The sequence below is a fragment of the Hibiscus syriacus genome, unplaced genomic scaffold (assembly GCF_006381635.1).
Source record: "Hibiscus syriacus cultivar Baekdansim isolate YM2019G1 unplaced genomic scaffold, ASM638163v2 tig00116962_pilon, whole genome shotgun sequence".
Lineage (NCBI taxonomy): Eukaryota > Viridiplantae > Streptophyta > Magnoliopsida > Malvales > Malvaceae > Hibiscus > Hibiscus syriacus.
In genome coordinates this window covers 2,224,858-2,369,036 of record NW_024063488.1, presented here as the reverse complement: position 1 = coordinate 2,369,036, position 144,179 = coordinate 2,224,858, and the positions used below count along the sequence as shown (strand labels likewise).

Genomic DNA, 144,179 nt, shown 5'->3' with positions numbered 1-144,179 from the left:
GAGTCCAAAGTTCGGGACACGTAGGCTATGACATGTGGCTCTTTCCCTATTTTTTGGCCGAGAACGACTCCAACGCTAGTGTCCGATGCATCACACATAAGTTCAAAGGGATTATTCTAATCTGGCGACTGAATAATTGGAGCTGAAATAAACTTTTCCATTAATGAATCAAAAGACACTTTGTATTTTGAATTAAAGTCAATGTCTTGATCCTTTTGAAGTAGATTGCATAAAGGTTGTGCTATCTTCGAAAAGTCCTTAATAAACATGCGGTAAAATCCTGCATGACCAAGAAAAGAACGAATTTCCCTCACAGTTGTGGGGTAAGGAAGTGAGCGTATAACATCTGTTTTGGCTTTATTAACCGCAATCCCTTTTGAGGAAACAATATGACCTAAAATTAAACCTTTATCAACCATAAAATGGCATTTTTAATAATTCAAAACAAGGTTATATTCTAAGCATCTTTTAAGCACATTAGTTAAATTATCAAGACATTCATTAAAAGAGTTACCATAAACCATGAAGTCATCCATAAACACTTAGATGTCCTTCTCCACATAGTCGGAAAATATACTTAGCATGCATCTTTGGAAGGTGGTTGGTGCGTTACAAAGACCAAAGGGAATTCGTCTATATGCAAATATACCGAAGGGATAAGTAAAAGTCATTTTTTCTTGATCCTCTGGAGCCATTGGGATTTGGAAAAAAAAAACCTAAAAAACCATCAAGACTACAATAATGAGTTTTCCCAACTAATCTTTCAATCATTTGATCTATAAAAGGAAGAGGAAAATGATCTTTTCGAGTAAGAGAGTTCAACTTCCTGTAATCAATACAAACTCGCCATCCATTTTAAACTCTTGTTGGCACTAACTCCCCTTCTTGATTTTCGACCACTGTGACTCCCGTTTTCTTGGGAACCACATGAATCGGACTTACCCAATTACTATCCGAAATTTGATAGATTACGTCAGCGTCAAGGAGTTTATGAATTTCTTTCTTTACTACTTCCATCATCAGTGGATTTAATCGACGTTGTCCTTCACGTGATGGTTTTGCTCCTTCTTCGACTTTGATCTTATGCATGCAAGTCGAGGGATTTAATCCTTTAATGTCGGCAATGGTCCATCCTATGGCTTGTTTGTGAGAGTGCAATATTGCTACCAAAGCTTCCTCTTCTCCTTTGGATAATTTACTTGAGATGATCACTGGTAAAGTTTCATTTTCGCCCAAAAAGACATATTTCAAATGCTCCGGTAATTGCTTCAATTCTACCTAGGTGCCTGCAAAACAGAAGGTAAAATTTTAGTTTTAGAGGAATATAAAGATAAATCAGAATTGATTGAATTAATATTTTCAAACTCCCTTTCTTCATCTTCGTGGCAAAGTTCAAGATCCTTAAAAAGATCATAAGAAAAATTAGATTCAATATATTCATCAATTAAAGGATCTATAATATCAACAAAATTAATTCTTTCAACATGATCAGGGCATTTCATTGCTTTGTAAACATCAAATTCAACGATCTCACCATCAAATTCTATTGTTAGTATACCACTTCTAACATCAATCTTTGTATGTTTTGTGCTTAGGAAGGGTTGGCCTAAGAGTACCTCGGAATAAGAATTCGACCTATCATGTTCCATGTCAATGACATAGAAATCTACAGGAAAGAATAATACATCAACCTTTACCAAGATGTTTTCCATTACTCCCACTGGATAGATCACAGATCGATCAGCCAACTGTATGGTTATTCATGTTTCCTTCAAAGGCTCGTTAGTAATCATTTTATATATAGGAAATGGCATAACATTAATTGAATCTCCTAAGTCACACATTGCACGTTTAATTTTGAAATTACCTATTTTGCAAGGTATAGCGAACATACCTTGATCCTTCATCTTTGGTGGGAGTTTTCGTTGAAACATTACAGAAACATGTTCTCCAAATTTTACCTTTTCGTGTCCCATTAATTTCCTCTTTGTAATGCAAAGTTCTTTTAAAAATCGAGCATACCTTGGTACTTGTCGAATTACTTCAAGAAGAGGTATGTTAACTTGAACTTTTTGGAAAACCTCTAAGATCTCTCTTTCTTCAGCTCTTTTATCACGCTTCATCAACCTTGATGGGAAGGGTGGTGGCATGATTTCATGAGAAGAAAGAGAAGGATGTGAGTCAGACGTACCTTGTATTTCTTGAGGTGGCGTTTCCTCTTGTTCTTTCTGATGTGCGTCTTCCTAATGTGCATTTTTTTTCTACTGGAACTTTGGGTGAGATAACTTTTACACTTCTGAGTGTGATGGCACTAACATTATCTCTCGGATTTAACTCCGTTTGAGAAAGTAGTTTTCCTTGTGATTCCAATTTTCCCATAGTTTGAGCTAGTCGGCTTACTTGATTATCTAACTCTTGAAGATGTGTTTCGGTTCGGTTTTGGAATTTTTCTTGGGATGCAATGAACTTTTCTTATGAAATTGCTAACTTTCCTATGAGTTCCTCCAATGATGAGTTTTGCGTTTGTTGTTGTGGAGGAGACCTTTGTTGATAAGTTGGTATCTGATTTGTCGTATAGCTGAAGTTTGGGTGGTCTCGCCATCCTGGATTGTAAGTATTGTTGTATGGGTTGTATTGTCTTTGAGGAGGACCTGGAAAGTTCCCTACTGCATTGATTTCTACATTGTCTCTTTCTTGTATCAGCGGGCAACAATCCGTCGGATGGTCTAGCTTTATGCATATCCCACATGATCTTGTTGCTCCAGATTTTCCTGCAACAAGTGAATTAACTACTTCAGATAATTTATCTAACTTATTTTCAAGGGAAAATGTACTTATCTCGTGAGCCCGTCGGTTGGGTTCATTCGAAAACTGTTGAGAGTTGGCTGTCATGGTTGAAATCAATTCCCTTGATGTTGTTGGGGTTATGTTAACTAATGCTAATCCACCGGCGGCATCCACCATTTTCATCTCCATTGGTAAAAGACCTTCATAAAAGTATTGAAGTAACGTTTGCTCATTTAATCCGTGTTGCGGACAACGTGCGCAAAGCTTTTTAAATTGCTCCCAATAGTCATAAAGACTTTCTTCGCTCTTTTGCTAAATGGAAAGAATGCTCCTTCGTAACTCGTTTGCTTTAGCTGCTGGAAAGAGCCTGTCAAGAAAAATTCGATTCATGTCAGCCCATGAATTAACTGAATTTGGAGGTAAATAAAATAACCAATCTTTAGCCAAGTCAGATAAAGAGAAAGGGAAAGCTCTCAATTTAATTTGATCCTCGGTAACTCCTTGTGGTTTCATGCTAGTGCAAACCATGTGGAATTCCAACAAGTGTTTGTACGGATCTTCAGTGGGAAAATTGTGTGAAGTAGGAAGAAGATGAATGAGTCTTGTCGTTAATTGAAACGGAGTCCTGCCACTAGGAAAATTAATGCATAATGGTGTCTGAGTGACAGGAGCTGTGGCTAGCTCTCGGATCGTTTGTTCTTCTTCTACCATCGGGAAGGTGTATGCGTCTACTTCAGAGTCTGTCTCTGGAATTGATTCTGCTTCTGAAACTTGCTCTTGTTCTTCTTGTCTTTTTCTCTTTTCTCGAAGCGTTTGTGCATGGATTCTTCGTGCTCGTGCTTCGATCTCTGGATCTAGATCTACTAATTCACCTGGGTTACTTCTGGTCATAAATCAAAGACTAGAAAAATAAATCAGTACTTGCCATTAGTCTCCAGCATCGGCGCCAATTTGATAACCGTCGTTTTGCTATCAAAATAATTCTTGGCTTCTTAATAAATAAAAATGAAAATGTAGTATAGAGAAACAGGGTCGATCTATAGGGACTGTGGTGTTTCTAATTTAATAAAACTCTTTCTTGATTTTAGAAAAAGATAGAATTCCAGATGAAGTTGAAAAGATATATTAAAATAAAATAAAATAAAATAATAATAAATATAAAAGGGTTTTTTTAAAGTTGTGGTTAAAAAATAAGAATTAAATAAAAGAAAAATAAATAAATAAACAAATTAAAGAGATTAAGATAAAGAGAAACTTATTGTGAAAGCAGCATCAGACTTCAGCTTCGCCTCAAATTCCTCGGATCATCGAAACAAATTTTTACTTCAAGATTCACGTAAGCTTACAAGAACAATTCTTCGCTACCAACTCGAATTATGTCGTTTCAACAACAACTGATTCTGATCTCAGTTTCCTCTTAGCAAACAATTTTGCTAAGTGTGTTCTCAGGAAGTTGATTATGCTTCAATAAGCAAATCCTTCTTCAAATATTAACCATAACAATATCAGGACCAATGTCGAAATAGTTTTGATTTGAAAAGTAAGCTTTAGAAAACAAAGAGAAAATCCGAAGCGATTTAAGTACCTTACAATTCTCACGTTTGGAATTGAGCCTTCGCTTTAGTCTTCGGAAGCATAACCAAAGTCATACTTAGCATAATAGAAAAGTATGCGAAAAATAGAGAGAAATCTAGAGAGAAAAAAAAAGATTTTATTCTCAAATAAGAGAGATATGTTTCTAGGCTCACCCTTAGAGGGTATTTATAGCCTTCAAAATCCTAAAATCAAGCTAAAACATCTTAAATCATAATTAAAACACTTAAAACTATTTAAACTAAAATACCTAAAAAATAATATAATATTCTAAATCCTAATTAAAATACTAAAACCTATTTAAACTAAAATACAAATATAAAAATAATATCCTAAAACTTAATTAAAATACTAAAAACCTATTTAAACTAAAATACAAAGTTAAAATATAATGTTTAAAATATTATCCTAAATTTGAGTTTAATCCAAATCCGAATTTCAGCCAGCTTTGATTCTAAAAATAAAAAATCTACAGAATTGTGTCCTTTTTGTGCAATATCCATAATCTTACGTCCTGTATAGAAAATGAATTAAAATGAACAAATAAGCCATAAAAATCAGTGATTAAAGAGTAATTTAAAAGTAAAATATTAACTAAATTAAGCATTTATCAGCCATTGAAGAATAGAGGCTTGTTGACGGGCTGAGAATCAAGAACGAAGTCGAAGTTTGATGTAGAGACCATTGATGACTTGAATATCGATTGAACTCTTCACAGATCTTCTCAAACGGTGGTAAAACCTTCAAATGAGTGTATCTCTGATACCAATTGTTGAGTTAATCGATATGATGAAATAACCAATAGGGGGTGAATTGGCAATTAAAAATATTGGTGGAAGCTTTGACAGAATATAGAAATAATTTGCACAGCGATTTAGAGTGGTTCGACTTTTTGAACCAAATCTAAGTCTACTACCTTAACTATCCACACTAAGGATTTTCCACAAATTCACTAATTTGTCTTTCTTTTGAGGACAAAGAGTAACCTTACAACTCCCTCAAGAATTATACCCTAAATTCTTGAGACACTCTCTTCTCAAAGAGAAAATTACAAACTTTGCAAACTTACAGAAAAACCTCACAAAGTAAGATGTTTGCACAATTCTAGAACAAGGAAAGAACACTCAAGAATGAATACAATTGAGCACAAATGGTGTTCTTGAAAGTAAAATGAATATTGAATGGATTTTGGCTTGAATTGCTCAAACAATAAGTTTAAGGCTTTCTCTCTTTGAATTCTTTCTCAAAACTTGTTTCTTATTCTTCATCAATGGCTTCAATACTTGTTTAAATACCCCTTGAATGAATTCTAAACATTGGGGGATGATGATGAAGTCAATAGAGCCGTTGTGGTATGTTTTCTACTTCAAAAATCTGTTAGGAGCGTATGGGTATGGGTACTCCTTCATAGGGGTATTGATACTACCTGTATAAAATTCAAATATTTCGACCGTTGTAAAACTGATGGTATCAATACCTCTCAAGGGGGTATCGATACTATCAATACCTCTCAAGGGGGTATCGATACTACAATTTAAAGAGGTATTGATACATGTCATAGTATCGGTACCCATTTTGCATTATGTTATTTCTCAGAGTCAAAATCAACTGAGGGGTATCGGTACCTTTTGGCTAGGTATCGGTACCTATATATAAAGGGGTATCGATACCCTCTAGGGTATCAGTACCTCTTTTGCATTTAATGTTTGAGGGGTATCGATACTCTTTAAAGAGGTATCGATACTTTCCTATTAAAAACTCAATTTTGACTAGATTATGGTTCGAAGTACTTTGTAAAAATTATTTCAAAAATATTTTAAGAGTGAAACACAATTTTTCATTTAAGTAAGGAGTAAAATTGATATTTGAAAACTTGGAGTAATATTTGTGATATTCAAATAATAGATTTGAATATAATATTTAAATCGAATATAAAATCTTAAAATTTATTAACACTTTATTTGTTATATCGAAACATCAAAATATTTTCAACATCATTACACCAAAAATAATATTATTTTATATATTTAATATTAATATAATATTTTAATATCATTTTAATAAAAGTAGAGCCTCAAGGTTAGTGATATATCTAAAAATAATTTTGAGAGTGGACGCATATATTAATAACATACAATTTTTAATCGAAGTAGACACAATTAAAATTTCAAGATAGAAAAATTAATAAAATAAATAATTAACCGAAGAAGATTCAAATTTTAATATAATCACATACCTATCTTAAACAATTGAATCCGCCATTATTCAAGTTAGATCAAGAACCTAACTTGTTCATTTTGGGCACGACCCAACCGCATAAACTTTTTAGTGTAACATGAAATTAAAATATTCAATATTATAGACCTGAAACATTTAAGGCCAATATAATAAAAAATGAGTAAGTACATCATTAAAATCTCATAAGAGTTCTCAAATATTGAATATCATTTATCAATAAGACAAGCTAAGAGTTCTCAAATATTGAGTATCGTTTATTAATATTATAGAGTTTTCTTTGAATGGCCCAATATTTATACTTACAAACAACAAAAAGAGACAAGAAGAAAGACTGCTATATTAATTTTTTGAATCAAAGAAAATTGCATTAATTAAAATTTAAGTATTTACAAATTGCTAATTATTTCTAAAACACAAGCTAAGTGTTACTATCTTTCTCTCTACCAAAATCTAACTACTCTAGTAAAATTTTATTGTCTCATTATATCACACCTTGAAATGTTCTCCAAAATTTCTCTATTTATAAGAATCCATCAAGTGATTTCATTAGTTAAATGAAGGGTTGTTCTCTCTAGATATTCTAAGTTCAAGCAGCTGCGTGTGCGGGTGTATGAAAGTTGTTACTAGTTAAGAAAGAATCTAAAAGAATACTACTTTGTAATTATCTTATACTATTAAAAAAATATATAAGAACAAACAAGATTAAAGTTTTATAAGTGAAAAGATAAAAATGTCCTTAAAGTAAAAAAAAGTAAGATTATATCACACTAGCTTTTTGAACAATATATGTTATGACATGCATTGTGTGTGTCACGAGAGCTCTGATCATCACCGTTTTTACATTTGTTTCATATCTGAACTTATTTGTACTTATACAAAAGCTTTTGAAAAAATTAAGTGAGTTGATTATTGTTAAAAATACATGTAAATAAGAATTTTGATGTTAAATCAAACAAAAGGCATCAAATGTGCTCAAAATGCAAAATAATTAGGTTCAAAAACACTGAAAAGTATCATTTTATCAGCGACAAGGCAGAATATATCAAAAGATATGAAACATTTTCATTTTTGAATAAATTTTCACCTTGTTTAATATACGAGATAAAGAGTAGGAGTGTTAATTCGTTACTGTTAATCGTAACAGTTAATCGATGTAATCATTATATTTTATAAGTTAATTAATCAAATCGTTAAAGTTCTACGATTTTAGTTAATCGAACCGCTAAAAAGCCGGTTAACAATTACAATTATGAATTTTGTTAAAAAGTTAAGCATATGTTAACTGTCAATAAATTATAATTAATTAATTATATTTTTAAAAAGAATAAAATTAGAAATAAAATAAAAATGGATCCTCCCTATTTTTTAGTTATTATGTTTATCTTATATAGGAGCACATTAAATCAAATATAGAGAAAAAAATATTCGATTTTAAACTATAAAATATGAATATACACATTAGATTTTAAATCAAGAAAATAAATATACCTCAAAATATATATATTTCTATGAAAATAAAATAAAATACATCTACAAATAAATAAGATATTTACAAATATATACATTTCTATTATTGTAAATTTTATTAAATTTTGAAATTTTTATGTCGTGTTGTGTTTGAAAAAAAATGGAATAAGTTAATCACATGTTAACCTGTAACTGAACCGTTAATAACGATTAATTTTTTTTAATGATTAAATTTCGATTAATAAAATTTAATAATTGTTATAATAATTAACCGGTCGTGTAGACTAAATGATAGGATTAACCTACTATGAATACCCTAGTGAAGAGTCTAGTGACTGAAGTTTACATTGAGGATTTGGGGAAGAAAGTCAAAGAGTCCCTTTTCTTGAATTCACAGCCTTTCCTTCTTTGTGGTGGGAAGAAAACAAATTACCCTCATATCCATTAGTCTTGCCTCTAATCTTTAGGCTGAAATTGTGATGGATGAGACACCACATGGATCTTATTGACATTTATTTAATACTCGAAATGATTATATTTTACATTTTGAAATAAAAATAAAATTAGTTTAATATTAAGTTAATTAAAATTTTCTAAACTACATAAATTAATGATAATATTAATTATATATGTTTTTTATAATTCTTTTATTATTATTTATTTAAAACATATACCATGATATTCTTCATGCGTAACATATGTGAGAAGACTAAAATATTAAATGTGTTGATAAGAATAAATTTATCTCATCGATCGTTGAAGGTGTTGTTATTAATAAGTTTATCTCATTGAACGTTGACGGTTTATCCTTTATAGTTTGAGTAGAAAATCACGATCGATGAGATAATGGTTGTTGGCTGGTGTCTTTATGCGAAAGACACATGAAAGATGGGAGTGAAGAAAGAGAAGAAAATAGAGAGAACCTTCTCTTAGTTGTGGTTGAGAAGTATTTATAGTGACCTTAGCTGATGTTGTTAGACATAAGATAAATATAACTACTCGTAAATCAACATGCTAAATAGATGTGGTTGTTAAATATGAGATTTCACTATGATAAATCACGGGAGATTATTAGATATTAAATCACAGAACTATAGTTATCCAAAAAGTATGCGACTTCGAATGAATCATAAACGAAAATAATATTTTCAAAAAATATCTCTAAAAATATAATAATGTATATATTTCAAATCAAACTCGTCTCAGAGGTCGATGAGTGCATTTTAACCAAGAACATTTAAGACAACATAAATCCATTTCTTAAGATTCAAACTAATATTCATCAACTATTAGTACATCAACGAACAACTAGTTGGTTTATTCATCATTGAGTTTTATAAATTTATTTCTTTTGTTGTGCTTGTACCTTGCAGTGTTATGAATATAGTAACATCCTCTTCTAAGCATAATCTTTTGGTGATCCTTGAGTGAACTTCAACAATAACTATTCCTAACGGCGACCACCAGTGTTTATAAGTAGGAGACATACACATGATTTTATGTTAGGTTTGAATTTATGAAAATTTAAGAAATGACGAACTTATAAAATTTAGGGGACGAAAATAAATTTTCAATTGAAAATATAAAAAAATATATAGAAATTTTAAATTTGTAGTGAGTGACTCTCTCATCGGTCCATCCCTATTTGTAAGAATTGGATAGTGATAGAATTGATCAACATTTTGCTTCCCCCAAGTGATTAAATAGTTAGTTCTACAACTTCAAAGTACACTAGACCCTCTCAAACACCAGAAACGATGACATAAAAAGCACAAAGGAATATAAAGGCATACGTTTGGCGATTCAGCTATTTAACCTGGAGGCCATTGCATCCGTCTCCCACCCAGGATATGCAAGTGAAGATGATAAACTGATTGACCTGATAGAGAGATGTATAAACATGAGCATGTGAAGTTTGAAGTGAAAAACAGGTCAAAACTATGAAAACCAAGATGATAACTCACAGGCACTTGAACCGTTATTGATGACTACTCGAAACCCGTCAAGAATGCCTTCTTTTTCAGCAACGATTCTGGCAGCATAGAGAAGTTGACCCAGTATCTCTCCATGTCTTTGTTCAGCCTGACAGGTTATAAACCAGAAATTAAAACCTGAGAAGTATTCCATCAAGGAGATGCAGCAAAAGGATCCGGTATGCAGATAAGTCTTTTCTGAGTCCATCTGACTAATGGATCCATGGTCAAAATGCAGAAAAGCAGCAAAAGGTAAACTTTAATCAATTACAACAGCAAAATTCACATATGGTCCAGCCAAGTTATGCAACAGAAATATGGATAATAGGCCTACACACCTTTCCGAGCTGTGTCAATCCATCCCTAAACTTTGGAATGACCAAAACATGAACAGGAGCCTGTGGATTGATGTCTTTGAATGCTAAGACTTTATCATCTTCATACACAATGGTTGAAGGAATTTCCTTAGATATGATCTTATCAAATCCGAGTCCAAGGAAAAGGAAACAGAAACTAATACAATAGGTAAACAGCTTCAACATTTTAGTTGCTAATAATAATATGCTTCCCCGTTCTTCCATATCTCATAGAGAATTAATCAGCAGAATCAATTCTTTTGTCTAAAGTTTAGCTTTACAAAATTACAAATACCTTCCATAAAACTTAACAGATTGTTCTTCCAAAGATTTGGATGAGTCTAAAATACAACTAGCTAATATAAGATTAAAAACCGTAGAAATCGGTTGTAATTGAAAAACTTACCAATCAAGAGTATCTTTTTAGAGTAATTTGGATTACATTTTAGGTTGAAACCTAAAATATTAGGTTTCTCGCATAATTATTCCGGTTGAAACCTAAAAGGTTACCGTCAATACATTCTCGATTGTAACTAAAATTATTACCAATTGTGTTTAGAGTAGACATGTAACATTTTAGGTTAAAACCCACCGCACTGTAATATTCTCAATTGTAACCAGAATTATTATTGATTATATAACTTTCTAAGTTGAACATTATAACATTTTAAGTAAACACTCCTCCATCCCAAAGTTTTGGTCCTTTCTTCTAAAACTTGTATAAAAAAGGAGATGAAATTCCAAATTCCGAAAGGTTCAACAAAACAATTTCCAGACAAGAACTGGAACGTGAAATCAAACCAGGGTGTTATAGAAGATACATGGTTGGAGCTCCACTATCAGCATTGATTGCAGCTGCCTTTGCAGCAGCCTCTTCATCGTGTGTAGCACTAGCATGACATAGATATCTACAAAGAGTGATTCAGAGATATCAAGAAAGGCCAATAAAAAGAATCAATATATAATTTGTACAGTTTCTCTTCAATTCTCTAGTTAACTAGACTAGAAAAGAAAAACACGGGCACCATCACAACTAGAATCCGATTGAACATTCTCTCTAGTCTCTACCAAATGAATTGAAAGAGAAAAGAAAAACCTGCGTGAGCGATTTGCTGTTAGAAAATTGATGGAGCTGGGATAAGCAGAGAGTCCTGGAGAGGTTCTAACACTTGCAGAAATCCTTCCAGTCGTTGTATAATTACTATACCAGTCAAAATACACAGAATCAATGTTTATCTCTATGTTCCTTTTAAAGGAAAATTTCAACAAAAGATAAAAAGTACCGAAGAAGAGAGAAAGAGGTCAGAGCAGCCATAGATTTCTGGATCATTTTCTGTTTCTCTAAGTGTTCCACGTAAAGGTTACTCTGAAAGTGAACAAAGTAATCTCTTCTTAAACTAGTTATTTATGATGGTGGGCTGATCTAAGCCATTGAATATTTTTGGGCCAACCCAATTCTTTGCCTCTTGTGGACGTTGGGCAAGTTGGTGTGGCTCTGATTTTTTATTTTAGCCATTTTTGAGTGGCTCTGATTAAAGCCAGCACTAAAGAGCAAAGACACAAGCTTCGAGTTGAGACTAAAGAAGATAGTTAAAAAGAAGAATGGCCAACTTTGTACTGCAACTGCCGACTAGCAACTTGAGAAGCATCTCTGTTTATGCTTCATCTAACGGTACTGATCTTTTCAAAGCTTTCCATGTTAATAAAGTTGTGTTCTTTATGCCCTTTTCCAACATTTCTGATGAGATGGTGTATCTGTTCAAAGTAATAACCTTGGGATTAGTGGTTTATTACTATTAACTTTTATTTGATTTGGTTCTTCTTTGCTGGAATTGAATTAATATAGGGGCTCCACCAGGTACTGGTTCACAAAACGGTGGACCAGTGGTTTTGGAGCTTCCGCTTGAAAAGATTAGGAGACCCCTAATGCGCACCAGAGCAAATGATCCTAACAGAGTCCAGGAACTCATGGACAGCATTCGACAAATTGGACTTCAAGTGCCTGTATGCTTTTTTTTTCCTTTGGTTTCTTGCTTTGTTTTAGTAAGTAAATGCAATGGTTCAGAGTGCTTTAAAGAACAATTGTTGGAGACATGGATGAATCGATAAGGCTGGTGGAGGCGGCCACTTCTACAGAAATTTTAAATTCTCACATATTTTAGAAGTTTTCATTATATTTTCTATTGATTATATGTTTTCGCCCTTAAAATTTTATAAAATCTTCCCTTTTAACATAAATTCATGTGTATGTTTTGACATAAATGCGTGTCAAAAAAAATTTGATCGTCCGTGGTTGGACATCTAGTTCCTAGAACAAGTGGAAGACTTCTATGTTTGAAGTATCCTTTTACACACACCGGACTCAATATTGTGAGTTGCACATTTTGTCTGAATCTGGATATATAAGAGCTCAAAATTTTGAGCATTTTAAGGTTGTCGAGGGTACTATATAAAAGAAATCCGAGACTTTAAACTGGGCAAAGAACAATACTAATAGAATACTGGATCTGTTTTACTTGCAGATTGACGTGCTTGATGTTGATGGAGTTTACTATGGTATGTGCCCATGGATCCTGTACTTTTTTCTCAAATAGTAAACCACTCAGTTCTTGGCTACATCTGGAAGTTATTATCAAAAGAAAACGAGCAGTAGAACTTACATGTATCAAATATTTCATAGGCGAATAACTTGTGGGAGGGTAGTACTTACATGTACCATAACTGTACAGGTTTCTCTGGTTGCCATCGGTATGAAGCTCACCTGCGCCTTGGCCTCCCGACTATCCGTTGCAAAATTCGACGAGGAACCAAAGAAACTCTCAGGTTTCGGCTTTCTCAGGCCTTTTAATCAATTTGTTGTACTCATAAACACTACCTAAAACCAAACTCTTGTTAACTTTATCTTCATTTTGCAGGCATCATCTTCGTTGAATGGTAGTTATGTTCTTAAAAGAGCATTCGCAACTTCGATTATGCTCGTCTCAGCTCGTCAGAAGTTCAATATGTGTTTATTCTAAAACTATAATTACGTTTGTATATTACTGTTTCAAATAACATCTTAGGCTCAAACTTAATGCCATAGCAGGCACTAGTATGCAGTTTTTTACCAGTAGAAAAATGTAAATAGATCATACCTGCAATGTTACATCAAGTGATCATATTATACCTTTATTGTACCATGGTATTTGAGGCTCTCATGATAAAATCCATTTTGGTTCTTGAGAATCAAGCCAACTCGATTCACAGGTTTGTTTTAACCATTTGCGAATACAGCAACTTTGCTTCCTTCTTCTTCAGATACTCATTCGGCTTGAATCTACCACTGTTACTTATGGACGCCTGGCTTGGGCTGATTCGTTTTCTCTACCATTATAGCTTGAGTGGTTAAAACTATACCAGCAACAGAGACGGCACTTCGTAGGGCACACCTTGAAACTCGACAAGGATCTATAACTCCAGCATTGATAAGATTTCGTATCTTCCGGACATTCACTGTACCCAATTTTGCCAATCAAATCTTCTAGGCTTCTCTAGTGGTGGATTCACAGTGTTCACATTGAAATTTAAATTTTTTTATTAGTTATATATTTTATTAATTATGTCTTCTTTAAAATTTTATATTAAATTTTATTTGAACTCACTCATATAAAATTTTATATTATTAATATATGCGCAAAATTTTATATTATTAATATGTGTGACTACTCTAATAAATATTTATTGATACGTCGATGGTTTTCTTTACTACAACTTTTCCATCAATACCTGCATTTGTTATACTTTCGAAGGTTCATGGAGTGCATGCATTCCATCAGATAAACATGTTAAAAATTAAAACTTCAAGATATTTTAGGGAAATTTCAGAGGGTTCGATACCACTAGTGGCAACGAAGTTATAATTTACGGAGGAGACAACAATCTTATCAATATACTAATACTTTTAAGAATCAATTAATACGTCTAGATATTTATCAACGATTTATAGTATTTGAGGTAGTCATGTAAACGAACTGAACGAACATGAATGAAGGTATGTTTTTCATATTCGTTCATTTAACTTTAACCGAACAAATAAACGAACACGAACATAAACGAATGAAAAATTTATTGTTTGTGTTCGTTCGTTAAGGAATGTAGCTTGTTCATTCGTTCATTTAAATGATAAATGAACACAAATGAACGAACATATATAAACGAACATAAATAAACACAATAAACGAACGTAAATGAACATAAATAAATGAAAGTAAACGAACACAATAAATGAACATAAATTAACGTAAACGAACATAAATGAATGAACGTAAACGAACGCAATAAATGAACATAAATGAAAGTAAACGAACACAAATGAAAATATATTTTTTTCTTTCTTAACAATTTTAGGATTATATTTTATTTAGTTTTTTGAGTTTTTTTTTATTTAAAATTAATTGAATTTTAAAATATTTATGGATATCAGATTAAAATCTATTAGGCTTTGATATTTTAAATTGGTCTAGAGAGATTGGGCTAAACGTAAATAAACGAACGAGCCTTCTGTTCTTATTTGTTCATTTAATTAAACATACACAAAATATTATTCATGTTCGTTCGTTTAATAAATAAACAAACATAAACGAATTTTTCACCGAATGATTCACGAATAATTCATTAAACGTTCGATTCGTTTATAAGACTATTTGAGGGGCATCTTTATGAACTAACCGAAAAAATAAATTATTTTAATGAAAAAAAAGGGAAACGACAGTGGTACAAACTCACCGACCCCACAAAAAATATAAACATAAAAAGCCTCTTGTTGTTGCACTCAGTACTTAGGTTTGTAGGAGAGAAACAAGTAACTTGCAGTTTGTATTGAATTACAAATCTACGACTGAACCAGTGTTGAGGATTGTCCAGATTTACATTCCAGATGGCTTCGACAATGTTGTGGGCTTCAAGGGCGGCTTCTTACCTCAGGATCTCTGTGTTCCATAGAGGTTTCTCCACTGGTAACGATTTCCTTCTTCTTCTTCTCTCTGTTCTTTTTTATTGTTTTTATGGTTCCTTTGTATTTTTTATACGATCGTGAGGACACTGATATCTAAAAAATGGTTTTGTGTGTTATGGTACCCGGGATCTCAGTTCTGGGATTGATCCAACGCTTTTTTTTTCTGTAGAAAGGATTTGATTTATGTGAAAGGTTATTCTTTTCTTATGCTAATACATGGTGTTAAAAAGTTTTGGATTTCTTCTTTCTAATTGATATACACTTGTCCCAAATTTCTGGATTCTGTTTCTGATCGATCATGTGCAGGTATTGATTCATAACTTTACTTTAAGTAAAGTAGCTTAACCTAAAGCCTTTCATTTGTTGGGAATTAAAAAAAAAAACCTTCTTTTTTTTCATTCTCTATATAGCATTTGTACGATTAGAAATATGTCAAATACTTAGCATTAGAGCATTAGGACTGATGGTGATTACATTGGTGAAACGGTGGAGGGATAGTGGCGCCTGGAAACTTTTGATGCAGTTGCTTGAAGATTGTTCCCTTATTTGGAAATGAAAGGGAGAAAAAGGTGAAGAATCCGGGAAATAGCGGTGCAAATATAAGCACCTTTCCTCAGTGTATCGGAATAAATAGAAGCTAGGAGGGTTTGGTATAGCTGCAACACCAATTTACTGCAACAGATTAATGGGATGTAATGCTTGCAGATTATGTTGTTTATTAATCCTTCATGTTCATTCTGATTCTCATGGCTCGGTCCAATTGCCATTAGCAGCATTTTTTGTTAAACAGAGTCAATGAAATGTCTTGGATATTCGCCTACGGGTATGTATTGTTAACTATATCAGAATTTGCAATGGCAAATTAGCAGAAACAGAAAGGATGCTTTCCTTTCCAAATTCTTGGCATGTTTATCTTCTCAACCTTTGGTGGGTGTCGTATCTGTGATCTTACAGTAAATTGCTGATTTTTCTGTTTCATTGAGCTTCGCATCTGGAATTGAAGTTACCAATATTCAACTTTTTTTTCACTATTATATAACTTCAAACTTTGCTCTGTGCAAGAACAGTTCCTTGTTATTTCTAAATGAGGCTAAGACCAATTTTCTATAAGCTTGTTCAAATGTATATGATGTCTGTATTTAATTGGATATTCAATTCTTTTAATGCCTTGGTCAGCTGCAATTTACAGTTTAACTTTTGTATAGAGTTGTAACTAGATTACCCGTTTTCTGTTGTCATTGCTTGTTGTTTGTGTTATTGCAGCTAATGCATCTCTTCCATGTTCCTGCAGTTTTAAAGGACCTGAAATATGCTGATTCTCATGAGTGGGTGAAGGTTAATGGTAATTCTGCCACTATTGGTATTACTGATCATGCTCAAGATCATTTAGGTGATGTTGTGTATGTTGAATTACCCGAAGTGGGAGCTGCTGTAAAGCAAGGTGACAGTTTCGGAGCAGTTGAAAGTGTCAAGGCTACTAGTGATGTTAACTCGCCTGTATCGGGAAAAGTGATTGAAGTTAATGAAGGGCTCAGCAGCTCTCCTGCTTTGGTTAGCTCTTCAATCCTATCTTAGACTATTCCTTTCGGATTTTATACTAATTGTGTCTTCTAAGCTTTTTACCGTGTCAATTGTCCTATAGCGTGCACGCATGCACCGTTGTGCTTGTGTTTACCCCATAATGCTTGCGTTCTTCCATACCGAATGCTTCCCGTTCTCGGTTCAATTCTTCATTTTTTTTTCACTTTTTAATTGATCTTAACTACCTGTAACAGGCCTCATTTTGCAATGCTTCTCTTGATTTGCTATGAGCTGCTATCTTAAATGAATCATTTCAATGTTTTAAGTGTTACATCTTAATTGCTTTATTGGAATTCAATTTAGGAATATAGTATTCACTTTTTCATATGTGTGCAATCTTTGTTCACCAAAATTTAGGTCAACTCAAGCCCATATGAGGGTGGATGGATCATAAAGGTTGAAATGAATGATGCTGGGGAGTTGAAAAACTTGATGGATTCAGAAGAATACTCCAAGTTCTGTGAGGAAGAAGATTCGAAGCACTAAAGACCAGATGCCCCGGCGTTGTTGGATCTCGACACATTCCTATGATAAGGGTGCTATGCAAAGAGAGATAACAACTATATCCGGGAAAGCAACTGGTTCAGAATCGTAGTTTTTGTTTCTTGATGTTCCCAATCTATAGGACTGTACTTCCATGTCCTGGTATTCGGGTTCGGATTTGGTGTCGTGTTTTCTTAAGCTAAATCAAGGAATAAGTGACTGGCTTTGGGTTTGGAAGTGAGTGGTTTAACCATCACTAGTGTGGCAAATTTGAGTTTCTATCGATGGAAATAATGCTGAAAAGTTAAAAGCATTTCAAACAATGCTTCATTAACAAATCAAGGAATGGTTCAGGTTTATGTTGTTACTTACTATAGTAAATTATTACAAGTAGAGATGGATTGAGAGTATAGATGGGCACGATACTCGAATCTGACGGTTTCAACTCGATCTGATTCTATTATGTCGTTTTTTTAAGTTTCAGGTTCTGGTTGTGGTTGGAGTTTTTAGAGGATACGTACAAGTTGGGTCGGGTTTGAATTTAAGGTGAAAAATACTTTGACTTGAAAATAATGTAATTATACCTCATATATTTAGGGATAATTGCAGTAATATCTCTATATTATTTTTTTAAAATTAGAAATCTTTTTTATTGAATAAAATTAAGATTTTTTTATAAATATATTGTATCGGATCGAGTTCAAGTTTTAGGTCAAATGAAGTCACTTTAAACTCGAATCAAGTTGAGTTTTAGATAAAATGTGTATGTTTTTCGAGTCGGGTCGGATTGACCAGGAATCTGATCCAATCCAACTCATGTTCATCCCTAATTGAGAGGACAATTACATTCTTTAAACATTTTAATATAATTTAAATATTTATTTTATATTGATGATTTAATTTTTATTCTTGAAATTTTATAATGCCGTATTCTTTATTTTTTTTTTGTTAAACAAATATTTTCTAAATTTTAATATAATATTTTAAAAATTCACATTCATAATTTAATATCATGCGTTTATCCCTAACTACAAGCGCATGTGCAGATATTCGTTTAATCCGGAGAATATAATCCTTATTTTCCTTCTCATGACTTATATGAACCCATCCAAGCAAAGTTAAAACTATGGTAATAAGAGGATGGATAAATAGAAGTGGGAAAGGGCATTGGTATGATAGCATTAATTGAATGAATGTTTGGTGTTCATAGCAAATGATGGCATTTGCTTTTCAAAATTGGCTTCATGATTGTCCAGAGCCCCCTACTGTTTTAAACTCAGATGAAAAATTTTACGTTAGAAGATAGTTTTATAAATTTTTATGAAATAAAAAATTATTATAAAATTATATAAAAATTTCCCCTCTATCTACCAAATGCAAAGTGGGGACCAAACATATTGAACACCAATGGTAAAGATTTTGAAGCCAAATTTCATAGAATCAAATTGTCTTAAGTGAAGAATTCATTAAGTGGTTTTAACAGTAAAAAGGAATATTATTTTTATCTTAAGTTCGAGTAGTTATATCTGCAGAGTTTGTGTGCGTTTTAAATTAATTATGAAAATTTTGGATACTTATCATATTATTGGAAAAAAAATACCTTAGGTGACTGCAATTAGCTTTCTCCTTCTTACTTTACTCTGCTTTTCTTTTGTTATTATTAGCCCTATCACACTGAGTTTAGGGAGCTCCTCATTCCTGTCAGTATTTGAACTCAACCCTTCAATGGAAAAAAAAAACTAATATTCTAAATAGGCTTTCATTGTACACAGATTGAAGATTGATTGATAGAGAAATGAAACTCTTTCTTTTAATCCCATGATCAAGTCAGCTTTATGTTTTTTGTGCCATTGTTGTGGTCCATTCTTGGTAATGTACATCCCTTAATATAATGGCCACCATTGAAGGTGTTTATTGATTTGTTTCAAATCTATTTACCTTTTTCATAATGGGATTCATATCCCACAATGATACGTAAGGTTTAAAATTATTGATGATACTATACGCCAACAACCAAATAATTTATTGATAAAGTATTTTGTTTTGAATTTTAACAATTAAATATAATTTGTAATTATTGAGGAAAGAAATAAGATTATGATATTTTTGGTAGTTCGCCCTCTTTTATTTGAGCGAAGAGTTACAGTCAGACGTTTGAAAAAAAAAAGATGAAAAATATATTGAAGAAGATGTTGAATAATAAAGAAGTTGAGCCTGAGAGAGAGAGCAAGAGTTTTTTTCTTCAGGCTTCCATGGTGATATATATATATATATATATATATATATATATATATATATATATATATATATATATATATATATATATACCCTTAGTATTGAGCAGTTTTAAGTTAATGATTATTTGTATGTTGAAAAGTTAAATAGACCTCACTATTACTTCATTCGTCTCATAATTTGTGTCTTATATTTGATTATGCATATAGTTTTATGAGATATATTTGACCAAGGGAAATGATAAAATTATCCCTAAAAATTTATTGATAGATTTGATATATTTATTTTGATAAGTGTAAAAGATTTGGACATACAAGGATAAAAAATGAAATATAAGTTTTGTTATTTTTTGATTTTTCTAATATAACATTTTGAATGGGATAATTTTAAACACCAAAAGAGACACATTTAATGGGACGGAAGGAGTGGTAGATTTAGTTGGTCACATGGGCTTGTTTGTGGTCATTTCAAAGATTTTGTAGCTGATAGGAGGACTTAAAACTTCAAAGACTTTGACAAAAAATGACAACAAAAATACGACTTGTAGAAAATAAAAAAAATACAACAATAACAAATTTAAATATTAAATATCCAATGCAATAATAACTATAGTAGTAACAAGAAATTATGAGCGAAATGCATTGCATGGTTTAAACGAAACATGAATTCTTTTTATTAAAAATCCATGAAAATGAAACCGTTGCTTCCTTTGTCATTCCATGGTCATACTCAATGATATACGTAAACCATTGTCATAGATGATACGTTATGTAATGCTAATGGTTTTTTCTTAATCGGCCACCAAATCGTTTAAAATGGGTTTTAACCTTTTTGAAAATCTTTGAAACATAGTTGTACTTAAATAAAAGTGGCTTATTAGTAGATTAACCACTCTTATCAAAATTAGAGATTAAATCTTTCAAGTTAAGTTGGGAGTGATCTTACAAGATGGAAGATGAAAGGAGTAATAAGAGTGTGTTTTGATATCTAACCAATTTTAAATAATTAACCTGTAATGGTATACTTAATCGGTGCAATTTGGGACAAACACACGATTTTATATCAAGTGATGCGGACTTTAAAGAAATTATATTAAAATTTCAAAGGTATGAAATTGGATAATCAACAAAAGATATGTAAACTATAACAAAATTGGATGATACCTAATTTGATGAGGTGAAATTGGATCTAACAAAATTGTAAAAGTTGGTGATTTAAGGTTTAGAAAACTCTTTTATGCTAAGGTTTCTTATTTTATATTAATGAATTTGAATTGTGAGACTTTAGATAGGTCATTATATATATATATATATATATATATATATATCGACAAAAGTTGTCAATTTTTATTAAAAATAAAAAGTATATACAAACTATAATGAAGATTTACGATCATAATCGTAAATTAAACATAGAATAGGGATGTTTTCTTATAATCATTAACATAAAAAACTAGTCACTTAAGATCGCATAAAGACCTTATAAGAAAAATGTTAAAAAACATAACCAAATAAACTAGAACAAAAGGTAGATACGAAAAAAAATATGATTGCATTAGCAAACGAACCATAAAAGGAGATCAAAGTTTTGAAATACCACCAAAAAATCATAAATCAGAGTCGAGTGGCGTGAAAAAACTATCCTCGAACACAAATCAAATATCCAAATCCAATTAGAGGGCTTAAAACTGGGAAGATCATCATGATAACAAATAAGCATAGTATTAATTAGTCGTGATGATGTCAAATCCAACTAGATTTATGACGTCATTGATCACATAGATGAAAAAAATAATACTAAAGGCAATGAAAAAGAAAAAGAGAAAATTAGGTAGATAGGTCACTATATATAAAAACTCAAATAATCAACAAAGTAGATTAGGTGCTAATATCGTTGTATTAAACAATAAGGATGGCAAAATAGTGAACTTATTTCTTTTCAATGGTGAAATTAGGGCAATATTTTTTTTCTTAGTTTCAATTTTTGACTAATTAGATGGTTATCAATTTAAGGCAAAATGTTCACCACCAGTTACGTGTAATTTTTAAAAAATTCTTTTTATATTTTAGACAATTTGTTTGCATACACGTGCAATGCACGGATAATTATTTTAAATTTTCATGTATATTTATATAATAACTTTTTTTTAACTTTTTAGATAAATTATATTGTCCGATTCGGAATTATATCCATTAAAAATATGTCAGAACAAAAATATCCAACACAAAATGCATCTCATGTAGGATTGGCATGGGTCTAATCGGATTTGTTGGATCGATTTTTGGTTAATTCGATTTGATTAGACTCAAAAAAATACACATTCTCACCTAAATTTTGATTCGACTTGAGAATAGGGTGGTTTTATTCGACCCAATACTCGATTCTTCTTTTGAGGTAAAATTCAAATTGAATCTGATCCGACTCAAAATAAATATTTTTATAAAAATATTAATTTTATTCTAAAATAATGATCTAATTGAAAAATAATAATATTGAGGGAGGTTTCATTGTAATGATCCTAAAATATATGAGATATAATTATATTATTTTTTAAGTTCGATCAAACCCGACTCACACCCATCCTTTAAAAAGCTCAACCAACAAGAATCTAAAATCTTTAAAAATTTGATCCAATAATATCGAATAAAAACTTGCCAAATTCGAGCGTCGTGCCGTTCCTATTCCCATGCACCGCTGATAGTGCTTCTACTGCAAAACTGGCGTCGAAGTTCACCTTGACAAACATTGGAGGTGGTGGTTTCCAAATTTCAACTGGTTTAAATTATCAAAGATGTATTAGTAAAATATTGTTATAAAGTAATTGTCACACCCCAATTTAGGGTCTAGATTTTATTAATTTAAAGTTTTTTATTAATTTAAAAGATCGAATTAAAGTCGTAACAAAGGAAAAATTGAGGACCAAATTGCACATTTTTAAAAGTTTGCAGCTCGGTTTTGAAACATGTGGGAAGTTTAGGGATTTAACCTTGAATTATCTCATTTTTTGGTCAGTGAAAAATAAATCCCCCAAATTAAATCGAAATCCCCAAATTAGAAAACCTAATCCCCAAATTCCTTCCCCTGCCAGCCCTCTTCATCGCCTCAATCCATCGTCGTCCAACTGCCCTAGCTTGCTCAACCACCCCCTGTTAGGTTCTCCGTCAACCGACGAACAAAACCCCCAAACTCCTCGTCCAAAATCGGTGTTGTTAACCGTAAAACCCATCGGAAAGTTTTGACAAAATAAAACCCCCGTCGCTCGATTACCTTTGATTTTCGATCGATCTGGCGACCGTCGCACCTCACCACCCTTCCTATCGAGTTCCTCAGCTCCGTGCAACCAAAATTCGACCGGGTTCGTCGCCCATTGTCGTCGTTTTCGTCAATACCAGGCATGGGTAAGCGTTTCAGCCCTTTTCTTTTATTTCCGATGGATTTTGGCTGATGTTTGAGTTGATTATAGCTTGATAATGGTGTTTAGTTGCTTGTGGAGTAATCGGTCGACCATCCCGAGCCCGTCTTTACCGCCACGTGCCACTGTACGCCGTGGGGCTCGTTCCCCAGCTCTGGTTTATTCTAGAACTTGTCCAGTCAGTCTGGACTGGCCCGAACCGGCCAACTCGGTCTGAACCGAGTCTGTTTGACTCGATCGAGTCAACTCGGACTGAGTCAACTCATTTGAGTCAACCCGATTACTTTAACCATTGACTTTGATTGTTGACTTTGACCAAAAACTTAAATTTTTTTAAAAGCATATTTTATGTTTTTCGAAATCATGAGTTTGATTATGAAGTTTGTTTTGCCAAATTTGCACTTGGTAAGCCTTTTTTGTGTTTTATCTTCGAATTCAATTTGGTTTTTCGATTAAGTTCAGTTTCTAACGTAAATTCGTTTGTTATGTATCCGAGACATGATAGGATACGGAATTAAAGTTTGTTTGTTTTATCTTATTCTTGAATAAACACTTGAAGCCTAATTTATCGGAAGAAATGCTAGTGACATAATTGAAAGAAATGATGATAATACCCTTAAAGTGTAAAAAGGACTATGGATGGCTATGATAATGGAGACGGCCTGATAACTCATATTTTGATCCACTTGAACCTTGAAATCATCGACTAAATTCCTAATCTATTTGAAATGCCTTGAAGTGTAAAATGACCCAAAGTACGTCCAAGCCCTGGAATAACTAAAATAACCTCCAATGTTCAAATGACTAAAATACTTGAACTTTAAAATAACCAGAATACCTTGAAATCTAAGATGGTCGAATTAACCTCGATTGTTGAAGCGACCTGTTTTTCTAACAACTTGAAATAAGTGGATATCTTTAGAAGATTTTTAGAATCACCGATAAATCTAAGTGTTGTGTTGCCATTTGAGGTGGATCACGAACCAAGTACGATGATCGTTATGGATATTGTTGCAATTCATGAATAAATTAAACACCACCGAAATATTTGTTCGTCATGTGGAGATCTGGTCGATGTTGATTATAATGAAGGTTTGTTCAACTAGTGCAATTAATACTGGGGAGGGAATACTTGTTCGTCTCTTTAAGATACATTCAACGATGATTCTGAAGATGATCAGTTCGACTAGTGATGTCGGTATTAAAGAGTGAATATCTTTGAAGTGCGTCGGTATGACTGGATGATAGGTATCACAGTGCTGTAATTTGTTCAGTTTGAGTTAACTTGATATCCTGATAAATCGACACGAATCCTAAATACCATGAATCATCATTTCATTCTTGTTAGATTAAATTACTAAGAATTATCCAAGAACCAAATGTCCAAAATGCTCCTGATTTACTGAATAATGGTCTCAAGTAAGTCTGATACAAAAGATTTTGAATACATTCCTAATTACTTAGTGCCTTTGAAAAATATCCGAATAATACATTATCATGATAAATCACTTTTCGAATGACTGATGAATTTGTTAGCTATCAAACCTCCTTTTATAGGGATTTTAATTCTGAAATTCTATCAATTTACAAAAGTTCATGGTTCCTTACTTGATAAATACAAATACCTCCGAAGAAATACTGGACCTCTAGTGTGTTCATTGTAAATGTTTTACTTGTTTTAAAACGTGATTTTATGAAATTACGAATTTATTGATGTTTTGATTTACTGTTAATGAACTACGACTACATGATATGTGTTCTTTGATCTCATGTTTTCAATGGAAAATATAATCGTTCCCGATTTATAGATCATGGGATTTACTAGTTACTACTTGAACTGCTTTATTGGGACATTATCTGGGTAGGCTGGTGTATGTAGGTTCAACTCTGATCAAGCTGGTAATTCCTTACGGACCTAAGGTGACCTTGGGTAGGCTTTAAGGCCCAAGGTACTCCCTTGGGTAAATCATGAGACTGCATATGGTGTGCGGGTGGAGGGCAGTTATGTGGTTTATTTCATTGTCACTCTTACGATATTTTACTGGAGCACAATCCTGATATTATAGTTTATTGTTAAATCTGATTTCTACTGGATATTGTATGGGTATGATTCTAGAGTATGAAGGTTCAACTCTGATCAAGCTGGTGATTCCTTACGGACCTAAGGAGACCCTTGGGTATGCCCATAGGCCCCAAGATACTCCTTTAAGGTGGCTTTTTTGCTGTGTGCTTAGGGTAAGTCCTTATGGATGCAGTTCTGGGGAACTGCATAAAAGTGTTCGTTTGGAGGGTTTTACTATGGTTTTAAAAATATGTTTTAAATTGTTTGTGTTTTAAAAAGATATATGTCTTTTCACTGATTTTCGTTGGAACACACTAGACATCTTATTCTGATATCCTGAATTTGGTTTTTTGAATGTTTTCTCTGAACTGAAATATTCATGTCTTTTACTTGAAGAAATATCCTTTACCATCACTTGGTAGTTTTGTATTACTGAGTTTCCCAAAACTCACTCTTTTACCCATCATTTCAGGTTAAAAGAATTGAACCAGTGCAGCTATCGATATCAGTATAGGAGTTTCACTGACATTACTTGCAGAGTACAGTGCAAGTTAATTAGGGGACATGTAGGTTATATTTGATTTTTTTTATATACCGAGTTTGAAACTTGTATTTTAATTATAAATTATTTTATGATGCGTTTTAACATAAATTTTAACTTTTCTTAGATTTTATTGTGGGTCACTCCGGTGGCCCTAATGTGACACCTCGTATCGGGTCATCTGCATCGATCTGAGTGTGTTACAGTAAAGACCTTTGTATTAATTAGCACAAAAAATAAAATAAATAAAAGATAACACAATAAAATTATTGTATCATATAGTCATTTCTTTAAAAACAATATAGTTTAAATTAGTGTAATTTTAAAAGTAGACGTTATCGTCTAAAATTAACATAATTTATCAACTTTCTTCCCGACATCGTATTATCATGAAATAAAAATAACACAAATCAGTTCATTTTATCATTATTATTTAATCTATTTACTAACTCTTTATTTGATTTTATTTTATGTTTCTATTATTAATATTATACAATGTTATTATATTTTAAATTTAAATTTATTTTTTTTATTTTTTCCATTCGAAAGCCTTCTCACCGAGGATTGAATTTCCATTGGACGTCGATAACAGAAATGACCACCAAACAACACCATCACGATGATGGTTCAACAAACTATGAAAGATGTTTCTTTTCCTTTTTAATACTTTCACAAAATCAAACGAAAAAATTATATCAAAGAAAGGTTATCGATTTGAAATGACTGGAATTACGAGAGAGACATGTTAGATTAAAATTCATAATTATGGACATAAAATTTTAATATATATTGTTATTATAAAATATGATATAAATTAAGTAATCAATTATATTATAAAGTCATAAGGTATTTAAATTGTCATGAAAATAAAAGTGTAGACACTATTAAAGTTGTATTTATAATTCGATGAGGGACAAAGTTATAAATACAAACAATAACTGAGTCTTAAATCAACTATATAAAGGGGTGTCTCCAAGAAATAAATCATGTCGTATTTTCTTTTATTTTCGTCAAAGAGTTTATACTTAAAAGAATTCACAACCAATTTCATTTTCAAGATTTCAACTTACTGGATGATCTTCAATTATCGATTCAATTATGCTTTCGCAAATCTAATTTATTTTATTTTTGATGATTTAAGATAATTAAATCCTGATTAATTTTTATATTTATTACGATTTAATTCTACCAATACATTTATACAGTGACGAAGAAAGCCGAATAGCTAGGCGATAATGGTTTTAGGAATTGTTGAAATACGATTATAGTATAAAAGAGATGTTTTCGAGGAGGAAAAAGTTCATTAGAAGGAGAGAGAGCGCTCCATTAAGAAATTTTATCGTGCGACAGCCTTAATATGTGATTAAAGAAATGCGATATCGGTTTTATTATTATTTTTTTAACAAAATAAGTAAAAAAGTACATAAAACATTATTATTTCTACCTTACATTAATATTTTTTAACATTTCCTGTAAAGTACCCAATAATAATAAAATCGGTAGAAAAAAAATAATATTTTAGGTAGCGCTTTACCCGATATGTTAATAAAACCGGTAGAAATAATAATGTTTATGATAAATTTTTACCGATTTTGTTAAAAAATAATAACAAAACCGATAATACATTTCTTTGACCGCATATTAAGACTTTGACACATGGAACTTTTTTCGCTCCACTGAGCAAACACGACGACCAGATGATTTTTTTAATCTTCAGCTGTTAAAAAGATAGTAAAATTGACCTTTGATCAAGCAACTGTTACCTATGTTCTATTATAATTCTTGTGTTCTTCTCCATCTTCACCTCATTTTTTCTTCCCATCTTTTAGTTTTTACATATTTGTATTGTGTTATTTTGTTTAATAAGTCTTATCGTTTTCTAATAAAAATAATATATGATTTTTTTTATTTCTTTTACTTTTGTACCACGTTTTTTTTGTTCTATTTAAATATTAAATTTGGCGTCATTTTTTCAATTAGTTTTTATCTGAATATCATGTTGTTTTATCCTAATTTGAATTACTGCCGATGATGTTTATCCTTCATCTCGATAATGAGGTTTATTCTTATCTTTTAATTTTCGAGTTCTTTGAAAGATATTTTTTTATAATAGTATTGTACAGTTCTATTCTCATTATTTAATGATGAGCCTGTATTATTTAATAAGTTTAAAAGAAATGACTAAATAGTTTAATCCGTCTACAAAATTACAATCTTAACCTAAGATTTCTTAGATACAAAATCAAGTTAGAAACTTCGTTGAACTTTCCCAAATGCTTACCACTGATGGTCAATTGTTTGAACGAGTTGTTTTTCAAATGTTGCATCTGCAAGGAAAAGAAAAGTTCAAATTGAGTACGATTTCTCGACTATATTGGGATATATACATTTTAAGGATTCTCAATTAGATAGTTAGAGTTTAAAAACAAAGTTTCCTTGTAATTTTCAAGAAAGGAACATTTCTATTTATTATAAAATTTTTATTTAAGTTCCTACTATAGATTAATATTTTTTAACAAAAATAACACCATTATATAATTATTTTAAGAAATAAAAATTAGATGAGTCTAATAAATCTATACCCTCTCGTCTCACTAAAATTGTCCATTTTAAATTTTGAGATTATCTCATTTAAAATTCATATTAGAAAAGTCAACAAATAATAAAACTTATATTTTCTTTTTAACCATTTATCATATTATCCCATCAAAATAAATCTAATCATTAATCGCATTTTAAGGGTAAAATTACCCTGATATTATGCTGGGATTTTTTTAATCTTGAGTGTGGGTAAAACTCTTTTCTCAAATAGTGTGATTATTATAGTCGAAGATCGTTTGAACCATACGACATCATTCTCGTAATTACATGCATGAGTAAAAGTTTGTAACATTACATTTTGATTAAAAATACTCTGTCATCCATACGTCTTTCTCGTAATTACATGCATGAGTAAAAGTTTGTAACATTACATTTTGATTAAAAACGCTCTGTCATCCAGACATCTTACCAAAGATATCATATCATTTAAACAACTCTAACATGTAACATAACGATTGTCCTATATCAAAAAATAATTCTACTGATTTCCTAAATAGAATTCTTTTTCCATCACTTTATCAAAAAAATTTGCCATTTTTAGTGTAATTTTATCATTTACTTCGGTTTACATAATTTGATATGTATTAAATTAATTTATTAAAATTATGTGCTTAATCAATAATAATAAAAATAATGAGATGGATGGAATATATTGTCTCCTTTCTCTTTATAATAATTTGTTATATAAATGATATATTTTTAATCCACGTATTAGTATTTATAAAAATTGATAATAAAGAGAAGGGTTCATGGGAGACTAAAAGAAGACTAATAAAGAAACTAACGTCATGATTTCAAAGGGGTATAAGGCGTCGAAGTTTCTGTCAAACCAAACCTTTCTCACTTTTTGTGTTTTATTTTCCCCCCTCTCAACATTTCTCAAATCCCTCAGAAATAAAAATCAACCCTTTCTTTCTTCTTCTTCTTCGTTTATAAACAAGAGTTTTGCAAGAAAGTAAAAACAACCAAGTAAATTTATTGAAATATTATTAACTAGAAACAGAGGGTTTAATCCAAAGCAAAGAAAAGCACGGTTACTGTTGGTGTTTGAGAAGAGTTGTTTATCTTTCTTTTTTTTTTTTTTTCTTCCTCTTTCTGCTACAACACGACGATACACTCCGTGCTGGCCAAGATTCCTTCTTTCTCTCCAGAAAGAATCCCTATTATCATGTTTGCTATTTCCTTCGTATAAAAACCAGATACTAATCCTTGTCGCTTTTTGGGGGGGAGTTATTATGGGATGTTCTAGTTCAAAGTTAGATGATCTTCCGGCAGTTGCTCTTTGTCGGGAAAGGTGTACTTTTTTAGAAGAAGCCATTCAACAACGTTTTGCTTTAGCCGAAGCTCATCTCGCTTACACAGCGTCTTTGAAGTTATTTGGTCAGTCTTTGAATAACTTCATCGAGCATGATTTTGGGACTTCTTCAGGGGCGGCGTTACCGCCTTCTCCTCTGTCGCCTAATAAACTTAAAAATAAAGAGGTGGATCCAATTGAAATCGGGTCAAGTCCACCCAAAAAAGGTGATGTTTCCCATCACCATTCCCATTCAAATTCTGGGTCTCATCTTCACTTCCTTTCCGATTCAGATGAAGATGATTCCGGCGGCTCTTTGCACCATTCTTCGCCTTTGCACGACGATGGTGTGGGTCATATAGAGTATATGAACCAAAATTATCCCAATTATGGGCCTTTTGAATCTGGGCCTTTTCCCGGTGGGTCTATGCATACCAATTTTATGAAGAAGCAACCAACGCCGTCCATTGTTTATGAACAAAGGCCTATGAATCCAGAGACGGTTTATATGGGTGAATCTTCATCTTCTCCTTATTATCCTTACTCTTATGCAAGTAATTTTAATCCCAACTCTGGTTCATACCTTTATTCGGGTTACCCAAATTACGGTGGTTTTAGTAATTATTCTTCTTATTCGGCGTCTGGTTATGGGTCTTCGCTGCAACCGTCGTCAACGGCTGTTGAGTCGTACTCGAAACCACCACCGCCTCCACCTTCACCTCCGAGAGCTTCAGCTTGGGATTTCCTGAACCCTTTCGAGAGTTTTGAAAACTATTATCCTCCGTATACGCCGAGTAGGGATTCAAAGGAGGTTAGAGAAGAGGAAGGGATCCCTGATTTGGAAGATGAGGATTTTCAACATGAAGTAGTTAAAGAAGTGGACGGGGATCAGAAATTTGTTGACAGCGGTGGTTATTCCAATTCCCCAGTTGAAGAAGAGGATGGGAAAGTTACGACTAGTGAAACAGAGGCTTCGCTTTATCAGGCGAGGCCCAGTGTTGGGATTGAAAATGATAGGGTGGAAAATGAAGTTCATGTGGTGGTGAAGAAAGCGGTGGATGATGAAAGGGCCGAGGAGCGTGGCACCGGGTCAAGGGGCACTCCAAGGGATGTTTTTGAGGTTATTAGAGAGATACAGGTCCAGTTTATGAGAGCTTCGGAGTCTGGGAATGAACTTGCTAAGTTGCTTGAGGTGGGAACACTTCCTTACAAGCCCAAACATGGTATGAAATTTCATTCTTTCACTTGTGTTATACAAAATCTGTGATTTGACAAGTACTGATTTTTGCTAAAATCATGGGGTTTTGACTTGCAGCTTCATTAGAATAGATTTATTTAAAATAGAAAAAGTTTTCTGCAACAGTAGTACTAACGGTGGGTTTTGGGATCTTTGTGAAACAGTTTCCAAGATATTGCATGTAGTTACTCCTTCATTATCTGTAGTAACATCTAAGCCATCTACTTCGAAGACTGGTGAATCTTCTTCCTCGGCTGACAACACTGATCCAACATTTTTAGACTTCAATGAAAAACTGGCGAGCAAACCGAAAAACCTTTCGTCTACTTTACACAAGTTATATCTTTGGGAAAAGAAGCTCTACAATGAAGTAAAGGTATATGGTGTGTTGATCATGTATTGCTTGTTGAACTTGTTATCTGTTTCTGTACGTGCCTTTACTCATTTGGTCTTTGCAATTTTAGTTTGACTATTATCTCAATATGCTGTATGGTCTAAATGATCATCATTCATGGCTAAAAGTAGAGATTTTACATTCGATTCATTTTCAGTTCGGTGTGTGATTCTAGATTATGTTCCATTTTCTGTAATCATACCTCCCTGTGTTTTACTCTAATTTGATTTCCATCTCATTAAGGAACTGTTTCTATGAAAGTTGCTGCTTTGAGATATTCACCTTTGAAGGGCTTCATGTTATTTGCTTTTTCATGAATAGTGTAATAGTGGTTTACATACATTCAAATGATGTTCCTGTACCATTTTAGGAATACCTTGTCATCATCTTAACGTGGTTTCTGGTGGAAATGGAATTACTATGGCTTGGTTATACCCTGGGTTCAGAGGGCATCTTATTTTAGTAGTTATCTAACCATTGTGATCCTTTTTAAGTTGAATATTTTGATGCAATGCAGGCTGAGGAGAAGATGCGGGTAGCTTACGACAAGAAATCCGACAATTTAAAAAGATTAGATCAAAGGGGTGCGGAAGCTAGCAAAATTGATTCAACCCGTAATTCAATCAGGAGCCTGTCCACAAAGATAAGAATAGCAATTCAAGTTGTTGACAAGATATCTGTGACAATTAATAAGATCAGGGATGAGGAATTATGGCCATTGCTAAATGAACTGATTGAAGGGTCAGAATATTTCCATTTGATGTGTTTATTTGATTAATCAGATTATTTAATGCTGTCTATGTCGGTTAGATAATAGTATTGCTTTAGCTTTTTTACTAGTTTAATGGATCTCTTGTCCTCGCTAGTGCTGAGAAGTGAATGTCATGCAGGTCTGAGATGTCTCTAAAGGGTATTTGGGGTCAAACAATGGAAAAGAAAGGTTTTAGCTAATCCGCCCCCAGATGAAAGATTCTTCTACAATCACTTCTTATTAGGATAGATGCTGTTAGATCATTCTTTCCTATTCATTCTTGAATCATTGGCATCAAAGAATTTTGTGGATTTGGCCTAAAATGTTGAGTCACTAGGATGGGAAAATTATACATTTGAGTTTCAGGATTAGTTCTTGAGATCATATATCACTGAAATCTTATTAGAAGTTGTGAGTTGTCTGTGCCAAACGGCGCTTTATTAACCAAAGATGCAAAATAGATACTGATTAAGTATACAAATTACCTTTTAGTAGTTGGGGGGAGGATTCTACTGAAACGGTTTTTTGTGGGGCACCTTTTTCGTCCCGTATATCATGCAACTATTTCTAATACATAAATCTAGTTAATAATTAAATATTCTTAACAAGATTCAGAAACCTATGTATCTGGTGTGTGTATTTAGTATTACGGGGAGTGAGTTTGACAGCGACTCTTCATGCAAATCATTTATAATGCACCTTCCGATAGTATATCAAATAAATTGATGTGTGAGACTATCTCAAATAAAGAAATACAATTTTGTTTGAGATCATGTTCACATAAGTAAAATCTGGGTGTCAAATTTCTTTTCCAGTTGAATCTCTCATGTGCTTTTTTATCTGCATCGCTAATTTGATATGTTTTTCAATTGTCATGATTTTCATATCATTGATTTATTGAATTAACCGATCTTTTGACACTCCAAAGGCATATGTATTCATTATTTACAATTTCTTTTTAAATAATTATAGTAATAGTTATTATTATTTTTGTTAGTCTTACTGTTTCCTTGTAATATTCTTTTTCCAGGTTAAACAGAATGTGGAAATCAATGCTTGAATGTCATCGTAGTCAGTGCCAGATGATCAGAGAGGCCAAAACTTTAGGTTTAGTAGGGTCTCGCAAAAAGCTCAGTGATGATCATCTTAAGGCCACACTGCAGCTTGAGCATGAACTTATTAGCTGGACTATAAGATTCTCAAGTTGGATAAGTGCCCAGAAGGGTTATGTGAGGGGTTTGAATAACTGGCTTCTAAAATGTCTTAACTATGAACCTGAAGTGACCGATGATGGAATAGCTCCCTTCTCACCTAGCAGGGTTGGTGCACCACCCATATTTGTAATATGTAATCAGTGGTCACAAGCAATGGATAGGATATCTGAACGAGAGGTGATCGATTCTATGTGGGTTTTGGCCACGAGTGTGCTCCAGCTATGGGAACAAGATAAGTCGGAAATGCATCGGTGGATGATGTCCAATAAGGATTTAGAGAGAAAGGCAAGGAGTCTGGATAGAGAGGATCAGAAGTTGCAGAAAGGGATCCAAGCATTAGAGAAGATTGTTTTGGTCTCTGGAGATGGTAATAATCTCTCAGTAGCTGGAAATGTTGTGCATCAGAGTGAGACTAGTAACCATAGTTTGCAGGGGAGCTTGCAACACATTTTTGAGGCAATGGAAAAGTTCAGTTCTGAGTCCTCCAGAGCCTATGATGAGCTTTTGCAGCGCGTTAAAGAAAGGATTGGGCAAGAGCATGAGAGAGTATCATAGGACTATGAAATAAAATGATTATGGCACTATTTGGATTGATGATCTGGTGTAGGCAGTCTATTGCCGTCTGAGAAATGAAGCTCGGTGGTGGTTCCGTGGGTCCTGCAACGCACAACTTGGTCAGTTGCTCTTCTGTCAGGGAAGACCTGATTATGAATGAGATGGTAAGGGGAATGTTAGATGATTCATGGTTGCCTTACAAGAATATGGACAGGCTTATGATGCATAACTGAAGAACATCGAGAGGGGCTAGTTGGTGTTGTGGATTGCAAAGCTTTTGATCCGGCAACTATCGAATCTTGCCGAGAGCTCAGGACATTGATTTTGCATTTGGAGGTAGTGAAACGTGATGTCTATTGAAGGTGTTCAAAATGCGTCTCCTTTTCATTGAACAAAATGGGGCATGCTTCTGCAAACAAAATGCAGCCATTGTGGCCAAACCATCGGAGTAAGCATCGGTTAATTAAAATTATATATGAAAATAATTATTACAAATTTGATATAAATTACATTTTATTTACGCCAGTATAACTAAAAAGAATAAGGTTAATTAAAATTATATATGAAAATAATTATTACAAATTTGAGATAAATTGTAACTTATTTACACTGGTTGATATTAGATTTTATGCAATATGTCAAAATTAACCTCTAATCTTTATTAAAATGGTTGTTTTGACTCATTCATATTTTGGAGCATTTTGTCCCAAATCAAAACGTTTTATTTTGGTAGACTCTTTATGGATGAAACTGTTATTTAACAAATGGTTAATGTTACAAAGTATGAGCCTTTTACCCTAAAATAAAACACTAAGGATCAAAATACTTGAGGAAAAAAGAATAGGGGTTAAAGTGATTATTAATCAAATGTTAGGAGTCGTGTTGTCATAATAAAATATATTTACCAAAATTTACTTAATAAATAATTTTGATCTAAATTGGTGTCATAATAATGGATAATACCACTCTGATTTTATTATTGTTGTTGGATATAACATATAAAACAAATCCTTAGAATCCCTTGATAAATTAAGATATTGCATATTCCTTAACAAAAACCTTCTAAATTTTTATTGAAAATTTGGCGATTCTTGTTTAAACAAAACACAACATCATATGTTGTTAGATCTAGAAATATTTTTGAAATAAGTATATTTATATTAATAACAAAAAATGTCATATGAAACGAACATAAATAAGATTTTAAGAAAGGTATCGTCCATAAATTGACAACAAAAATAAAAAAAAAACATTTTAAGATAAATACATACACTGAAAAACATATACATCCGTCGCTGCGATAGGGTATATAGAAAGGCAATGGTGACCATAAATGGACAAACATTGGAATGTGTTACGACTTTCTGAAATGGTTACTTGCTTAACAACTAATGGATTCTTCTTTCTTACTCTTAATTTTTCCACGAGTACCCATTGTTAAAAGTAAAAAAAAAATCATTTATTTTATGTTCTTGATTAAAGAAGTTGACATGCTCCGGCATTTTTTTATCGAGATGGACGCAAGATTTTATATTAGAGAAATAAATTTATAAAATTTTAAGAGACACAAATATATTATTAATAAAAAAATTAAAATAAAATATCTAAAATATATGAGAATTTGAAATTTTTAGAAGAATAACTACTCTGTCATTTAACTAGAGAATAGATGATTTTTCCCCTTTTTTTTTTTTATGCTGAAATCTGTTCTTGTGTTCTCATTAAAGTTAACTTAAACCAAACAATGACACATAGAAGTACCTAAAAACAATGAAAATGTTAATATGTATTTTCTATTTAATCAAAATAATACATTAAGTATATAAAAAAGAATATTTGTACAGTAATGAAGTGACCAATTAAATGAGGTTTTTATGATAAAGATATAGGACAATATTGAAAGGCAAGTTTAGCAGTAAAAAGAGACTAATTTGTTGACTTTTAAATCCAAATAAATCTCAACCATATAAAATGTTACTTGTTCAATGAACAAATAGAAAAATGAACTAGAACTAATATTAGGATAAATTACACCAAATATAACTAAATTTAGGTGATGTTATTAAACTTATAATTTCACTTATTACAATATTAAATTTTGATTTTAACTTCAATTATATTATTGGACTATTGAAAATAAAATGGTGTGACGACAATGACAAAACAACATCATTTTGGTGCGGTTATTTATGCCTAAAATGACATCGTTTTAGCCAAATAAAATGGTGTGATGACAATGACAAAACGACATCGTTTTGATGCGGTTATTTTATGCTTAAAATGACATCGTTTTAGCCTTTTAGGTACTTAACTTTAGGATTGTATCAATTTTGTTACTAACCTTTCGAACAATTCATTTTTTTTGCCACTGCACATTTTTTACCACCTCCGATTGCCAATTCATCGCTCGCCATCAATCATCTTTCACAGTAAAGATTGTGCTAAAATGTTGGCATTTTACTCTTTTTTTCTTCTCCTAGGATTGATTTTCACAGAATCTTCTCAAAATCAATGAAATTAATAAAAAATTTACTATTTTTAGGGGTTTAGGGGCTTTTTTAGATTCGAGGGATTTGAGATGTTTGTTTGAAAATTTGAACGGTATAAAATATTATTTTGAGAAGAACAACATATCTAAAAAATAACTTCATCGGACAGTTATCAAAAGAGATCAATGTATTAGCATGTATAATCAATCCTATTAGAAGAAAGATGAGTAAAATACAAACATTTTGTTATCGATCTTGTAGTGAAAGATGTATGATGAACAATGATTGGTTGCCGACAACTGTAAAAAAATACAATGTCAAAATATAAATAGTTTAAAAGATTAGTTTTAGTTATAAAATTGATACATTCTTAAAGTATCTAAAATGACATCGTTTTAACATCAATAGTCATCATCATAACAATATTATTTTCTCCATGTCATCATAAATAATAAAAAAAATATATTCATATCATCGTGTCATTAAAATTTAACATTTTAATAATATAACTAAAGTCAAAAATTAAAAATCACTGGAAAAATTAAAAGTTTAGTTATATAAATAATATACAATCTAAAGTTCAATGAAATTTAATATAATTTATCCCTAATATAATATGTGCCTTGAATTTATCAACTTTTATGATTGGATTATCATTTAACTTTTATAAGCAACCGGGTAATTTCCCAGGGGTTGTAGACGACGACAACTATAAATATCACTGTCTTAAAAGTTGGAAATGATGAACTCCTTTATAACTGCAAAAGATTTAGCGGTGCAGCAGTCCCTAAAACAAGAAAAAATGCAGTAAAACATAAACAACTCGACCAATTAAACGAGGAACCAAACTGCTTTTACAAAGACAGAAAACTCAAACAAATTTCACTCTTTCTATACCCATTTTTTTCTGTGAAAACCAAAAACCCTGCGTCTTTCATTTTTGTTGTGAAAAAAGTAGAAGAAAGCTTCAAGAAAACTGAATTATGGGTTGTTGTGAATCTTCTTTTCGAGAAGAGACTCACCCAGAGAAAGACCAGACTCAACATCAGCAACAAGAGAATCGGAACCATAACCAATCAGGTCCGGGTGTTGTACCCGTCGTCCCTGTTGTTGCAAATGGAGTCCCTTCTTTCTCAGAGTTCTCCTTGGCTGACCTCAAAGCAGCCACCGATAATTTCAGTTCAGATAACATAGTTTCTGAGGGTGGGGAAAAGGCTCCTAACCTTGTTTATAAAGGTCGTTTGAAAAACATGAAATGGATTGCTGTTAAGAAGTTCACTAAGATGGCTTGGTCTGACTCCAAACAGTTTGTGGTATTATTACATCATTATTTTCGGTTTCATGTTTTTGCTGTGGGTTTCTTGTTTGTTATTTGAAGTGGGTTTTTGTGGGTTTGGTCAGGAGGAAGCTTGGGGAGTAGGGAAGTTGAGACACAAGAGGTTGGCAAATTTGATAGGATATTGCTGTAACGGAGATGAAAGGTTGCTTATTGCTGAGTACATGATAAATGATACTCTCGCTAAGCATTTGTTTCATTGTCAGTTCTCATTCTCTTTTACCTTGAAATACTTTTCATTTTTGTTCATGTTTTAAGAAGTTTTAGCAGGGTTGAATTTGTTTAGGTCTTGCTTGTTGTTGCCTAGAAATTGCCTGGTGTAACACTGGCTTAGCCTTTGCTTCCTTTGCAGTTATTCTTGTTTCAGTTTCTTGCTAATTTATTGAGTTCCTTTAGTCCATGCTGAACTCATAGGCTATTTACAGGTAGATTTTTCTTATTGTGGTATAAAGGGTAAAATTCTTTGTTTCATGTTTTTTGTTGAATGCTTTTAGATTGGAATTTGAATGTGTTTCTGGACATTTCTGATTTTCTCAGACTAACCTTGGGTCTATGTTCACATTGTGCAGGGGAAAATCAAACCATTGAGTGGGCAATGCGATTAAGAGTAGCTTTCTGCATTGCTGAGGCTTTAGATTATTGTAGTAATGAGGGCCACCCATTGTATCATGATCTAAATGCTTACAGGGTTATTTTTGATGAGGTATTGGTCTCTTTTCCTCCTCTTCCTCTAAAATTAACTATCATTAAGCTAGTAATTGATATCTTTCTAATGGATATTTTAGGATGGTGATCCACGTCTATCATGTTTCCCCTGATGAAAAATAGCAGTGATGGGAAAAGTTATAGTACTAATCTTGCCTACACACCACCGGAATATCTCAGAAATGGTATTTCCTTTTCTATTTGATTTAGTTCTGATAGTTAATGTTTTCTGTCCTGTAATACTCATTCATCCTTCGTCTTATTGTCGAAATGCAAAGAGATTTACCTGTTACTCATCTCTGGATATACTTTGGTCCTTAATCATGTTAATTGGTTTATCTCCAATCCATCGGTTTGCATCAATTGCTTGCACGATGTATGGTTAGCTGTTCTGATCTTTACTATGTTCATGTATAAAATCATCTGCTGGATGTATGATTAGCTGTTTATCTGTCATTGTGTTGTTTTGTGGCATTTTATAATGTTACATGATGTGTGGGAAGTGTTTTCTCTTTTCAAATTGCACGACTCTTTTCGTCGAATTTGTCGAACTTATGCCTTCTGCTATCTGCAACAATTTGGTGAATTGTAGGGAGAGTCACCCCTGAAAGCGTTATTTACAGCTTTGGCACTGTTCTTCTTGATGTGATAAGTGGGAAGCACATCCCTCCTAGTCATGTAAGTGGATAAAAGTGACTTATAGTAAGGTAGAAAGGTTGCATATATAGTATTATGTAAGTTTTCTTTCTTTTTTCGAAATTCTGCAAATCATAGTCTGTTATCTTATGGGCTCTTACTTTGGTTGTCAATGGTAACATACAATTCAAATTGATGGCAGTGCATGTTTGCAGGCACTTGATATGATACAAGATAAAAACATCATTCTCCTCATGGATTCACATTTAGAGGGAAAATTTTCGACAGACGAGGCAACTGTGGTTGTTGGCATTGCCTCTCAGTGTTTGCAATATGAACCCAGGGAGCGGCCCCATACAAGGGAACTTGTTGCCACATTAGCTCCATTGCAAACCAAACCCGATGTAAGGAATTTTTATGCTTTTGCCTATTCAATTAAGTTAATACTAGAAACCTTTTCACTTGCATGGTTTCGGCAGTACCAAAGGCCACTCAATGGCCAAGATATGTTGAAAAGGAATGCTTTATGTACTTCACCTTAGGTCCTGAACATTGTATCTTGGTTTTGTAGGTTCCATCTTATGTCATGCTTGGGATCTCTGTAACCCCCTCAGACCGATGCGGGTAATCCGATCTGATCTAGAGTGTTACATTATGGCCACCGGAGCGACCCACTATAAAAATAGCGGAAAATTTAAAACTTTTATTAAAACTTGTAACTTATAAAATGATTTATCAGTATGCAGAAATAAAATAGATTTTCATACTCGTATATAAAACAAAATACAATTACATGCCCCCTAATCACATGTACCATACTCTGCAAACAACTTCGGAAGAAATCCCTTATTGATGTCAATAGCTATACTGGTACAATTCTTTTAACCTGCAATGGTTAGTAATAGAGTGAGCTTCGGAAAGCTCAATAATACAAAACTACCAGATGATGCTGAAGAACGTGCAGATACAGATAAACATATATTTCCTTATCAGTTCAGACATTTACAGATCTTTATGCTGAGCAGAGATCCTACAGATATTTCAGGTAGTAACAGATAGTAAGCGTTTAGTTCAGGGAAATATTTCGGATGTCTAGGTTCAGGAGATCAGAATAGGTTATCTAGTGTGTTCCCACAAAACCAGTTATACAGATTTTTTAAAACATATTTTTAAAATTCAAAAACCATAGTAATTCCTCCATCCATCACGAACAAAATGTGTAGGTTCCCCAGAATCATACAACCCCGTCACGAACAGTAAGGCCCTGAGCACAAAGCCGAGGAACCTGCAAGTATTCTTCCTCAAACAATACCCCTCAATAAAACATGTTCTGTCCATAAACAGATATATAAAAAATCAAAACATAATTCAGGTCAAGTATTAGATCAGAATTCAGGTCATGTATCAGATCATAATCCATGTTAATATCATATTAGAATCCAGGTCAGGTATCATAATAGAATTCAAATCGGAAATCAGATAAAATATTCATGTGATTAGGGAACACACCAGAGTTTACATATATTATTCGGAGGTACTGGGTAATCTTAACAGGCAGAGAAATACGGATCTTTAATATACCAATAGAATGTCGGAATTTAGAATCACTTAGGAAGAGTTCAATAACTGACAGAATCATCAGTTATTCAGAATATGACTTGAGCTGATAAGTAAGAAATGAAGGTTTAGAACATTTACAGTCTATGTCAATTGATTTCATTATCAAACAACTCCAGATGAATATCTCCCAGAATTAATGCTTGTCGATTGGTAAATTCATTGTCCTTCTAGTGTATTTACTTTTTAATACCAAAAATTCTTATCCATAGATCATCTTCGGAATCATCGCTGAATAGATCTTAAGGAAACTATCAGATATTCCAATGCTCTTAATTTCATTTCCACGCTTCCACGATATCATGAAATGCTGACGTGCTTGATTTGTAGTTCATGACACATAAGAACATTACATCATGTATGTTAATTAATGTTTTCAGACTCATCCAATTCACTTATTTAATCCTTATTCATTGAGGTTACTTATTTCACTTAGTAGTCAAGTTTATCCCGGTTACTTCAGAGTTTTCCATAGTAATTCAGACGTTTCTGAATTTCGGATACATATTGTACTTTCGTTCAGTTCAATTTGGTATTCGTGGCTGATTTGTCTAACGAATATCCACTTCTTAGTACCGAATACGATCTAGAGTTGAACTGGGCTGAGTACTACAAAAAATTATCATCGATCCTAACTTAATGAGACGAACAAACATTCAAGTGGTACTTATATCATTCAGGTAATGATATAGCACTAGCGTTGATTGACCACTTAAGCTGCATTCCATAACTTTTAAGAGCAATACAACATCCATGTTTATTTAGATTTCTTAATTAATCCAAGATATTTACTTATTCTAGGCCATAAGGGTATTTTGGTCATTTTGGTGCTCAATTTTTTTCTTTTCTTTACAGAGCTCGAGGATATCCAATCATTCCTGAGCTTGTTGATATTCTTGGGTCATTTCCATTATAGGGGTATTTTGGTCATTTTACATATATGGTGTATTTCAATCATTTCCTTCCATATAATATTATTATTTAATTCAAACATATCATCTTTTCCAAACCTTCCGAACAATTACGACAAAAGAGCACATTCGATAATTTATTCTTAACTCGGAGATTTTTAGGTAAATTGTCTTCTCAAAAGTTACCAACATGTTATCAGGAATTTTCTGTACAAAAATAGGATTTTAACAATTAAATCCGTAATTTATCGAGTTAAGTATGAATCCTCAAAGTACTTTCTCATTTAGGGTCGACTCGAACTATTTTTACCTATCAAGGGCATTTTCATAATTTCTTAATTAGATAACTTCAGTATTAACTCTTAACGAAAATAATATAATTAGGAGATCCTATGGTTAATTTCTTCCCCGAACATTCTCTGATCTTGAAATGATTCCCTTAACAGATTTTTAGCATCTTGCACAAACTCTCTTGGGGTTAAAAACCAGTTATTCAAATTTTCTAAGCAAAACTAGCATTTCTTATGCACATCTGTAATTCTATCGGATCAATGTCTTTTCAGAGTTATTAACCAACTTCCAGGGATAATTCTTATCATCTTACAACATAAGGGTATTTTCGTAATTTTACCCTACCGGAGTATTCTCATAATTTCCCATCCAAGTACCTTTGATGAAATAAATTATATGTTACAGATCCAAGCTGATTCCTTTATCACTAAACACAGAACTTGTAATTTTAATTATAACAATCCCTCGATTTCTTATAAAAGTCATCTGAACCATAATCAATTACCGAATTTTTATCATATTCAGATCAAGTGTAGAAATTAATTAACTACACAAATGAGACCAACATTATCTTATTCATGTATTTACTAATATTCACATGTTCCATAAAGCATAAAGAGGTAATAAAGTATTATCTCGATTTTTGTGCCATACTGATCGACCATTAAATTTACATTCGAATGTCCTCGATCTTTAATTCATCTCCAAAATATTCCTGAGATACATATTAACAAAAATTGCATAAAACCCGGAGCTTAATTCTGAAATACGGATCGAATCGGGTGATAAATTAGTGAAAAATAGCTTATCGGGTTCGAATTTGGCGAAACAGACCCCAAAAACATATTCAAGACGTCAAAAAATGTCAAGATAGGTATACCCGAAAAAAGTCAACGGTCATTCAATGATCGGTCAAAGTTTTGGTCAAAGGTGGTCAACGACGGTCAACGTTCAACGGTTTTACACATATATCACTCTGACAGAAATTAATTACATATTAGGCACCATTTTAAAAATATATACAAAACTAGCACCCAAATTCTTTTTTTATGTTAACTGGTGCAGAACAATCCCCATGCATAGGGGGAGGCACGTGGGGCGCGTGCGGCATCCTGGGAGCCCCTATAAATACCAGACAAATTTCTAAAAATTATTTTATGACATTTTGAGACACTTACCAAGTTTGGTTCACAATTTTGAATGACGGAGAGCTCGATTCGGAAACATCGAAAACTTTAACTTTCTCATCCCTCCACGCGCTGGCGACGACGGAGAAACGGAGAACACCGGTGGACTCAGAACGATGCAAGGAACACAATGGTACTGGAGGTGTCGAAAACGGATGGCCGGATCGGTGTGAATCGACAGAAAACCAACGAAAATTGAGTTAAAACCGATGATACTTCCGATTGAAATTAACAATAAATGATGACGATTCACGATAAGAGGTTTGAGGGTTTTTTTTCATCGATCGACAATGAACACGAAGGTGGTTTCGGTTCGTCAAACGGAAGTCGAACGGTGAATAGATCGGAGTTGAAAAGAGGGTTGAAGGGGGAGGAAAACTGAAAAAATCTGCAGAAAACACACGGGGAGGGGTTATAATTCATCCCATAAAAAATAGGTAAACCATGAGTTTAATCACTGAACTTCATGCACCTCTTAAAATGGTCTGCCAACTTTGCGATTTTATATTTTAATCCTCAAATTCTTCCAAAATACCAATTAAATCCACCACTTTATAATTTCTAAAATTTTAGCCCCTAAATTGGGATGTACTTATTCTCCTCTCCTTAAAAGAATTTCGTCCTTGAAATTCATTCATGTCATATGATTGCAGAAATGAAACTTCCATCAGTTCTTTCATATCTTTCAGTAGCTTTTACAGAAATACAGATACTCTATTAATCCTTAACAAGTTGAGTATACATTCTTATCAGAACTTCTCCTCAATTCAATAAAAGAATCCGAACGAAAATTTCATTGAGGAATCAATTCAGTCTTGGTTACGAGAATAGGCTCATAAAGGAGTAGCATATCACAATTTCATTTCCAGAGTAGGGTCAAAATTTCTTAGATGAGTAACTCTCACATGGCCTGTGAGGTACTTTACAGAATTCAAATAGACGTTACTGGTATTCCTTTATAAAACGATAGAGACCTAATGGATGAAAACTTAGGTTTGCTCATTACAAATAGGGACTCGACCTTGGAGTTCCGGCTCAAAGAAGTACGATTATAGTCTAGGGGCATGTACTGATCAGACATCTTTTGACATTCGACCGACCAGTCTATTTGGAAAATTTTTGACTCAAACCTAAGCTCTGATACCACTAAATGTAACCCCCTCAGACCGATGCGGGTAACCCAATCCGATTTAGAGTGTTACATTAGGGCCACCGGAGCAACCCACTATAAAAATAGCGAAAAATTTAAAACTTTTATTAAAACATATAACTTATAAAATGATTTATCAATATGCATAAATAAAATAGATTTTCATACTCGTATATAAAAAAAAATACAATTACATGTCCCCTAATCACATGTATCATACTATGCAAACAACGCCGGAAGAACTCCCTTATTGATGTCAATAGCTGCATTGATACAATTCTTTTAACCTGTAATGGTGAGTAATAGAGTGAGCTTCGGAAAGCTCAGTAATACAGAACTACCAGATGATGATGAAGAACGTGCAGATACAGATAAACATATATTTCCTTATCGGTTCAGACATTTACAGATCTTTATGCTGAGCAGAGATCCTACGGATATTTCAGGTAGTAACAGATAATAAGCGTTTAGTTCAGGGAAATATTTTGGATGTATAGGTTCAGGAGATCAGAATAGGTTATCTAGTGTGTTCCCACTAAACCAGTGAAAAGACATAGATATTTTTAAAACATATTTTTAAAATTCAAAAACCATAGTAATTTCTCCATCCGTCACGAACAAAATGTGTAGGTTCACCAGAACCATACAACCCTGTCACGAATAGTAAGACCCTGAGCACAAAGCCGAGGAACCTGCAAGTATTCTTCCTCCAACAATACCCCTCAATAAAACATGTTACGTCCATAAACGGATATATCAAAAATTAAAACATAATTCAGGTCAAGTATTAGATCATAATCCAGGTCATGTATCAGATCAGAATCCAGGTCAGGTATCATAACAGAATTCAAATTGGAAATTAGATAAAATATTCATGTGATTAGGGAACACACCAGAGTTTACAGATATTATTCGGAGGTACTGGGTAATCTTATCAGGAAGAGAAACATGGATCTTCAGTATACCGATAGAATGTCGGAATTTAGAATCACTTAGGAAGAGTTCAATAACTGACAGAATCATCAGTTATTCAGAATATGACTTGAGCTGATAAGGAATAAATGAAGGTTCAGGACATTTACAGTCTATGTCAATTGATTTCATTATCAAACAACTCCAGATGAATATCTCCCAGAATTAATTCTTGTCGATTGGTAAATTCATTGTCCTTCTAGTGTATTTACTTTTTAATACCAAAAATTCTTATCCATAGATTATCTTCGGAATCATTTCTGAATAGATCTTAAGGAAACTATCAGATATTCCAATGCTCTTAATTTCGTTTCCACGCTTCCATGATATCATAAAATGCTGACGTGCTTGATTTGTAGTTCATGACCTATAAGAACATTACATCATGCATGTTCATTAACGATTTCATACTAATCCAATTCACTTATTTAATCCTTAGTCATTGAGGTTACTTATTTCACTTAGTAGTCAAGTCTATCCCGGTTACTTCAGAGTTTTCCAGAGTAATTCAGACGTTTCTGAATTTTGGATACATATTGTACTTCCGTTCAGTTCAATTTGGTATTCGTTGCTGATTTGTCTAACGAATATCCACTTCTTAGTACCGAATACGATCTAGAGTTGAACTGGGTTGAGTACTACAAAAAATTATGATCGATCCTAACTTAATGAGACGAACAAACATTCAAGTGATACTTATATCATTCAGGTAATGATATAGCACTAGCGTTGATTGACTACTTAAGATGCATTCCATAACTTTTAAGAGCAGTACAACATCCCTATTTATTTAGATTTCTTAATTAATCCAAGACATTTACTTATTATAGGCCATAAGGGTATTTTGGTCATTTTGGTGCTCAATTTTATTCTTTTCTTTACAGAGCTCGAGGATATCCAATTATTCCTGAGCTTATTGATATTCTTGGGTTATTTTCATTATAGGGGTATTTTAGTCATTTTACAGATATGGTGTATTTCAATCATTTCCTTCCATATAATCTTATTATTTAATTCAAACATATCATCTTTTCCAAACCTTCTGACCAATTCTGACAAAAGAGCACCCACGATAATTTATTCTTAACTCGGAGAGTTTTAGGTAAATTGTCTTCTCAGAAGTTACCAACATGTTATTAGGAATTTTATGTACAAAGACATGATCTTAACAATTAAATCCGTAATTTATCGAGTTAAGTACAAATCCTTAAAGTACTTTCTCATTTAGGGTTGACTCAAACAATTTTTACCTATCAAGGGCCTTTTCGTAATTTCGTAATCAGATAACTTCAGTATTAACTCTTATCGAAAATAACATAATTAGGAGATCCTATGGTTAATTGCTTCCCGAACATTCTCTTATCTTGAAATAATTCCCTTAACAAACTTCTAGCATCCCGCACAAACCCTATTGGGGTTAAAAACTAGTTATTCAAATTTTCTAAGTAAAACTAGCATTTCTTATGCACATCTGTAATTTTATCGGATCAATATGTATTTTCAGAGTTATTAACCAACTTCCAGGGACAATTCTTGTCATCTTACAACATAAGGGTATTTTTATAATTTTATCCTACCAGAGTATTCTCATAATTTCCCATCCAAGTACCTTTGATGAAATAAATAATATGTTACAGATCCAAGCTGATTCCTTTATTACTAAACACAGAACTTGTAATTTTAATTCTAACAATCTCTCAATTTCTTATAAAAGTCATCTGAACCATAATCAGTTACCGAATTTTTATCGTATTCGGATCGAGTGTAGAAATTAATTAACTACACAAATTAGACCAACATTATCTTATTCATGCATTTACCAATATTCACATGTTCCATAAAGCATAAAAAAGTAGTAAAGTATTACCTCAATTTCTGTGCCATACCGATCGACCATTAAATTTCCATTCGAATGTCCTCGATCTTTAATTCATCTCCAAATAATTCCTCAGATACATATTAACATAAATTACATAAAAGGAGCTTAATTATGAAATACGGATCGAATCGGGTGATAAATCAGTGAAAATAGCTTATCGGGTTCGAATTTGGCAAAACGGACCCCAAAAACGGATTCAAGACTTCAAAAAATGTCAAAATAGATATACCGGAAAAAGTCAACGGCCGTTCAATAGCCGGTCAACGCCGGTCAAAGTTTTGCTCATGGGTGGTCAACGACACCCTAACAAAAATTAATTACATATTAGGTACCATTTTAAAAATATTTATAAAACTAGCACCCGAATTCTTTTTTTCATGTTAACTGGTGCAGAACAATCCTCACGCGTAGGTGAGGCGCGTGGGGCGCGTGCGGCGTCCTCAGATCCCCTATAAATACCGAAAAATTTTCTAAAAATTATTTTATGGCATTTTGAGACACTTACCAAGCTCGGTTCACAATTTTGAATGGCGGAGAGCTCGTTTCAGAAACATCGAAAACTTTAACTTTCTCACCCCTCCATGTGCCGGCAACGAAGGAGAAATGGAGAACATCGGTGGACTCGGAACGATGCAAGGAACACGATGGTGTAGGAGGTGTCGAAAACAGATGGCCGGATCGACGTGAATCGACAGAAAACCAACTGAATTTGAGTTGAAACCGACGATACTTCCGATTGAAATTAACGACAAACGATGACGATTGACGATAAGAGGTTTGAGGGGTTTTGTTCATCGGTCGACAAAGAACACGATGGTGGTTTCGGTTCGTCAAACGGATGTCGAACGATAAGTAGATAGGACTTGAAAGGAAGGTTGAAGGGGGAGGAAAACTGAGAAAATCTGCATAAAACACACGGGGAGTGGTTATAATTCATCCCATAAAAAAATGGGTAAACCATGAGTTTAATCACTAAACTTCCTGCACCTCTTAAAATGGTTTGTCAACTTTGCGATTTTACATTTTAATCCTCAATTTCTTCCAAAATACCAATTAAATCCACTACTTTATAATTTCTTAAATTTTAGCCCCTAAATTGGGGTATGACAATCTCAAAGTATGAGGAAGCTCCTCCGACTCCACAACGTCCGCTTTCACCGATGGGTGAAGCCTGTTCACTACTTGACCTCACAACAATTCATCAAATATTGGTGATGAATCACTACAAGGATGATGAAGGATCAAATGAGGTGAATGAATCGTTTGAGTAAATTGTTTATCCCTTTTCCTTTAGTCTTTTACCGAGAAGTTTTCTTATCTGTGGGTTGGTTCAGTTATCTTTCCAAGAGTGGACTCAACAGATGAGGGATATGCTTGAGGCTCGGAAGCGAGGGGACAATGCATTCCGTGATAAATATTTTAAAACCGCCATCGTCTGTTATTCCCAGGTTTAATTTAAGACTTTAACTTGTCGAGATGCTTTTGTTCTTAGGTTGAGAACTTGTCAATGATGCTATCTTGTTATGTTATTATTTGGCATAATAATAAAATTAGCTACCAACTTTTGTACAAATAGTTGCTTTACTCTGTTTTTTTAGTATTTTAGTCTCTAACAATTTAATTTTTAGTCAAAATAATCCATGTTAAATTAAAATCGTTAGTTGACCAACAATCAACACATGTTACTGATGTGACATTTTCACATATATTTAATTGATTATGGGGCATGTGTTACGTTACTCAAAGTGATAACATGACATGTGTCATGCCACCAAAAGTGATAATATAACATGAGCCACATTACCCAAAGGGATGATATGATATGTGATATGTCATCCAAAATGATAATGTGACATGTTTTGCATTATCTAAAGTGATAACATGACATATACCGCATCATCCAATTAAACATGTATGAAATTGTCAAGTTGACAACATGTGTTGACCGTTAGTCAACTAACAATTTCCATCCTACAAGGCTATTTTGACCAAAAATGAAATTTTAGGGGCTAAAATGCTCTAAAAAATAAAATAGATGACAAACACACTATTTACACAAACGTCGGCGATTAATTTTGATAATATGTCTTATTATTTCTACATTTAGAATGTTATGTGACAATTAACTTTCCCAGTTGGAAATATATATTGAAACCATGAGTAGTGTTAAACCATCTTGAGTTGGGATTGAAACCTAATGGTTGCCTTCTCTTTCTATGCAGTTCATAGATGTGGGAACCATGGTCTCGTCCACTGTTTTCGCTAGGCGAAGTCTGTGCTATCTATTCTGTGATCAAGCAGATGCGGCCCTGGCAGATGCAATGCAAGCGCAAATTGTGAATCCTGATTGGCCAACAGCCTTCTACATGCAGTCAGTTGCACTTGCCAAACTAGACATGCAAAAGGATGCGACGGACATGCACAACGAAGCTGCTGGACTTGAAGAAAAGAAGCAACAAGGCATGAAGGGATAATCATGAGGGAAAAATATTGTATTGATCTTAAACCTCCATATACACATTCTTGTTGAGGCTGCCCAAAGTTCATGTAAAAATCTGCAACTTGGAGGCTCCACCATGTCAGCTACATGTAACACAAATCTTTGTTGGTCAATGACAGGACCTGAAGCACTTCTCGGTTTCTCTCATAGACGCAGAAAAAAGGCAGCCCAAGACAGTTTCCTATTAGGTATGCAATAATATATATATATATATATAAAGACAAGAAGAAGATTTTCCCCATGCTTTTACTTGGCATGAATGAAAATTGAAGAGAAAATCAGACGAGTACACAATAATATGTCTGCAGTGTAGGTACAAACAAGTTTTGTAATTGTGTACTCCTCTCATTGTCCCTGAAGGAACCAATTTTCATTCATGTCAAGTAAAAGCTTGGGGAAAATCTTCGTCTTTTTCTCATCTCAGATTCAACCAGGCCCCCTTCAATCTATCCCCGAGTTTGCATATTCAGTTTCATCCCTGTAATTGAATTATATACTGCATTGTTTATTAATATTTTATTAAAAATCAACTCAAATGCAACCATCCAACAATTTACCAGTAATTCCTGCAAGAACAAGAACCGTCTCTAAAATGGTGAAACCGGCTTCGATCCCTCACAATAATCTCTCGTTCAAAAACTTTTGATATAAGATTAATTGCCAAATGACAATCTGCACAAATTCTCAAATTCTTTACAATTCTCAAATTCTTTACATTTCTAATTGGGGTCCCTGGTGCTCACTTCATTAGCATGAAAGCAACAGCAATCTTCTCGCTGTGGTAAGATAAAGCATTCTGTTTTTCTTCTTCCTCTATATCCGCAAGCACATTTTCTGTATGGGGAGAATAACCTTCCAATCTTAACCTCTTTCTTATTTCAGCTAGCATTGCATAAATTTGTTCAGTTTGAGGATGAGATCGATCACCCATTACAAATTCATACACGTGAATACCGAACTCGACTATGCTATAACCTGGAACTTTCTTCACTCCTTCCCTAAGCATCTTTCTCCTCAAGATGTGAACATCGGACCACCGTTGCTCTGAAGCATAGAGGTTAGAGAGGAGCACATAGTCACCACTACAGCCAGGTTCTAGCTGCAATACTTTAGCTCTTGCATACTCTCCTAAAGTCAAATGGCCATGCATTGTGCATGATCCAAGCAATGTCCTCCAAATAACAGAATTAGGCTGCAATGGCATGTTTTAGATACATCAATATGCCTCCTTCACCAAGCCAGCCCTACCCAACAAATCAACCATACAACCATAATGTTCTATCTTGGGCAAAATCCCGTATTTCTCTTTCATCATTGTAAAGTAATTGAAACCTTCATCAACCATCCCACAATGACTACAAGCATAGAGAATCCCAACAAAAGTAACCTCGCTAGGCACCAATCCCACTCTTTCCATCTCCTTGAAAAGCTCAAGTGCTTCCTCACCGAACCCATTGACAGCCAATCCAACAATCATAGAACTCCAAGAAACTGCATTCCTTTCCTTCATCTCATCAAAGACATTCCTCGACTCTCTTATCCTTCCACACTTCGAATAAAGATCTAAAAGCGCATTATTAACATGCAAATTTTCAGTCAAACCAACCTTCACCATATATACGTGAACTCTCCTACCCAACGCCAAAGCACCAAGCTCCGCACAAGCAAATAACAAGCTAAGCACAGTATACCCATCAGGCTCCGCACCCTCCAACACCATTTCCCTGAAGAGAGTCAGAGCCTCGTTAGGTTTCCCATTAAGAGCGAACCCATTAATCACAGAATTCCAAGCCACAATATCCCTCTCAGACATTAGTTCAAACACCTTATACGCACTATCGACCAACCCACAAGCTGAATACGTACAAGCAAAGAATTCTGAACAAAGAGTAACGAGTCATGCCCATTTCTTATAACTGTGGAATGTGTAATTTCCCCTCCTCTTAAATCCGCCAACTTCACTACAGCTTTTAAGAGAAAAGGATATGTGTGGGTATAGGGTTCGATGAATGAAGCCCGCATATGGCTGTATAACTGAAGGGCTGGCTCCGGGTTTTCACACTCAGCGTAGCTTCTAATCATGGTGTTCCAAGTGAATACATTGGAGCTGTGGATACAAGAAAAGATGTTGTGGGAATACGGCATGGGAGCTGAGAGGGAAACAAGGTTGTAAATAAGGTGTTTGCCGATATCAGGGTTATTGAATGGGACACCGTGCCTGATAGAGAAAGCGTGGATTTGTCTGAGCTTGAGTTGGGAAGAGCCACAGTTTTGTAAGAGAGAAATGCATTTCTTGACCAACAAAGACACTGGCTTGTCCGGGGAAGACGAGTTCGGTGGCGAAAGAGGGTGCTTGAGAGCATTGCTCCTTAACTTGTAGACTTCACTTTCTTCATGATGCCCAATGGCTTGTTTTGTTGGAAAATGTAAAGACAATTGGTTGCTTCATTTTTAAATCTACAAGGTTGAAAACCAGAAGAGAAAACGGGCAGCAACGTAAGGTTTCATAATTGTATCAATGGCACGGCATTAAAGGTCTCCCATTTGGTTGTCACAATTAGGTTGTAAGCTTTCTTCTCAACTTGAATGTATTGATCCTTTTTGTGTATTATTTAATATTCAATTTGAGGCGTTAAGGTATTTATTAATCCATTACGAATGACTCAAAATAATTTTTGAATTAGATCCAAATAATTTTGTATCAATATATCTTCTTGTAATATGATTAACTATCTCTTAACTTTCCAACACATCTTGCAACATGTCAAAATGATGGGAGCTCAAGATTTGTCTATTTTAACAAATATAGCACATGTAAAAAAAATTCAAAAACGAGATTAATACAAACTTTTATAATAATTTCGATTTTTTTTTATATTTTTATTGATTGTTTGTAATTTAAATTAATCTAGGACTCTGCATTATGTATTAGGATTATAATTATCATTTGTTTTGTTTTATTAGATGAAAAGGCTTAAACTTAAGACAACTATCATGTTTTTAGAAGATAAGATTCTATATTTGTAGGAGATGTGCATCAATTACATATACTTGTCAAACCTATGTGAGCATTCCTTTGTTTATATAAGGCATGCGACTACACACATTGGAAAGTATCTGGCCCTTTTGAGAATGTTTTCCAAAAGTGTTTTTGACCTATAAGCAATGTAAAACGAGTGGCTTTTGAGACGAGAAGTGTTTTTCAACTTGATTTGAAAAATGCTTATGAAAAGTTTAAAAGTTATAGCTTTTAGTTTTTCCAAAAAAGACTTTTGAGAAAAATTACTAATTTACCCTCACTTATATTAACAAATCTTTTGTATTTTCAAAACTAGTTTCTAAAGTAGGTATTTTTGTTATGAAATAAGAAATAACGAAATAAGAATAAGGAAAGAGAACTATATTATTATCTCAATCTGAGTTGTGTATAATGCTTTCTCTAACCTCTATATTTTTAGCCATAATTAATAGATGTAATGATAATGTACATCAAGATTTTATCTTATAGATAAAAATAGACATCTAAGTAAATAAATAATCATAACAATTTTATCCTTTTAAAAGCACTTTTTAATAGCAACTCCAAATGCTAAACAAAACAACTCAAAAGCACATTTCAGAATCACTTTTAAAAAACACTTTTCCACCACACTTTTTAAAAGCATTATCAAACAGGTCCAATTCAATTAAATACTCTTTTAAGTTCTTTTATCCCACTATCTAGTAATTGTTGTGTCTTTTAGAAGTGTTTATACTCGATCTTTTTTATAAACTATTGGGAATTCATCTTTCACACTTTGATCTATCAAGAAATCAATTCTTGGAGGGTCAATTAGAGTCGTTTGAAGAAGTTTGCTGAATCAATCACGTTTTAGAAGATTCTCAGGACACCAACTACTATCCATGTCATTCATTATTCACACCAACTTCAGTATCTTGATCCGTTCGAAAGCATTTATTGAATCAATCAATATTTAGATGGTTCTTCAGGCAAATTGCTACACACCATCTTCATCAACCAGTAAGTTCCACACACCACTTTCGTCTATTCAATCTTACTGTCATCATCTTCAATCTTGTTTATTGAGATTCCACACGCTGTCTTCAATCTTCTTCTTCTCAACTTGAACGCATCAGTCTTTTTCCGTTGTTGTTTTTGTATCGACATGTTAAGTGAATTAATTATAATTTAAAATCATTAATCATTGATTGAATTAAAATTATATACAAAAATCATTAACTAAACCAAAATAATATTGATTAATTTGGTCCATTTTAGAATGTTGACGTTAATGACTTAAAATTTTCGGCCTATTTTACTCAATTTTATCCCAAACTACTGTTACTTTGACTAGTTCAATTGTTTCTAATATTTCTGAATGTATCAAATTGATATCGAAGTATATCAACAAGTCAAATTTATTTAACAAATCATTTTGATTAGGGGTGAATAAAACTCAACTCGAAAAATCGATTTTTTCGACTCAACTCAATCGAGTTGTAAAATACAACTCGAATAAGTTAAAATTTTTAGTAATTAGTATATTGAATTTTAAGTTTGACTCGAAGTATGAGTCTAGTCCATCGATTTTGTATAGTATACGTAACACCCACAACCAGTATCTGACCCGGATCTGAGTCTGAAGTGTCACATTGACTTTTCAAAGTGTTTTCCTTTACAAATTGGTTAAAATTTAACTCCACAATTTCAAGAAAATGAGTATTTTTCATTAATTAAAAATCAATTGGTTTACAAAACATGTCAGAGCATATTCCATTCAAGTCTCTTAGTACATGCCAACTACATTTAATACAACAAAATACATATGATTTAAAATTCTTTCTGATCTAATCTTTGGGAAGGAGAATCTGATCTGTCTTGTTCCTCTTCGCTCTATAATCTTATCGAAACCTACGTGTGAAACACCCACACGCTAAGTCTATGACTTAGTGAGGCATAAAAACTTATAATGGAAACTCTAACTCCTATCAATGCATGAACAATTAATACTATAATATCATACAAAAGCTTATATCCCTTCATATAACAAATACTTATATGTACATATATCATCATCTTCATTCTTAGCATTATCATTACTCCATTTTATCATATGATCCTTTACTATGTATGCACATCATATATCACATATATCACTTCACACAGAAACCAACATATCATCATACCAAGTTTATTTATATTATCTGTTTATTAGGCCACGTACACATGTGAGAACTAAAGATATGTGAGTACATTGAGGTTGTGCACCTATGCTGTCACCACAGCTCGTATAATTCCCACTTAGCAGCATATGAAATTTGTCCCAATGACCACTATGTCCTGAATGACCACTCTTTAAGAACCATATACATATTCCAATGGACCAAATAAGTGTACCGAAGTACCACATATATGTTCTAAAGAATTATATATATATGTCCTGAAGGACCACATAGAACACTCGACTCTTGGCATGCTAACTATACCTCTAGCTCTCATGACACATAACATGGGCATTATCTTTTATCATTTCACATATTCACAAATTCATATCACATAGGCTCATATCTTCTTATCACATAGCTCATATAACACTTTCGTATGATCTCATAGCTTATTTCACTTTCTTATGAAATCATTTATATCATATAGTTTATACTTTGTTCTCTTATGTTCACATATATCATGTAGCATATATGATCACATATCACATGTTCATACAATTCCTTATATCTCTATTATCATATATATATATCATATCACATAGATTTAACACATTAACATGTATTCACATAATCATGTAACATATATAATCACATATAGCATATATACTCATATCAATCTCATACTCATGTTCATGAATTCATGCATACTACTATAAGAAATAGACTCATTGCAAGTCCTATTTCCATTAAACATCATATACCACTGGTATGCACTCACCTGGCCTCACTAGTTAATATCGATCTCTTATCTCTTTCTCGACGACTACTACTTGGTCGACTTGTCCAAACTTTGCTCTCGATCGTTATCTACACGAATATACAATTCAATAAATATCGGAATTCGAATTACTTGCAAAGGTTCTTACTATTGCAATCGAATCAAAGCACTAATCACTAATTCCAGCTCAAGTAGTATCGGTACTACAAGTACAATACTGATACCCCTATGCTTGTAGTATCGATACCCTTCCACGATATCGATACCCCCAATTCGATTATGCCATCCTTATTTCAAAATGGTATCGATACTTGCTAGATGGTATCGATGCCCTCAGTATCTATATTGCTCCTTTAGTATCGATACTCATTGAACAATTATATAAATTTGTACCTTATGGTATCGATACTCATTCAACCAGTATCGATACCCATGCTTTAATTAATACTATTTTTCTCTTTGAAGTATCAGTACTTGATGAACAGTACTGATACCCCCTGCCCATAATTCATTTACTTTACCCGAAAATCTTACCAAACTTACTTAATTCTTCTACCATAGCCTCCTTTTAGTCCTTTAAGATTAACTAGACTTATTCAAATCATCTTATATCCATATAACCCATCATTATCTTTAATAACTCATCTTAATTCTTAAAATCAAGAATCTTACAAAATTTCCAACATGTTCGTAATTCATTTATATTACTTCTAACTTCTTAATTAGACCCTTGACAAGTCAAATTCAACTTAAAATCCATTTACTCATTTCCAATAATTCACTTAAAAACTCTATTTACTTAATATCTTATAACTTGTCCATCTTTGAGTTTTAAGCCACCTACAACTTTCCTTAATCTTTCTTAACACTCCATTAATCAAAACCAACTTAAAAATAAAAGGAAACCTTAACTGGAGACCAACTTACCTTATTAGTGACTGCTCGGGAAGAGAAGAAGAAGAAGATAATTGAACTCAAACTCTCCAGACTTTTCTCTTCTTAATCCCTCTCATTTTCATGTGTTTTATAACCCAAAAAGGAAAGATAAAAATCATCCTTATAAAAAGATCATAATACCCTTTATACTTCCAAACTTTGCTAATCAATCCTACATCAAGATTCTCTAATTAAGTCCCTGAACTTTTAACTTGTTTCAAAATTGAACATAAAGTTTTCAAAATTTACATTTTAATCACTAGCCTTGATTTTAGGATGTTATAAATCTCCCCACCTTTAAGAAAATTCATCTTCGAATTTTCACTATACACATAAATGAAGATACTATCTACATATATCTTATTCATATTCTCATGTTACTTCCTTAATCTTTCCTGTTTACCGTTAGTAGACATACTGTTTTCCCCACTCAATTCTTTATATGCATCTGACCTTTTTACATCCATATAATGTCACTCATTATATATATAAAGTAATTTCAATCCTTACTCCTCAATATCATGAATCAATTGATTTCTTTCCTTATTCTCTAATTGTTTTGCAACATAAATAAAACCTTTATTCATTTCTTAATCCTTGTATGTACCACGATACACATGATCTATAACATCATCAATATTGGGTTAGTGATTAAATTGTAAAATTTCAGAATTTGGTGATAAAATTAGAATAGCTGAATAGTTCAATGATTTATTTGAAATTTCCAAATAAATCATTGAACTATTCAGTTATTCTACTTTTATCACCAAATTCTGAAATTTTACAATTTGGTCACTAACCCGGTATTAAGGATGTTACATGATCTTTTCATATTACCTTACGCACTCATCCAAAGAATAATCATCGCCTTGATAATAAAAGGTGCTAACTTACTTCATTTCCTTATACAAATCCCAGTTAATCCCCAACAAAATTCTGATACATAACTTATAACGACTCTTTCTCGTTGCACTAAGAATTTAAAATTTTACTACAATTTACTTAAATCTCACTTTTTAACTCATTTCAGTCCTTTAAACTCCATCATTTAATTTCCCTATCCATTGAAAAAAACAAAATATCTTTGTAACATAGGTCGCATCTTTTCCTTCTTGTTCATGTGCTCTTTCCTTATCACTTATACTTATTCCTGATCACCAATCTTTATCGTATTTCATAACTCTGATAATTAACACTACTTGTATAGACCTTATTCTTTGAAAGATCCTTACTCGAATCACAATACACATATCCTTTTTTATCATCTTAAACTTTCTATCAATCCTTAACTTCCTTCAAACATACCCAGAAAATTCACGTCATACTTTGTTAGTTTAACCTGAAATCATATTCTAATCCTTTAACTGTAATACATTCATCTTCACTTAACTTTGTTAGTCAACACCATTTCTTCCAATCATATACATTCTTTTTCGATCGGAATTAACTTAGCAATAATTTGTTTAACTTATCAAACTCACATTCTTACTTATTCACAATACAATTTCCTGGGTTCAAACTCAAACATTACAACTTCCTTAGTCTCACAAACTGATCACCGATGTACTCATTCTTAAACTCTTCCAAAATAATATCTACATCACTTGATTCATTTTAAATACTTCATCTACTTCAATTTTCAAAATTTCTAGCAGAACTTTTAATCCAATCCACCACTTTGATTTCTAAACTTAACTTCATATTCATTTTTAATTCCTTATTAAATCTTCTAGCACCAAACTCTACGACCTAAGTGGGTCTGGCTTTCATCGGATTTGATCTTTTGACATGGAATACAACTAATTCAAATCAAGTTTGTAGTTGAAAACCATAATCTCTGTTTCTCTTTGATAGTGCTGATTTTTATGAAATACTAGTTCTCTTAATCATTATGAGCTCTCTATAAAACTTTAGCACAAAGCCACTTCTTGAAAAGAGAACCATTTCAACACCAATAACACTATTTTAATTTGAGCGCAAACCCTCCATAAACCACTTACATACATCATTTTCATTTAAACTTTGTCTTCATATATCTGATAAACTTATCACTGAGATACTTATTATCGAACTTTTTTAAACTAATAACCACATCACTGAATCTTCTATCATTTTCATGATAACATCTGTTCACTATACTTCAACTCATCCGCATAATAACTAAACCAATTTATCTAACTTCTCCACTTTAGAATAGTGGAGACTCTTTAACGTTATTCTAACATGTTTTCAACTTTTGAAAACAACCTTTGGTTTTTCCAAAGCACTTCATGAGGTGTCCGCTCTTCATCCTGCCTGGACAGGGCAGGTGAATTGCTACCACCATCAGGTTTATCACCTCTCGATTCACATTAAAAATTCTCATAATCAGATTTCTACTAGATCCTACTAATCTTATTCTATTAGCAAAACATACTCCTTACACTATCAGATCAGAAATTTTCCATTTTGTGTTGGCATATATACATTTTAAAACTCATTTAACTTCGGTTTAAACCTAGAATCGGCTAAATCTTAGCTCTGATACCATTAAATATAACACCTCAGCCCGTATCTGACCCAGATCTGAGTCTGAAGTGTCACATTAACTTTTCAAAGCGTTTTCCTTTATAAATTGGTTAAAGTTTAACTCCATAATTCAAGAAAATGAGTATTTTTTGTTAATTAAAAATCAATTGGTTTACAAAACATATCAGAGCATATTCTATTCAAGTCTCTTAGTACATGCCAACTACATTTAATATAACAAAATGCATATGATTTAAAATTCTTTCCGAAATAATCTTTGGGAAGGAGAATCTGACCTGTCTTGCTCTTCTTCTCTCCATAATCTTATCAAAACCTATATGTGAAACATTCACACGCTAAGTCTATGACTTAGTGAGGAATAAAAACTTATAATGGAAACTCTAACTCCTATCAATTTATGAGCAATTAAAACTATCATATCATACAAAAGCTTATATCCCTTCATATAACAAATACTCACATGTACATATATTATCATCTTCATTCTTAGCATTATCATTACTCTTTTTTATTATATGATCATTTACTTAACATGTATGCACATCATATATCACATATATCACTTCACACAGAAACCAACATATCATCATACCAAGTTTATTTATATCATCTGTTTATTAGCCCATGTACACATGTGAGAACTAAAGATATGTGCGTACATTGAGGTTGTGCACCAATGATGTCACCACAGTTCGTATAATTCACACTTAGTGGCTTATGAAATTTGTCCCGAAGGACCACTATGTCCCGGAGCACCACTATGTTCCGAAGGACCACTCTTTAAGAACCATATACATATTCCAATAGACCAAATAAGTGTACCGAAGTACCACATATATGTTCTAAAGAATTATATATATATATGTCCTGAAGGACCACATAGAACACTCGACTCTTGGCATGCTAACTATACCTCTAGCTCTCATGACACATAACATGGGCATTATCTTTTATCATTTCACATATTCACAAATTCATATCACATAGGCTCATATCTTCTTATCACATAGCTCATATAACACTTTCGTATGATCTCATAGCTTATTTCACTTTCTTATGAAATCATTTATATCATATAGTTTATACTTTGTACTCTTATGTTCACATATATCATGTATCATGTAGCATATATGATCACATATCACATGTTGATATAATTCCTTATGTCCCTATTGTAACACCCCCAACCTGTATCCGACTCGGATCTGAGTCTGAGGTGTCACATTGACTTTTCAAAACGCTTTTCTTTATAATTCAACAAAATCTTAAATTCCTCATTTAAGAAAATGAATACTTTACTTTAATTAAAATCAATTAGTTTTACAAAACATATCAGAGCATATTCAATTCAAGTTTAATAGTACATGCCAACTATATTGAAAAGAAAAAAATACATATTAATCATTACTTTTCTGATCTGAACTTCATAAGGAAGATGCTAATATGTTTTCCTCCTCTTAGCTTATCTTCTAGCTTTCTAACCTACGTGTGAAACATTCACACGCTAAGTTGATGACTTAGTGAGGCGTATGAAAATTATAATGCACTTTATAACATTTAACAATGTATGCATGTTTTATTCTATGATGTCTTACAAAATCACTTAATTTCATCATATCATATAAAATCATATCAGATTATATAGTGAGAAGTACATACATGCACATAAATCATCATTAACAATTTTATCTTTTAATCACGTACTTTTATACTTAACTTTCTTAATCAAACACTATACACACAACATCAAATCATTTCTATAACATTTTCCTATCACAAACATATATTTGTTATTATCTCTTTATTAGCTCATGTACACATGTGAGAACTACAGATATGTGAGTCTATAGAGGTTGTGCACATATGCTGTCACCACAGCTCGTATAAAATCCCACTAGGGACTCTTAGATTTTTGTCCCGAAGGACCGCATAGAAATGTCCCAAAGGACCACATATAACACATATATCCCGAATGACCACTCTTTAAGAACCATATACATATTCCAATGGACCAAATAAGTGTACCGAAGTACCGCATATATGTTCCAAAGGATTACATATATGTCCTGAAGGACCACGTAGAACCCTCAACTCTTGGCATGCCAACTATACCCCTAGCTCTCATGACATATAACATGGGCATTATCCTTTATATTATTTCATATATTCACATAAACACGTAATTCACTTTCACATAGAATATGTCACATAACTTGGATCACATATACATATAGTTACGTAGATCACTTTCACATAGCTTATATCAAACTTTTCATGTCATTTCACATTTCTTGTTACATTGCTTATATCTTATTCTTATGCCTTCTCATAGACATATATTCACATGTTCATATAGTCTACCATTCCATCACATAAATATGTACTCATATAACTCATTTCAGTTCATATATAGTCTTATAACTTATCATGGTATAAATCATATAACATTCTTATAACTCATAGTCATATTTATATATATACATATATCATTTTACTTATACTTGTATTCACATGGTTTATATCCTTATATAAATCATATAACATTCTTATAACTCATAGTCATATATATATACATATATCATTTTACTTATACTCATGGTTTATATTCTTCTTCTCATAATCACATATCTCCTATTTAATAGCATATATCATATATCAATGTATGATTATGTAGATATTGAACGTAACCCCATTCTGGAAAAATCAAAGAATTAGAAACAGTCAAGGGGAAGATAAAGTGATAGAATTGATTCGAGTCAAGTGAGGCCAGGTGAGTGCATACTAATACGTATATGTTGTTTCATGGAAATGAGACTTGTAAAGAGTCTATTTCCAATGTTTCCATTGCTTGAGTCTTGAGTCAATGAATATAGTTATATGTCTATGTGTTATATGCATCATGATACATGAACTATGTGTGATAATTTATGTAAATTAATATAATAGAATTATATAATTAAGTGAGAAAGTAAAATAAGTTATGTGTTATTGACATAAACTATTATATGAGTATGTGATATAAGATATGTAAAACTGAACTATGTGCATATATAAAACTGTGATATAAGCTATGTGATGAGAATTTATATGTTATATGATTTTTGTGAAGATATAAGAACAATATATCAGCTATGTGATACGATCTATGTGACCATATGAAAATATGACAAGGATCTATGTGAAAGAAGCTAAGAGATTAAGTACCTATGTGATATGTTTATATGAATATGTGAAATGATAAATAATAATGCCCATGTTATTGTCACGAGGGCTAGAGGTATAGTTGGCATGCCAAGAGTTGAGGGTTCTACGTGGTTATTCGGGACATAGTGGTCATTCGGGACATTTCATAATGGTCATTCGGGACAAATTCATATGCCCCTAGTGGGACGTCATACGAGCTGTGGTGACAACATAGTGCATAACCTCAATAGACTCACATATCTATAGTTCTCACATGTGTACATGGGCTATCTAAAAGATATTACATGAGTAAATTCTATGTGATTTTATATGTTTGTTGGTGATATGATATAATATGATGTGCATAAATGATAAGTATAGGATTATAAAATAAAAGGAATTAATGATAATAATACGATGATGATAGGAATGAAGATAACTATATGCATGTGTGGATTTGATGAATGAACAACTATATGCTTGTGTATGATATGATAGTAGTAGTTGTTCATGCATGATTACAATTTAGAGTTTATATTATATGTTTATTCTCCTCACCATGTCATAGACTTAGCATGTGAATGTTTAACACGTAGGTTCCGGAAAATGAGAAGAGAAGCTAAGAGGAGCAAGACAGGTCAGTATCTCTTTTACGAAGATCAGATCAGAAACATATTGAATATATGTATGTTGTTTTATAGAATTTAGTTGGCATGTAGTTACAAGATTTGAATTGAATATGCTCTGATCGGTTTTTTAAAACAATTTGATTGTATTTATTAATGTAAAGTACTCATTTTATTAAATAATGAATTTAAGAATTTGTGAATTTGTGAAGAATAGAGTTTTGAAAAGTCAATGTGACACCTCGGACTCGTATTCGGGTCGGATATGGGTTGGTGGTGTTACACAGATCCATATCATACTTGATTACTTAACTTTATCTTTTCTTCAAATCTTATAACTCTATTATCCATACCATACTTAGTTAGCTTACCCTGACATCATTTTCTAATCTTTTAACTTTAACGGTTACTATCACATAACTCTGTTAGTCAGCACCCTTCTTCCAATCTAAAGCGTAAACCTTCATTGAACCATTCATATACATTCTTTCCAGTCGAAATTAACCTATCAATAATTTACTTAACTTATCAAATCTGCAATCCTTTCTCATACACCATGTAATTTCTGTTGTTCAAACTGAACATTCTAACTTCTTTTGTCTTATAAACTGATTACCTATGTACTTATTCTTAAACTCTTTCGAAATAATATCTGAATTAATAAACCTTTTATTATTTTCATGATAACATATGTTTACTATACTCTAGCTCGACCGCATAATAACTAAATTACTTCATCCAACTCATTCACTTTGGAACAGTGGAGATCCTCTAACATTATTCGATTGCACTTTCAATCTCTTGAACACAATCCTTAACTCCCTTGAAACATACTAATCCTTATCTCCTTCATTACATCACATTCATATAATCAAAATATACTTACTATCATATATCCTCATTAATCAATACCAACTCTTTCCATCTGGAGTGTAAGTACTCATCAAACCAATCATATACCTCTTTTCAATCGAAATAACTTACTAACAATTTGCTCTATAGAATTTGCACTTGTAGTCATATTCGGTAAAAAATCCCTTGTTTCAAACTTATAAACTTTAATTTCATTTACCTTATAAACTTATCACCGATGTACTTATTCTTATACACTTTTACAATTCTATCCACATCATTTGATCTTTTAACGTTCTTATGGTGACACTTGTCCACCATATTCTATCATATTCACAAAATAATGAAACTAATCTATATCACTTTTCCGATTCAAAACAATGAACACCTTCTAATGTTATTCTAACATGATTTTAACTTTATGAAATCCACCTTTGATCTTACGAGGCACTTCCTGAGGGGTCCGCTCTTCATCCTACCTGGCCAGGGCAGGTGAATTGCTATCACCATCAGGTCTATCACCTCTCACTTATTTCGAAACTCTCATTATCATACTTCTATTATAATGTATCAGTCTAATTCTATTTGCAAGACAATACACTCCTTACACTCTCATATCAGAAATTTTCACTTTATGTTGGCATGTATACCATTTTAAAACTCGTTTAACTTTGGTTTAAGCCTAGAATCAGCTAAATCTTAGCTCTGATACGATTAAATGTGAAACCTCAACCCGTATCCGACCTGGATCCAAGTCCGAGGTGTCACATTGACTTTTCAAAACGTTTTTCTTTATAATTCAGTAAAATCTTAAATTCCTTATTTAAGAAAATGAATACTTTACTTTAATTAAAATCAACTAGTTTTACAAAATATATCAGAGCATATTCAATTCAAGTTTAATAGTATATGCCAACTATATTCAAAAGAACAAAATACATATTAATCATTACTTTTCTGATGTGAACTTCGTAAGGAAGATGATAACATGTCTTGCTCCTCTTAGCTTATCTTCTTGCTTTCCAACCTACGTGTGAAACATTCACACGCTAATTCAATGACTTAGTGAGACGTATGAAACTTATAATGCACTTTATAACATTTAACAATGTATGCATGTTTTATTCTATCATGTCTTACAAAATCACTTAATTTCATCATATCGTATAAAATCATATCATATTACATAGTAACAAATACATACATGCACATAAATCATCATTAACAGTTTTATCTTTTAATCACATACTTTTATACTTAACTTTCTTAATCAAACACTATACACACAACATCATATCATTTCTATAACATTTTTCCTATCACAAACATATATTTGTTATTATCTCTTTATTAGCCCATGTACACATGTGAGAATTACAAATATGTGAGTCCATAGAGGTTGTGCACATATGCTGTCACCACAGTTCGTATAAAATCCCATTAGGGGCACTTAGATTTTTGTCCCAAAGAACCGCGTAGAAATATCCCAAAGGACCACATATAATATATATTTCCTGAAGGACCACTCCTTAAGAACCATATACATATTCCAATGGACTAAATAAGTGTACCGAAGTACCGCATATATGTTTCAAAGGATTACATATATGTCCTGAAGGACCACGTAGAACCCTCGACTCTTGACATACCAACTATACCCTTAGCTCTCATGACATATAACATGGGCATTATCCTTTATATCATTTCATATATTCACATAAACACGTAATTCACTTTCACATTTCACATAGCTTATGTCACATAACTTGGATCACATATACATATAGTCACGTAGATCACTTTCACATAGCTTATATCAAACTTTTCATGTCATTTCACATTTCTTGTTACATTGCTTATATCTTATTCTTATGTCTTCTCATAAACATATATTCACATGTTCATATAGTCTACCATTTCATCACATAAATATGTACTCATATAACTCATTTCAATTCATATATAGTCTCATAACTTATCCTGGTATAAATCATATAACATTCTTATAACTCATAGTCATATATATATACATATATCATTTTACTTATACTTGTATTCATATGGTTTATATTCTTCTTCTCATTATCGCATATGTCATGTTTAATAGCATATATCATATATGAATATAATAACTTATATCATCTCATATAGCTTATACTTCATTCTCTTATATTCACTTATATCATGTAACATATGTCATACTTATAAACACATATCACATCTATTATTTCATTTATATATTAATCTAATCTATTTACTTAGTTCAATTTCATATAACCCATATGTCATAATTTTATTTAAGCACGTGAATCTTTCCCTTATAGTTTATCTTATATGTTCGTATCATCATTTATGTTCAAGTCTCCTAATTGATATACTATTTTCATATCCTTCTATAGGTAAATCTTGTTTAGCTTATCTCACTTCTCATTTAATCATACAATTATATTATACTAATTCACCTAAATGATCACACAACTATGTACTTGTCCAACTCAGGTTCCTATTATTTGTACAACATTTGCATTTGTTTACCTAGCTTATATTAATTCTCATGAACTCACTTTTATCATATTCTCATATTATTACATAATTTATCTTATAAACATGTATTCGCATACTTTAAAATCATATAACGTATACCATTCATACATAGTCATGTAGTTCAATATCACATGGTTTATATCATATTCACATAACATGTATTAACAACAATCATATAACAGTTGCAATATCATGTACCACACATACTCATATCAAACACATGCTTATAATCATGAATTTATGCATTATAATATAGGAAATAGACTTATCGCGAGTCTTATTTCCATTTATCATCATATAATAATTAATATGCACTCACCTAGCCTCACTAGTCAATACTGATATCTTATCTTATCCTCGATGATTATTACTTGTCAATTTGGTCAGACTTTGCTCTCGATTGATATCTACATGAATACATAATCCAATAAATATCGTAGTTCAAATTACTTACTACAATGCATATCAATATAAACTAATTAAAAATTCCAATTTTAACTTTCCAACTTAAATGGTATTGGTACCACCCTCACGGTATTGATACTCAATGCTAGGGTATCGATACCCTACCCAGGTACCGATACTAAAATTAGCTTCGAAGATCCCCAGGTATCGATACCCTCCACATATGTATCTATACCCCTTCCATATGGTATCGATACTGTTTATACAGGTATCGATACCCCATGAATCAATTCGTCATAATTTGCCTTGTGGTATTGGTACCTACTCAACAGGTATTGATACCCCTTTATCTAGAAAATGCTTCTTAGCCCAAATTTTTTTAACACTTTACTTAATTCTTCTTATATAACCTCTTTTTAGCCTTTTAAACTTAACTACACTTATTCTAGCCCACTTATAACACTTTAACTCATCTTAATATCCAATATTTTATCTTAAATTTGGAAACCAAGAATCTTACCAATTTATCAACATGTTATAAATTCGTTTCTACTTTGAATTTCTTATTTTGACTGATGACAAGTCAAATCTCACTTCAAAACTTATTTACCAACTCTTTTCCAAGATTTCACTTTGAAACCTCTTGTCTTCAATCTCTCATAACTTGTTAATCTTTGAGTTTCAACCCACCTTAATCCCTCATTAAGCTTTCTTAATATTCCAAGAATAAAAAATAAGCTTAAAACTCAAGAAATGATCAACTTACCAAGATTCACCTTTGCAATGGAGCTCATGACCACGATGGAGAAGAAGAGAACCCAGTCTCCAGACTTTTCTTTCCTTTTTGCCCCTTTATTCCCACGTGTTATATCCTATATAAAAGAGAAATAAAAATCTTTCTTATGAAATTACCATTATACTCTTCCCACTTTCAAAATTTGCTATTAAATCTAACATCAAAATTTTCCAATTAAGTCCTTGAACTTTTACTTATTTCAAAATTGAACACAAAGCTTACAAAATTTATATTTTAGTCACTAACCCTATTTTGGGATGTTACACCTATTGTCATATATATATATATATATATATATATATATCATATCACATAGATTCAACAAATTAACATGTATTCACACAATCATATAACATATATAATCGCATATAGAACATATATGCATATCAAACACATGCTCATGTTTATGAATTCTTGCATACTACTATAGGAAATAGACTCATTGCAAGTCCTATTTCCATTAAACATCATATACCAATGGTATGCACTCACCTGGCCTCACTAGTCAATATCGATCTCTTATCTCTTTCTCGACGACTACTACTTGGTCGAGTTGTCCGGACTTTGCTCTCGATCATTATCTACACGAATATACAATTCAATAAATTGAAATTCAAATTATTTGAAAAGGTTCTTACTATTGCAATCTAATCAAAGCACTAATCTCTAATTCCAGCTCAAGTAGTATCGGTACTACAAGCACAATACTGATACCCCTATGCTTGTAGTATTGATACCCTTCCACGGTATCGATACCCCAATTTGATTCTGTCATCTTTATTTCAAAATGGTACTGATACTTTCTAGATGGTATCGATACCCTCAATATCGATACTGTTCATTTGGTATCGATACTCCTTGAACAATTATATAAATTTGTGCCTTATGGTATCGATACTCATTCAACCAATATCGATACCTATGCTTCAATTAATACTCGTTTTCTCTTTGAAGTATCGGTACTTGATGAACAGTACTGATACCCCATGCCCAGAATTCATTTAATTTACCCGAAAATCTTACCAAACTTGCTTAATTTTTCTACCATAGTATCCTTTTAGTCCTTTAAGCTTAACTACACTTATTCAAATAATCTTATATCCATATAACCTATCATTATCTTTAATAACTCATCTTAATTCTTGAAATCAAGAATCTTATGAAATTTCCAACATGTTCGTAATTCATTTATATTACTTCTAACTTCTTAATTAGACCATTGACAAGTCAAATTCAACTTAAAAATCCATTTACTCTTTTTCCAATAATTCACTTAAAAACTCTATTTACTTAATCTCTTATAACTTGTTCATATTTGAGTTTTAAGCCACCTAAAGCTTTCTTTAATCTTTAATAACACTCCATTAATCAAAACCAACTTAAAAATGAAAAGAAAAACCTTAACTGGAGACCAACTTACCTTATTCATGACTGCCCGGGAATAGAAGAATAAGAAGATAGTTGAACTCAAACTCTCCAGACTTTATCTTCTTAATCTCTCTCATTTCCACGTGTTTTATAACCCAAAAAGGAAAGATGAAAATCTTCCTTATAAAAAGATCATAATGCCCTTTATACTTCCAAACTTTACTAATCAATCCTACATCAAGATTCTCCAATTAAGTCCTTGAGCTTTTAACTTGTTTCGAAATTGAACACAAAGTTTTCAAATTTTACATTTTAGTCACTAGCCCTGATTGTATGATGTTACAGTATATGTAAATTACATATGAAAAAATATATATTTTTTGTATATGATTATAAAATAGCATTTAAATTGGAATAATATAATGTCATAATATTGTAAATATTTATAATTAAATTTAAATAGAAACTCAAAATTTTGACTCCAGTCGACTTTACTCGAATTTTATAAACTCGATTTGACTCAAAAAAAGTTCAAGTCAACTCCGAGTTATAAAATAGGACTCGTCAACTCGAATAACTCGAAATATTTTTAATCGACTCGATTAAGCGTTCACCCCTAATTTTGATAATCAATTCATAGTTTAATACATCAATGAAATATAATGGTGATTATATTCAATTTCATATGTTAATTATGTAGGCTCTGATTCTTACTTATTTAGGTCAACCACCAATAAAAAATAACTTTTGTTTTGCGGTTCAAAAGTGAAATAAGTATATATCTCACTAAAATAATGATACATCTCTTGTTTTATGGATATAAAAATTAACAGGTATAATACCAAAAGTAGCCTCCAATATTTACTAAAAGGATTGTTTTGCCCCTATTCTATTTTTTAAGTATTGTGGTCCCCAACGTTTCATTTTGGGACAAAAATGCCCCTAACATTTGATAGAACAATCACTTTTCCCCTTATTTTTTTCTGGGGGCATTTTAGCCCTCAATGTTTCATTTTAGGTTAAGAATGCTCCTATTTTGGAGATTTAATTGTGCGTAACTAATGATTTTTATCTATAGATGAAGCTTTTAGCCCCAAAGTGAAACATTGATTGCCAAAATGCTCAAAAAAATAATAGCGGCCAAAATGAAAAGTTTAATAAATATCGGGGGCTATTTTTGATATTATGCCAAATTAAAAATATAATTAAATGAGACATTTAACATCATTTCAAGTATGTGTGTGAAATTTTGTAAAAAAAAAAGAATGTGTGTGAAAATATTCTCTACATATATAATATATTAATTTAAATATCTTAAATTAAAAATTAAAAATTAAAAAGAAGATCTACCTAACATTAAGTGAACAATAAATATACAAGGTAAACTACTTTTAATGTCATTAAACTATGAGTCGATTTTATTTTCACTAAACAATTTTATTAAATAAAATAAATCTCATAATTTAGTGACATTATAATAATTTAGGGTAAATTACACATGTAGTACCCAACTATAATTTTTATTCTGTTTTGGTCATCCAACTATTTTTTGTTTCAAACTCATACCTGACCCTACGTTTTGGTTTCATATTAGTCACCCACCATTAAAAAAATAACGATGATGCTGACGTATCATCATAAGACAATTTCACATCATCATTGAATTAAAAAAATCATGTAAGTAGTTCTATTAAATTTTAACGGCGGGTGAACAAAACGTAATGTTAAGTATGATTTTGAAATAAAAAATAGTTAGATGATTAAAACAGAACAAAATTCATAGTTGAAGTACTAAACGTGTAGTAATTATTTAGTTTTATACAAATTTATGACCGTTGGATGAGTAAAAATAAATGATTGAAATTAACTTTATATTTTTTCTAGCGAATAACTTCTCAATTTTTATTGTTAATACCAACTATCTATTTTTACCTAACCTAAGCCTCTATTGAAGACAAAAAGAAGCCGAACCATTTTGTAAGGTATGTGGCAAGGAAGTTCTACAGTGCGACACCCTTAATATACGGTTAAAAAAAGACGTTACCCATCTTGTTATTATTTAAATAACAAAACTGGTAAAAAATTACCTAAAACATTATTATTTCTACCGATTTTGTTATTATTGAACGTTTTACCGAGCTTGATAATATATCTGATAAAGCACTACCTAAAACATTATTTTTCTACCAGATATATTATCAAACCTGGTAAAACGTCTAATAATAGTAGCGAAACACTATTGGTTTTACGACAAATCCTTTTGTTTTAAAGAAAAAAGGAAAAGAAAAGAATATCCGGATTTTCCACTTCTCTCGTTTGTTTCAGAAAATCTAAGCCTGTGTCCTGTGAGAAAATCCCCATACTTCCCCAAATCTAATTATCCTTCTTCTTTTATTTTTCGACGATTCTCTATGAAATTTCCTCCAAATTCTTTAATTTTTCAGCTTTTATTAAAATGAAAATACTTTCACTCCCTAAATGTATAAACGAAATACCAACTCACTATAGAAAAAAGGTAGGGGAAAGGAAATTTCATTTCCGTATTTATATATTTTCCTAGGGTTAGGTTTTGTGATCGATTCGAGAGAGGGACAATATGGGTGGGAATGTCGATTCGACTGAGTCAGGACTCGGTGGCAATGGTGGGAGAGTAGAAGAAGAGGAGTGATGGTTAATATCCGCTGCTCTAATGGCACAAAATTTGCGGTTAGGACCATGCTCGATTCAACAGTTGGATCTTTCAAAGTTGTTATTGCTCAGAATTGCGATTTTCCAGCTGATCAGCAACGATTGATTTATAAAGGGAGAATCTTAAAGGACGACCAAACACTTCAAAGTTATGGCAAGTTTCTATTTCCATTGGATTTCTTTTTTCAAAAAGAAAAAAAATTATAGTCGTTTTCATTTTGTTTTTCGTTTTCCCTGTTTGTCGAAAATAAAGAAAAATAACAATGAAAACGGTGAAATTTCTTATAAAAAACCAGCATTGAATTACAAGTACTGAAAGTATCAAGAAAGCACGAGGAATTAAGTTCGATATTGATGAAACAATAATGATTTGACATGTGAATTTCCTTTTATGGATGATAAAAATTGTTCCTTGCATGGGCCTGCTAAACCTTTTGAACAAGGTATATGGTTGCCATGATCGGTTTAAACAATTTCTTTTGAAAACTTAATGATTTGTTGTCATATATTTCAGCAGCCCAGTAATCGATGTCATGATACCTTAAGACCTACAATTATAGGTGTTGTGTATGTAATACTTTGAAGATGATCTATTTCTACGGAGTGTTAAAGTTATGTGCTTTAAAATTTATGCACAAATACTTATGGATCACTTGACCATTTCACTTTCTTCACCCTTATTGAAGGTTTACAAGCTGATCATACTGTTCGAATGGTTCGTGGTTTTGCACCATCTTTAAACAACATATTTTGAAAAGTTAATGATGTTATGTAATATTTTTCAGTATCCCAGTAATCAATGTCATGATATCTTAAGACCTACAGTTATAAATGTTCTGTATGTTATGCCTACTTTTGAAGATAAATCACTTTCAGGGGACTGTTAAAGTAACTGTGTTAGGATTGATGAAGCTCGATTGATCAACTGAAAAAGTGTTAAGAGGTGTGAATTAGTCTTTTGAAAATTTTAGGTATAGAGTTAAAAAAGATAGACAATTTGCACAGGAATTTATAATGGTTCGACTTCTAAATCAAGTCTACATCTACTACCTTAATTCCACATTAAGGTTTTTCTAATAAATTCACTAATTTGTTCTTTCTTTTTCTAAGCTTAAGAGTAACCTTTACAAAACCCTTAGTTTTTCAATGGCTAAACTAGAACCAATCCCCTTTTACAAAGGTTAAAATATGTAAACAATAAAACCTCACGAAGATAGGTGTTTACAAGAATTAAACTCACGAGAAAAACAATTGAAAGTTTGCAACAAGCTCAAACACATATGTACAAGAGAAAAGGGAAAATAAAGAGTGAAAGAGCTTTTCTCTTGATCTCTATTGATTGGATAGGTGTTGTAACTTTCTTCAAGTGTTTTCAACTTGTTTTAATATGTTTGAATGAGTTTGTAGTCGTTTCTAGCCGTTGGGTGTTTTGGAGCCATTGGGGATGAATTTTCTATAAAAGTAAAACTGCCCATAACAGAGAGTATCAGTACTCCTTTAATGAATATCAGTACTACCTTTGTAATATTTAAATAAACTAGTCGTTAAAGACCGTTGGGCTCGATCAGTATCAATACTAAGGTTCATGGTATCGATACCACTGTGTAAAGTAGTATCGGTACCCCTTGAGTATTAATACCAATTTTGCATTATGGAATTTGAACAATTTGAAAAACAACTGGTAGTCTCGATATTACCAAGAGAGTATCGATATTATTCTTACCTTTGGTATCGGTACCACATGAACAGTATCGATATTGTTCATGTGATACCGATATTATAAGAACAGTATTGATACTACATACCCAGAAAATTGTTTTGTGTTCAAATTCTAGTTTAATGTACTTTGAATTATTTTTGAAAACTTTGAATAAATTTAATTAAATTCAAAAATATTTTATCTTAATTTGTCATATCAAAATATTATAAAACATAGTTCAACAAATTGTCTAATACATGCTTTAAAATTTATGAACAAATACTTGATCACTTGACCATTTCACTTTTTCTCACCTTATTGAAGGTTTGCAATCTGATCATACTGTTCATATGGTTCGTGGTTTTGCTGCATCTCCATCAACGCCTCCTCCTGCGGCTGCCACAAATGTTGGAACTCCTAATACTACACCAGGGGTCACACGTGGTGAACTCCTAATACTACACCAGGGGTCACACGTGGTGTTGGTTCTAATGAGGATGCTGGTATGGGAGCATCATTATTGCCTGGGCTTATTCCGCTTGGCAGTAATGGAGGTAGTTTTGGTTTGTTTGGATCTGGTCTTCCCGAATTTGAACAAGTACAGCAACAACTAACTCAAAATCCCAACATAATGAGGGAAATAATGAATACACCCGCTATTCAAAGCATGGTGAATAACCCTGAGTTAATGCGCACTTTGATTATGAGCGATCCTCAAATGCGTGAGATTATTGATCGAAATCCAGAGCTTGGCCATATAGTTAATGATCCTAGCATTCTGCGGCAGACTTTGGAAGCTGCTAGGAATCCTGAACTCATGCGTGAAATGATGCGAAACACTGACAGGGCTATGAGCGGTATTGAATCCTCTCCTGAGGGATTTAACATGCTTAGGCGCGTGTATGAAAATGTTCAGGAGCCATTTTTGAATGCTACGACTATGGCTGGAAATAATGGAAATACTCCAGGTTCAAACCCATTTGCTGCTCTTTTGGGCAATCAATGTGGTTCTCAAGCTAGGGGCTCACCTATCAACACTTCTGTAACTGGTTCTGAAAGCACCCAGGGACAAACCTCGCCAAACACAAATCCTCTTCCTAACCCCTGGAACAACAATGTTGTTGGTGGTAAGTTTCATCATTCTGTACTTCATCGACACTTTTTTTATGTGTGTCTAGTATGTACATTAGTTTTATGCACATGGTATTTCAATTTAGAAAGTTAGGGTTGAATCCTAAATGCTAATGATTGATAAGAAAAAAAAGGTGTATGCTGGAATAAAAGCATGATGCTGAAAGATGATGGTCAAAGTAAATTTGTTATGTCTACTTGATCAATGGGCAGATAAACCATTATACTATGTTCATATTGTTGTGGGGTGAACCATTTGGTTTAGATTGATCGAAGTATAGTTTTTGCCATGATTTTGCTTGATTATGAATTATATAATCTTCTCTTTTGACATTTAGTAAATAGTAACATAAATAAGGGATTCTTCCTTCAATAGAAAAAAAATTTTCACTTGTAATTTGCCATAGTTGCTCAATGAAACTAATATCGACTTGACTAGACTATCTTAAATGTTCAGAATGGGATGTCATACTAGGTTTGTTCACTTGTGGGATGGATGATTGTTTGAGACTTATGTAATCGTAACTTGTTGTCCATGTTTACTGTTGTATTATTACGAAATCTCTTTTATCCTATGCGAGGGCGGATGTATATGGTTTTGATGGGGTTCAATTGCATACCCATTTTTTTGAAAAAATTATTAAATCTAATTTAGTATATTAAGGGGAATGAAAAAAATAAAGAAATTTGCATACCTATTTTTCTTGGAAAATAAAATATTAGAATTTTGAACCCCTATATTTTAGTTTCTAGATCCGCCATTGATCCTATATTTTTGTGTTTTCCTGTATATGAGATTCCTTTATATTTAGGGGAAAAATAATGCTTTACCATAATTACTCCATGAATGATGAAACTAATATCTACTTAACTAAAATATCTTAAATGTTCAAAATGGGATGTTATACTAGGTTTGTTCACTTGTGGGATGAATGATTATTTGAGACTTATGTAATCATAACTTGTTGTCCATGTTTATTGTTGTATTATCATGAAATCTCTTTTATCGTATGTTCTGGTGTTTTCCGATATATGGGATTCCTTTATATTTAGGAAAAGAAAGTTAATGTTTTACCTTAGTTGCAGCAAGAAAAGTAAGTGAACTAGAATATCTAAACCTTTTGTTTTCTTTAAATGCAATTCACTACTGTTGTGTATGCTGTTAAATCCAGATTTCCCGATGAAATACTGTGTGCTGCAAATTGACAGGGGGAACCCAGACCAATACTTCTGGGGGGTCAAATCCTGCTGGGGATGCTAGGACACCAGGTATTGGTGGTTTGGGAGGCCTTGGACTTCCAGATATGTCGCCCATGTTGAATGGAATGCCAGATACTTCTCATTTGACTCCATTGTTGCAAAATCCAGCTGTATCACAGATGATGCATAGCATAATGTCTAATCCCAATTACATGAATCAGGTCATTGAAGAATCACTTCTGTCAAAGAGATTGTTATTTGCTTATTTCCATTTGTTAAAAATCTGCTTGTAATTTTAGATTATGAATCTCAATCCCCAATTGCGTGAAATGTTTGATTGGAATCCTCAATTGAGAGAAATGACGCAAAACCAAGAAGTACTTCGTCAGATGTTTTCCCCTGAGACAACGCATGTATATTCTTTTCCATGTATATGCAGCTCTAAAACTGATACATGCATCACAAGGCTCACATCAAAGGAAGAAGTAATAACTCTTCCAAATGATCCACTCGTCCAAGCATTGGAAAAGAAGATCAAAACAGAAGCAGACTTACGACGACTTTTTGAATGGGATCCTTATCTTATTTAGTCAAGATGTCTTCTGTAGATACGACCTTATGTCTCTTATCTTTCCAACGGTTCTTGAATCGCATCAATCCGATATCAGGAACTCAAGATATGGATATTTTAATGAAGACGGTGCATGCAGAAAATCCTATACGGGATTAATACGGGATTTTGTAAATATTACGAATTTTCAATATTTTTATTGATTATTTGTAATATAACTTAATATAAGATGATGCATTATCTTTTAGGATTAGATTTATTATTTTATTAGGAATTAAGGTTGGGTTAAAAATATTATCTTTAGTTATTATTATTTTATTAGGAAATAGAATTAAGATATGTTTAGTTTATTATTATTTTATTCATTAGTTATTTAGGACCTTTAGAACTCGGCCCCTATATAAAGGAGGCTTCATTAAACTTTTTAATTCAAGATTTGTTTGATTAATAATATAACGAGAGTTCGTTTTTGCAAGTGCTGATTGCCTTGTGCCTTCGAAGCTTCTTCTCCTTGAGTTCTTTCAAGTTCTTCTGAGGGAGATTAATCTTCAAACTCCAATTTGTCTTTTCATTGCGACTAGGAGGGTTGGTTAGAGCCATATTATCGTGTTTGCCTTTTCATTGCGACTAGGAGGGCTCGATAGGACATTATCTATCGATTTTCCACATATCCATCCACGCCATCAATCGTCTTTACCGGTCACCTTCATAAGGGAGATCTTTTGATTTCTTGGTTATCTTATTTTATTTGTAATTCCTTTATCTTTTCTTTATTTTGTTTTAATCTTGTTTCTTACCTTATTTCCAGTACCTAAAAGAAATCCCGAGAACCCTAATCGCTACCGCCACCTTCCCCTATTCATTCCCCATTGTTCTTCATCGAATCTAGAGCTTTCTAGGTTTGATTCTTCAACAAGAGCAACGTTCATCAATCCGCCACCGCTTCCCTATCAATTGGTATCAGATTTGGGCCGATTCTTGGAAAGAAGCAAGCAATCTTGTTTGTTCTTGCACACAACACCGTTAGGGTACCCCAACGGAGCTAGTTCAGAGAAGATTCATCGTTTCAGGTTATTTTTATTTAACTTTAATTTAGATTCAAATCATTCTTGTTAGTTTGTTATTTTTTTTCCAAAAAAAAGGAAAAAAAACAAAACAAAACAAAAAAGCTAAAATTTCAAAAAATTGCAAACGAAGGTATTTAGGGATTATTTTCTCGAGATATCATAGTCATCTTAAGTGTAATCTCCAGTCCAAAATTCACTTCAATCAGAGTTCATTAGAGCCTTCAAATACATCATTAAAGTTTTATCGACAGATTCGGTCTAGAATATTGTCGAATTTCTTGAAAATTATACAGGAGGAATTTTGTGGTGAAAAATTCCAGATTGAAACTTCATATATTGGAGATAATGCACACAAAACATCAGAATTTTTGGAGATCAAGAACAACTTCGAACAAAGCGATCAAGAAAAACAGATTGTTTGAGGACTCACCGTTCAACAGAGTCTACTGGATACTACTGAAGGTATTTGGTTCTGAAATTTTACAGCTGGTTTCTTGACGCATCGAAAGACATTCAAAAAATTTTCCAGAATTTTTGGACACCGGTAACCCCCTCAAAAACGTAGCTCAAGTTGATCCAGCGTTTTCTAGGTTTTCTGGTTTCGTCCCTTTTTCTTTGACTCTTAGTTCTTTAGGTTCTTTTGTTTTTCCTTGTTATTGTTCTTTTGCATTATCTAACACATTATCTTCCTTGTGTTAGTAGGACTAAATAGTTTGCATACTTCTTCCTTCTTTGCATTCTCGTTCTCTTGGAGTCTAACCCTTGTTTGGCCTCTTAGAACTTTAAAATTTTTTCTTATCGCCTTTGCTAGTAATCAAACTCCAATACGAACTGTGGAAGACTACTTGGTAAAGTGAGTTTTAAAGAGTACAAGATCGGCTTACTTGCCTCTCGTTGTGTTACTTTCTTGGAGTGACTTGTAAGGTTTCTTGCTTTGTTGAATTTTCTTCCTTTTATTTTTATTTTACTTTAAAATTTTCTTTTAGTGTTATGATTTCAGGATGGGCGACAATAACAACAAGACACTTACGGCTATCTTAGCCACACTTACCTGACTCATGACTCAAGTTGAAAGATTTGATGAAATCGTAAGAGAACGACAAAAACCACAACTGGATCTACCAAACCAGAATCCAAGACCAAACAATGCTGAACTTTTGGTACCAGGGCGAGAACAACCACGTTTTCAAGCACCCGATTGCGAAGGAGACAATGATCCGGACAGGTACATCGATTGCGAAGGAAAAGTTGATCTTATGTTCGCATACCATGACTACCCCCAAGCTAAACAAGTTCCCCTCATCACCATGCAATTCGAAGGATATGCTCGAACTTGGTGGATGGAAACAAGGAAAAAGATCCAGAACTTCCAAATTCCAACAATCACTTCTTGGACTGACCTCAAACAAACCATGAGGAAGCGATTCCTATCGACACATTATACACGAGAAGTTAAACTACGACTACACCGACTTCGACAAGGTAGAAGTTCAGTTGAAGACTACTATAAGGAGATTCAGTCCTTACTCAATAGGGCTAACATAACCGAAAAAGAAGAGGTCACCGTGTCAAGATTCGTCGTCGGCTTAAACTCAAACATCACTTATCTTCTTGATCTACATGGATACGAAAACCTTGAAGATACACTAAAGAAAGCAATGACAATCGAAGCACAAATCTAAAGGAGATTCCGATTCAGAGAAAATTACCAAGGTACTTCATCCTCTTACCAAGGTAATCCTTCAAATACTTCCTCATCTTCTACTCCATCTTCTCTAAAAAAGCTAAGAGATGACAAACCTGACAAGAAAAAAGAACGACCAGCAAAGAATGACACACTTCCAGCCCCTAAAGATCAAATGATAATTTGAGAGGAGGTAGGGAAAGCAAAAAAAGAAAAAACTGAGAAAGAGGCAAAAGAAAAAGAGGTCACTAGTTACAAAACCCAAAAGAATAATGACCCATGGGAGGTGAGTGAACCTAATTGTGAGAAGAAAAGAGTAACTCAAAATCTATGTGTGAGTACAAAAGAATTGAGAGAGAATCTTCTTTACAAACAACCTTCCATCCTTGTTCGCTTTAGAGAATCAATTGTTTTGATTTCTAACATTAACAAGGATTTGCCTAGTGTGTTTTCATCTTTGTTACAGGATTTTCGAGAAGTATTAGGTGATCCACCTAACAAATTACCACCGAAAAGAGAAAAACAATACCAAACCAATCTAATTCAAGGTTCCATCATACCTCGTCAAACATACAATCTCGAAGAAACCAAAGAGTTAGATTTGTTACAAAAAGGCTACATCCAGGAAAGCCTTAGTCGTGACGCCATCTTAATGAAGAAACATGACTTGAACAACTCCACATGCTTTATAGTTCGTGCACAGGGAATCCATGTAAATGATGAGAAAGTAAAAGCAACAGGAGACTGGACCACACCATCTTCCATCGCCATGAGTTGTCGAATAGTGCTAGGTGACCCTTCTGATGGGTTACCACCTGAAAGCCCTAATCACCATGTCATATCAATGAAGAATCACGATTTACGAGAGTCCAAAGGTAAGTATTTTATTACTCATTCTAATGACATTGTAACGTACTTCTTCTCCTTCTTACAAGGTAAGGCTCGTGAAGTTGTCATCCATACTAAACACAACTCCTTTAAGTACGTAACATACCGAGGTAAGCAAAACACAGTAGACAATGCACTACCACGAAGGTATACTCTTACCTATCAAACACATACTACTATTCCGAGAATTGAACATATCAAAGATGCATATCACAATAACTCGGATATTTCTGATATTTCTGCCCATACTTTTAAAAGTGCTTTTAATGAGCTTTATCTTGTATATAAGTTTTCTTGCCAACTAACCAGGTTCTATAGTCCACAAATCTCCTCCCGAGAATTCTTAATTCATGAACCACACTTAGGAGACTTAAGGTATTACTTTAACAAACCAGATGACATGGTTTTTAAACACTCATTCTCACCACACACAAATATAACCATGGAGAAATTATCTGAAGCAATTATACATAAAGCCAGCAGTGGTCGGCGCCATGTTGAACTTCAACCTAAACATCAGATTACAAGTCTTATATACAAAAGAGGATTTCAAGAGTACAAGAAATCAGTTCCTACAAAGAAGAAACCTCGACTGAAACGCATAAAGACACATCACATTGATCCTGGTAAATGTTTCACAAGTTTTCCTTTCAACACATCTAAGTCTCTTTCTCTTGGATCTTCAGATTCGAGGACGAATCCTTTTAAGGAGTGGGGGAATGATACATGCACCAGAGTCCATAATACATGCTTCTTTGGACTAATGTTTCTACTCGAACCTATTAGAAGAACAAAGTCTCGAAGATTCAAAGCATATCTATTCGGTAAGTATAATATGAATGAATCATTAAACGATTCTAATGTTGCTCCCTTTAATGTTTCAGATTTGAGGTTGAATCTTTTTGAAGAAAGAGAGGATGATACATGCATCACAAGGCTCACATCAAAGGAAGAAGTAATAACTCTTCCAAATGATCCACTCGTCCAAGCATTGGAAAAGAAGATAAGAACAGAAGTAGACTTATGACGACTTTTTAAATGGGATACTGATCTTATTTAGTCAAGATGTCTCCTGTAGATACGACCTTATGTCTCTTATCTTTCCAACGGTTCTTGAATCGCATCAATCCGATATCGGGAACTCAAGATATGGCTATTTTTCTGAAGACGGTGCATGCAGAAAATCCTATACGGGATTAATACGAGATTTTGTAAATATTACGAATTTTCAATATTTTTATTGATTATTTGTAATATAACTTAATATAAGATGATGCATTATCTTTTAGGATTATACTTATTATTTTATTAAGAATTAAGGTTGGGTTAAAAGTATTATCTTTAGTTATTATTATTTTATTAGGAATTAGAGTTAAGATATGTTTAGTTTATTATTATTTTATTCATTAGTTATTTAGGACCTTTAGAACTCAGCCCCTATATAAAGAAGGCTTCATTAAACTTTGTAATTTAAGATTTTTTTGATTAATAATACAACGAGAGTTCGTTTTTGCAAGTGTTGATTGCCTTGTGCCTTCGAAGCTTCTTCTCCTTGAGTTCTTTCAAGTTCTTGTGAGGGAGATTAATCTTCACACTCCAATTTGACTTTTCATTGCGATTAGGAGGGTTGGTTAGAGTCATATTATCGTGTTTTCCTTTTCATTGCGACTAGGAGGGCTCGATAGGACATTATTCATCGATTTTTCACATATCCATCCACTCCATCAATCATCTTTACCGTTCACCTTCATAAGGGAGATCTTTTGATTTATTGGTTATCTTATTTTATTTGCAATTCCTTTATCTTTTCTTTATCTTGTTTTAATCTTGTTTCTTACCTTGTTTCCAGTACCTAAAAGAAATCCCGAGAACCCTAATCGCTACCGCCACCTTCCCCTATTCATTCCCCATTGTTCTTCATCGAGTCTAGAGCTTTCTAGTTTGATTCTTCAACAAAAGTAACGTTCATCAATCCGCCACCGTTTCCCTATAAAAAACTCTCTCAAATGCTTACGTGACTTTTAAGGTTTTGAATCTTTTGTCTTCTATATGGGGTCACCCTATATGATATGGTCTTATAGGGATGTTAACGCTACCCCACTGGTTATTATTGGTTTTATTTAATATTTTTCGAAGTAATGTTTTGACAAAAACTCACCTATGTTCTGCTTTCCCTTGTTTTCTTTTATTGCAGCAAATGCTAGCTTTACAGCAGTCTCTTCTGTCTCAGCTCAACCGACAGCAATCAACTGAGTAAGTCATACCTTTGTCTATTCCACTGGTGAAAACCTCAATTTGCCTTTTTTCTATGCTTGCTTTTATGGTTGTCCCAAGTGCTGTACATGCTGCTGTTACAAATATCAGAATTGTTTTCTAAAGTGAATTAATCTCTGGTTTCTTGATCAAACAAAGATTTTTTTTGTATCCTATACATAATAGATAGACCTGTCAATTGGACAGGTCGAGTTCTGTTCAGTTTGAATTCCAATCGGGTCATTCTTGGGTTGATTTCGGGAAGGGTCGGTTTCGGGTTTGTGTCAATTTTGGGTCGGGTTAGTTTCAGTTTCGGGTCATTTTGGTTCATGGACATTTCATTTTCAGTGATTTGAGTTTACTTATGATTATTTTGAATTGGGTATCATTCAATTTAAACTTATTTTTAATATTCAGTCATATATATATATATATATATATATATATTATTTGACCATTAAAGTTATTATAAACAAATCATTCTTTTACCTTTGAATTTTTATGATATAACATATAAATAAGTATCTTACACAATCACTTATCCCATTATAGTGAGAAAATTCACAACTGATTTAAGTTTTAACCAACTGAATTGAATCAATCTGGTCAAATTCAATTTGATTAAGTCAGTTTCGATCTAGAATTATTTTGATTAAACCCTAAACCTTAAATCCTTATGTACATGCACTTAGTTGTTTAACCCAAAACTCAGATAGACTCATAAGCAACTATACCATCTCTTAAAAAATGTTCAAGTTGAAATTGCATGTTTTATGTTGATAAAATAATGATAATTATAATTTCAATTATATTTTTAAAATGATAATTTGAGTTCGGGTCAGATGGACGGGTTCAGTTTGTTGATTTCTCATGATCAAATCAGATCTGGTTTTTGTGGTTGCGTCAAAGTTGACAGGTCTAATAATAGATGATTATTTCTAGCCAGATTGGACATTTTAGGGATTCAAAAAAACAGAATCAAATTCACTATGTTTTTCATTTGGCCATTTGGCCCTTCTGTATATTTTAATCTTCATGGATATTAAACATGCCTTTATTAATCGTGCCTCGATGATTAATTATATCATTGCTTTTCTTCTTTCCTTTTAATCATAATTGGCTTTCATACAGGGATTCTGCACGGACAGGTGCTACGGCAGGTACAAAATAAATAAAAACCAAACTGTAGCTATGAATTTTCTCTACAAACGGCATGAAAAGCACTTGAAGTTTCAAGGGTTCTCTCTAACATTAAACTCTCTAGTTTGCATTGCCACCTCCCTTCACCAGCTCTTCTTTCATCTATCTTGATTTTTTGTACTTCATTTTGTTTAATTGCATTTTCAGGAGCAGTCCCTACTGCTGGTCTGGATTTGTTGATGAATATGTTTGGTGGACTAGGTGCTGGTAGCCTCAGTGTTCCCAACCAACCTGATGATTAGCATTCTTTTATCTTTTCGCATCTATATGAACACTTTAGATCACTACTAATTTCTTCGTTTTTGGTTCTCCAGTTCCTCCGGAAGAACTGTTTGCTACACAATTATCGCAACTCCAAGAAATGGGTTTCTATGATACGCAAGATCAGGGCACTTCGCGCTACGTCTGGTAATGTCCATGCTGCGGTTGAGAGACTCCTGGGAAATTCCGGGCAGTGATTTTTTACAACTTGATGCTTCTAAATTTTACCAAGGGCTCTCGTGTAAGGTCAGTTGATCTGGCCTGTTGCCTTAGCAAAACCACATATTATGGGGATACATGCTGATTTGTTTTTGGGTGTGTTTAATAAGTTAGTAAACACGATGATATACCCGAGACCTTGTCGATATAGGTTTATGCAATACTTGGATCATTCATCTTTCACCGACGCACTTGTTTATGTACATACACTTAGGATTATTGTTTTCTCCAATTTAAACAACTTACGAGGATGCTTATGGCATTTTGATTTTTGTCCTGTTGCTTCTGTTCTATGGAATTTAATTGGAATTTTTATTCGTGCATCGAGTATGATGGGGATGAACTGTGTTGTGACTCTGGCACGTGAGATTCAATGCTTGGTAAATGCACTGAAGCATAACCGGCGATAATGGAAAAGGCTTAGTAACCACCCCACCCATGTATGGATAACACTCTAGACTTGTCTCCTACATCAAGCCATATATGCTGGGACTTATGATCCGAAGAAAAGATCCAAATTGATAAAGATGGATAATGGTCAATTCCTGACTTGTTCTAACTCGGTTTCCAGTCCTGAATATAAGCTACAGGGTCATCACACGAAGCACCGGAGAGCTTCAGGGCCGGTCACGAGAATGTTGAGGGTTGTTTGGCATTAACCAGAAGTGGTGGCCGTGAGGTTGAGGATAGCAAGCTGATGGTGTTGAGGCACAATGAGGGTGGTCTCTAGTGGTCTTCTTATTCTTCAATCCTAGCTTTGGGTTTGAGGTTAAGTCTATGACGAAAGCCTGAATTCTTTTATCTGACGACATTTTTATGTTGACCTGGGATTATATTAGTTTTCCCGGGTACCTAAAAGAGTCTTTACTTTTTTCCCCCAATCAAAACCGGATGAAGTCCGGGTGTTCGGAGATTGATATATATAGCTACAAATTAAGAGAGTTCTTGCTGTACTTTTTCCTAAGAAAGTTCTGTATCTACTGTTATTTTAAGTCTTCGAAGTTTCATAAGATATCTGGAGTTCCTCAAAACCTTCAGAGTTTTATATTCTTCCTATAGATACATGTTGATGTGATTACCAACAAATTCACGTGATCTGCAATTAATTATCTGACAGTCGATTCTATTTTACCTGTCAACATGTAAATAATCAATTGTCATCTTAAGTCTGATACTAATGTTGAGGAACAATATATAAATCACAATGCAAGGTTAAAAAGAAGATTTTTTTCTCTCTCGAAACTGTTCATTGTCATCTATAGTTTGTATGCTCTCTATTTTTCCTGCATCAAATAATCAATTGCAACTCTTCGTCTAAATAAAAAGAATGGATTACCAAAAACTGAATCCAATTTCACCATAACTGTCCTAATTAGTGACGATGTGTGTTAGGGCAACTTGATGGGGAAAATGGTCCATCTTTTATCCTTTTGTAGAACTATAGTGGTTTATATGCGGCAAATCGACTTGATTACAAAGTGACATTTGCTGCAAAATTCTATTTATAATCCCCTTCTAAATATTCATATATATCATGAGTTTAATATCAAAGCCTATGAGGACCACATTTCTAGTTAGACAATTTCATTAAAGTACCCTTAAAAATCAGAATCTCAGTTAAGGGTAACCAACAGACAATGTTGTTCTGATAGAGAAGAAAATCGGAATCAAAAGCTTGTGTTAGTTTTTCTGTCCAACTAAATCATTTTACATTATCGGATAATAAGGCATCATGATGATGTGTAAATTCATATTAGAGTCGTTGTGCACAAGATTTTGTTAAAGTGGGAATTGCAAATTAATTACATAATTAAAGCCAAATGTTTAACTTTACAGAAATGCTTTGCACTTTTTCTCCATGATATATATATACTCTGCTTGCTCGCGATGGCAGCGTCCACTATCCAGCAAAGATGTGAATTTTCAATTAAAACAAGAGAAAGGTCAGACTTTTAATAATAGCAAGGAGGTAATAAATATATTGAACTTTACCATTCTTGTTAATTTTTTAAAATTTATTAGAGAGATTTCGTCACTGATCCACCACCTCTCCATTTACGATATGTTTTTAATAACAAGATAAGATGGGTTTTGTGCAATTAAAACTGACCATATTGTTTATATAAATACAATATATGCATGCGTGGTTAAGTTGAAGTCAATGATTCTTGTCGGATTCCACCTTTGAAAATAAATTTAAATCCTCCATCCAATCAGTATTGCATGTGATCTTCTCCATATCATATTGTTAGGTATCTCATCTGCCCTTTATTTCAGTCCAATAGCCATCAAATCTCAAGTTAATCCAAAGACGTTCAATTCGTTCATTCAGTCTTATCAGTTTTTATTGATCCGAATAAAGTGGTTAAAATGATCGTAAGGGTTTTAATCCTTTTGATTTAAGTGAAAAACTGCAATCAGTAATTAAACAATCATTGATTAGTATCAAGATCCTTTAGTTCCGTAAGCAAGAAGAGAAAGAAAGGTGGAGGTGAAGGTGTATGATTTCTCTCTTAAATCTTACAAGGGGCGTGGCTGAGCAGACGCGAAGGCGCAGGGCCTCAAAAAATAAGGGTTTCGAAATAGAGTATATCTATCAGTTATTGCCAATTAAGAAGCAGAAAAATAAATATAGAGTAGTGGTTAGATCATTAGGTCAATGACTTTGTTGATCTTAAGTTCGAATCTCGTTAACAAGTAAAATTATTTTTCGAAAAAATAATGTCAGTGGGTCTGCTCAGTTTAATACAACTGTAAGTTTTTTATTATTTTAAAAAAATAAGTTCGAGATCTAAGGGCCCTTTACAAGAATTTGCACATGGCCTCCAATAACTTAGCCACGACCTTGAATCTTACTTGAGAGATTTTATAATGACTCTTATAGCTGGTGTTTGTAATGACTACTCGTAGATTAGACTCCTGTCAGAAATATTCTAAGATCCTTTATTCGAAAAATGTTCTCCTCAAACTTTCTCTGCACAAATTCTCAAAATTTGGATATATGGAAAATGAACTTGCAAAAAAAAATTGGAGATGATACAACAAGATTTATACATAAGGCTTAATGTAAAAATAAGTGTCCAAATTATATTATTTTCAAAGTGGTGTCTAATTTTTTTTCGGTCAATCTAGGTGCCAAACGTTACTACTTTAGGTGTCTCGTCCGTAACAACCGTTAAAAAGCCCCGTTAAGTGACATGTGTTATGTTCTGGTAATTTTGAAATTTTATTTAAAATAAAAAATAAATTATATTTAAAATAAAAAATAAATTATATTTAAAAAACTTTAAAAAAAACCCAAAACTTTGAATACTCTAATTTCAATCTCTAAACTCATGTCGGCCACCATCCTTTATCACTGTCGAACCTCCACCGGACCTCACCTTCACTTAACGACCAATAACCCTATGAAGATTCATCAGAACATGAGTCAATCGACGGTCAATCGATGCAACCCCCAACGAACCCCGATGTTGCAAATCATGATTACATGTAATCTCGACAGCAAGGATGAAGACGTCTAACTAGGGAAATGAAAAGGATGACATCGACAGTTGTGGCCGACAAGGACGATGTTACTTTTAAATTTAGGGATTTAGGATTTGTAGAGAAATTAGAATTTTTTAAAATATAGTATATTTTAATTTTTTTTAAAAATAAACATTTCAAATTACTTAAACGTGACACGTGTCACTTAACGGAACTTTTTAACGGTCGTTACAATCGTACACCTAAAATGATAATATTTGTAACGTTAGACACCTAGATTGACCGAAAAAAATAGACATTACCTTAAAAATATATAATTTAATCACTTATTTTTATATTAAACCTATATATAATCATAATTATGATGTGTTGCACACTTGAAAGATTTGTGATCCTTAAAGAAATCAGTGCTATGTGCGTCTCCATATCATCCTTAACAACTGCAAAAGCATCTCCAACTCAAACCCACATCGGATAGTAGCTTTTCATCAACAGTTGAAAACGAACAAAGTAGTAATTAAATTAAATTAAATTTGCTCAAGAATCTCCAATGTTTAAAATATAAATAAATAAAGTGTAGAGGGATATCCTCCTGGAACCCCTTTCAGTATCTGCTTTGATTCCATTGGCCAACATAATTTTATTAACAGAGTTGACTTTTGATTCCCCATAGCCTCACTCAAATCCTATTCTAAATTATTACAATTTTTCTGCTGTTTATAGTTAATGAAACCCAAACCACAACTCAATATCCATCTATTCTTGTCTTTGTAACTAATCATACATAAAAAAACAAAAGGTGAACAAATTTTAAATAAGAATTATATTTTCCTATTTCATAATTTGAGTTTAATTTCATTATACTTTGTCCGAATCTTTTCTACAAATAACTTTGCTGAAAATTAAAGTTTCTGGAATAAAAAGAGATCTTTTGAGGGTCCTTCTCCTTCAACCACAAACTTCGTACTCTTTAGACAATCATCTTTTCTTATCATTCATCTTCTTTTGACATGACTATGACATAATTACTTGTCAAATGATTATATCTATTCAACCTGCCAGCTTACAAGTAACCATCATGATCTTAGACCTTACACTAATGTTAAAGGTCATTATAAAATCCCTTATCCGAGATTAAGGAGGAGGGGGTCTTTATCTTCTTCGTTTTTCCTTCTTAAAAATCTTCAAAATCAAATGATTAAAACCATTTGTTACACTACCGTAAACTATAGACTATAACTCCTCACTAAAATCAAAAAGGAAGGATCGCATTTAATCGTCACAATCTAAATATTATCATCCACAATTTTTAATCTTAATCATTCCTAGTTTTTCTTTTATTTATATACGTGCGTGGAAATTTGTGGAAAGCACGTCAGGAAATCCTTTGAATTAGCACTCCTTTGGTGACATAAAATTGTTGGTGAAAGCAATTATGGTTTTAGATGCAGACATAGGTTAGACCTTCATCTTTTCATCAGTAATCAAACTCATTATAATATATTAAGCATCGTTTTCATGCTGCACACCACCCCAATTTCATATTTTTATACCTTTGGACAAAAATGTTGTATCTCCAAATATATAATTCCTTCGCCTGTTTATTAAGATTATCTTTCAAAGGGTTTTAAAGAAGTTCTTACATGAAGGAAGTTTTTCGATTAACTAAAAGTTCTCGATAAAATTTATCATGAGTCAACTCTTAACCATTATAAAACAAGAATCAAAACTCAAGTTCAGCCGTGTAAGACGAGTAAAATCCATGAATGATGAAGCTCTGTTTTTCTTTGTTGAATTACCAAATATTAATGTAATTTCTTTTAAAAGTGCACAATTCCAACTTTGAAAGCAAACATGGATCAGGTTTAGAGCGTAAATGAATAGAGCGTTTGATGAATTATTCGTGATCCATTCATATAATGTTCGTTTATTAAGCTAAATAAATGAGTATGTATAAGTTTTTTATGTTCGTTTAATAAATGAACGAACACAAACAAATGTATGTACGGTTCGTTTATGTTCACGGGAAAACTTGTTTGAAAACTCGTTTATTGACTCGTTTATAAGCTCATTTATTGACTTGTTTACTCAGTTCTCTTTTTCCTTTTATTTTTTATATTTTAAAATATCAATGAATGTGGAAACTAAATTAAACACATGGTGAACTTTGAAACTCAAACTGTGAAGCCTAAAGAGATTAAGGACTAGTTTTGTCATTTCACTATTTTGGTGAATATGTTCGTGAATGCTAAACGGACATGTTCACAAACGTTAAATGAATATGTCCGCAAACGCTAAATGAACCAAACACGAACACAATTAAAAATAAATTTTAAACAAACACAGACCAAATATGAACACTTTAAAAATAAACAAATGAACATAAACACAATCTTATTCATTTAAATCCGATTCATTTACACCCTATTCAATTTATAAAATATCTACCGAACAATAACCAGTGCTTTCTGAATGAAATGACAAATCAAATCTCCTTTGATTTATTGATTAAATTGCACTTTATACTTAAAACATTTTGTTTATTTTAATTAATCTTTATTTTAATATTCTATTTAAAATCATTCAATTTTAGTCTCATAAATCAACTTAAAAATTGCAATCCTCCCTAGATGTATACTTTCATTTTATTAATTATTTAAAAAATAATTAGAAATAAAATTGTTAACTTAAATAATATAATGTATACATAATAAGTTAGCTAACACTGTTGTGGAATACGACTATCGGATAGAGCAAAATCACAATTGATAATTTGAGAAAATAAAGATGAAGGTAAAGAAGACACAAATTTTACATGGAAAACCCCTAAATAATATAGGGTAAAAACCACGGGAAAATGTAGAAGAATTTCACTATGAGAAAATAGGAATTACAACTTTTCTCGATCTAACAAGGAGAAAACAATGACAATTTTCTCTTGATAAAAAGGAGAAAACAATTCTCAAGAAAAGTCTAATTTCTCTAGTATTGGGAGAAAGCTAAAATGATATGGGATGATTTTGAAGCTAAATGGGTTAGTGTATTTATAGTTGAAGCTTGAGGACTAATCTTGTAAATGCCCTAAAGTATAGGGACTAAATTTGGTAATTTTCCTTTAACAAATTTTCAACAAAATCAAGTATTTTTTACCACTGCACCATTCGATGCATTAATGCACCGAAAAATCTGACTTTTAACACCACCGAAAAATCTAACTTTTAACAATCTCCCACTTGAAGATTTGATTGGAACAATCATATCTTCACACCATTCTTTCTACCTTGTACCTTCATATTGCTTAGGTTGCTGACAGGCCACAAGAGGACCGACACCAAGTAAATTTATCAGCATTGATCGCCTTCGTCATGAAATCTACTATGTTGTCTTTGGTATGGATCTTCTGCATATATACCGTCCTTTCTTCCACCTTTTCATGAATGAAATGGTACTGAACTCGTATGTGTTTTGTCTTTGAATGAAATGTTGGATTCCTTGCTAGATGCAAGGCGCTTTGACTGTCACAAAACAGAGAGACATACTCTTTATTGTGCCTAAGCTCCTACAATAGCATCTTCAACCAAAATGCTTCTTTACTGGCTTGTGTAGCTGCTACATATTCTGCCTCTGTTGTGGATGTAGCCACAACTGACTGCAATTTTGAAACCCAGCTTACAGCTCCACCAGCAACTTTGAACACATATAATGTAGTAGATTTGCTTTTATCCAAATCCCCTGCATAGTCAGAATCAATATACCCATTGATAAATAAATTTGATCCTCCGTAACATAATGCAATATTTGAGGTCCCTTTGTTGTATCTCAAGATCCTCTTTACTATATTCCAATGTTCTTTGCTTGGATTCGCCATGTACCGACTAACCACTCCCACTGCTTGTGCAATGTCTAGTCTTGTGCATATCATAGCGTACATTAAACTTCCCATTACTGATGCATACGGTACTCAAGACATCTTCATCCTCTCTTCTTCACTGCTAGGACTCATACTGGAGGATAATTTGAAGTTAATAGGAAGAGGTGTAGAAATTGGCTTACAATCTTACATGTTGAATCGTGACAAGATCTTCTTCAAGCAATTTTTTTGTGAAAGCCAAATCTCCCTATTACTTCTGTCTCGGTGAATTTGCATCCCTAGAATCTTATTTGTTGATCTCAAGTCCTTCATTTCAAATTCCCTAGCCAGTTGTGCCTTCAATTTTTCAATATGATCTTTGTTAGGCCCTGCAACCAACATGTCATCCACATACAACAACAATATAACAAAATCATTATCACCAAACCTCTTGAAATATGTACAAGGGTCTGCATTAAGTCTGTTGTATCCAATGTACATAATGAAGAAATCAAACCTCTTATACCAACACCTCGACGACTGCTTTAGACTGTACAAAGATTTGTTCAACCTGCAAACGAAGTTCTTCTTTTTTTTTTCTTCAAACCCTTCAGGCTGGAGCATGTAAATCTCTTCTTCAAGATTTCCATGAAGAAAATTTGTTTTAACATCTAGCTGCTCTAAATGTAGGTTCAATGTAGCACACATTTCCGAGACTACTTGAACTGTTGTTAGTCGAACCACAGGAGAAAAGATTTCATTGAAATCAATACCTTCTTTTTGAGCATATCCTTTGACCACCAGTCTTGCACGATACCTCTCAAATTGATAGTTACCATTTCGCTTGATTTTGAAGACCCGTTTGTTACCAATTGGCTTCCTTTCTTGTGGTAGTGGCACAAGGTCCCATGTATTATTTTTATGAAGGGCTTCAATTTCTTCTTGCATCGCCATCATCCACAGTGAAGCATCTAATATGTTTATTGCCTCCTGGAATGTTGATGACTCAATTTCCTCTGTTAAAAGGCAGTATGCAATATTTCCTTCTATAACATAATATGATTGTCAATTGGGACGTCTTTTCACAAGATTTAATTGACGAGTTGTTGGAGCTTTAGAACTCTCTGGTTCTTGTTCATCATGTGTTGGTTTGCTTCAGAAGAATCTCATTGTTCAAACTCCTTTTCCACATGTATCTGTGTAGTCTTTGACTTTTCAGCGCTACCATCTTCTTCTTGTCTTTGTAGTTTATCTTCTACAAATATAACATCCTTGTTGATGATCACTTTGCGGGCAGTGGGATCCCACAAGCGATACCCCTTTACTCCATCAGCATACCCCAAGAATTTGCGTTTCTTGGATTTTGGATCCAACTTTGAAATTTCTTAGGAGTTGTACATCACGTACACAATACTTTTAAATACATGGAGGTTTGAATAATCAGCTGGTTTACCAGTCCACATCTCCATTGGTGTCTTCAGCTCTATTGCAGTTATTGGAACTTAATTCACCAAATAACATGTGATATTGACTGTTTCTACCCAAAATGATTTTTCTAGGCCTGCAGCCCTCAACATTGCTCTTGTTCTTTCTAACAAGGTTCTGTCCATCCGCTTTGCCACTTTAATTTGTTGAGGAGTGTTTGCCACTATAAACTGTCTTTTGATGCCTTCTTTCCTGCAAAAGTCATCAAATTCTTCACTTGTGTATTCTCCTCCATTATCTGTTCAAAAACACTTGATATTATTTCCAAAATCAAGTTTCACCCGCGCTTTGAAGTTTTTTAAAGTTAAAAAAAAACATCTGACTTTTTCTTAATATGGTACACCCAACATCTCTTGGAGTAGTCATCAATTAATAAGACAAATTATTTTGCTCCGCCTAGGGATGTAATTGGTGCTTGCCATACGTCAGAATGAACCAATTCTAGAACACTTTTGCCTCTAGAATTTGACGTGTTGAATTTTAACCGGTGTTGCTTACTTGTTATACAATGTTCACACAAAGTAAGTGATACATTTGTTAAGCCTGGAAGTAGCTTTTGCTCCACAAGGACTTTCATTCCTTGTTCTGACATGTGTCCAAGTTTATGATGTCATGGCATTGCAGAATCTGAACTACATGAGGCAACAGAGGCTTCTACTTCTAGCAAAGTCTCTCCCTTCAGCATGTACAAGTTTGATGATATCATTTCGCCTTTCATCGCCACAAACGCTCCATGAAACACCTCTTGATTCATTTTTGTGTTTCAATCTTGCTTGCATTATTATCCAACAATCCATAGGATAATAAAATTTTCTTCAGGCATTTCATGTGTTGCACATCTCGAACAACTTTAATTATTCCATCATACATCTTCAATTTGATGGTTCCAACGTCAACAATCTCTAAGGCATGATCATTGTAACTATACACAGATCCTCCTGAGACAGGTTCATAATGATGGAACCATTCTCTTCTTGAGGTCATGTGATATGTTGCTCCTGAATCAATGAGCCATATACATGAAAATCTCTTTCTACCTTCCACGGTGGTTGACGCTTCACAACATAGAGCATCTCCATCATCTAAAGTGTTTGCGGTATTACCTTGTGGATTGGAGTTTTTACCTAGACTCCAACAATCCTTCTTCAAGTGACCATTCTTTCCACATTTATAGCACTTTAAATTCTTCTTGCTTCTCGACTTTGATCTACCATATTTGTGACTACTACTTTGGCCACATTATGTTGATCTCTATCTCATCATTGTCAACGCTTCTGCTTGTTGCAGATTTACTTGTTTGTCTTCCTTGCTCTTGCGTCGATTTTCTTCTTGTAGAACAGCAGCTGCAACTTCATCGAAGACTAGACTGGTGACATTATTGTTTGTCAATTTGATGATGAGTTGATCATACGAATCAGGTAGACTTTGAAGTAGAAGTTCAACACGTTCTTGTTCTCCTATTGTACATCTTAAGGATGTAAGCTGAGAAAATAAAGTGTTCAGTGTGTTTAAGTGCTCCGTCACTGAAGTAGATTCTGGCATACGGAGAGTGTACAATTTCCTCTTAAGGAAAATTTTATTGTGTAACGATGTGATCTCGTGCAGTTTGGTGAGATAATCCTATATCTTCTTAGCTGTCTTATTCTTCTCGATGCTTGACAATATTTCATCTGCTAATGCTAGATGAAAGTTTGCTATAGCATTCCCGTCCATTTCGATTCATTTGTTGTCATCTGTGAAATCTATCAGTCTTTCACTGATAGTTGCTAGACGACCGTCTTTCCTCAGGATGTCATTCATCTTCAATTTACACAATGAGAAACTTCTCACATTGAACTTTTCAATATCAAATTTCGTTGTCATAACTTCTATTACAGATAGCTCACACTATTTCACTATTGTGAATAGTTCTCTGACACCTTCAAAGAATGGGTAATAACTTCTTACTTTCTTATATTGGAGGATCCACCTTTTGGTGGCAACCACAAAGACAATAAGTAGATATTACACACTCAAATATGGCTCTGATGCCAATTGTTGCGGAATACGGCTATCGGACATAGCAAAATCGCAACTGATAATTTGAGAAAATAAAGATGAAGGTAAAGAAGACACAAATTTTACGTGGAAAACCCCTAAATACTATAGGGTAAAAACCACAGACAAGGTAGAAGAATTTCACTATGAGAAAATAGGAATTACAACTTCTCTCGATTTAACAAAAAGAAAACAATGACAATTCTCTCTTGATAAAAAGGAAAAAACAATTCTCAAGAAAACTCTCTAATTTCTATAGTATTGGGAGAAAGCTATAATGATATGGGATGATTTTGAAGCTAAATGGGTTAGTGTATTTATAATTGAAGCATAAGGATTAATCTTGTAAATACCCTAAAGTACATGAACTAAATTTGATAATTTTCCCTTACCAAATTTTCAACAAAATCATCTGCTTTTGACCACTGTACCATTCGGTATATTAATGCACCGAAAAATCTGACTTTTAACACTACCAAAAAATCTGACTCTTAACAAACTGTCTTTATAATATCATCAGCAGAGAGACCAACAGAAAGTGATGATGATAAAATAATTGAGTTGCAATATATTTTCTCCTTTTATGTGGTTGGGATCTTGTGAGAAAGGAAAACAAAAGGGTATATTCATCAAGAAGAGCCACACATTTCACATTTGATATATTTAGATTACCATACAGAAACCCAAAGTTCCAAAAAGGTTTTTTTTTCCTCGAAGACTCTTAGTAAAGTGAGTCGCTTTCTTTTTCTTTTCTTCTTCTTCCTAAATTTTCTTTTCTGTTCTTTCTTTTAGATTTATGTTAACAGCGAGGCTTAGAATTTGCATACATACAACAAAGCCTCTAGTCTTTTTGTTTATCTTTACTTTGATATTGTTTGCAATTCGGATGTAATATAGGCTCTGGTTGAACCGAAATCCCAAGCCTTTTGGACATGGATTTTACCTTGGGGAACTTCTCTGATGCTGCAATGGACTTGGATTTTATGGATCAACTCTTGTTTGAAGGATGATGGCTAGACCAGGAGTCTTGGACATCTGATATACAGTTTTCTCCCTCTTCTTATACTGACAATCTTTCTAAAAACCAATCCCAAAACTCGGCTGTTGCTTCATCTCTATCACGAGATGGAAGCTTTATAGTTGAAGGCACTGATTTGAGCAACAGATGGTGGATAGAGCCTAAAGAAGAATCTGGTTTTTCATCTGTGAAACTCAGGCTAATGCAGGCTATAACATATTTGAAGGAATCTACTAAAGAAAGGGATGTTCTTATACAAATCTGGGTCCTGTTAAAAGGGAAGGCAAGCATGTTCTTACTACCAAAGGCCAGCCCTACTCTGTTAATACAAACTGCAAGAGTCTCAGAATTTTTAGACATGTCTCCAAGTCCTACAACTTCCCTGCTGAGGAGGACTCAAAGGAAGCTGTTGGGCTGCCTGGCCGTGTGTTTTTGGGGAAGTTGCCCGATTGGACGCCTGATGTTCGTTTCTTCAGAAGTGATGAGTATCTGCGTATTAGTTTCCCACTCGAGTACAATGCTGGTGGATCTCTCGCACTTCTGGTTTTCGAACGAGCAAGTGGACATTGCTTGGGTGTTGTTGAGATTGTCACAACTACTCAAAAGATCAATTATCGCCCGGAACTGGAATACATCCCCAAAGCTCTCGAGGTCTCTAGTGTTTCTGCTTCTACTTATCGTTCTATGTTGCTTCCTGCATGAGATGTGTTTGTATTTGTTTATATACATTAGTCATGTCTTAGATGGGAACCATAGTAGCATCTTCTTTATTGAATTACATTCTAAATAACTTGTATCGATGTGCAGGCTGTTGATCTAAGGAGCTCACACAACTTCAGTCCTCCCAATGTTGAGGTAAAACCGTAGAAGAATGGTATCTTAAAACTATAGTTTCAATGTTTCAAAATTTAATTACTCATTTCTGAGACACAAGAAGTCCTCAGTGATGCACAGGCTTGCAATGAGTTGTATCAAGCTGAATTGCCTGAGATAGCTGAGGTTCTAAGATCTGTCTGCAAGATGTATAAAACTATAAATTGCCTTTGGCTCTGACATGGGCCCCGTGCCTCAATCAAGGTAAAAGCAGATGCCGGCATTCAGACGAGAACTATTATCTGTGTTTCCACCCTGGATACTGCTTGCTTCGTGGCTGATGACGGATTCTCAGGCTTCCTTGAGGCGTGCTCCGAGCACCACCTGTTCAGAGGACAAGGAATAGTTGGCAGAGCATTCACATCAAAAAAACAATGTTTTGCAACTGATATAACTGCCATCGGTAAGACAAACTATCCCCTCCCACACCATGCTAGGATGTTTGGACTGCGTGGGGCGTTAGCTATTCCGCTACAAAGCATTTTTACTGGATTGGTCGGATTATTTTTGGAGTTATTCTTGCCAAACGATTGCCATGAAAATGAATCACAGCAGCATATGCTGAACTCATTGTCCAGTTTTATGCAACAGGCTTTCCAGAGTTTGCATGTTGCTATGGACAAGGAGCTCGAGGTGGAAGTGATACTGCCAGTTAGGGAAATGGCAGTCGCTTCCGATGGGATATCGGACAAAGAAGAAACTAAACCTACCATTTCTTCTCCAAACGATAACTTTCCAGAGGAGTCATCGTGGATCGCCCACATGATGGAGGCCCAGCAGAAGGGTAAAGGTGTTTATGTCTCATGTGAATATCAAAAAGAAGAACCAAAAGAAGAGTTCAAAGTGACAAACAGTTGGGAAGACATTCCGATAGAGTTATATAATAAGCAGCCGCTACTTTCAGATTTTGGGCTCCTCCATCAAAATGCTGGAAGCAAAGCAAGTGTTGAGGGAGGTGGTGGTGATACCTCCTCATCTGGTGGACGTCACATTTTAGCCCCTAAAAAAGCAGATGAGAAGAGACGGACCAAGATGGAGAAGACAATCAGCTTGCAGGTTCTTCGGCAGCACTTTGCAGGGAGTCTTAAAGATGCTGCTAAGAGTATTGGTGGTAAGGAAAATTCCATTATGATTATAAGTAATTTCCCTTTTATGTTCAACTAAACGTTATATAATTCATCAAAGTAACTACTGTTTAGTGAGGGATCTTCCTGTTATTTCCTCAGATTCCTCAACAACAGAAAAGGTATTATTTGCTCAGAACGTCTGTGTGCCTTTCTAGCCCTATAATGTTGGCTCCTGACCACTAAGTGATACATGCATCACAAGGCTCACATCAAAGGAAGAAGTAATAACTCTTTCAAATGATCCACTCGTCCAAGCTTTGGAAAAGAAGATCAGAACAGTAGCAGACTTGATACGACTTTTTGAATGGGATCCTGATCTTATTTGGTCAACATATCTTCTGGAGATACAACCGTCTGTCTCTTATATTTCCAACGGTTCTTGAATCGTATCAATCCGATATCGGGAACTCAAGATATGGTCATTTTACTGAAGACGGTGCATGCAGAAAATCCTATACGGGATTAATACGGGATTTTGTAAATATTACGAATTTTCAATATTTTTATTGATTATTTGTAATATAACTTAATATATGATGATGCATTATCTTTTAGGATTAGATTTATTATTTTATTAGGAATTAAGGTTGGGTTAAAATATTATCTTTAGTTATTATTATTTTATTAGGAATTAGAGTTAAGACATGTTTAGTTTATTATTATTTTATTCATTAGTTATTTAGGACCTTTAGAACTCAGCCCCTATATAAAGGAGGCTTCATTCTACTTTGTAAATTAGATTTCTTTGATCAATAATACAACAAGAGTTTGTTTTTGCAAGTGCTGATTGTCTTGTGCCTTCGAAGCTTCTTCTCCTAGAGTTCTTTCAAGTTCTTGTGAGGGAGATTAATCTTCACACTCCAATTTACCTTTTCATCGTGACTAGGAGGATTGGTTAGAGTCATATTATCGTGTTTGCCTTTTCATTTCGACTAGGAGGGCTCGATAGGACATTATCCATCGATTTTCCACATCCATCCACGCCATCAATCATCTTTACCGTTCACTTTTATAAGGGAGATTTTTGATTTCTTGGTTATTTTCTCTATTCTTAATTCCTTTATCTTTTGTTTATCTTATTCTAATCTTGTTTCTTTTCTTGTTTCTAGCACTAAAAGAAACCCTAAAGAATCCTAGCTATTGTCGCCACCTTCCTCATTCATTCCTTATTGTTCTTCATCGAGTCTAGAGCTTTTCTAGGTTTGATTCTTCAACAAGAGCAACGTTCATCAGTCCGCCACCGCTTCCCTATCAATTGCTAGGGAAGCGGTGGCGGACTGATGAACGTTGCTCTTGTTGAAGAATCAAACCTAGAAAAGCTCTAGACTCGATGAAGAACAATAAGGAATGAATGAGGAAGGTGGCGACAATAGCTAGGATTCTTTAGGGTTTCTTTTAGTGCTAGAAACAAGAAAAGAAACAAGATTAGAATAAGATAAACAAAAGATAAAGGAATTAAGAATAGAGAAAATAACCAAGAAATCAAAGATCTCCCTTATGAAAGTGAACGGTAAAGATGATTGATGGCGTGGATGGATGTGGAAAATCGATGGATAATGTCCTATCGAGCCCTCCTAGTCGCAATGAAAAGGCAAACACGATAATATGGCTCTAACCAACCCTCCTAGTCGCGATGAAAAGGTAAATTGGAGTGTGAAGATTAATCTTCCTCACAAGAACTTGAAAGAACTCCATGAGAAGAAGCTTCGAAGGCACAAGGCAATCAGCACTTGTAAAAACAAACTCTTGTTGTATTATTGATCAAAGAAATCTGATTTACAAAGTAGAATGAAACCTCCTTTATATAGGGGCTGAGTTCTAAAGGTCCTAAATAACTAATGAATAAAATAATAATAAACTAAACATGTCTTAACTCTAATTCCTAATAAAATAATAATAACTAAAGATAATATTTTAACCCAACCTTAATTCCTAATAAAATAATAAATCTAATCCTAAAAGATAATGCATCATCATATATTAAGTTATATTACAAATAATCAATAAAAATATTGAAAATTCGTAATATTTACAAAATCCCGTATTAATCCCGTATAGGATTTTCTGCATGCACCGTCTTCAGTAAAATGGTCATATCTTGAGTTTCCGATATCGGATTGATACGATTCAAGAACCGTTGGAAAGATAAGAGACAGACGGTTGTATCTCCAGAAGATATGTTGACCAAATAAGATCAGGATCCCATTCAAAAAGTCATATCAAGTCTGCTACTGTTCTGATCTTCTTTTCCAAAGCTTGGACGAGTGGATCATTTGGAAGAGTTATTAGTTCTTCCTTTGATGTGAGCCTTGTGATGCATGTATCATCCTCCCTTTCTTCAAAAAGATTCGATCTCGAATCTGAAACATTAAAGGGAGCAAAATTAGAATAGTTTAATAATTCATTCACATTATGCTTACCGAATAGATATGCTTTGAATCTTCGAGACTTTGTTCTTCTAATAGGTTCGAGTAGAAACATTAGTCCAAAGAAGCATGTATTATGGACTCTGGTGCATGTATCACTAAGAGAGTCCGTAACGCCTTGGAGAGGGAGAACACGATCCTTAAATCATTTGGCTTACCGTTGTATGGTTCATCCCGAGTTGGTGTGGGTGCACGAAAAATATCATTGAGGCTAAAGGACACAGGTTTGATCCCCACAAGCACCAACCTGTCACCGCATGACGGTAGGCCAAACGATCTAAGGATTGTGTTCTCCTTCTCCTAGGTGCTCCCGGGATTCTCTTAGGGGTCGGGCGAAAATCGCAGGACTGATATTATAACCTTTTCTGCCTGGTTTCTCCCTTAAAATTTTAATCTCCGACGTGTGTGTCACCATGACTCATTTTGTAGTGATAGTATAAACATCATTGGCATCCGTGCTTTATCATTTCCATCTATTTGTCTTCCTACACATGTATAAAAGTACCCAGATATCTGACAGTCGCTTACCAAGTTAATTTTATTGCAGTGTGCCCTACTACACTCAAAAGGATATGCATGCAACATGGGATCAATCGATGGCCTTCTCAAAAAATAAAGAAGGTAGGCCATTCCTTAAGAAAACTTCAGCTCATAATTGATTCGGTCCAAGGTGCTGAGGGTTCCATTCAAATTGGATCATTCTACCCGAGCTTCCCCGAACTGAGCTCACCGAACTTTTCCAGCAAGGGTCCATCATCAAGAATCAGTAACCAATCAAAGCCATCAGAACCTCAACCCAAGAGTGGCATGTTCAGCCAAGGAGCTGCTCCTCCAAAGTCTCCATCTTCATGCAGCCGGAGCTCTGGTTCATGTACCTGTTGTTACAGAAGCATGAAACAGCTTAATACTGGTATCAATGCCTTGTGTAGTGCAGATGGTTTGCCGTTGGAAAACCCCGGTAGAGCGCTAAAGAGGGCTTTCAATGATGCTGAATTGCATGCCTTGAACCAAGAGGAGCCGAAGCTTCTCGCAATATCCCAAAATCATAAAAAATTCGGTGAGATGCCTACCGTCGAGACTTTCCCTCTCTTGGGCCAGAATTTACGAACCAGGGGTGCCATAAAAGTAAAAGCTATGTTTAGAGAAGATAAGATACGGTTTAGCTTGCAACCGAGTTGGGGTTTCAGGGATCTGCAACAAGAAATTGCTAGGCGTTTCAGTATCAAAGATGTCAGCAGAATTGACTTCAAGTACTTGGACGACGACAACTTGTCTGTTCTTTTGACATGTGAAGCTGACCTTGAGGAATGCATGGACGTATACAAATCATCTCAAAGCAAAACAATTAAAATATCCCTTGAACAAGCTTCTCATCTGAATCTAGGAAGCTCGTTTGGTAGTAGTGCCCCATTATGATACCAGGAGCAGTTCCCTTATCATTGTCAGGGATGGTTAGTATTTCGAATTCTTATGTAGGTTGATGATTGTAGCAGTTTTCTCTAGGAACATTTGATTTATTTCTACATATTAGTGTAAGAAAACAATAATGTAAATCTAATTAGTCAATACTAGGAATTGAGATACATGAATCATTGACTGTTACAAGAAGAATGCTTAATGTTCCGAGGATTTAGAATAGACATTTCATAATATGCCATCATATGTTTTTTCATGCAACGAAATTCATTATTTTAAGTAGTTACAAAACTTGTATCTTAAAAGAATAATTCCATCATATTATTTGACAATATGCCATCAGTTATGGCATTTCCACGTTCCAACCCTGCCGTCAATAGGCATCATAGGCATGTCCAACATGCAACCAAATTTATTGTAAATGATCAAAAGTTTTCACAATAACACCACAAAAATGTTACCAGTTCTCAAATTCGCCACACGACAGGATATAAGGATATTAATAGTTTAGGAAACAATCAACTGGCTTTTGAACTCAAAACAGCAGGACATGATGCTAATGTAAAACAGAATTGGCCCTCAATTATTTCAGTTTCGAGAATAGTGTCAGTGCGACCTGCATTCCACCAACCTGGTATCAGGACAAAGCACAAATATAAACTAAATGAAGAATGAAAGTATGGTAAAATACTTACACATTTATCGACACAGGACCAGTAGTCAAAATATTGACCAGTGCAATGCTTGTGACCACTTTCGTCACCTTCGATTCTCTTAACACATGCCTGCAGGAAGCCAGTAACTTATATAAGTTGTTGCACGATTCAGAGAGTAGCAGGAGATTGTTCTAAGAATAGCAAATCTTTAGGACAAGAAAACAGAATGCTCATAGGACAGCATGTCTAATTATAAATTTGGCATTTGCAAACGGTTATTAAGTTTAATAAGGAAAGATAAATCAAGATCACTACTCGAACACTGGCAAACCCTATGAAATATCAAGTTGGACCTGACTCCAAAGAAGAAAACAACTCGTGTTTTCCAAAGACTTTATATGTATATATATCCTAATAACTAGTTCTGCCTTCAAGCTTTTCTTGAAGTTAAAATGGGGTTTTCAAAGAGGAAAGAGCATGAAATTGACACTGTGGAGAATCATCAATTTTCTTTTGTTCTGCCAAAGCATCACCAAGTGTTGACAAGGCATACTCTTCTTCCTTTAATTTCCCTTTGATAAAGCTTTTTTCCATATAGCCACAAAATGTCAAGAAAACATATGAAAAATGTAGGAAGGAGGATTAAAATATAAGAAATAAAAAAAGGAGTAAATATGCATGTTTTATAGGATTCTCCCCAACTGATGCATTTACGCAAAAAAAACATAAAATTTCTGCAGAAATGGAGTTCAGGGTGAAAAAAGCAAATGGGGTAGAATTTGAGGAAAAGTAAAAAACAACACGCACGAATTAATACGAATTAATACTTGTAACAGCAATTATCGAACTCACAATTGAAAGACAGGTAAAAAGGATTCAATCAACCCTGCTCAGTTTGCAAAACAACTAATTTATATAACAAACCTCGTAAGAACGAAGCTGTTTCACACATTTAGGTTTGCAACCCTCTTCAATATACTTCTTCTGATCAATAGGTTCCTCATCTGCCCTAAAAAATATTTTTAAATGACAAATAACTTAGATACGGGCATGGCATTGAAAGGAGTCACAAATTTCAGGAAAATAACAATATTAGTTTTAAGGATTCAAAAAGAATGAAACTAGGAAGCAGCTATGGACTACAACCGAGTGAAACATTGAAAGAATTATAAGCAACTACTACTTTCAGAATATAACTGAGATTTCCTGATAATTGACCTTGGTGGCTACTGCTAAGATTATAAAGATAACTATTATAATGTTTGAGCACTGTAACTAATTTCTTTTCCCAGTCTTTCCCGGAGAACTTCTTATTCTATGCTCTCTCACTACTTATCTAGCCAGTTAGATTAGAGAAAAACAAAACAGCTTATCGAATTCCAATTCGATACCATACGAAAAACATTTAATCAGAAAATCCAAAATCATTAAGATTGCTCAATCTGTTGCAGTGACCAATGTTGCTCCATACAAACAACCCCCAATACCCAACACCCTACTTCAATCACAAACGTATCCATATATACAAGCTTCATGCACAGATCAAGAAACCAATAGAGAGAGAACGTTTAACAAAAAAAAACCCAAAACAAAATATATCATCAAACTCACTCCACTTGCAAGCATATGATCAAACAAATGCAAACATACATATTTAACAAGTAAAACGCAGGAGGTGCAAATAAAACTTACATTGCAAATGAATTAATAACTTAACAGCGACGAACTTCGGAGATTACCTAACAAATAAATTACAAAGGCGACAACATAAAGCTGGAAGTCAGTAAATTTGCAAAACACTAAACAGACAAAGAAATGTTAAAAATGAAAAACAAAAGAGATAAAATCTCTCATTTAGAACAAAAGAAAAGAGGAAAAACGAAATCTATTAAAACCCGAAACCCTAGATCTAAAGATCAAGAAAAATTCCATGGTTGTCGATAAAAAGAATATAAAAAGAAAAAATTCATCCGCATCAAATCAAATAAGATATATTTTACTAGGCGATGATGGAAAAGAAAATAAGAGTACTTTTGAGATAGTTGAAGAAAATTCCAAGTTACGCACCCTCTTTCCCTGAGGAAGAAAAGAGTATAAAACAAACGGGAGCTTGATTTAGGGTTTAGCATGTAACAGGTGCGTAGTACGCACCACATTCAGTTGTTTGGTTTGGGCCTTTTGGGATACTCAGCCTTTCAAGTTATCCGTAAAACTTGGAATTGAACCGGACCCGACGCAGCTTTATGTTGATCATATGCCGTTGAACACAATGCGTCTAAATTACTGACTTCCATAAATTACAAAGGCAATCATAAATTATTTAAATAATCTATTTAGACGCACTGGGGAACTTGGAAAAATAAACAAATAAATTACAAAGGCAACAACATAAAGCCGGAAGTCAATAAATTACAAAGGCACCAACATAAAGCCGGAAGTCAATAAATTACAAAGGCACCATATACGCCACGAAAACAATCTGTCTTCCTCATTTTTATGTCGTTGAATAAAGTTGAAGATGTATTGGGTAAGTTTGAACAAAGCTGAAGACGTACTGTATTTTCAGTGATTTTTTGATGGTATATTGTGTTCCCAGTGACTTTTTGAAAACACACTGTATTTCTGGTTACTTTCGACGGGTACTATAATATTCAAACTAGACCAAAAATAATTTCGATGATACCTGAATTCAGCCCACAAATTGAGATGTATATGGATTATTATAATATACACTCTTTTATATAAGTAAATTTTATATGATAATAAATGTTTTATTTCAAAATTTTAAATAAATATAAAGAACAAATCAATCTTATATGTAAAAGGAAAATTTATATTAATAATGTGTTAAGAAATGAGGTGGTCACATTATATCTTTCCTTATTGTTATTTAATCATAATAATATTTTAATTTGACATGAATTAAGTTATCTTTGTGGTTAAAGAAATGCTTATTATTTTTAGATGTCCTAAACTTGAGCATCAGAGATTGTAGGGTATTTGATCGTTCCTTATAAAATGGTTGAGAATATTTAGAAATTAGAATAGATACTACCACTTATAATGGCTCCTCCTTAGGGTTTTGTATTCAAGTACGAGTAAGATTTAATTTTCATTCTATTTATTTATTTATATATTATAATAATTAATTTTGATTAAAATTATATGATCTATTAATTGTAATTATTTTTTTGACTCAACTCGATCGAACACTCACTCCTACGTACAAATATCATATAGATGTACTTACTCGAACCCAAAACTTTTAAAGAGAATAACATTCTCTTTTACCATCAAGGCAAATTAATAATTTCAAAAATTAACAATAGAATTAAATTTTGATTGTAAATTAGTTAATAAACTTTTTTTTATTAAGCTAAAAGTGATACAAAGTAGTAAAGATTTTAAGTACTCTCAAACATTTGATAATGAATGTTCGATCACCTTTACAATCACTGGTGATCGAACTCATTACTTCTATGAACAATAACATTTTCTTTAACCACTGAGATAAGTAGATTCAAATACTCGTACAAGGCATGGTATTTTATTTGGTTTACATAAAAGCTAGCAATTGAGGTTTGCAAATTCCCCGAGATAATGTTCTTAAACTTTTTATTTCACGATATAATGCTCTCGTCATATTATTTGCTGAGATAGGGTGAATTCTATAGTGCAGTCGTAGGTTGTCATGGCATCCGGGCGAGCTTGGAGGTCGACATGGCATCCGAGCGACCTGTATGGGGTTTGCATGCGCCATGCACGTGGATGGATAGGTCGCCAGGGCATCCCAGCGACATTGTAGGTCGCCATGGCATCCCAGCGACATGGTAGGTAGCCAGGGCATTCCAGAGATATGCATGCTTTGCATGCACAACACTTCGCATGGGATAGGTTGCCAACGTTCACAGCTACTGCTCGCCTCTGCACGACTGCCCCCTCCCGCTGCGCCCCTGCTCCCATGCAGCGTGAATTCAGCTGCATTATTACAACACTTATTGTTGCATTATTGCAGCCCTTATTGTTGCATTATTGCAATCGTTCAGCTCACGTGAATGACAAATTGAGGGTGATATAATTGAAGCAGACGGGATGGGTGGTTGTATTATATATTGGATGGGTTAATGAGTGAAACATAAAAGAAAGAAAGGGAGAAGAGAGCAAGGAAAAGAGAAAGACGAAGAAAGGGAGAGCACAACATCGAGGTAAGTTTTTTAATTAATTAAATTAGTTTATTATTTTAAATTATTAGTTTGTTAGTTTATGGTTTAAGGTAAAACAAAATTTTAGTTAATTAGTTAGTTAGTTTAAGGTAAAAAAAAATTTAGTTAATTAGTTTGTTAGTTTAAGTTATATTATTGTTAGTTTAAGTTATATGATACATAAATATAAAATTATTTAATTAGTTTGTTTGATAGTTATATATTAAAAAATAATTAATTAGTGTATTAGTTAGTCTAATATTTAATTAGTTTGTAGTTAGTTAAATAGTTAAGTTATATTTTGGTTGTTGAATTTATATCATATAAAAAATTTAGTTAAGTAGTTTATTAGTAGTTTAAGTTTTATTATAATAAAAAATAGCTTATTAGTTTAAGTTATATAAAAGAATAATTATTTAAATTAGTTTATTATTATAAATTATTAGTTTATTAGTTTATTATTATAAATTAGGGTAAAACAAAAAAATGGTTAATGAATTTGTTAGTTTAAGTTATATTATTGTTAGTTTAAGTTATATCATATAGAAATAAAAAATTATTTAATTAGTATGTTTGATAGTTACATATTAATAAAAATAATTTGTAATTTGTTAGTCGTTAGTTATATATAAAAAAATATGTAATTAGTTTGTGTTAGTTAAATAGTTAAGTTATATTTGTTTGTTGAATTTATATTATATAAAAAATTTTGTTAATTAGTTTTTTAGTAGTAAATTATGAGTTATTATATTAATTTTTTTTTGTTGTGTTGTAAATTAGATAGTTAGTTAGTTAGTTAGTTAGTTACTTAACATTAGATTATATTAAATGATTTTTTAAATATTGTTGTTTAATTTTTTTTATAGATTCATTCGAATGGCTGACCAAATTCCACTGTTGAGACTTGACAATGAACATATTTTAAGTCATTTGGGAATAATGGTGAATAAAATATTTGTTTAATAAATTATTATTAATAAATATTTGAATATTATTTTATGATTGTGATAATTTTTTTGAATTATTTAATTGTAGGAAGACGAGCAGCGAGTCATTCGTCATCGGCTACATAAAGTGTCTAAGCCACACCGATTGATAGAAAAAACCTGTAAGAGGCTGAATTTTGGTATGTAACATTTGTGCGAGATTACAAGGTGGTCCCATGTTTGATCAGTGTGTTGATTGAACGTTAGAGACCAGAAACGCACACGTTTCATTTGTCGTGTGATGAATGTACGATTACTTTGGAGGATGTGGCAATGCAACTCGGGGTCCAAACTAATGGAATGCCGGTGGTAATGACACATGAGTTTACTAATGTGGCACAACTTTACAGTTTGTTTCTTGGGAAAACGCCCGTACCACCAGAGTGTAAAGGGTGGCGTGTGAGGTTGTCATGGTTGAAGAATGAATTTCAGTTTCAACCAAATAGTACGGAGCACGAAATTATATATGCAACACAAGCATATATATTGCAATTGATTGGCGGAATTTTGATGCCGAATAAATCCGGTAGTTATGTTCACACTCAATATCTTCTTTTTTTTAAGAAATTTTGAGAATAGTAGGCAATATAGCTAGGGATCGACGATATTGGCATTCTTGTATCGTGAGATGTGCAAGGAATCATTAGTCGTGAATGATAATAATACATCAAAAATCGGTGGATGTCTGATGCTGCTACAATCATGAGCTTGGCATAGACTTCCGTTTTTGACACCGATTAGTCGGACTGCGGTTGACTTTCCACTTGCCGGAAGGTAATATGAATTCTCTATTTTAATATAAAATATTAATTATAAATTTATTTATTTTGATTAAAATTATTGAACAAAATGACCATATTTTTGTTTTGATTGATATACAGATGGAGGCATAAAATTGAAGGCACGGGGTTGGTGCACAACAACATTAAAGAGTTCAGGCTGAAGATCGACATTAAAGCCAAAAAAGAGGTATGTATAATATGTTATTATTATTTATTATTTAAATTAACTATATTATTTGATTTAAATCAATTTTATTATTAATTTAATTGTACAGTTTAATTGGAGACTATACATGAATGAAGAAATTTTGGCGTTGGTACCGCACGATGTTTTAGATGGGTTTCAATATTGGTGTGTTGTTACACCATTGATCAATTTTTCTTTTGTTGAGATCCAATTTGGTGATAGAGTGTTGAGGCAATTCCACTTCCACCAACCTATTCCACTGAGTCCATTGGATCATGACCTCCTCCAAAACTTAAATGGTCGTCATCAGGTGAATTAGGTTGAGACGCATGACCACCTGCACAGATTTAATGGTCGCCACAAAGAAAATGTGAATTGGGTTGAGAAACATGCAACCTACATTAATGCTGGGAACAATATGGCTTTATTTATGCCAACTCTTGACGACATTCAAGACAACGACTTTAATTTTGAGACTTTGGCTTACCTTGCTTATTTTTGGGATAATGGAAAGTCGTTCTTGACAACAATGGTAGAGAGGCGACATTTTTTTAGGTTTAAGAAAAGATTTGGTAAAGCTGAATACTCTCTACCGAGTGGGAGTGGGAGTTCATCTCAACAACCTGAAGCGGAAATGACCGATGTGGATAATAGCGCACCACAACCGTTCGACGATGTGGGATCGTTGCATCACGCATTTGATGATTCTACTGTCCCGGCATACATACCAGAGTTTGTACAGCCCGAGGCACCCATCTACTCTCCCATGTTTGCGTCGACGTATGACTTTGAACACATGACATCTATGATGTCAAATACCAGTATTTGACAGTCAACGTTTGCAAGTGGGATGGAATCGCAAACTGGTGGAATGGCATTTCAAATGCCCCCAATGAATGAGGAGGATGTGTACCATACTCCTGAGCAACCGCAACGGCCACAACGCATCAGACGTCTGCCCTACATTATCATTCAACAACACCCCGACATCGGCAAGAATTGTAAACTTGTTTATTATTTGTTACAAATTAAATATTGAAATTAGACTAGCTTTTTTAACTTTAACAAATTCGACATATTTATAATGATTTTTAGTATCAAATCTCGTGAAATAATTTCATTACTAGTAATCATTAGTAAATCATTAGTATCAAATAATTAAATATTAATAATAAATCATTATTAATAATAATTACTAAGTCATTATTATCATTATTATCAAATCATTATTATAATGATTATTACTAAATCATTATTATAATGATTATTATCAAATCATTACTAAATAATCCGTACATTAAATATTAAAATCATTATTATCAAATTATTACTAAATCATATAATTATTAAAAAAAATCCTATGTGTTATTTGCTAAAAATTAAATGGTTAACGTTCGAATCTCAATCGCAAACTTGATTACTAAATCATTAATAAATCATTAGTATCAAATCATTAAATATTTAGAAATCATTAATAAATTCGACTATGTATACATTTAAATTCGAGTAGTCCACACTTGTAAACTCATTTGTTATTTGTTACAAAATAAATCATTATTAATGATTAAATCATTATTACAATTTCATTATTACTTAATCATTATTTAATCATGAATGTCATATCAATTAGGTCAGAAAATTCCCCGAGATAATATTCTCGAACTTTTTATTTCACGAAATAATGCTCTCGCCATATTATTTGTTGAGATAAGGTGAATTATACAGTACAGCCGTAGGTCGCCATGGCATCCGGGCGAGCTTGGAGGTCGCCATGGTATCCGAGTGACCTGTATGGGGTTTGCATGCGCCATGCACATGAATGGTTAGGTCGCCAGGGCATCCCAGCGACATTGTAGGTCGCCATGGCATCCGGGCGACCAAGAAGTTGGATTGTGTAGGCCGCCATGCACGCAGGCCGTAGGCCACGAGCTATGCATGCATGTGGGAGCTGTGCATGGCTCATGCATGTTAAATGTTCTTGGGGTAGGTCGACATGCAGTCCCGGCGACGTGGTAGGCTGCCATGCACGTTACTCTGCTCCCTCTGCTCCCTCATGCATGCGTTGCATGCCATAGCTGGGAGATTCCTGCAACCATAGTTGCATTATTGCAACGTTAATTTAGCTGCTAAATGCAACAAATATTGTTTTTGAATTGCAGCCTTTCAACACTCAATAATTACACGATTCAACGCTTAATATTATTTGCTTCAACGGTCAAATTTAATGACGCTCTCCAATGCTCATTGGCTTTATATAAAGGATATGGGGGTTTAGGGTAGAAGCAAAAGAAAAAGAACATATAGAAATTTTGCCAAGAGAAAAGAAATGAAGAAGAAGAAAAGAAGATAAAGGCTCAAACATTGTTCGTGAGGTAACTTTTTATTGTTTAATTTAGTTTATTATATGAAATTATTAGTTTGTTAGTTTAGGGTAAAACTAAAATTTAGTTAATTAGTTTGTTAGTATAAATTATTAGTTTGTTAGTTTAAGTTATATATTATATTATATAAAAAACTAGTTAATTAGTTTCTTAGTTTAAGTTATTAAATGTAAAAAAAATTAATTAATTTGTTAGTGTCTTTAAACATCTATTAGGTTGTTTGTTGAAGTTGAAGTTATATTATAAAAAAATTAATTAGTGCTTAATTAGTTTGTTATTTTAACTAAGTTATATTATAATAAAGAAATAGTTTATTAGTTTAAATTATATTATAATATATATAATATTATATAAAATTAATTTGTTTAATTTATTGTTGTTTAAAGAAATATTTTGTTTACACGTACAATGCATTATTCCACAACATTTACCCACATACAGATTGATTCGAAGAAAGAAACAAGAAAGGAAAAGAAAGGAAAGGAAGAAGGCATCAATACGCGGGTAATTTATTATTTTTTGTTGTCCATTTTTTGTTGTTGTGTATCTGTAAATTAGTTAGTTGGTAAGTTTATATTAGATTATATAAACTAATTTGTGCGAAATAATTCCCGTTTAAAAAAATATTGTGTTTAAAAATATTTAGTGTTGTTTAAAAAATATTTTGTTTAATTTATATTATATATGTAAATTAGTAAGGAGTAAAAATTAATTGAATGAAATAATCCGACCAACGCATTATCTCGTGAAATAATTCTTTCGAAAACATTATCTCGACAGTTTTGCCTAACAAATTTGTTTAATATTTAAAAAATTAAAAAATATTTTCAAACTAATCATTATTATTAGTAATCATTATTAAATAATTAGTATCAAACCTAAACCATTAATATTTATAATAAATAATTATTAGTAATCATAACTAAATCATATTATTATTAAATAATTAAATATCAAATCATTAGATTAATAATAATTATTAAATCATTATTAGTAATATTAGTAATCAATTAATCAAATTAAATAACAAATTTTATTTGATCATTAATATAATAGTATATTACATTATATTTAATTATTTAATGATTTATGAAATTATCTTATCTAATTTTTTAATCTAAATTTATTTATTTTTTATTTGTAGAGAAAATGAGCAACAACTTTTTCACGATTGTCCATTATAATGGACAGATTATGGAAAATGAGATCAGAGTTGTTTTTCAGTCTAAAATAATAATAAATATGATGTTCAAAAAAGACATCACATTTATAGAAATGAAGCATAAGATAGAAAGAAAAATTCGAGCTGCAGTTGATGGTTTGAGGTATAGGTTTATGATATGCCCCAACCCAATCAGATATGTTGCGGTTCCACTTGAAGAAGATGATGATATTGGAACCATGGTTGGATTACATGAGTCAACCAATATAGCAATTATTGAATTATTTGTTGATGTGCGTAACATATGTGATATTTCTAGGTCATCAAGAGGTATGACTCAAAATCCATCTGAAATGGCTTTCGATAGTGAGTTTGAGGAGCCGACATACAGGTTCCCAAACAGTTTTATGACACTATTGGAAAGTGAAAATGAAGTCGAAGGGACATTTGCAGCAGCAGAGTATGAGACGAGAAACATAACGGAATTGGTTGTTGATATTGATACTGAAAATCGATAGGGAGAAATTCATGATGATTCAGGCGAAGATGAAGAAACCGAAGAACCCGTTTAGGGCGACGATGAAAATATTTTCGGTGGAGGTGCAATTGATGAAGTTCTGACACCGTATGAAGCTACTCCTCACATGTACGAGATAGACTATGATGCGATGAGGGCACCTGAATTCCTAGACATGCCACATTTACCTCCGTACCAAATGGCTGAATCATTTGATAATTCTGGTGAATTTTTAGTTGGGGTACAATTCAAAGGAAAAAATGAAGCTACGCTAGCGATTAAAGAGTACTGCATCAAATATCATGTTGATGTCCATGTTACAGAGTCCAACCAAAAAACACTATATGCAAAGTGTGTAAAATATGGCCCAGAGTGCAAGTGGAAGATTAGAGTGTTGAAAAATCAAAGGCGCGATGCTTGGGTCATCACGAGGTACAATGGTACGCACACATGTTTGCAAAACTCCATCGAACAAGACCACCGACTATTGGACTCCGATGTAATATGCGAATACGTGAAGGCGATGGTTGAAAATGATCCAAGGATATCTTGTTCAGTGTTAGCTGCATCTATTCGAAGCCAATTTGGATATCAAGTAAAATATGACAAGGTGTGGAATGCGAAGATGAAGGTAATGAAGCTGACGTATGGAGATTGGGATACATCGTACAATGAGTTATAAATTTTGGTATGTATGTCGGGACAGTAGAATCATTAAATGCGTGATGTAACGATCCCACATCGTCGAACGGTTGTGGTGCGCTATTATCCACATCGATAATTTCCGCTTCAGGTTGTTGTGATGAACTCCCACTCCCACTCGGTAGAGAGTATTCAACTTTACCAAATCTTTTCTTAAACCTCAAAAAATGTCGCATCTCTACCATTGTTGTCAAGAACGGCTTTCCATTATCCCAAAAATAAGCAAAGTAAGCCGAAGTCTCAAAATTAAAGTCGTCGTCTTGAATGTCGTCAAGAATTGGCATGAATGAAGCCCTATTGTTCCAAGCATTAATGTAGGTTGCATGCTTCTCAACCCAATTCACCTTTTCTTTGTGGCGACCATCAAATATGTGCAGGTGGTCATTCGTCTCAACCCAATTCACCTGATGACGACCATCTAAGTTTTGGAGGAGGTCATGATCCCATGGACTCCGTGGAATAGGTTGGTGGAAGTGAAATTGCCTCAGCACTCTATCACCAAACTGGATCTCAACAAAAGAAAAATTGATCAATGGTGTAACAGCATACCAATATTGAACCCATAAAAAACATCGTGCGGCACCAACGCCAAAATTTCTTCATTCATGTATAGTCTCCAATTAAACTGTACAATTAAATTAATAATAAAATTGATTTAAATCAAATAATATAGTTAATTTAAATAATAAATAATAATAACATATTATACATACCACATTTTTTGCCTTAATATCGATCTTCAGCCTGAACTCTTTAATGTTGTTGTGCACCAACCCCGTGCCTTCAATTTTATGCCTCCATCTATGTATCAATCAAACAAAAATATGGTCATTTTGTTCAATAATTTTAATCAAAATAAATAAATTTATAATTAATATTTTGTATTAAAATAGAGAATTCATATTACCTTCCGGCAAGTGGAAAGTCAACCGCAGTCCGACTAATCGGTGTCAAAAACAGAAGTCTATGCCAAGCCCATGATTGTAGCAGCAGCAGACATCCACCGATTTTTTATGTATTATTATCATTCACAACTAATGACGCCTTGCACATCTCACGATACAAGAACGCCAATATCGCCGATCCCCAGCTATATTGCCTACTAGTCTTAAAATTTCTTAAAAGAGAAGATACTGAGTCTGAACATAACTATCAGATTTATCCAGCATCAAAATTTAGGAAATCAATTGCAATATATATGCTCGTGTTGCATATATAATTTCGTGCTTCGTACTATTTGGTTGAAGCTGAAATTCATTCTTCAACCATGACAACCTCACACGTCACCCTTTACACTCTGGTGGTACGGGCGTTTTCCCAAGAAACAAACTGCAAAGTTGTGCCACGTTAGTAAACTCATGTGTCATTACCACCGACATCCCATTAGTTTGGACCCCGAGTTGCATTGCCACATCCTCTAGAGTAATCGTACATTCGCCACACGGCAAATGAAACGTGTGTGTTTCTGGTCTTCAACGTTCAATCAACGCACTGATCAAACCTAAGGTCAACTTGTAATCTCACACAAATGTTACATACCAAAATCCAGCCTCTTGCAGGTTTTCTTCTATCAATCGGCGTGGCTTGGGCACTTTATGTAGCCGATGACAAAGGACTCGCTGCTAGTCCTCCTGCAATTAAATAATACAAAATAATTATCACAATCATAAAATAATATTCAAATATTTATTAATAATAATTTATTAAACAAATATTTTATTCACCATTATTCCCAAATAACTTGAAATATGTTCATTGTTAAGTCTCAACAGTAGAATTTGGTCAGTCATTCGAATGAATCTGTAAAAAAAAATTAAACAACAATATTTAAAAAATCATTTAATATAATCTAATGTTAAGTAACTAACTAACTAACTAATTTACAACACAACAAAAAAAATTAATATAATAACTTATAATTTACTACTAAAAAACTAATTAACTAAATTTTTTATATAATATAAATTCAACAAACAAATATAACTTAACTATATAACTAACACAAACTAATTACATATTTTTTTATATATAACTAACTACTAACAAATTAACAAATTATTTTTATTAATATGTAACTATCAGACATACTAATTAAATAATTTTTTATTTCTATATGATATAACTTAAACTAACAATAATATAACTTAAACTAACAAATTAATTAACTAATTTTTTGTTTTACCCTAATTTATAATAATAAACTAATTAACTAATAATTTATAATATTAAACTAATTTAAATAATTATTCTTTTATATAACTTAAACTAATAAACTATTTTTTATTATAATAAAACTTAAACTACTAATAAACTATTTAACTAAATTTTTATATAATATAAATTCAACAACCAAAATATAACTTAACTATTTAACTAACTACAAACTAATTAAATATTAGAATAACTAACACACTAATTAATTAGTTTGTTTGATAGAATTATTTTTTTAATATATAACTATCAAACAAACTAATTAAATAATTTTATATTTATGAATCATATAACTTAAACTAACAATAATATAACTTAAACTAACAAACTAATTAACTAATTTTTTTTACCTTAAACTAACTAACTAATTAACTAAAATTTTGTTTTACCTTAAACCATAAACTAACAAACTAATAATTTAAAATAATAAACTAATTTAATTAATTAAAAAACTTACCTCGATGTTGTGCTCTCCCTTTCTTCTTCTTCCTCTTTTCCCTTGCTCTCTTCTCCCTTTATTTCTTTTATGTTTTACTCATTAACCCATCTAATATATAATACAACCACCCATTCCGTCTGCTTCAATTATATCACCCTCAAATTGTCATTCACGTGAGTTGAACGACTGCAATAATGCATCAATAAGGGCTGCAATAATGCAACAATAAGGGCTGTAATAATGCAGCAATAATGCAGCTGAATTCACGCTGCATGGGAGCAGGGGCGCAGCGGGTGGGGATAGTCGTGCAGAGGCGAGCAGCAGCCATGAACGTTGGCGACCTATCCCATGCGAAGTGTTGTGCATGCAAAGCATGCATGTCGCTCGGATGCCCTGGCGACCTACCATGTCACTGGGATGCCATGGCGACCTATCCATCCACGTTCATGGCGCATGCAAACCCCATACAGGTCGCTCGGATGCCATGGCGACCTCCAAGCCCGGATGCCATGGAGACCTACGGCTGCACTGTAGAATTCACCCTATCTCAGCAAATAATATGGCGAGAACATTATCTCGTGAAATAAAAAGTTTGAGAACATTATCTCGGGGAATTTGCCCTGAGAAACCCATCAATTATCATTTTTTTTAATTTTGTTTTCATTCTATTTACAAGCCAATTTCATGTCAACGCTTCTCAGGCAGATTGCAAAAGCCTGAAATGCAGATAGGGGATTCCGGTAGTCCATAGTGAACATATCTTTCCCAACCTTGGCAAACTGTAGGATTATCTTATCATTATCGGGTGGCGCGTGCTGAGATGGGGTGGGTGCACTGGCTGCTGCTGGTTGCGGTGTAGCCGCGATTAACTGGGAGTTCTTAACTGATGCAACGGTTACTCGCCCTCGGAAATTCAGGCACCAACACAGCAGTTGATCGCGCCATCTAGGGAGCTTGTTTTTCAGGATCAAGGGTTTTGTTTTCCTGTCATCTTCGTCGTCCCGTAATACACCGATTTCTGGAAATCTAGAGCTGCTGAAATCAACTGAATGATCAAGAGAAGTGATGCTTCTGAATGAGTCATCTAAAGGGTGGCGGAGAAGCTCCGGCTGGCCAGGGACAGAACCGTCTGCATCAAGAGCTGCGAAAGGGATAGAATGCATGACGCAATGCATCCTTCGCGGGCCTCAGGCGCCTAGAACATTTAGTTCATAACTAATTTGAGCTATGTTGTAGCTGCCAGTGGGGACTTTGTGGGAAACCTTCGACTTGATCGGCTGGTTGGAGGAACTTGAGAAGCAGCATAGGCATTCTGGGTGTCGTATGTTATGAACTTTGTGCCAAGAAAGTTTGATCTGAAATCCAAAAAGAAAAACGTAGTTACAAATATTATTCCATAAGCATGGAAATTTCTGCAACTTATAGAGAATCTTTCTAAAAGCTAGCTTCTAAATTCAAAGAAAGAAATTCACGGAAGGGACATGTCGACCATGGACACCAATCTAAAACAGGAGTCGGAAAAAATGCTAATAAGCACATTCATCTAGAACTAAACCAACAAGAAAGGGTCTTTAGCTTTTGACGCCAGTCTGTTTATAGAAACGAATCCTACCTACTTTCGGAGTAAAAAGTTTAATATTGGCTCATAAGAAGCGGGTTGAGATCTACGGTAGGAGAAGTATAATGCTGATGCTTCAAGTTTCTAACACTATTCTTTCAGAATGGAAGGGCAATATTAGCATTAAAATGTCACAATTCCCTTTCAAATTCATACCTCAGCTTTCCAATGTAACTATTGCTCGATCTTGAAATGTTGTCCGCATTCAAAGAAATTATATACTCGGTGGACGTAGTTCTGCGCGTCCTTTTTGCAGAAAGGAGAAATCTCCCGTTTTCAACTAGCAGAGCTTCAAAAGAAATACGATATGACAAGACCTAGGTGTAAGTTTAGCAGGAACAAGAATGAGAAATCAAAAACCGATAGAAGATGCACTTAAACATCTATTGTGTTACGAGACAAAGAATTAATCACTCGATCTCTTGACTGTAATAGTGCTTCACTATGATACGAAATTGAAAAGTGCTACCCTTTTTTGGTAAATGACAGTAAATATAAATGCTTTTAGGGATTGTCTTATAGAACAACAATAAAATCAGTACTATCTAATATCTCTATTTACAAAGGCAACATAATTTAAGAATGGTTGCAGAGAATCACTCTTACCAGGGCTAACATACAGAAAGAGGTGATATGTCAATTTCGATTTATCCCTCTTAATGGAACACTGGAAAGTTCCATCACATGGCCCGGGCTGAGAAATCGAACAAGAGAATTAGAGTTGCGGTCTCGAGCGATAGAGTATAAATGCAAAGGCATATAATTGAAGTTGTTTTCAAGATGAACTCAAACCAGAAAAAAGATTGATCCATGTCCGGTATCCAACCTGCTTTAGATACACCGGGAAAGTAAGCTTCCCACAGAATCCAGGATTCTTAACGATGTCTTTGCAGATGACTCTCCATTATCGACAAACTGCAGCACATGCAACAAGGTTCTTTCGAGCCAGCTACGTGATCTCACTCTCTTCCAACCTTTTGATCACATCAATGAGCAGCTCTGGAGGGAGATTAGCCCAACTGCTGTTCTGAATTACGAGAGGCTCATCATGTGAAGAACCATAAGATTTTCCTCTCTGATGCCCTATGAGTCTAGCATCAAAACTCCAACTAGATAAGCTCCCGAATCTATCCCTCACATCCCGAACTATGCTACGGAAAGACATTTCTCACCCGAAATGTATAATCTACTAACCATATATAAGTTTTTTTTTAATACCTTCCAAATCTCAAGGCTGAATTCCATCAAATCACCATATCTTTAATTTCAGAACCCAGCCAAGATCCGCAACAAAAAGTGGAAAAAATTACAAACAAGTCCAGAATATATTAAAATCTTAACTCTATCTCTAAAAGGAAAAAATGGGTTTGTGACTCACTAGATTTTAGACATTAAAAAGAAGAAAGATTTTATGAAATCAGAAAAAATTATTAAAATCATAAAAATGAGTTTGAGATTTCTCTTTTATGTGTAACAGACTGAGTTTTGAAAAGCTCAATAATACAGAACTATCAGATGATGCTGAAGAACGTACAGATACAGATAAACATATATTTTATTATTGGTTCAGACATCTACAAATTTTTATGCTGAGCGGAGATCCTATCAATATTTCAGGTAGTAACATACAATGAGTTTTCAGTTCAGATAAATATTACAGATGACTGTGTTTAAGATATCAAAATAAATTATTTAATGTGTTCCCATAAAACCAGTAAAAAGATACATTATGTAACCCGGACTCGAGACATCCATTCCTTGAGATTTCTCTCTATGTAACCCAGACTCCAGACACCAATTAAATTTGGCTCAGGATCTTAGAGGTTAACAGTGATTAAAATTTATTAAATCATTAACGTAAAAGATTAGGATATTTTTTTTGAATTGGTGATCAAAATCGAACGAACTGTAAATATAAGGACCAATCGTGTAGTTTTTGCAAGAAATAAAAAGGAGGGATGGAGAGAGAGAGAGGGTCAGCGTTAGAGAGTGAAAAATTTGTAGTTAATAGAGGGAGTAGGTATAGAGCCATGGCCACAATTAACGATTTTCTTTGAATCCATACGCTTCAACCCTTTGCAAAGTTATTATGTGTTGCTGTGGCTGTTGTTGGTGATAGTGTGAGTGAATGTTCTAGACAGCGAAAGTAAAAAGAAGAAGAGAAAGACCCAAAGGCCAGGTCAGTTGGAAACAGAGAGAGAACCCTTTTTTCTTTCTTACAGATGCTCTCTCAATGGGGAAAAACGAGGACCCATATCTGCAGCAAAGAGAGAAGAGTCTTGAATCAGGGAATCATTCAGGATTCTTGTGTGGTAGATGTTGGATGGTTTCATCGAGGCTTTCAGAGGAGTTCAGTTTCAAATGTGTTTTCGTTTTGTTTCTCAGTTTGTCGGTTTTGTTGCCTGGGATCTTCTGGATCCTTCCTTTTCGTTCTATAAACTCTGGGTTTGATGCTACTCAAGCTATTAAGCTCAGTGGTAAGTTTTCCTCTCTCTCTCTCTCTCTAAATTTAGTTTCTCATATTATTTGTTCGACTAGGGTTTAATCGTTGAAGTGGGAATTTTGTAATTTTTGGCAATATTTTTCTATTTGATTAGGACTTTTTGATCTGTTATTTTTCATTCAATTTTGTTGTTTGAATTGGATCCTCAACTGTTGATGACTAATGAGTATTTCCCTGATTGATATCCATTCACCTTGTAACTGTGTTGCAACTTGGAATTAGGGTTCTTGATTGGCTCCTGTTGTTACTGCACTTGATAATATTTCAGATTCAAAATTTGTCTTTTATATCTGGAGTTTTGATTTTCTAAAATGTGGGGTTCCCTTGTCTCTCTTGTTTGCCTTGATTTTTATTATTGGTTGTCTGCTAAGGTTCTGGGTAAATGGTATTGCCATTACTTCAACTTCTACTAAACTTTCTATGAGGGCAGTTTCTTTATTGATTTCGCAATTGGAACTATATGTTTTTCAATTTTATGGTTAAAGTCTGGATTCAATCAAAATTGTAGCATAGAGAGGGATTTTTTTTCCCGTGTTTAGAGTATTTTTCCCTTTTGTGATACGAAAACAATTAGCAGTTTGTTTCGATGCTTTAAGCGGAATTATTTGATCCAATTGCGGTGTAAAATATAGTTTACACAATCATGTTTATTTTAATGCTAAACTCTACAACCTAAAACCCTGTATTCTAACCTATAAACCATAAACCATAAACCATAAATCCAAAACCATGAATTCTAAAATCCTAAATCCGAGATAGGACAAATGGCATTGGAATAGACAGGGTTGTGTAAACTAAATTTTACACGGCCTTTGTATCAAATAATTTTCCATGTTTTAATCATTTTTTTGCTTTTAAACAAAATCTCAAATTTATGAGACAATGATACCTTAATTGATAAACTGTTGATCACATAAAAACTAGTCATCTTTTGCAAGATCATGTGCCATCATACAAGTATTCAGTTCTCTATTGAACTCAATGGCGTTCCTTTGCTTGTAACTTCATTCTTGAACTGAGCTATCAAACTAAGACGATGGATATTAGTTCCTTATTTAGATTTAGCCTTTCCTGATTTGGTCTAAATGCATTGTGAAATATGACCTCTCATCCATTGTGTCTCCATCACACCGACTGATCTTTTGTGTTCAGTGATGCACTTCCATAAGTAATTTTTCTTGTTTGTTATTTATATATGCGTTTTATTTATTTTTTGCAGCCTCAGTTCATGCATATTTTAAACTTCAGAAGCCAGTTTCAGATCTTTTTCAGTATATTGAAAAGTTAGAATATGATATCTTTGAAGAAATAGGCGTACCGGCTACTAAGGTTTTACACCAAACTTTGGCCATTTATATTAAATATATTTACTTCCCATTATGTAAGAAGTTTATCTAAAATCTACTCCTTTGACAAGTGGCTATCTTGTCCATGCACCAGTCAGGTGATCTAACTCTACTGATGTGGTGTTTGGTGTTCTTTCAAACCCCATGAATAGTCCAATAAACCCAGTATCCCTAAGTGTACTTAGATCATCTTTAATTGAGCTGTTTCTTAGGCAATCTAATCTGACTTTGACCATCTCAATTTTCGGGTAACTTTTTTTTTTTTTTTATAAAAGTTGGAGGTCTCATTAAAAACTCTATTCGTATCCATCCATATACTAAGATGTATGTTAACAAACATTGGAAGGAAGAAAAGAGCACCTCATAGTTTATTAATAATAATATCGAATACATATGGAAACACATAATATCATCATATGGAGAAATACACCATTACAACAAACCAGAAACTCCTAAAATCTCACATACTCAACTGGAAAACCCCATCGACAATCACTCTGTTTCTAGATTACACCTCCAGTAAAAGGAAAAAAACAACGCAAAAGAACATAACACAAATGAAAACTAACACTTGCAACCATTTAGAATAAATCAAAGCCCCAATTGAAGAAACAAGATCTAAAGAGTATCGTCTTCGTTAGGGACCCAAGAATTTGATTTGAATGAAGGTTTAATTTCATGCACCATGATTTTGAAAGAGTTAGCACCGACCTTCAACTCCAACGACTCATCGATTCTCAAATGAGTCTTTGTAAGGATTTGAATTTTTGCCCGATCAAAAGATGATGGTGACTGACAACTTTCGTCGATTGCTAATAAATTACCCCACGTATCTACAATGTTTTTGAAAGTATCCCAATTCCAAGCATAAAAAGGAACTCCCTCTCAAACTAACCACACTCGACGACATTCTACCATCAGACTCTCTGACCAGGCTTCAACTCTGGAGAACCACTTTGCGAGAGTCTCTGATTTATCGTTCTTCACAACACTCAATGAAGCAGAGTCTTCAAAAATCATTAGTACTGCATTTCCAGCAGCTCTCATTAACGAGAAACCAGTGAGGCTTTTGGCTTGCATTTGACTAGCGAGATTATCGATTTTGATAAAGTCCTTGCACCACCCCACTAGACATTAACTCAACACGTGAAGTTTATCCTCGTTCATAACACCTTAAACTTCACAATGATTATTGTTCAAAACAAATTCCATCCCCGCCTTGTTGTGGAAAGTTGTCGAGGTTTAAATTTAGCCAAAGAAACACTAATTTTGTTGCCGTCATTATAAGAATATTTCATTTGTGAGATTGCTTTCATTGCTTCTTCAATTGTTGCAAAACGAATGAACCCAAAACGAACCCCTTTTCAATTGCTTTTGTTCGGAATGAAAGCATCAATTACACGACCATGGGTGCAAAATAAAGATCCAAACCTCTTCCAATGGATCGTCTCTAGTAAATTTTCAATAAATAATGTGTAGCATCCAATCCTGTACCCATTACTTATTTTTGGATGGCATTCTTTCCACCAATTATCATACCCAATTCTCCCACTTCTTGCTACTTGACCAGGCTTTTCATCACAACACCCCTTTGTGGTGAACTCCTTGGTTCCATCATGGACAACCACTGCAGCAGTTTGAGCTGGTGATGTATCGTAGACGATGCCTGCAAATGGGATCTCTTTAACTTATCCTTACTCGACCTCGACTTCACCTGAACACCTCCCATTCCACCACCGTGATAATTCCTTGATCTAAAATCACTTGCTGCTTGGTTCCTCCTAATGTCGCTCAATGGCTGCTTCCGATTACTACCATAACCACCATTGACATTTTCCTTCGCAACAGGTGGATCTTTCCATTAACCGTAGGAAACCGAAGCATACTGAGGATTCGTTTGGATACAATCAACGCAAGTTTTATTTCCCGGCTGTGTTTGTAGAACCCGTAGTCGCCTCGTAGCTACCCTCTTTGAACCAGAATTCTCGGACGTAGCCATTAACCGTAGTCTGGGCTCTCCATTGGTTAATCCCAAAGGTGGGAAGGCATAGAATATCCTTGGGAGCAACTTACCTCGGATCCGGGACGATCCAACGGCTACCAAAGGAAATCGGAACATTCCAAGTTGCTGCGATTTCTGTCGTTTTTGTGTAGATGGGGGCTTTTTCTTCAGAATCCGAACTTAGTTCTGAATTCCCAGTGTCGGAGCGAGTCAACCAAGGTTGTTTGTGTCTCAAAATCACCGTTGACGGCGGCTAATACGGTGGGCCTCGGCTTAGATCTGCTTTGATGTTAGGCTGTCTCATGAAACGAAGCCTAAATCCTTGTTGCTGGCGTCGATGCGAGCAGACTGTGAAGTTTCGATGGTCAATGGCCACCGGTGATGGCGGCCGGCATGGCGTCTGACGATGGATATGGCGTGGCCTAGAGAAAAGGGAGAGGGAGTCGGGGTAGAAAAAGAATATACGCCAATGTTAGATCGCCTGAATTCAATAGAGAAGCTGGAGCTTCTCTCACTAACTTTTGACTTTTTGGCCACGTTTTTCGGGCAACCTTCCAAGTTTGAGATTTTAAATTTTCCCGGTGGTATAACTGTAATCCCTGTACAACCTGCTTTCATCTGGCCAATAACCCAGATTCTATTTAATTTCACTCTGAATAATTCCGTAGCCGAAATACTGGACAACTTTATCCAGTTAAAAGGTCAGCTGAAATATGGACTGCATCTGGGATCTTATGAGGTGTGACATCTGTCTTGAGCTAAACTTACACATTTCGGTTTCCCCAATGTCTGGTTTTTGGATCGATCTATGGTAGCATCGCACTACCATTCTCGTGACTTCAGATCTGATCAAATAGTGTTTGGAAGTGGAAATAGGAAAATTTCTTGCTACCAAATTATTCCAAATCAATTGAATTCTTGAATGTTAATATAACACAGTGCATCTCTAGTGTTGTGTGTTAACTGTCGACATTTTTTGTTGTTGACGAAGTTCCAGCTCTGGCTTAGCTCCTAGGATATAGATATAACTGCCAAATCATGTATTAGTAATTGCATCCTAGCGCCAGTTTTAGGGATCAAAACTTGAAGTTTCTTCATTGCAACGGAACAGAAGTTAGGGTTGGAGGGAGGAGCAAATGCCCTGATGTTTTTGTTCCTATATATGGTATTTCTCGCTAATAGTTAATTTTATTTGTTAATTGCAGAATTTGTTTGTGCAACTAACAAACCAAAATGGGTCCACAATATCCTCCCTGGTCATGGTTCAGGCTTCAGTGGCGTCATCTGATTTTGGTAACCTTCTGCCTCAGAGATTAAAGCAATTGGGTTAAACCATCACAGTCTACTGCAAAGAATCTTGGTCCTAATAACTCAGTCTTTGGTAAAGTCAAAAGCATTAGCTTGTCATCTTATCTCAAGGGTACACTTCATGTTGCCCCTCCCACTGCTTCACCAGCTCCACCGCCCGGGAAGTCAATTTCCCCACATCCAACTTTTTCACTGACACAGTCACCAGCATCATCACCCAAGAGTCATCATCTCCAACCTTGGTGTAAATGTACTTCTCCGTCTGGTCATAGTCCCCTTCATTCACCAGGTCCTAGAAGCAGTCCCTACCCTTCTTTTCCTCCATTGATTTCTCCTGCACCTTCGATTGCTGTTCCACCCCCTTTTCCATACACTCACCCTGCCGTTCCACCAAGATCTCATTCTAGCCTAATTCCTTGGCACCCACCTGCAATGAATCCGAGGTCACAGTTGTCTCTGGATGTACCACCATTACCTTCAGTGTCTTACGGATCTTGTCCAGAGCAGGGTATGGATGGTGCAAAAGGCCCAGTTTCTGCACCACTTGCTCAGCCTCCATCAGTGCAATCGCCATCATGTAAGCATCCAATGCTAAGTGACTTGTACTATTCTCCCTGAAGCACATATTTATATGATCTGCATGTCATTTGTTTTTGAAAAATGATCCTACCTATGGTTGCGAATTTAGCATCGGTGTATGGAACTTTCTAATATTTGTTAAGATTCATCTAGCTTCCATCTACCTATATTTTGATAATGGTGCTTTAGATGATAGCCTTATTGCAATGATTGTTTTTTTGATTGTTGTGCATTTGCAGCTAAAGCAGTTATTGTTGTCCCCAAGAATTTCGGGCTATCAGGATTCGTGGGAGTGTTGATCATTTGTCTTATTTTATGATGGATTTGATTCATTATGTGGAATGTCACCTAAAGTAACAAGTCAGCTAAAAGACGATGACAAATGATGTTGATTTTGAAGCTACAACGGAAAGTTTCGAAGTTTTTCGTTTTCCTTCAGGCAAGCAATGTACATATGTAAACGAGATGGATGAAGTTATGGTCCAAGCCAGAAAGTTGGCAGGCCATGCCATCTTACCGATTACGATTTCATTTCAATATGATATTCTTTTTCCCAAAGGGAAAACTCCTGGAGATGTGGGTATGGAGGAAGCAGAGATGAAGGAAGAAGCCTCTCTACATTTATTTAATTCAAAGTGTAAAGAATATGGTCTACATCTTTATGAGCCCCTACCATGTCATATACAAATGTAAAATCTAGTGTCTCATGATACTCCGGGAATGATAAAAGAAAAAGTCAAAAGGGTCATTGTTATCCTTGTAATAGTCCGAATTTATATTTTTTGCCCTTATCGTATTTTTGTATCAATTGAGTGGTTGTTGAATTGCATCATCTTATAACTTAATCTTAACTTAAAACCTTAAATTTTAAATCCTAAATCTTAGTTCCACAATCTATAAATCATAAACCTTAACTTAAAATCTTTAACTATAGTAAATATCACGTTATCATTCATATATAAACTGTCATGTCAATACTTTGAATTGTTGTATTAGCATATTAGATTTTTATATCACACAATTAATTATCATGTGAAAGTTAACGGCCAACAAGGGATTTTATCAATAAAAAAATTTATACAATTCAATGAATTTAATGATCAAATCGATATAATTAAAAAAAAGTAGTATTTTGATTTAAATTTACTAGGAGAGTTCTTTTGGTAGTTATTCATTTTATTGATTATATGTACATTTTGAGATTTTATTTGCGTTAAAATTATCCCATAAGCTTGCGTATTATTACTTAATCTGGTACACAGTAATTTGAAATTAGTTAATGGGTGATGGAAGAAAGCAATAAAAGAGGAAAACGAAGGTGAAAGAAATGGGATGTCGTACTCATAATAAAAGTCGAAGAGCTGCTTAAAGTATGCAGTTGGGGCTGTGGGTAATAAGTGTTCCTCTACTACTACTACTAGTATTATTATTATTTATTATTATGTTTGAATAAATTCAAGTACACGTCCCTAAGAACAGGCGCAAGATTTCATATTAGGGGAGTGAAGTCATAAAATTCTAGAGTGGGATGAGTTTATAAAATTTTAACGGAAGTAAAAATAGATTATCAATAAAAAAATAAAAATAAAAAATAAAAAATATAAAAGAATTTAAAAATTTTAAGGAAGAAGATGGTCCCCACCCGCTCCTCTCAATCAATCCCTATACGTCCCAACCATCTTTTCTCTGCAACTCCATGTGTTGTCCTTTGTAATTCCATCTTCTCCTCTTTATTTATTGTTTCTTTCTATTGCTTATCTCCAACTGTTTTGATAGCTTCTTGCAATGAATACTGCATCATATTTCACAAATATGAAAACATTTTGTTTGATTCACAGTAGTCTACATGGATATGATTTAGTATATCGACAACGTTAATATTTGTAATTAACTTGTTTTTATAAATATTTTAAAAGAGAATTGAATTGAAATTATTAAGATTTTATGAGATAAATTTCTTAATTAAATATATGCTTGATTTTTGAATTTATACGCTTCTTCCACATTTATTCTTAATTTCTCTTCTCACATTAATTCATAAACTTTTATTCCCTAGATATTGATCCTTTTTGTAACAGCATTGAATGAATGTTGTCTCATATTGTTCTATGTCATAAGTGGCCAAATTTAATCAAGGTAGACATTGAAATCTAAATTTTCTTTTTATTAATTATTTAATTTATAATTATATTTATCTTGAAATTTATCTCTGTTTACTCACATATAAAAATTTCATACTTGAAACAACCACAAAAGGGAAAGCTTTTCATATTAACTCTGTGTTGCTAGAGCTTTTTTATTCATTATCATTATATCTTCCGATTTATCACGACAGCAACAAACAAAAACATATCATAAATATAACATATAACTCATGTTAAGAAAATTTAGGAGAAACCCCCATAAAATGATGAAAATTAAACCTTAAATATGTAAATTATTTATTCAAATATCTATTTTTTTTATTTTAATTAGATACCAAAATTATTTATTAAAATAGCAATCTTTGTGTTACGTATGGCGAAGGCGTATACTGTAAATAGTCCCTTTCAGATAACGTGTTTTACTAGACATATATCTTCATTTGACGTGGTACAATTGAAATATAAAAAATAAATTTTAAAGGTTAATGTGGGAAACGAGTATTAGTTAAATGGTTAAACGTACATTTGAACTTAGAAATTATTAAAATAAAAACATCAAAAATAAAAAAAATAAATTTATTTAACGAAAATACGTAATGCATAGTTAGATTCGTAAAAGTATATTAATATTATTAATATAAAAATATATATTAAAGCCATATAAAATGAGACTATGTGAATTGAATTAAGAAATGTTTTAATTTCAATAAGTAGTTTATTTTTAGAAAAATATTAGATAAATTCTAAATCTAAATCTAATTCTACCGAGAGAGACAATAAAAGAAACTCTAGGAAAAAGGAATATGAGTGTTCATAGCGGGTCTAGAACTCATAATCTAAAGAGATATAAAAAAATAAAAATGAATAATTTGACAAACCTATCAAATGAATAAGTTTCAACTTTGGAGACATATTGTTGAAATAATGAATAATAAAGGAAAATATATGTGGGTTGGATTTTTGTTGGAATGGAAAAAAGATTTAGTTGAAGATTTAATTACACTAATCTTAAACAATTAATGTCGGATCTTCCCTATGAAAAAGCAAAAAAAACATATAAAGGACAAAATTAAGAAAAACAGATAGTAGATGGTAGTAGGGTGGTGATGAATGAATTCATTAGGAAGGGCCGATGTCCCATAATTTAAAGGACCAAACCCCCCCCCCCCCCCCGCCCCCCATAAAAGCAAGCAGTAATTGGTGAATGCAATGTTTCAGCCAGCTATGATATTGTTCATCGTTGAAACCCAAAAACGGTAAATTACACGTTTAGTATATAAGCTATTACTTTTGTTTCATTTTTGTATCCAAACTTTACTTTTTTCAAATTCATACCTAATGTTTAATTTAGGTTTCATTGGTATCCTTCGTTAAAAAATAATAGAACTGTTTGATCAGGGACGGAGCCCGAACCAAATATTGGGAGGGGCAAGGTAGTTGAGTTCAAAATAATGACTTATTATGCATTTAATCTAAAAAATTGGAGGGGGAAAAGTCTAATTTTACTTAAATTTAATCTGATAAGGACCTAAAATGCTATTAAACTAAAAAATTTTGAGAGGAACAAGAGCCCCTCCCACTCTCAATATAGATATGTGCTTGCTGTTGATGTGTCAATGATGACATGACATTACTTTATGATGACACGTCAATATCATTGTTTAATTTTTAATGATGAGTATCAACATGAAACTTATACTAAATGTTAAATATGATTTTGAAACAAAATAAAGTTTAGATATCAAAACAAAACAAAATTAATAGTTTAGGTATTAAACCTGTAGTTTATCCAATTTAGAGATCATCCATCAAATTGGAGTAACTTTTCAGTGCTTTAAAAGGCAATGCCATTTTCCATTTTAACTCATCACTTGAACTCGGTCCGCAAAAAAGAATTAAGAGACCATGGAGGTTCCCTTTTTCCCAACCCTTTTCTCATGTGTTAGAAATTTGGTAGTGAAACAACCCTTATTTCCAGTATTGGAGGAATGGCTGGTGAACCATCCCAAAATCCATGAGTTCTCATGGAACAATGGCAAAACCCCAGGCTCATCCCAACGCTTTTTAACGCTCACGGTTTTGTCTTACATCTCCTTCACCTTCATCTTGTCCCAAGTATCTCGTCCTTCACTTGCACGTCCAGTCCTGAAATCAATCTCAGCCGTTCACAACATCTTTCTGGTGATACTCTCTTTCATCATGGCCCTTGGTTGTTTGGTGTCCATCTTTTCCCAGGTGCCTAACTTCAAGACCCTGGTTTGTTTCCCTAAGCGAACTTCACCGTCCGGACCTCTCTTTTTCTGGGGCTACATATTTTACCTCTCCAAGATCGTTGAATTCATGGACACCCTTTTGATCATCCTCGGGAAATCCATGAAACGCCTCTCGTTCCTCCACGTCTACCACCACTCCATGGTGGTGGTCATGTCGTACGTCTGCGTCGACAGTGCTCAATCGTCTTTCTCGATGGTGCTCGTCACCAACTGCGCCGTGCATGTCGTCATGTACGCTTACTACTTGATGTGCACACTCGGGGTTCACCCCAAGTGGAAGAAAATGGTCACCGATTGCCAACTGGTGCAGTTTTGGGCTAGCTTCCTCATAATGGCAATGCTTGTGTTCTACCATTTCACAGGCTCTGGCTGCTCTGGGATTTTGAGTTGGTGCTTCAATGCAGCCTTCATCGTTTCTCTTCTGTTCTTGTTCTCAGACTTTCATGCTAAGAATTACTCCACCAAGGTCAAGCCCAAGTATGCCTGAATTTTTACCTTTCTAAAGCTTTTTGATTTTGATACTTGAAAAACATTTTTGAGCAACAAACATGCACATCACCAAAGGTGCATTATCATAAAAGAGTTTGCCTTTACAAGTTCAGTGAATTGTTCAACAATGTATCCATCTTAGTTTCAATTGAAAACTAGATCAGTACTTTGATTACTATTATTATTACAAATTGAAATTCTCAAATATTAGATATGCATTGGAATACTATGGTTAGATTTACGTTATGCTTCACGTATTGGAATATTATTTGTTCGGATTTTTTTAATCGATTGATAATTAATACATATTTTACAAACGTAACTACTCAATTTTTTTTTAAAAAAAAAAACAAATATTCTTTTTATCATTGAAATGATTCTATGAAAAAACGAATATATGTAAAAAGAGTGTTGGTATCTTATGGTCCATTTAATTAAATAGCTAAGCACTAAGCAGGTGAGTAAATACGCTTGACAGGAGCATGTTGATCTGTCCTACTCCTTTTAGATCGCAGTATAACATAAATAGTATTAATATAATATATGTATAAAGTTATTGCATTGTCGTTTTCTTATATTTTAACTTTAATGGATTCACACAAATTAAATTATCTTGGTAAGTTAAAATATATTTTTATTTTTAAAAATTTCAGGTTCGAGAGACTGTAAAAAATTGAGTGTTCATTGTTAAATGGTTAAAATTTTAGAATAGATACGTATAAACACCATAAATTAAAAAGAAAACCACACAAACTTTAATGGACTAGTTCTCAATAGATCCTACCTGTAATACTTCTTTTGTGAATGCACTTATCCAATCTGATGACAGTACTTGATTCATAATGTCGAATTCTTTATGTAATATATAAGGATTGGTACACAGTATATAGATAAATATAGTATGCATAAATAGGAACGAGGTTATTTGTTGGGTGGAAAGAGATGTGACCTCTATTTTTTTATTAGAATAATGTTTTATATTTTTATTAATTTAAATATCAATTAAATAAAGATTTTATCTCTTTTATAAATTTGAATATTTAATAATTTTTTGTTCCTTCTAATATTTGATATTAGTTTTGTCTTTGTGTATAAAACATAAATAGTAGCTATAAAAATCACTTTATAGGGTTCAAGTAAACCATTATATCTTACAGTAATAATATCAAGTCCCAAAATACTAAATTACCTCAGAATGTAATTTAAGTTTCAGAATCTTATTTAAAACAAAATGCATTAAAATACCTAATCTATCTCATTCGATTCTACGAACCCAAAATGATGATTAATCGACTGCCTATGTGCAAACATTAATTAACCGAGATTAGGGTTTTCAAGAAAAATGATAAATCAATTAACCAAGATACATGGTTTACCCAAATGCGATGCGACGATGTGTGAAAACGAGTAAAGGGGTTCAACGGTGGATAAAGACACGATTCAAATATGAGGGTAGCGGTGGGGTGATGACAATGGATTCAAAGATTGTGGTGACAAAAGATGAGTGTGAAAGGCAGCGACAACGTGGTCTTTTATAGGGTAAAGTTGTTGGGACTGTTGGATACTTGTGACGTAGCGAAAAAAATATTTTAACCATCACAATAGATAATTTATGCACGAAGAATGAATTGAATGAAGAAGGGATAGAAAATTACACTTTTGTGACTGAAATATGATAAAGAAATGTTACATATCAATCCTTTGTAAAATATCGAGTTCAAGTCACAGTACAAATATCTCGACCTTTACATAGTCTATCCAATCAAAAGTGTATGATAAAACTATTTTCTTTAAAATTTTCTGAGGAAAGGATCTCAAAGATTGCAAACAACTGCTAGACCTAGTTCACTATTTTTTCTTTATATCAAATGCCTAATATTCGGGATTATTGGCATGCATATAATGGAAACTTAATTATTCCATAAAGAACATATGAAGACTATTTAAAATGTTATAATTATACCTCTTTTACTGTTTGACCTAAATGACAATTACAATAACAATACTTTTGATAACCATATTTTATTAAAATCAATATACCAATCAAATTCTTATTTTAGTTTCAACTACATTCTATACGCTTATGTGTACAACGAGTTTATACATATAATTCGTTTAATATTTATTTATTTATCAAATTAAATTATATTGTTACAGAGTTCAGAAGTAAAGCTGCCTGCACTGTTCAGCTGAAACCTCTGTTGGGCAGTAAGGACATCTAAATGTCCAAGGTCTGCTTTTCGACAACTTCATGATGGATTGCTTGCAAAGAACATGCAAACAAGGCATTTGCATCGGCGGATTCTCTTCGCTGTCTTGATCTCTACTCACAGGACATACGAATATCGAGTGAAACTGGAGTTCCTTTCCTAACTCCACTGGCACTGGTAACTGTTTCATTTCTAGCCACTCCTGCCTCTTTGCAGCTATTACATTAACCAGCTTCAGTAGTGTAGGCAACCCTTCAATACCGGCAGCCACTAACACACTCAACGGGCTCCGGTAGGACTGTCATGCGAGACGGCAGAACTGTTTCGTGATCTCCTTAGTAAATTCTTCCCAGTGTGTTGGAGCCATTAACTCCGCATGAGGGCAGCTGTCAAGCTTTCCTACCCATATGATGCAAACCACAAGCTTCTGAAACTTATCATGTGCAGAGAAGTAAATGGGGCGAGTCCTAGCATAACTAAGTGCGTCAGCTTTAGTTCCTTTCTTTACAATCTCCACAAATTGAAGCCTGTGAAGTTTTAGCTCAAGGGATGAACATGAACCATTTTGGTTGAGCTTCTCACGATTGACAGCGATCCAGTTCAGAGCAGGCTCAAGGTCCTTAACCTTCAGGTATTCAAGTACTTGATACATATCTAAGAAATGAGATCTAATCGAAATCGCCTCTGGTTCTCCAGCTTCATCTACGAGGGAATCTCCAAGGTCAAACAAGCCTTGCTGATTAAAGAGATTCGCAACTATCTGATTCGCTATGTGGAAGTCAAAGTCAACATATCCATATGCCTTGGATATGTCGGGGTTGAATGATTTTTCAAGAAGTTTAGGGTACTTGCTGTGGTTTATATTGCGCTCCTTCTGCAGTCCTAACTGGTTGAGTGGAGCCACAGCATTGAGCTTTAGTTTTTTAGCTCAGAAAGAGCGGATTTCTGATCATCAGAAGACATGGGATCATTAATAGCCTTGATTTTTGCCAATGCCTGCTCAATTTCATGGCCAACTTGATCAACTATTTCTTGGGATTTAGAGAAGGATAATTTCTGCCTCTTAACAACACTGTCAAATGCATCTTTTACAGTGTCCAGTTCCATTTCTTAATCTTAAATTGATGACAATTTCCTGAATACACAGAAGTGATTGAACATCTAACTACTAAGAAAAAACATAAGATAAATTCTGGTGATTAAAGGGTGTAACTTGTTGAAGAAAGGAGGGTTCTCTCTACACAATTTGGCTATTGTGCCACACTAAATGATGCTGATTCGCTGAACATGCACTTTGACCTTTAATGGTCTATGAAACCTGAAAACCGACATCACAAGTATCACAACTACTATTTATTTGTTAGAAGATATGGTGAACAGAGTGTGAAGGAAGGATTTCAGTAGGATGAAAATGGTGATACAGAAAACGGCCTTCTTGAAAAGACAAGTCAAAATATTTGACATGATATTAGACAGTCACTGAACTGATAAAGATTAAAGAGTAAAAGTTCCTTATTAGAGCATTCAATTTGGCACAAATTTAGAACTTCAGAATGTTACAATAACGCATTTAATCAAGAAAAACACCACATCTCAAATACACTTCACATTTTCTTATGCTATAATATGTCCAACTTAATCCATGCGTTTTACTCAATTTGAAAATGATTTTTATGTACATTTTTCTACAATCTGACATTCTAAAACGAAACTTGTACTCCAAATTGTCAAAGATGGTCTATAAGCATATCAAATTATCAATACAGCCCTATAAAACAAAATTCATACGTCATATCAGGTTAACTCATCTATTACTTCCCTTGACAAAATCCATGGCCAACAAAATTCTCAATACCAACTACAACGTACTTGAAAAGCCACCTAATAGAACATTTAGATTACAAAGTGGCACATTACTACACCAATTGTCTATTTTCCTTTTATTGAACATGAACGTGAAATCAACTATAAGATTATCTTAGGATACAAAAGCACTAGCGATATGGCTCTTGGACACACGAGTTGTAACCGACATCATATACCAAACAATCACTAGTATCAAAAGATGACTTTGAATGGGTTTGAAGGATTAGTCCTCGTCCAAGAATAGGGTTAAGTTTAAAACTAGCAAAACCTATCGCTGTGTTGTATACTGGCCGAAAGAACAAAATGAAATCATCAGATAGGCCATCTAAATTTGATGTTATGCAATTCAGTAAGCCAACCAAAACAAAATGGATATTAATTTCTAACTTCAACCACATATCAGAGTTTAGGTGTTAAATTCCTAAAAAGGCTACTTTTAAAGCCTTTTTCACTTAAGTTATTGTTTGTTTAAAAGCTCATTTTAGTCATTTTAGGATCATGTAGTTGCATATAGTTGCATTTGTGGTGGTTGTGCTATTTTATTTCTTAATGGTGCTGTTTGAGGGAAAGGTGCAGTTTGTCTATGGTGTGCAGGGAATAGCAAGAAAAATGATTCTTTGGGAAGTAATGCCGCGGCATCACACGTTGCTAAAGCAGATTGAAATGCCTTGGCATTTCTGGCGCAGAAAAAGACAAAAAGATATTTCTGCATAAGGACAGCTGGCACTGGACAGCTGTCTCTGCACGTGAAGGACTGCTGTAACCGCCTGCCAGAGCTACCAAAGGACCACTGCCACTTGGAGGATAAGGTTCATGCACAACATGTGATTCTAGGGGTATGAGGGGTATTTTGCACCCAACAACCTCATCATTACCCCTAGATATTTTTATTATATATGACACCTCATGGGAGAGAAGAAAAAGAGGACAGAGAGCACACGCATAGAGCAGAAAAAATCACAATTTTATTTCTTCTTCCTTGGGATATTCCTCCATTGATAAAGCTCCAAGGAGTGGTAAGCTAGGCGCCGGAAGGAGTTAGCGAGCTAGGTGGTTCGTGGTGGCCGAAAGGAGACCTCCGGTGGCGCGTCGAAGGCTTCTTCTCACTTCCCTTTTGCTGCTATTTTTTTTATTAATTTGTGGGTTGTTGGAACGAATATTTTCATGACTTTGTGTTTGGATATTTCGAACCCCACCATGAACTAACTTATTTGGTGGTGGTTGGTTGAACGATTGTTTAAACTTTATTTTTAGGGTATATTTAAGTTTATTTTGGGTTCTTTATTTGCTTTGCTTATGAATGCTTCACCATCTAGGCTTGTAAGAGGCATGGAAATGTCCATCTCTTAGATGAAGATTAGGTATTCGGAAGAATCCTAAGCTAAAAATACTTGTAAGTATTCGGAAGAAACGCAAAATAAGATCCTCATAAGCAATGGGTTATGGTATTTTCAGGGGGCTTTGAACCGGCCTAGGAATATTATAACTTAATCCCTTAGATCTCGGAAGAGACTAGGATAGGATTTCAACGACTAAAAAGGGTGTCTTTATCAATAGGGTAGGCTGTCCAACATCGTTGAGTGAGAGCATATGCCTTGGCATCCTATTCTGTTAGGTTCTTTTGAACACCTTAGGAAAGCCCTGTCGAGTAAGTAAAGACAAGATAGCTTAAATATACTTGAGAAATAAGTTTAGCAACCTTAGACCAATCCTTACCATTCATTTCATTGGAAGCTTGTCACGTGAGGATTATTTTCTTCTTATTTTATTTATCTTTTTATTTACTGTTTTTACCATTTTTCATTGCCTTGACATTTCACCATACTCAACATTAAACATCCATCATTGCCACTGCATTTCCATTTGCTACACCATCACACCATCAATCCGTATCCACCAGCATACACATATCCATTGCCGTGACATTTGTATTATCAAGACTAACTATACTTAGATAGAATATTGCATTGCTTTGGTTAGACTTTTGTGATTTCACCCAATCCCTGTGGAGACGATACTTACTCATCATTATATTACTTGAGCGATTGTGTATACTTGCACATTATTTGCGTATATTTTATAGTACTCACAACACGTGAAATCGTGAATGTTACGAAATGCTATCATCAATTAATATGTAGAATCAAAACATATGTAAAAACATCATGAATTTTTTCTTTGAAAATGATAAACACCTTTGCTTGGCAGTTTACTGCATTAGAGAAATATATGACACCAGTCGGGCACTGCAAAATGAAAATTCAAACTATAAAGAGAGACAAATTTTTACTGATAATTAAATTAAAAAAAGTTATTCAAAGTTTTTCATACCTTTTACAAATAGAACTTGGATGATTAAAAATAATAATAATAAGACTTGAAAAACACGGATAAAGTGATTTCAGTGGTTAAACTTTTAATAATTGAGGGACTCAACATAGTAACTCCCTATAGTCGATGAATCATTTTGTAACTTTTAATAGTCAGGTAAATTAACATAACATTATCCTACAGTCGGAGGACCGTTTGTGTTCTTTACCCTATTTTTAAACATATTATCTAAATATCTAATTTATAATATAGATTTGATTGAGAATTTTTATTAGAGTTAGAGTTTTATTTTTTTATACAAGTGTTTAACTTGAAAGCGTTAATGAAGTTGTCATAAGTTACTTAAATTCACTAGAATTTTATTCAATAATGAACTTGCTAAAACTCAGAATATCATGATTAACTTATAGATTCTACAGGAATTGAAAAACCTACAGTGTTATTTTCACTTGCTGAATAATTTGATAATCATCAATATAACACCCCTAAAATCAGTCTAATAATTATTCGATTTTCGATGATCGAAATTTATTTTTCGGTATTCAAACTTTTTTCTCTGAACCATTTAGTATAATCTACGGATAAACCCTAAAGTAATTAAGTTAATTTTAAAATTTCATTAAAAATGCAAGAATTGAAATATTTGAATCTTGGAATGTATATAGAATATAAAAATGCATTTATTTACATGTTTTTGTTCAAGGACCAAAGCAGTAACTTACCCAAATCCAAAAGATAATGATTCATTTCCTTAAGTGGTCAATTGATGCCATTTTTAGATAAGTATTTGATTTTAGAAAAACTGCAAAACAGAATATTTAAGTGTGTTTCACGTAACTTCATTGGAGAGAGAGAATCATTTTATTTCATCTTCTTCTTTGCTATCCACCATTAAAGAATCACCTTAAGTATTATTTATAGCTTTCCAATGCAAATCCTCACAATCTAGCCATTAGAATTTTAATTCTAATCATATATTTTGGTAAGTTCTTTCTCCTAGCTTTCAATTGGTACCACTTTTATTAAGTTTAGAGCCCAAGTGTTCTTAAGCCATGAACACCTAAATATAAGGGTTTGTAAAAAGTGTGACTGAAAAAAATTAGGGGTCTCAATTATAAAGATAAAATATGAAATTCAAAAAATTAGGGGTTTCAGTTATAAAGATAGAAAGTGAGATTGAAAAAATTAGGGGTCTCAATTATAAAGGTTAAAGGTGGGATTGAAAAAATCAGGGGCTTCGGATCTCGATCATAAAGTAAAAAGTGGCATTTAAAAGTTAGGGGACTCAATTATAAAGGTAAAAAATGAGATTACAAAAATTAAGGGCTTCAACTATAAAAGGAAAAATAAAATAAAATAAAATACATATATTATAAAAAAGTATGATTGAAAAATTTGAAGCCCTATAAAAATTGGGAGCCTTGAGCAGTCGCTCAAGGTGCTCCCTTATAGCCAACTCTGTATATGTGTGTATTTCATGATATGTTTTGTGATGATATACATTATGATATGTCAATTGTTCTTTGACATTCATAATAAGCAAGCATGTTGCTTGTAACAAGTGACGTATAAACTTTTGTGTGAATTGTAAAATAAGATAAAATATAATATGAAAGCATGTTTAATAAAAAATTATGTAAAATAGCTAAGGCTCACTTGGTAAGTCAAATTAAGATATGATTGTGATAAGTTACAAGTAAGTATTTCATTGGATGATAATTTTACAATAGGCGTGTTATAGAGTCCATTTGAGTTCATGTCAAGGTTTGTATTACGATCTTTACTTGGCGATGTTGGAGAGAGATCATTTTTAGTTATTTGACGATATGTAGGGGATTCATGTATCCATATCTACATATAAATTCAATGGGCTAAATTATGGTTCTATGATATAAATATTTGCTATGAGGTGATATGATGTGATATGTTCATTATGTGTTGAATTACCATTCAAGTGTGTTATAAATAAATTTTCATGTTATGTTATTTGCTTTGCGTCATGGTACTATCTCACTAAGCTAAACAAGCTTACACATCTTTAATTTAACATTTTATAAAATCAATCTCGATAATTCATGATTATATCTAAGGGTTGCGAGTCACTCTTTGTCAAATCAATATAAATGATATTTTGTTTACTCTCCTAAATAGCGTCATATGCATTTTCATGTGTACAAGTGTTGTAAACATATTCATATATCATCCTAACTTAATTATGCATGTTTTGAATATATATAAACATGTTATGATTTGACATGTTAAGTTAAAAATGCTTTGAATAATCATGATCATGATGGTATGTTTTGATGTGTTGATTTGATTTGGATGATCACATATAATAAAAAGGTTCATTTTGATGGTATTTATCATATGATTATGTTTAATTATGATTTTGTATTTAAAATATATTATAAATTATATAAATATGATTAGTAACAAGTTAAGAACATGTATAACCATGCATTTGGTTGTGTGTTGGGTTAACTGTTGAGTTAATCGATCGATGGAATTAGCCAAGAGGGGAGTGAATTGGAAATTAAAATTTTGGTGGAAGCTTTTGTAGAAAATTGAAAAGATTTGCATAGCAATTTAGAGTGGTTTGACTTTCTCAATCAAAGTATACGTCCACTACCTTAGCTATCCACACTAAGGATTTTCTAAAAAAATCACTAATTTGTTCTTTCTTTTGAGGCCAAAGAGATAACCTTACAACACCCTCAAGAATATACCCCAATTCTTGAGAACACTCTTTCTGAAAGAGAAGATAACAAATTTGCAAACTTACAAGGAAATCCTCACAAGGTAGATTGTTTGCACAATTCTAGAACAGAGAAAAGAACACTAAAAAATGAATACAATTGAGTACAAGTAGTGTTCTTGAAAGCAAAATGAATATTGAATGAAAAATAGGCTTGAAATGCTCAAACTTGAGGTTTGATGCTTTCTCTTTAATTCTCTCTTGATTCTTGTTTCTTGTGTTTTCTTGTTATTGATCAATGGCTTCTAAGCTTGTTTAAATACACCTTCAAATGATTCTGAACGTTGGGGATGATTAGTGGAGTCAATAGAGCCGTTTAGGTGTGAAAACAATTAATAAAATCAGTTGGGAGCGTTAGTGCATCGATGCATACCCAAGGTGCATATATGCATACCCAAGGTGCATCTATGCATACCCAAGGTGCATCGGTGCATCAAGTGTAAAATTTAAATATTTTGACCGTTGGACCCTTAGTGCATCAGTGCACTAAGAGAACATCGATGCATGAAATACATTCGTTGTTTCAAAATAGCCAGAGTGCATCGATGCATGGCTGGTGCATGGATGCAAAAATGCATTCGATTTTTTCATAAAACTCTGAGTGCATCGATGCATAGTATGTGCATCGATGCATTTCTGTTCAATTTATTCCATGGTGCATCGATGCATGGATTGGTGCATCACTTTGAAAAATTGATTTTAGGTTTGATTTTGGTTCAAAATACTTTGTGAAAATTGTTTCAAAAATATATTAAGTATAAAACACAATTTTACACATTTAGTAAGGTTTGAAATTGATCTTGAAGACTTGGAGTAATAATTTGATATTCGAGTAATTAAATCGAATATACTTAGAAAATCATTTGTAAAATCTTAAAATTCATTTATACTTAATTTGTTATATCGAAACATCAAAATGTTTTCAACAATCTCCCCCTTTTTGATATAACAAAACATGTGTGTAATTTTAAGATTTTCTTTGAAAATAAATTTTGAAAAATTAAGTTTGAAATTACTCCCCCTTACTTTAACACTTCTCCCCTTTAAAACATTTTAACACTTTAACATTTCTCCCTTTTTTTGTTAAATAAAAAAGACTTAAAAATCGATTTAAACAAGGTTTTGAAAAACATAGCCAATTGTATATATATAGCTTAAGCTGCTAAGATCAAAGATCAAAAAAGAGAGATTAGCCATTAGTTTCATAATCAATATTCATAATCAAATGTGAAATGGAATAATTGGTCATAATGAACTAATATGATACAAAAATTGAGAAACATTAAGCTCAAAATAATAAAGTTAAAAGCAAACCAAATATATATAAATATTATGTTCAAAAATCCATAAAACAACAAATAAGTTCAAAACATCCAACAACCATCAAATTTAAACATCCAGAAACATCAAAATCAATTCAAGTTTGAAAATCCAAGAAAACATAACAAGGAAACAAATTCACTCCATCGGAGGATCGGGAGGAGGATAATGAGCTCGAACTTCAAGAGTGAGAGCGTCCATACGTTCACGCATCTCCCACTGAAACTCAGTAATCTGAGACTCCATGGAGGAAAACCTCAGATCAAACGACTCCAAGAAAGATCAAAAATAGGGCGGCGTTTGATCTTCTTGTTGTGCTGGTTCCGGTGCAGGCTCATCGTCTGGTACATGATCGTCGATATCTTGCATAAGTTGTTGAAACTCGAGATCATCGTCAGTAGCGGGTGCCGAAGGAGGAGGAGCACGAGAAGAGCTAGGAGCAGCTCGTGAAGAACTAGCTCCCGGGGTTTGCTTACCGGGTCGAAAAACCCAAAGATCGGTTTCCTCGTCTTGTTTCCAATCCGCTTTCTTCAATGAGGTGAGATTGATTTGATTTTGGAGAGGGATAAGATTGTTGAGAGAGATGTTTATACTGAGTTTGATAAAAAGATTACTAAGAAGATATCCTTAAATCAATGTTTCAACATGTTTTGAAGGAACAATGTTTTTGATGTCCACTAGTTGACTAAATATAATGTGGGGCAGATTTATTTTGATCTTATTCTTAATACAGTGCATCCACCATAAATCCCTAGTACTAAGAGTGGAGTACCTACCTCCGAATGGTCTAAACCCATCATCATAGGATCTAATGGCTATAGTCCCACCATAAATCCCTAGTACTAACATTAGAGTTTGGAACATAGGGATATTCCACATTTTCATTCTCATTATATAACCCATCATCATCTAACCCAAAACGGAAAGCTATAGTCTCGGGGTCAATATTAATATATTGGCCTAAAAGATAGGATCTAATGGCTATAGTCCCACATTGAGTTTGGTTTTGAATGCATACCACATTGGAGTAGAAGATGCGGACTAACTATTGATAGACAATAGGTTTGAGGTGAAACAATTTATCAAACTTCCAAGTTTTAAGAATCAGAAGGTACTCAAAGTCAATATCAATCATGGCTTGAAGAGAAGAAATACACTCTTCCTGGATTCTATAGGATTGGAAAGAATTTCTGTACCTAGAGTACAGTTCGTCTCTACGATGTTTAGGCATATCAAAACAGGATCCTATTAGACTATTAGGTGGAGGAGGAACGGGATTTGGAGGTTGGTTTGAACGAGAACGACTCGATGACGTTCTAGGGCGTTTGGGATTAGACATGGTTTAGGAATTAGAAAAAGGAATATAACCTGCAAATTGAAACACATGTATGCAATTTAATCAATCCCAAAACTCAATTGAGTCCTCAATAATTCAAGGTTCTCTAAATCAAATCCTAATGGGCAAGGTTTTGAAAAACTATTTGAAAATAATTTTTGAAAACTCATAATATGTATATGAAAACAACATAATTAAATCAAAAACATCAAATTTAAAAATTAAATTCAGATTTTCGAATATTTTTTTTATTTCAAAAATTCAAAAATTCATTGAAAATTTGTGAGTTTTTTGATGAAATTAGTTGTAAAATCTAGTTTGTAATCATCAAACAATCAATGCCCGATATAATGTTCATCCTAGAACTAATTAAAACTAGTCCTAAGATCAAGATTCAATAAAATAGGGTTTTTTCGAAAAATACAATGAAAATTTCGGATTTTGTGAGAATGAGAAGTTGTGTTGCACGATTTGATGATAAGAGCAGGATAAGGAGTTGAAAAGCTCGAAGATTCTGATAAAAAAACCAAGGATTTGGAGCAATTTTGATAGTAAGGAGAGAGAGAGGAGCGACGACCAAGAGAGAGTTTTAAGAGTGTTTTGAGAAAATGAGGAAGAAATAGGGTTTTTATCCAAAAACCCGATAGATGCATCGATACATGGTCTTGTGCATCGATGCATGGCCTTGTGCATCAATGCACATTCAAGGCGTGCATCGGTGCACCTTCATGGTGTATCGATGCACATTCAAAGGGATGCATCGATGCATGAAGCACAAAAATGACAAAAATCCATTTTAAACACTCAAAAATGCTAAATTAATTAGCTCTATTGGTATTGACAACTCATATATTGAAAATTAATCATGTTCAATCAATCAAATTAATCCTTAAACAACATTTGAACATAAAATTAATTTTCACCAAAGAACATAAACTTCCCCTAACTAATAGCAATAAATGCAATCAAAAATTACTATTATAAGAATTTTTCATTTATTCTTAAAAATGTTAAAATTATTTTAAACACTAAGTGATGATAGGTCAGTTAAACCTAATTCTCTCCTAAGTGTCCAAAATCTTTCTTTGTCTAAAGGTTTTGTAAAGATATCCGCTAATTGGTGCAAAGTATCAACAAATTCTAGAACTACATCTTCCTTAGCGACATGGTCTCTAATGAAGTGATGTCTAATTTCAATATGCTTATTTCTAGAGTGTTGGATGGGATTTTTAGTGAGACAAATAGCACTAGTATTGTAACACTTGATAGGAATGGTACCTACTTTAATTCCATAATCAAAAAGTTGTTGTTTTATCCATAAAACTTGTGCACAACAACTACCGACTGAAATTTATTCCGCTTCAGTGGTAGATAATGCAACACAATTTTGTTTCTTTGAGAACCAAGAAATCAACATATTTCCAAGGAATTGGCAAGTACCAGAGGTGCTTTTCCTATCTAATTTGCATCCTCCATAATCCGCATCAGAGAAGGCATGCAAGCTAAAACTAGAGTCTCTAGGATACCAAAGTCCTAAACTAGAAGTGTCCTTAAGGTATCTAAAGATCCTCTTAACAGCTAGTAAATGTGATTCCTTAGGGCATGATTGAAATCTAGCACATAAGCAAACACTAAATATAATGTCTGGTCTACTTGCAGTTAGATAAAGAAAAGAACCAATCATTGACTATATAATTTAACATCCACACATTTACCTCCTTCATCTATGTCAAGCTTTATTGATGAGCTCATTGGAGTGTCATGCGGTTTCCCATTTTCCAGTCCAAACTTCTTGAGCATGTCTTTGACGTACTTAGCTTGATTGATGAAGATGCCATCTTTTCTTTGCTTGATTTGGAGTCCCAAGAAAAATGAGAGCTCCCCCATCATGCTCATCTCGAATTCACTTTGCATTAGTATTGAAAATTCTTGGCAAATAACATCATTAGTAGAACCAAATATTATATCATCAACATAAATTTGAACTACTAATAAATCTTTACCTTTATGCTTTAAAAACAATGTAGTGTCAACTTTCCCTTTTGAAAAACCTTTTTCAATTAAAAAGTTTGACAATCTTTCATACCAAGCTCTACGAGCTTGTTTTAAACCATAAAGCGCTTTTGTCAATTTAAGAACATGATTTGGAAATTATAATTCTTCAAAACCTAGAGGTTGTTCCACATACACTTCTTCCTTTATAAAACCATTTAAAAATGCACTTTTAACATGCATTTGGTATAATTTAAATTCATGAAAACATGCAAATGCTAATAACATTCTAATTACTTCCATCCTAGCTACGGGAGCGCATGTTTCATCATAGTCTATGCCCTCTTCTTGAGTATACCCTTGAGCAACAAGTCTAGCCTTGTTTCTCACTATATTACCACTTTCATCAAGCTTATTCCTAAATACCCATATAGTAGCTACAATTGATTTATTACTAGGCCTTTAAACTAATGTCCATACTTTACTTCTCTCAAATTGATTTAATTCTTCTTGCATAGCCATAATCCAATGTTCATCATTTAATGATTCTTTAATATTCTTAGGCTCTATGCATGAGATAAATGCAACATAATTACCAATATTTCTAATAGAAGATCGAGTTGTTACCCCTTTGGATAGATCACCTATAATCTCACCATCCTTGAGATAGTTAT

At 33.4% G+C, this 144,179-nt stretch overlaps 7 protein-coding genes and 6 pseudogenes across 8 annotated transcripts; 8 read left to right on the top strand and 5 right to left on the bottom strand.

Annotated features, from left to right (window-relative positions):
• Positions 1 to 9,753: 9,753 nt before the first annotated feature.
• Positions 9,754 to 11,769, bottom strand: LOC120190040 (14 kDa zinc-binding protein-like). The gene is made up of 6 exons (XM_039193167.1): positions 11,698 to 11,769; positions 11,511 to 11,615; positions 11,236 to 11,322; positions 10,397 to 10,544; positions 10,050 to 10,167; positions 9,754 to 9,964 (listed from the first exon to the last, which is right to left on the bottom strand). The coding sequence occupies exons 1-6, from the start codon at positions 11,742 to 11,744 to the stop codon at positions 9,897 to 9,899; spliced, it is 573 nt and encodes a 190-aa protein (XP_039049098.1). The 5' UTR covers positions 11,745 to 11,769; the 3' UTR covers positions 9,754 to 9,896.
• Positions 11,770 to 11,972: 203 nt separating this feature from the next.
• On the top strand, positions 11,973 to 13,465 carry LOC120190034 (sulfiredoxin, chloroplastic/mitochondrial-like). Its single transcript, XM_039193163.1, has 5 exons — positions 11,973 to 12,086; positions 12,261 to 12,418; positions 12,937 to 12,970; positions 13,144 to 13,237; positions 13,330 to 13,465. Exons 1-5 carry the CDS (start codon positions 12,017 to 12,019, stop codon positions 13,343 to 13,345), a joined length of 372 nt encoding a protein of 123 aa, XP_039049094.1. The 5' UTR covers positions 11,973 to 12,016; the 3' UTR covers positions 13,346 to 13,465.
• Positions 13,466 to 15,235: 1,770 nt separating this feature from the next.
• Positions 15,236 to 17,832, top strand: LOC120190362 (glycine cleavage system H protein 2, mitochondrial-like). The gene is made up of 3 exons (XM_039193448.1): positions 15,236 to 15,408; positions 16,699 to 16,958; positions 17,346 to 17,832. Exons 1-3 carry the CDS (start codon positions 15,330 to 15,332, stop codon positions 17,472 to 17,474), a joined length of 468 nt encoding a protein of 155 aa, XP_039049379.1. The 5' UTR covers positions 15,236 to 15,329; the 3' UTR covers positions 17,475 to 17,832.
• Positions 17,833 to 29,324: 11,492 nt separating this feature from the next.
• LOC120189956 (protein ALTERED PHOSPHATE STARVATION RESPONSE 1-like) lies at positions 29,325 to 34,283 on the top strand. The gene is made up of 4 exons (XM_039193091.1): positions 29,325 to 30,839; positions 31,018 to 31,229; positions 31,765 to 31,988; positions 33,029 to 34,283. Exons 1-4 carry the CDS (start codon positions 29,558 to 29,560, stop codon positions 33,765 to 33,767), a joined length of 2,457 nt encoding a protein of 818 aa, XP_039049022.1. The 5' UTR covers positions 29,325 to 29,557; the 3' UTR covers positions 33,768 to 34,283.
• A 2,927-nt stretch (positions 34,284 to 37,210) lies between these two features.
• LOC120190312 lies at positions 37,211 to 49,414 on the top strand (annotated as a pseudogene).
• A 564-nt stretch (positions 49,415 to 49,978) lies between these two features.
• On the bottom strand, positions 49,979 to 51,885 carry LOC120190185 (annotated as a pseudogene).
• Positions 51,886 to 71,080: 19,195 nt separating this feature from the next.
• On the top strand, positions 71,081 to 83,646 carry LOC120190629 (ubiquitin domain-containing protein DSK2a-like). Of its 2 annotated transcripts, none has more exons than XM_039193671.1 (9): positions 71,081 to 71,465; positions 73,335 to 73,421; positions 73,457 to 74,137; positions 75,351 to 75,562; positions 75,641 to 75,749; positions 81,741 to 81,804; positions 82,936 to 82,964; positions 83,152 to 83,241; positions 83,319 to 83,646. In XM_039193671.1, exons 1-9 carry the CDS (start codon positions 71,291 to 71,293, stop codon positions 83,414 to 83,416), a joined length of 1,545 nt encoding a protein of 514 aa, XP_039049602.1. In that variant the 5' UTR covers positions 71,081 to 71,290; the 3' UTR covers positions 83,417 to 83,646. The 2 variants fall into 2 exon arrangements, with proteins under 2 accessions (XP_039049602.1, XP_039049603.1); XM_039193672.1 differs by having other exon boundaries at positions 71,082 to 71,465; positions 73,457 to 74,139; positions 75,350 to 75,562; positions 83,152 to 83,240; positions 83,327 to 83,646.
• Positions 83,647 to 95,277: 11,631 nt separating this feature from the next.
• On the top strand, positions 95,278 to 101,322 carry LOC120190184 (annotated as a pseudogene).
• A 271-nt stretch (positions 101,323 to 101,593) lies between these two features.
• On the bottom strand, positions 101,594 to 103,931 carry LOC120190042 (cytochrome b-c1 complex subunit 6-like). The gene is made up of 5 exons (XM_039193169.1): positions 103,893 to 103,931; positions 103,554 to 103,600; positions 102,786 to 102,870; positions 101,901 to 101,990; positions 101,594 to 101,821 (listed from the first exon to the last, which is right to left on the bottom strand). Coding segments are annotated over exons 2-5 (210 nt in total). The 5' UTR covers positions 103,556 to 103,600; positions 103,893 to 103,931; the 3' UTR covers positions 101,594 to 101,788.
• Positions 103,932 to 116,095: 12,164 nt separating this feature from the next.
• LOC120190382 lies at positions 116,096 to 118,213 on the bottom strand (annotated as a pseudogene).
• Positions 118,214 to 119,269: 1,056 nt separating this feature from the next.
• Positions 119,270 to 125,522, top strand: LOC120190027 (annotated as a pseudogene).
• Positions 125,523 to 128,759: 3,237 nt separating this feature from the next.
• On the top strand, positions 128,760 to 129,716 carry LOC120190168 (elongation of fatty acids protein A-like). The gene has a single exon (XM_039193292.1). The coding sequence runs from the start codon at positions 128,836 to 128,838 to the stop codon at positions 129,688 to 129,690; it is 855 nt and encodes a 284-aa protein (XP_039049223.1). The 5' UTR covers positions 128,760 to 128,835; the 3' UTR covers positions 129,691 to 129,716.
• Positions 129,717 to 131,852: 2,136 nt separating this feature from the next.
• LOC120190246 lies at positions 131,853 to 136,003 on the bottom strand (annotated as a pseudogene).
• Positions 136,004 to 144,179: the final 8,176 nt, after the last annotated feature.

Bases quoted from the DNA above. Each gene is read 5' to 3' on its own strand.
- LOC120190040 (XM_039193167.1), bottom strand. From the start codon at position 11,744: ATGATCCAGAAATCTATGGCTGCTCTGACCTCTTTCTCTCTTCTTCG. The intron at 11,323-11,510 runs GTTTTTCTTTTC...CACTCTTTGTAG, and splicing joins ACAGCAAATCGCTCACGCAG to ATATCTATGTCATGCTAGTG. The intron at 10,545-11,235 runs GTATCTTCTATA...CCTTGGACTCGG, and splicing joins GATAGTGGAGCTCCAACCAT to ATTTGATAAGATCATATCTA.
- LOC120190034 (XM_039193163.1), top strand. From the start codon at position 12,017: ATGGCCAACTTTGTACTGCAACTGCCGACTAGCAACTTGAGAAGCATC. The intron at 12,087-12,260 runs GTACTGATCTTT...GAATTAATATAG, and splicing joins TGTTTATGCTTCATCTAACG to GGGCTCCACCAGGTACTGGT. The intron at 12,419-12,936 runs GTATGCTTTTTT...TTTTACTTGCAG, and splicing joins AAATTGGACTTCAAGTGCCT to ATTGACGTGCTTGATGTTGA.
- LOC120190362 (XM_039193448.1), top strand. From the start codon at position 15,330: ATGGCTTCGACAATGTTGTGGGCTTCAAGGGCGGCTTCTTACCTCAGG. The intron at 15,409-16,698 runs GTAACGATTTCC...ATGTTCCTGCAG, and splicing joins CCATAGAGGTTTCTCCACTG to TTTTAAAGGACCTGAAATAT. The intron at 16,959-17,345 runs GTTAGCTCTTCA...ACCAAAATTTAG, and splicing joins TCAGCAGCTCTCCTGCTTTG to GTCAACTCAAGCCCATATGA.
- LOC120189956 (XM_039193091.1), top strand. From the start codon at position 29,558: ATGGGATGTTCTAGTTCAAAGTTAGATGATCTTCCGGCAGTTGCTCTT. The intron at 30,840-31,017 runs GTATGAAATTTC...TTTGTGAAACAG, and splicing joins TCCTTACAAGCCCAAACATG to TTTCCAAGATATTGCATGTA. The intron at 31,989-33,028 runs GTCAGAATATTT...TTCTTTTTCCAG, and splicing joins CTAAATGAACTGATTGAAGG to GTTAAACAGAATGTGGAAAT.
- LOC120190629 (XM_039193671.1), top strand. From the start codon at position 71,291: ATGGTTAATATCCGCTGCTCTAATGGCACAAAATTTGCGGTTAGGACC. The intron at 75,563-75,640 runs GTCATTGAAGAA...TTGTAATTTTAG, and splicing joins ATCCCAATTACATGAATCAG to ATTATGAATCTCAATCCCCA. The intron at 82,965-83,151 runs GTACAAAATAAA...TTGCATTTTCAG, and splicing joins ACGGACAGGTGCTACGGCAG to GAGCAGTCCCTACTGCTGGT.
- LOC120190042 (XM_039193169.1), bottom strand. The intron at 101,991-102,785 runs GTTTGTTATATA...GGCTTCCTGCAG, and splicing joins AACAGCTTCGTTCTTACGAG to GCATGTGTTAAGAGAATCGA. The intron at 101,822-101,900 runs GTAAGTATTTTA...GGTGGAATGCAG, and splicing joins GGTCCTGTGTCGATAAATGT to GTCGCACTGACACTATTCTC.
- LOC120190168 (XM_039193292.1), top strand. From the start codon at position 128,836: ATGGAGGTTCCCTTTTTCCCAACCCTTTTCTCATGTGTTAGAAATTTG.